At 39.6% G+C, this 128,804-nt stretch overlaps 3 protein-coding genes and 1 long non-coding RNA gene across 16 annotated transcripts; 3 read left to right on the forward strand and 1 right to left on the reverse strand.

Annotated features, from left to right (window-relative positions):
* Positions 1–656: 656 nt before the first annotated feature.
* Positions 657–41,428, reverse strand: eps8a (EGFR pathway substrate 8a, signaling adaptor). 10 transcript variants are annotated; one of them, XM_067491165.1, is made up of 24 exons: positions 41,238–41,428; positions 40,279–40,321; positions 40,034–40,177; positions 27,312–27,399; positions 25,151–25,218; positions 24,810–24,866; positions 22,304–22,371; positions 21,536–21,697; positions 21,308–21,457; positions 19,960–20,042; positions 19,739–19,875; positions 18,109–18,182; positions 17,193–17,319; positions 16,083–16,171; positions 15,924–15,998; positions 15,566–15,714; positions 15,087–15,270; positions 14,860–14,993; positions 11,597–11,705; positions 10,966–11,106; positions 9,601–9,847; positions 8,202–8,388; positions 7,396–7,528; positions 657–3,690 (listed from the first exon to the last, which is right to left on the reverse strand). In XM_067491165.1, the coding sequence occupies exons 4-24, from the start codon at positions 27,374–27,376 to the stop codon at positions 3,580–3,582; spliced, it is 2,550 nt and encodes an 849-aa protein (XP_067347266.1). In that variant the 5' UTR covers positions 27,377–27,399; positions 40,034–40,177; positions 40,279–40,321; positions 41,238–41,428; the 3' UTR covers positions 657–3,579. The 10 variants fall into 10 exon arrangements, with proteins under 10 accessions (XP_067347266.1, XP_067347271.1, XP_067347269.1 ...); XM_067491169.1 differs by lacking the exons at positions 40,034–40,177; positions 40,279–40,321 and adding an exon at positions 6,294–6,346 and having other exon boundaries at positions 3,571–3,690; positions 41,238–41,405; XM_067491170.1 differs by lacking the exons at positions 40,034–40,177; positions 40,279–40,321 and having other exon boundaries at positions 11,597–11,702; positions 14,959–14,993; positions 41,238–41,397.
* A 587-nt stretch (positions 41,429–42,015) lies between these two features.
* On the forward strand, positions 42,016–46,444 carry LOC137107013 (uncharacterized). The gene is made up of 3 exons (XR_010912061.1): positions 42,016–42,450; positions 44,535–45,359; positions 45,956–46,444. It is a non-coding gene; the product is annotated as an uncharacterized lncRNA (long non-coding RNA).
* Positions 46,445–51,847: 5,403 nt separating this feature from the next.
* On the forward strand, positions 51,848–86,295 carry ptprr (protein tyrosine phosphatase receptor type R). Its single transcript, XM_067489651.1, has 16 exons — positions 51,848–52,325; positions 58,686–58,981; positions 66,441–66,554; positions 66,623–66,772; positions 67,194–67,301; positions 68,057–68,179; positions 68,272–68,396; positions 69,073–69,204; positions 73,249–73,438; positions 74,607–74,691; positions 75,731–75,810; positions 77,711–77,848; positions 78,281–78,391; positions 78,551–78,708; positions 78,800–78,913; positions 79,930–86,295. Exons 1-16 carry the CDS (start codon positions 52,250–52,252, stop codon positions 80,021–80,023), a joined length of 2,094 nt encoding a protein of 697 aa, XP_067345752.1. The 5' UTR covers positions 51,848–52,249; the 3' UTR covers positions 80,024–86,295.
* Positions 86,296–87,650: 1,355 nt separating this feature from the next.
* On the forward strand, positions 87,651–117,523 carry ptprb (protein tyrosine phosphatase receptor type b). 4 transcript variants are annotated; one of them, XM_067489647.1, is made up of 40 exons: positions 87,655–88,133; positions 91,165–91,546; positions 93,722–93,859; positions 94,119–94,259; positions 94,343–94,603; positions 94,676–94,942; positions 95,276–95,389; positions 95,796–95,942; positions 96,293–96,410; positions 96,693–96,838; positions 99,260–99,526; positions 99,926–99,984; positions 100,203–100,407; positions 100,479–100,576; positions 101,045–101,210; positions 101,297–101,418; positions 101,503–101,650; positions 101,723–101,992; positions 102,254–102,426; positions 102,975–103,125; positions 103,337–103,437; positions 103,975–104,140; positions 104,231–104,506; positions 105,468–105,746; positions 107,814–107,960; positions 108,151–108,290; positions 108,680–108,816; positions 108,910–109,016; positions 109,633–109,738; positions 110,426–110,506; positions 110,855–110,872; positions 110,955–111,036; positions 111,366–111,456; positions 112,785–112,861; positions 113,415–113,549; positions 114,488–114,610; positions 114,729–114,892; positions 115,570–115,705; positions 115,888–116,008; positions 116,278–117,523. In XM_067489647.1, the coding sequence occupies exons 1-40, from the start codon at positions 88,068–88,070 to the stop codon at positions 116,298–116,300; spliced, it is 5,949 nt and encodes a 1,982-aa protein (XP_067345748.1). In that variant the 5' UTR covers positions 87,655–88,067; the 3' UTR covers positions 116,301–117,523. The 4 variants fall into 4 exon arrangements, with proteins under 4 accessions (XP_067345751.1, XP_067345750.1, XP_067345748.1 ...); XM_067489649.1 differs by lacking the exon at positions 93,722–93,859 and having other exon boundaries at positions 87,653–88,133; XM_067489648.1 differs by lacking the exon at positions 110,426–110,506.
* The last annotated feature ends 11,281 nt before the right edge of the window (positions 117,524–128,804 follow it).

Consider the following 128,804-nt stretch of genomic DNA (forward strand, 5'->3'; position numbering starts at 1 on the left):
AAGACTGAACGTCTTTCTTTAAAAAAAAAGAAAAAACGTGTCCCTTCACCTTATATGTATTACAGTATTAGTATGCTAAATATTTATTCAGACAGTTATGACATTCAAACTCTAAAAAACGTTAAACACATTTGTCATCAGCAGTATTTAAAGGGAAATCAGTGCTGTAAGTTTGTTTTACAAAATGTTAGAAAACCATTTTACACTTTAACTTCCCAGTGTTTTAAACATAATCCAAAATGGCAATGAAAACAACCAGATGAGTCACTTTTTTGTTTGAGGTACAGTATTACTACCTGAAGTTATTAGAAAACCAACTCACACTCAGATAATCATTAAAAGTTGTAATATTTTATATTAACACCTGCACAGATTTATTAATATGTAATGTATCATTAGAACACCACACTGGCCATTTTTGTTTTCTACTGTTATTTTAGTCATTTGTTTTCAAGTAACAGTTGCCAACTGGAATTGTGATGTAGCTCAGTTTATACGTATAGTAATTAAAACAAATTAAGTGTTAGAATAATCAGGACAAAGTAAAGAGTTACTCACCCTGTTGTTACCTGCTACATCAGACACGTTTGGGTCAGAAACAAAAAGCATTAAGGCAGAATTCAGCGTGGAAGACAAAAAACTGAGGGATGAAAAAGATCTTTTAAATCTTTTATTGCAGAATGAGCAGGTTTATATGGAAAAAGGCACCATGAAAACTATACACATACAAATGCATTTGTGCAGTGAATTTCTGGCTAAACATTTCTTTTCGACAGACTTCTAGAACTGTTCTGGTACAAGCACAGTTCACTACATACATTAACTTTACTCTGCTCTCAGTGACAACAGCAACGACCCAGAAACTGGAAACTACAACTCAGCTTTCACAGTTGGTCTATTAACAGTGTTGTGCTACAATTTTTTTTCACTACCCTCACTCGACCAAGACAATGGCCCACAGACTTAAGAGCATTAGTGAATGGAGAAAGTACCAGTTAACTTTATACAGGCTTCATACGTGGTGTCTGAGACTGGTGCTGTTGGTGTGAGTTACCGCTTTTGCTTGTTAATGGGTTTATTTTACACTATTTGCCCCCCACCTGAACAGAATAACGGGGGAGTCTGAGTAAGTACGTGACCAGCACGAACAAATCAGACAAGTGCTGGGGTGATACAGTATAATGGCTCACATGGTACATTCATGTCACCAGTCTGCTGCCTCTCATTCACTGTCCACTGTCAAACTGCTATCAATGCAGACCTTTCACATTCAAAGTCTGCCAGAACAGCACATGATCTGAACACCTGGAAGACTTTATGTGAAACATCTGTTACAGTACGGAATCTAGAGCAGATTAAGAGCAACTGAATGAACCAGTAAAGCAGAACTCGCTGAATAAAAGCAGTACAGTTGTTACCATTATACATCATATTTACTGGGAACAGGAAATTTCTCCCACTAAGCATTTTTCTTTACTAGTTTGTCCCATTAGTTGACTCACTGAAGCACCAACGTGTTTTACCTGCTTTATGTCAGTCCTAACACGCAGAGCGAGAACCCAGGCTGATCCTTTAATACTACAACAGCACAAAGGGAAAAAAAAAAGATTTCACATGTGAACTACTGAGCAAGAAAAGGAGGAGGAAACTGCAAGGAGACTAGAAGCTGCCTCAAGCTGGGTCCAAATCAAAAATCTCACGTTTTGTCTTTAAGAAAAAATAAAAAATAAATCTATCATAAGTATAATAATAACAATAACAATAATAATAATAATAACAAAGATGGTTTCTGTATTATCAGATTAATCTGTGACGCTGCAGTGCGACAGTTATGACTTAAAGTTTTATTACATGACCACAAAATAAGGAAGCAAATTATCCAAGGAAATGCACAGGACTCGTGAAGCAGCAGGGTGCTGGTGGGTGGGGGACTGTGGGGGGGCCTCAGTAAGCTGTGCACAGCTTAATACGAAGGAAGTAATTAATTACATCTCTGTTTTAAATTGAACTGTGTCTTATGTAAATCAGCTCCTTGACATCCATTTCTCCCTCCAAGTCACCAAAAAGACAGAGGTCTTTCTTCACACAGGAGTTAAAGGTGGAGACCGTCCTGTAATTTCACTCCAAACCACAAAACATGATCTGTACAAAAACAGCCCTTATTACTTTTCTGCCATCTGAGGCATAAAGGATCAATAATCATGTGATTCATTATTGTACAGCCTGATGTGAGACGACTAATGGGACAAAACAAAGAGGGAGCACTGCTGAGTCAGCAGACTACATTCATTCTGTGTCTGTATTGAAGCAGCCATGAAAAAGACTAAACTGATTCTGAATCGTTTCTCACGTTTCATTCTTCAGTCAACTACAGCACAAACACTTATTTTTTATTTTGCAAAAAAAGAAAAAGAAAATGCTATTCACCAAGAGTTCAGAGCATCAGAGGATGCTTATGAATTAGGAATGATTCATAAATTTGTGCATTTACTTTTTCATTTGCAGTTGATCTGTTATCGATTATATTATTTAAATTTTCTCACACGGCCATAAAGTAAAATGGTTTTATAATGTGAATATCATAATTCTCTGGGCCAGAAATCTGAAATGTACAGTTAGATTTACCATATACTTTTCTATAATGTCTTTCCTAGGACAATATATTTAACATTGAACTAATTTTCTATACATACATTAACCCCATCGCTAACTTCCGCCTGTTTGTATCAGTCATGTATCATCTTTGCAGTGAAGTCAAAGAGTTGAAATTTTTTTCTGGTTTTGTAAAAAAGTGGAAACCGAATACTTACAGACTGTAAAGGGTCAAAAAATATTAATGTTCCCACAAGATTGGCTGTGTACAATGTAATTAGCTGCACACAGATGTTGTAATGCAGGAAATATACTGTACACAAACCAAATGATGCACATTTTCTTACTGGCAGTTATTTATGGTGTTTAAAATCTTTGATCATCACATATTTGTCTATAAATGAATTTTTTCTTTATATTTTACTTGTTTTTTAATCACATCATTAGCTGTTTTCTCTCCATAACATCATTAAGGTAAAGGTGAACGTGTGATTTAAAACCTGAGATCACTTTTAAGCTGCAACTTTGGAAAAGTTAAAAACTGTTGTTCGTTGTGCATGTGAGGTTTTTTCTCCAAATTAGTCTGTAAAGATTCGCTTCAGAGATCCGAACGTTCAGCTGTTTGGCTCCACAGTGAAATACATGAGGAACAAACTGGGGTCCTCACATTAATACTGACAGGCTTTGCTTTGGAAAATGAGCGAGCGAGCAGCGACCAAACTTCTCTGGTTGAGAAGAGAAAATGTCCCAAAGTGTTGGCAAGACCTTCAGGCAAATATGGCAGAATATTGAAAAAGGTCCAGACATCAGTCTGATGTTGGGTTTTGTTTTAATGTCCTATGGAGAGGAGCTGAGGAGCTCCTGCCTGCGTCGCATGATCTCCACAAACTCTGCATGGTCGGCCGCCGCCTGAGGATCGAGAGAAGGATCGAGTTTGAAAGAGAGAGAAGCAAAGAAAGGAGGAAGTTTGGGGGGGGGGGGGGGGTCTCAGTGGGTGCTGCCTTCGTCAAAAGACTCCACCCCTGAATCACAAGTGCTGGCTGCTAGTTTCTCCTGCCGCCTCCTCATGATCTCCTGGAGCTCAGAGCCTGAACTCTTCTGGACACAGAAGACATAAAGGAAGAAGTGGAAAAAAAGAGACAGAACACAAAGAGATTGAGGAAGAGATAGAGACAGAGAAAGAAACAGCACATTAGAAAATATGACATGGTGACTGTGAGGAGACTCCTGGGGAGCTGCTAACACAAATCCACCAACTGTTTACCACTGATCCTTAATATTTACCACACCTGACAAATTTAAACAGGCTAAATACAGTTAGATTCCCATCATTCTGACCCTGTCCATCACCTCCACAGATCTGAATAGAACGGTCAGAACAAGGGAAGAACTACAGCCATTTTCAGACAAAGACTCCTACTTTTGGAGGCTCATAAATATTTAAACGTAGCGATAAAAAAAAAAAAAAATCATCACCATGACATCACTAAGTGTTGGCCATACTCTGTCAGGGCTTTACTGCAGGATAGATGTTAGTTCCTAAAGTTTGGGAGTAGAACCAAGCAGCTAATACTCTGCCGTGCATGGAGCTCAGCAGTCTGTATGAGCTGTTCTTCTCAATATCTGTGGGGTTGATACGGGCTGTCAGTGAGGGGGGTGTAGTGTTGTGTTGCTGTATGTAGTTTCATCCGGTGCTGTACCTCAGAATGTATTGTGCCATCTTCTATCGTAACGTTTTGACTCACACTAAAACTTACTAAAAACGAGCCCGATCTGTTAACAGCCCCTTGAGAGTCTCCCCTCCACCTCATTTCACCTTTGAAGCAACTGAGCATCAACTCTACTGAGCTTCCTGCTGCACACCAGAAGATTTAATCAGTGAATCTTCTGCACTGGCTGTGGTTATGTATAGATAGCTGAAGTTATGTCTGGGTCGACCTCCGTTTCATTAGCTTCAGAAACTGCTACAGATGTCAGCAGTGTGGGAAGCATCGTCATCGTATCGTTCTGTCCACATTCGAAAAACTGTACGTCTAAAATCTTTTGCAGTGTTCCGTCCTCCATGTCAACTGAACTCGCGGAGTCAATCATGGAGTCTAATGAGACATGGAGTTCAGTCCAAACACAGCTGGGGCTCATGGTGAAACTAATCTTGTTGTTTAACTAATATTTAGGTTTGTAGCCATCTGTACACATTTTGACACACAGAGTTCTTCAAACAACAGACAGAACAATTCTGCAGTTCTGGTTTCACTTCAGCTCTCTATAATAACTCCATGTAAAGTCAGCCAGTGGCCTTAACCAACCTCAGAAAGCCTTCAGTGTCTGCCGCTATGAGCTGTGAAGAGCATGAGGATGAAGATATCTACCGTGAGAGTCAGGAGGCATGCTGGGAAAAAGAGGCACTCGTAGGTCTTTGTGAAACTGGTCACACAAAGATCCAGTTACACTGGGTAGGAAAGTTTCATTAACAAATAATATGGAAACTATGAACTTGATAAAATAAAATTTTCTATTTAAAAAAAATTAAATAAAATTTCGTATTTAAAAAATGTAAAGGAAATAATGAATGCATTAAAAACTGAAAAAAAGACCCAACACTGTCATTAAATGCAAAACTGAATGAACAAATGTCTTGAAATATATATTTAATGCAGGAGTTTTTAAAGTAGAAATGTAATACAGAAATTAAAACCCTAGAAATGTGGAAAAAGCAAGAATGTAGAAACCGATGTTACCAACATGTGTTAATATTTTCAGTTATGCATTTAATGTTTGTATTTGTGAGCCTTTTCATTTATTAAAATCTATTGTGTTTTTATTCATTAAAATATTTGGGTCTGTAAATCTTTTAGCAGTTCTTCATTTACTTTTTTATTTTTTTTTTAGGTTTATCATTGTTGTAAAAAAATTTCAAGGAATTCTTACATCCTTACACAACCTGGGTTTAGAAAAAATAAACGATAAAAATATTCGAAAGTCAAAAAGAAATTCTTTGACTTATAAGATTAAAGGTGGTTCGACACATTGGAGCGGTTTGGAACAACTTGTTTAAATGGCTAAATTAAAGCTAATGTCCACTCACATCTACACCCTGGACTCTACAGGGAGAGATTAAAGGAAGGGGAAGACAGGTGAGGGTCAGAGGTCAACGGGAAGTGGGAGGTTCTGGAGCTGGATCCCTCAGAGTTTGAGGAAGACTACACAACATCTGGAGCCTCGTTCTGACGGCCAGATTCAAAAATTCATCATGAAATTACAAGACACTCAAGTGAAGAGCAGGTCCTGAGGCCTTTAGGAAGTCGTAAAATCAGGGTGAAGACGTCCAATTTTTAGTCTGTAGTCAGGTTCAGGTCAAGACTTATGAGCCACAAGACAGGGGCACTTGTTGAGGTCAAGGCAAACAAGTCCTAAGTCAAGACAGGCTAAGACCTGAGGCAAGTGGACTCCAAGTGCAATTAGGGAAACATCCATCCTCAAGTCAAGACTAAGATGATTAGTCACATCGCAACTTGTAAAATCCTGAAGCCAGGAACAGGAAGTCCAAACTCAGGCTATTGGACCTGTTCAGCTTTTCAGGGACTCAAAGTTCAGTGGACTTTGTCCTGACAACACTTAACAAGTGATGAGTCCTGCATCACCAGTCCTTTAAATCTGGCCAACAGAACGACGCTGTAAACATCTTTATGTGAAGACGATACCTTAAAGAACGTGGTAACAGAATCAGAAGATCAAAGGAGGGTCAGAAGAAAACCTGCAGGTGGAAACAGACACCACACACCAGACCTTGCCAGAGTTGGACGATTGAAAGCTTAAAGACAAATAACTCAACAGACCTGCAGCATCCAGACACAAACACTGCAGCAAACAAGGACGAGATGGCTTTTGAACAATGACTGGAAGGTGCCAGGAAATACCGTGCGATAAACCTGTTACTTTATCACCGGTCACTGTCATTTTTGTTTTGGCAGAACACGTGAGAATTTCTGTTCTCACTGGGTTTTCTTAACTGCAGTAGATTGATGAGGATTTTACTGTCCAACAAAGCAAAACAGATGTAAGTACTTGTATTTGTAAGTGGTAGCGGGACATATTTACCTCAAATGAGTAAATTTGAATTTCAGTGATTTTAAAATCACCGTTGTTCTCAAATCTCTCTTTACAAGGACACTGACTAAAAGTGTGCAAATCTACGATGCATGAAACCAGTGTCTCGTGCAGTCGATGCACCTGCACACAGTCAGTATGGAGCCTTGTTTCTGGACTGAGGGTGTAGTTTGTGGTTGGACCCTCCCAGACCTGCCCAGATGATGAGATACACACATGAATTGGACTTTGACTGACAGTCCTGCAAATGTAGCTTTTGATCTTGTAAGTGCTTTTTAAAGACTATGACTTTTGTTTGCCTTTTATCATCCTTGTTCCTATTTGTAACCCCTTTCATTTAAGTCATATTCATTTCTTATTATCATCACGGATTAAAGTGTTTTTTTCCGCTCGTCCTTGTTTGCCGCCGCTCATGTTTGTCTCATGAATCAATCAGCTGGAAGTTCTCTGACCTGCAGACCTCAATCAATAATCTATTAAACATAATCCAGTAATATCTTATAATCAAATCACTGTAGTAAATATCAGCTTCTCCTTAAACCTACAACTGTTCTCCTTAAATGTGATAAGAGAAGTTGACAAACGAACTTTACATTGAAACAAACAAATGAATACATTTCTTTTGGATTTACAGAAAAATAAAAACCATCTCAGCACCAAAGTAGGTTTATTTTGTGTGTCGATGGAATCACCCACCTCCAGTGCAGCCTTCTGCACAGTGACCTGACTGTAGACTCGAGCTCCGTCATCAGGACAAACAGTCTTCAGCTCTTCTTTGTTGAGAGAAAAAAGCTGAGCTCCAGTCAGAACACCGAGGCTGGTGATGGTTCTACACACACACACACACACACACACACACACACACACACAGCTTAGGGGTCAGTGGTTCTTTTATTCCAAAAACAAATACCCTTATACATCACAGTTATTTTCTTATGTTTTGTTCAAATCAATCGAATCTGTCAGAGATAAGAAGTTAAACAAAATTTGTTTGGATGCATTTATTATTATTTCATCTAATATCACATAATGAGTTTGGATTTAATACTTTATCTGATCCTAGAGATCTCGATCTAAATCTATACACTTTGTTTTGATTTAACATGATGACTTAATAATAACAAAGTACTATTTTTAAGATTTTCAGTATTACACATTATAATTTTGATATAAATGTGATCTCTGTAAATTTGGCAGTTGTGCAAATCAACATGCGGACAATGATCCAGTGTGGCCACCCTGAACATATAGGATAAGGGCCATCTTGTCTGAACTTTTTAAATGTATTTCATTTATTTTATTGTCTGTTTGTATTTTTTAATCGCACTTTTTTTACTCTTTTTACTTCAGTGAATGGAAATAATGCAATGACCAGGTGGCGCGTTAACGTCATTGTACTATGTACAATGACATCATCTTATTTTGGCTTTTAATCTTTTTGCTTCATCATAGTTTTGACAATCACATTTCTGTGATTAGTGATGCATAACATGGAGACTCACACTGGGCTGAAGCCTTTGGCCTCCAACCAGGCCTTGACATCGTCAGGTGAGGAGTCGTAGGTGATGCTGATGGATGGTAGGTTGTTGTTGCCACGAGGAGGAGCCTGAAACTTCTTCTGAGCACTGCGACCCAAAGTCAGTCTGTGCATTAGCTCATCCTGAACTTCCTCCATGTTTGATTTCCTGCCTATATAGAGAAAGATAAGAAGAGCAGTGATGGAAGTACAAACAGAAGATGACTGAACAATATCTCTTATGGCTTCAGAGGATTTTATTACTACTGCTGTTGGAGTGAAACAACATCACATATTTAAATGGAAAAAGTTGTGCTGTGTCATATATGCTGTCGATTTTGAGAATAAAGTAAAAAACTGTCAGAAAACTGACAATATTGTTGGCATAAAGTTGCAACATTAGGCTCCACTCAGACAGAATGTGTTGTTTTAAAAATGTTTCTTAGTTATTTAAAGCTGCTTTTGTGTTGCCAATCACCTCGAGTTTGTCCGGTCTACACACATGCATCCAATAGGAAAAAGCATCAACCGTGAGCAAAAAAGTGATCAATGTCATTAGCATTTATTCCCCATTATTCAATCAGATCAACTGACAGCGTGATGACAGACAGGTTCTGCTCCTCTGTCTGTCCCATGTACCCACATGGATCTGAGTCCAGTGCAGCAGAGAGCAGCCTCTGGCTCACAGGTACGTAAATGTTAAAGGTGTTTCACCAACTAGCAGTCTTTACTTAGGTGGGCGACTGTGGCGCAGGAAGGTAGAGCGGTTGTCCACCAATTTCACAGTTGTTGGTTCAATCCCCGGCACCTCTGGTCACATGTCGAAGTGTCCTTGAGCAAGACACTGAACCCCAACTTAGTTGCTCCCGGTGAGTGTTGGCCAGCTGCATAGCAGCTCCCCCATCGGTGTATGAATGTGTGTGTGAGATTGTGAGTGTGAATGGGTGAATAAGAAGCAGTGTAAAGCGCTTTGAGTGCCAATAGGTAGAAAAGCGCTATATAAGTGCAGACCATTTACCATTTACTTACACTTTGGCTAAGGACAGGTTGACTAGTAACAAACAAATTTAAATAAAGATTTCATTTTCCCAATGTTACAACTTTTTACCATATTCTTCATGTAATATGCCTCTTTTCTATATTTATTATGGCTTTAATACTAAAATCATACAACTTTGTTTACACACTTATGGTTTTACCTTTTGAACAATACAACACTGTTGTGTGAACTGTAACAACCAGATTTCAAAGAAAATCTGACTAACTGTTTTCTAAGGATGTGACATCACAAATAAATTTTCAACTTACAAGAGTTTTTAAAAATATTAATAAATATTTGCACTTCTTAATTCTTTGCAACACTTCGCCGTCAAAGTTTGACTCACGGTTGCCAGGTGCAGGTCTTTGGCTGCTCTGGTTCCTCATGGCAACGCTGCCGTTATCGCTGGAGGTGGTGCTGTTCTGGCGGCTGATTGTGCTGCTCCCGGCTGCTGGTTTGGCGGGCTCAGTGGCCGGAGGAGGCAATGGTGGCGTGGGGAGTCTGGCAGGAGCTGGAGGGGGGGGTGTGGGGGCTGGAGGCATCGGAGTCACTACTTGTTTAGTGGGGATGTAGTCCGTCTTCGTAGTCTGCTTCTGAGATGGCAGAGGTTTAATTTACAGGTTTCACAGTGAACGTTCGGCTGATTTACAATCGGCAGAGTACAACGACCATGTGTACATTATTTGGACAGTGAGAGTTTTTATAATTTACAGCAACACTCTGCATGTGAAATAAAGTCACTAAAACGCACTTTTGTCAGGTTTAAAGTGAGGAGCTGTGTAGGAAGTTCACCTTCCTATTCACATACTCCTCATTTTAATGCATCAAAAGTCCAGGAAGTGTTCCCTTCAGGTTAAAAGTAGATTCAGATTAGGTGATTCAAAAACATTCACATCTCTTTCTTTGAAAAGGTCTCAGGCTGCCTGCACACACATCTATTCCTGTATCTTTGCAGCTGCTGTACACTGACCTCTTGCAGGTTCTTCACTGTCTGGCTGACTGAGGTAAAGAGTTTTCTTCACCGTTCACCGACAGTCAACTCTAGAGCTTTTATCTGCTGTAAAATAAAATCCAAACCAAAACCCTCTGTGGTGCTGTAAAAAATATAAACTGTCACTGTTCAAACCCCTCTGGAGCTGATCGTGCGTGAAGCTCAGTTTGTCCGTTTACCTCGTTTAACTCTCCCAGTAATTGCTGCCGACGTAGAATGAAACACAAAACATGATGGCGATGAGACTGTGCATCAACATGTTCACCACACACTCACTGCAGGGAAATCTACAAACCGGAAGCTACTGGGATGTTATTACCTACAACTACTAATTCCTTCAACTGTGCTGAGGATCTATTTATTCACTATCTATTTATTCTGTTTATTCACTAAAAAAAAACATTTCAAGGAACCGTCAGACATTTATGAGGAAAATAATGACAAATGACAAATGTGAGACAGTTCCTTTAAAATCCACAGCAAAGCACAACCCTTGTCCTACCTTAAACAACTCAAACTCCTTCTTTGGCATCATAAGCTTTAATAATGAGAAATAAGAGAGAGGGTTTTGTCTACAGGAATAAAATATCAGGCTAATTCCATGTTTCTGCAGATTTCAAGTAGCAGAATTCAAACGTAGGTAGAAACCTTTATGGTACAAAGCACATGCACCTGATGTTTTACAGCCCAGCCTGAACAGATTCCCCCCCTGCTTCATACCTGTATGGTGTGGCTGTAGATGGGCTCTCCTCGGCCCGTCACGTCCACGGCTTTGGTGATCTCCAGGATGTTGTTTGGCACGTAGCCGGATGCCCCGCAACCACTGCGAACCTTCCACCACTGCTTCCTGTCATCAAGAACCTGACAGACAAGAGGCTGGAATTAGACAGTGACTGAATTCAGTGTAATTTTGCTTTTTTGTTTTTCCACATCATCACAATGTATTTTTCTCTAGTTGATCAGACTATTATTATTATTACGGAATTTTTTATAAACATTTTACACACGTTTAAAGACTATTTCTGATGATTTTTCAAACTAAATGTATTAGAAAACAAAAGACAAAAATGCATTAAAGTTATTTTATACCCTTTTACCTCTCTGACAAAAATACAGTGGAACCATTAGAAAAGTGAAATAAATGGTGTAAAGGTTTAAATTAAAAAAAATATTTTTTTAATGAAAATACAGAAACTGTTATGTTTGATGACTTCTGGTCCTTAAATAATGTAAATAAACTAGTTTCTTTAACATTGATGATCTTCTGTTGACATGACACACTGTAAGCAGATTTATTTATAAACAAATGTTATTTGACCAACATATGAAATAATAATGATAAAAGAATTACCTCAACAACCTCGTCTTTGAGAACAGACAGCTCTGTGTTGTTTCTTGCCACAAAGTCATATTTAGATTTGGCGAACAGCTTCGATTGGCCTCTGCCGTCATCAAAACTTCTGAAACACATCAACCAGTCACATCAGCAACTGCAGAGAATGACAAGTGCTGCAGGCTTCATAGAGGTATTAAATTATCCTTTTGATGCACAGAAAATCTAGAATTAACCTATGTTTGCAGTTTTACAAAGTTACATTTAAAATGGACAAATGACTCATTGGAGTGCATTAAGAAATAATGAAATACTTTAATGATTCTAGAGGGGAAATTAACTTGCTCCAGCATCAGTGACACATTAGGTACCATGTGGGAAAAAACAGGTAAATGTGAATATAAGAAATTACATTTAAAAATAATAAATAGTGCAAGTTGACTACCAAAAAAAATCCAAACTGATCAGCAATAACATTAATACCACCTGGTGGTTTTAATAAAGTCTGATTTATTATCATAAGTTAACCACCAGTCTGCACATAGTGGTTAAAATCAGCTCATGTGACCTTTGACTCTCAGTTTTTATTAATAACTAGACATGGGCGTAAAAACTGTGCCAAATTAACATGCAGACAATGATCCGCTGTGGTGACCCTAAACTGACGGTATAAGACGAGAAGGGAAAAAAAAAAAAAAAGGACATGGTTTAACATAAAATACATTTCTTAGTGGAGTACTTGAATAATCTACTTTTTTAGTTCAGACAAAATGTGAGGTGGTGCTTGTATTGGAGAATTTGTTTGCACTTTCACTTGAGTACTGAGTTTGTGGACTTATATTATCTCTCTACATGCTGCTGTGTAGCTGCAGACTGCTTGAGAGTGAACAAGCTGACCCTTGTTTTCTCGATAAGGGTCATTATTGTTTGGATGCTGCACTGATCTAGTTGTACAGTCCTATGACCAGGGGCACAAAAGACCACCTGAAGCACTCTGAAGACAGAGTGAGATGAATTGTCCAGAATGGTCCAACATCCTCCTCTGTCCATACTGTCCAGTTCCAGCCAAACAGATCTTTCCTTCCTGATCAGCTTACTCTGTTCTGTTGGCCTCACCAGCCAAAGAACAGTGCAGTTGCTGCTTCAGACTGGGATCTTCTTCAGCAGCCGGCTTTTTTTTGTAGAAGGCGTCCATGTTATCTGACGAGTCAAGTTAGGACTAAACACGAATGGACATCAGGCAATGTTTTTTCTTTTACTTGTAATTTAAACTCTGGTTGTAAGTCAAGATAACTCGTATTTCATGGCACACGTTGTTCTTTTGCACTTGTTAAGAAGTTAAGACGCTTTGAAACCTTTTAACTTCCTGCTGTTATTTGTAAAAGTAGCTCCAGAAGATTCAGGTGTGTGTACAGTCTGATTTGACATTCTTCTCTTTATCTGTCAATCACAGGAAAGGTTTCTTTTCATGTGACAGTCTGTTTGAACTGGGTTTTTTAGAATATATTTTAGAACTTTTGATATTTCCCAGCTTGAGGCATCAAGCTTTCGGCAGCATAGTAAAACACCAAAGGACACCAAACATCTTTGCGTCATCTTCACAGAAACATTTGTGTTCCTGTTGGCTAGTCATCGTCTTCATCACATACCATAGCTCTTTCATGTAATTCTGCCTCATCTGGTGCTCTGTGTTCATGGAGCGTCCTCTTGGGTTCTTAATCCACGGCAAAGAGCTCCTCGTTGTCTCTACATTTGAACGCCGCCTTCTCTTGTTACCAATGTCCTTACCAAAACCGATGTGATCTGTGATGCAGTGAGAGACGCTGCCAATGTCCCCACCATGAATTTTCCGAATGCTTCACTCCAGCTGTGTTCGTTCAACACTTCCTTGGGTCCTGCGGGATTTCAGGTTTCTTATCCAGGAGCAGACTTGTGCTCTGGACACTTAGCGGTTGCTCCTTTGTGGAAATGCTAAAGCCTCTGTAACACGTTTCTCAAGACTGAGTCTCCACTAATGCCCGAGCAGGAGGAGTAGATCCCAATAGATCTGCGTTCGTCCATTATGAGATAAAAAGAACTGTTACATCTCTAAGATCAGCTTTGGGCAAGAGCTCTGGCTCAAAATTTTATATTAAAAGATAATACATAACTAATTTGAACTGATTCTAGATTCGAGACAGTAAATTATTTAAGTTTGCGAAAACAAATCAATAATTTAAAAACAATAATTCAAAAAAAATTAACTTGGGAGCAAAAGTTTAAAATAAAACAATTACTAAATGAAAAACTACACATTTTACCTTTTAAAGAACAAATAATTTAAGACTGAGCACTGATTTACAAGCAGAGAAAAACTGGTTACAAACTAGTAATTCAAAATAAAACTGTACTGCATCAACAGCAAAGTGCCATTTACTCATTCAACACTACAAACTACTAAGGGGAGAACATGAATTACTAGTTTTTTTTCCTGAACTTAATTAATTTAAAAGCACACTGCCTCCACTATCTAGTAATGAAGCCCTTTGTTAAGTTTAACAAATTTAATTTGACAACGTTAATTTAAAATAGAGTGTGACACACTTTCATACAATAACTAATTAACTACAGACCGTTATAATACAGGGATTGGAGCTACTGCCGCCGTGGAGAAGTGCCCCAACTCTTTATGAGATTATAGTGAGAAAAAAATTATAAAAGACATGATTAATCAAAGCTGCTTTAGCTTTAAAAGTTTTAGGTGTTAAATTGATTAAATGAAAAAGACATTAAGGAGTCAACAGAAATAGATCATTTTTTTTCAGATTAGACAGAAAAGAACCAGAGAAAAAGTCCAGCATGATCAGATTTACTGCAGTTAGACAAAGGAACAAAAAGAGGATTTGTCCAATTTTTTTTCTTTTCAATGGAGGATGAAAAATGTCCCATTCATCAATTTACCCAATGACTGAAATAAATACAAAATTAGGAAATTCTTTTATACAAAAAGTGCATATTTTAACATATAATTTCACATGTATTTGTATAATAATTTAGTTATTATAACAGTATAATGAATATTAAAATATATAAGAAACTTAGAGAAATGCTGAAATAAAAGTAGAAATTATTAAAATAAATGATTAAACATTTCTTTTTCTCTTTCTTTTTTGTGTAAATGTATTTCTTTCAATTTTTAATTCTGTGATGAATAAGTCATGTTTGCTCCTCCACAGTTTTACAGACAGTAAATAAAAGTGGGACCAGTTCTCCAGGGCGTCATAATGTGAACTCCAAGTTACCGGTCTACACGACGGCCGACGGCCTGTTTAAATGCAGCCACGGCCGCGTCCTGATCCAGGATCTGCATGCGTTTGAAGGACGTGTTCGTGATGGCATACCCGTCTGCAGGAGGGAACTTCTGCACTGCCGACTGCTGCACAAACCCAAAAACAACAATCAATACAACGACTCGTTCCTCTGATACAGGTGCTGTACATACAATGGCGATATGAACAGAGATCCTAACCTCCTGGGCCAGTCTGAGCATCAGCTCCTCTTGCCTTTGGACCTCAGCGTTGGCGAGGCTCTCTGCCAGCTGGGTCAGCTCCTGTTCTCGACTCGGAGTCACTGCTGGCATCACCGGAGGCTCCCAGCCATCACGAAACTTCAGCACACAGGGAGGAAAGTAATGATCCTTTGGCCACTCCAATCTGGAGACACAGTACATGTAAGCAGGGTTGGCAACCGGGTCATGGTCGTTTCCATGAGACTGAAAATAAACACGGTTATAATCTGGATCCATGGCTGTCATTAAATGTACCAAAAGAAGCTGGATTCAAGGGTTTCTCAGAGAGAAATTCAGAGATGCATGTGCAGTTTGTGCAACCAAAGAGTCAGATGTGTAAAAACTGAGCTTAGACCCCCAGCTGAAGCTGATCAGTGACGTAGCCCATCTGTCCACTGCAGCTACTGCAGCTGCCGATGGCGATAAAAGCGTGATCTCACCTGCACTTGGTCCAACCGTCACCCAAAGTCACCCACAGGTGTCTCTCCTCAGCTGTTCCTGAGGAGTGGAGGAAGTCGATGGCCTCTCTGGTCAACAGAGGAGTCACCACGCTGCGAGCCAGATCCACGCTGCCCGACGCCTGGATCACCTGCAGGAGGGAGAGGACACGTATCAGCGGCACAAGCAGCGAGCACAGTACAGCTCTGTGGTCAAACTCTGGCTTTATCGCTCTGCTGCACCATGCAAGGAGCTGCAGACTCACGTCGTGGTCCGAAACAGTGAAACCTTCAGCAAACTCAAATTAAAATAACGTTTAACCGTCCATGAAGTTGTGGAGCGAAGAGTTAATATACTGACCATCCTAAGTGGAGAGAAGAGGAAGTGGACAAGATCCACCGCGCTGGGATTCTGGATGTGGTCCTTCAGTTTTCCCTACAGACCAGAGAACACACGCTTTGATATATGGGGCAAATACACAGTGTTTATATATTTAGATGAGGAGGAGGAGGAGGGTACCAGCTGGTTGAAGGCGTGCTTGAACTTCTGCAGACAGTCGACAAACTCGTCCTCAGAGGGAGGTTTGGAGCGCAGAGTCAGGACCCCCTCTGGTGGTGGACACAAAGATAATCACTTGCTTTTTAGCCTGACTGAAACTCGTGGGAACGAGTGATGTTGTTACAGTTTTTTTTAGTTTATTTAGTGGAATTTTATTGCTCTGTTGTTGAGATTTAGCAGATGTCCTTATAGTTTCTCATATCTCATGCACAAGCTTCAGTTTATTTTGAATACATGTGTAACTTAAAAAACAAGATGGCCATGCTGGTGAAATGACATAAAAACTGCTGATTTAATGATAGTGTAGTGAACGTTCCTCATTAAGACAAGCGGTGGAAGCTCTTTAAACGTTTAAAAACGCCTAAAAGCTTCCAGTGTTTAACTTGCCTGTTACAGCTCTAGTTAGGAAATGGCTTAAACTGCCCTCTGCCTCCACTGTATTAAAACATCAAGTTCTGCTGATGACGTCATCTGAAGGAATTTTTGAGCAGGAACTAGAGAGATTTTATCTCAACTGGACCCATGAAGCAGCTTCAGCACTGCGGCTTATGGAAAATTAAAAAAGCTGTGCACTTATTGCACACGTGTTCATCTTCATATGACACCAAGTGTAAACTGATGGAACGCGCCATTTCAAAGTAGATCTACAACCCAAAGTGTCTGAATAGTTTTGTATCCCGGGGACTTCAGGAATATTCCTAAAGGACTGTGGTGGAGAGGGGTTGGAGGAACATTAAGCTAAAAATAAACTGAAGTTATAAATATTAAGGAATGTTGTTCTTTAGCTTTGGTCTCATTTCAAAAAAACAAAAGAAACCAAAAAAAAAAAAAAACTCCCACTAGGAGGCAGTTTGGACTTAAAGAAGACCTGCTGTGAGCTGAATGCAGTGTCACAGTACTTACACACAGCATATACAGAATATTACACACATTTCTCACCTGTTCAGTCTTACAATGGGTGAATGGATGCAGAACATAAAAGTACTCCAGTAAAAACTGGTAGCCACAAGTTCTAAAAACAACCCCAGTGACTGAGAAACAATTGAGCTTCATGTTTCCGTTCGTCCTCACCTCCTGGACCTTTCTTCTTGCCTTTCTTGGTTTTCTTCCTCTTGGACAGCTCGGTAAAAGCCTCGGCCGCCTTTTGAAGTTTGGTGACGAAGAACTCGATGTCGTCCAGGATGTGGTTCAGGATTTGCTGCAGAAATAGAGCTTGTTTTATTGTTACTGACAAACAAAAGTATGACAAACATCCAGGGAACATTTACAGCTTTTGATCTTTCGTATCACCTCCAGCTTCACCCTCACAGTGACATTTACTCAGAACTGACTTAAATTAAACCAGCAGTGCAGACTTCCATTTTCCCACGGCATCTCTCCTTTGTGTGAGCTGATTTTTCCTCCTAAGCTTCCAACCTCAGATTTAAATGAAGTGAGGTTCTTTAGTCGGCTTAAATGCTTTATCTATTGTCTGGTGAACTTGACTGGCCCCAGGCGGAGACCCAGGCTTCAGCAGCTGCTCTCAGCCTACTCTACTGTACACTCTTTATACAGATCACAAGCTTTTTCTAAGGGTTAATAATAGAAAACAAGCTCAATTGGAAATCAAGTTTTTGTTTATGTATCAGGAGCTGCTGATTTTGGCGCAGCTTTGCGAAAGAATTTCAATGCACGTTGGTATGTTTTAGGTAGAGAAAGCTGCAGATTTTTTTTTTTTATAATTCAATAAAAACAAAAGAAACTATTCCTGTATGACCCACTCCTCCATCATTGTGTGATTTATGACGCACCAATGTCTTCAATTACAACAAATCAGCTCAAACAGCCTTTGTCGAGGACTTTCATTTCTTCCACTACAACACTGCACGTGATGCTAAACCATTGAAGAGCTGCTGCGATTCTAATATCTTTTGCATCACAACAGTCACTGCAGTAGAATTAGTACTTACTTTAGTACCTCAGATAAGTTTCTTTGTGTCAGACTCACCACGTCTCTGTCCACTCTGGCTGCTGTCATCTCCACCGGCCCATCCTCCTCCAACATCTGTCTCTGCTTCTCATCTGCTGACAAAAGATTCACAATTCAGCATTTCTTTATCATTTCATGCATTACATTGTTGTTTACTCACATCTTCATAACTTTAAGCTTTGTAATTAAGGAAGATTACACCACAGCCAAGAAAAATTAGAATCTTCAATAAGAGATGGCAGTTTTGTGCTGTAGCCTTTTGTTTTTCTGTTTTACACACCCCAACATTGACCATCTCCAAACATTTCCATTATGTGCTGTGTTTATAAAAGTAGGATTCTTAATAAAAATATTTGTCATCCTTAATAAACAAATATTGTTTAGGATTTTCATTCCTGAAGAGGACCTTTAACATAAAATCAGTTTGGGTCAAATTCCATAGAGAAGTAGTTCCTTCTTAACCTTGTGTCAGGACACATTTGTAAACATACTTTATTAAATAATATATCTAAAAAGAGATATGATCGGGTCTAAAGGTCCATTTGAAAGCTTATTTTACACTTCTCCGTGTTTATTCATCTTCATCCTCAGTGCAGATATGAATATTTTCTCAACTTCTACTTTCAGTTTTGTAAACTCTGTGCTGTTGATCAGCCTAAAAGGACACAGATAAAAATGTATGTAATTGATGTGAATGTGGAACATCAGCCTCTGCAGACAGAACACAAAGGAGACTTGATGCCATGTTACGTGATATTTATTTCTCCTTTTAAAAAAGCAGAGCTGGGGGAAGCTGTTGATGTGGATCCATTCAGTTCACCATTGTAACCAAACATCACTGCTCCAACACACACACACACACACACACACACAGGTTTGTCGGCCAGATTATGTGACAGAAGCTTTCAAAAAGTTCAATGCTGCACCTCCTCTGAAATTCTAAACTCTGGGGGAAAAGGTCAAACAGTTATTAAGGCTTTCAGCAAACACGTCATTATGTAGATGTCTGTGAAACATTCAGAGTCTCTCTTTAAAGGGTTTTGAGGACTTTCCTTCGTACAGTAAACGAGTAAAACTATAATCACCTACAACATAACAGAAATACGTTGACATAAAAGCCAAAGTAAATGGTAAATGTTCTGCACTTATATAGCGCTTTTCTACCTCATGGCACTCAAAGTGCTTTACACTGCTTCTTATTTACCCATTCACACTCACAATCACACACACACTCATACACCGATGGGGGAGCTGCTATGCAGCTGGCCAACACTCACTGGGAGCAACTAAGTTGGGGTTCAGTGTCTTGCTCAAGGACACTTCGACATGTGACCGGAGGAGCCGGGGATTGAACCAACAACTGTGAGATTGATGGACAACTGCTCTACCCTCATGCGCCACAGTCGCCACAAAGTGCCACAAAGTGAAAGTAATGAAACCACTGCTATAACTGACTAACCTAAACTGCAATTCAGACTGAAGGAGTCTCTTTTGTCTGCATGTGCTGCTTTTGGACTGTTTTGCCTCTTTTTGTGTATGATATAGGCCTCCACGCTTTTTGAAGATCAACATTGGCCATTAAAAAACCTACATCAGTCAAAAACTATCAGGACTGTGTGTGTATGTGCTGCATAGTGACATCACTCACATTCTTGCTGCTCATTGGTCCAGGCCGACCAGGCCGCCACTCTGCTCTTTACGTCCACCTGGCCAGACGGCGGGGGTGGTTCAGGGGCGGGGGCAGCAGGGGGAGGGGGAATAACCCCATCACTCTTCAGGATCATTCTGCAGACGGAGACAAATCAGCCAATCAAGAGTCAACTTGAGAAACTGTGTTTAACATCAGCATATTTGATGATCTGTTCTTACTTCAGAGCCTCTGGTCTTTTCTTTACTTTGCCTCCTTTGGCATCAATCATGGCACTTTCTATGTCTGCGTGGACCAAATTCGCCTGACGGAGTCAACACACAGGTTAATAACAGGACAAAAGAAAAAAAATCAGCTTCATTGTTCTTGCTTCAATAATTTGAAAAATCAGTCTTTTAGGTTTCACATACAATTTTGTACTTTGTAAGTGTGTGAACTTTTCCATATAAAATTATTGGTTTTTCATGGTGTTCCCCACGGATCTACTGTCGGCACCTTACCATTTATACTAAATCTAAACTAGTTATTTTTACTAATTATTTTTGTGTATGGTTTGTCCAAAAATATTACTAACATAAGGAGACTACTAAAACAAATTAAAATAAATGGATGTCTACATGGATCAGATCTGCCTAATGAAAAGTTGATGTGTTTTATCCAATCTAATAAAACACATTAGAAACCCTTTTCAGATCTGTTCCATTTCTCTTTAAACATCTATCACACTGGTGTTTTTTTTTCGCTCTACATAATTCCTTCTTACTCTGAGCTGTGGTGTTCCACCGGGCTCTGTTCTTAGCACAAACACTGAAGAGGACTGTTTCCAGAGCACATTAACAAGGTTGAACAGCAAGGATTAGGGCTGCATGTTGCATCAGCACCTTCATGTTAACAAATGTATTAAATCACTTTATTTCTGCTTTTAAAGTCACTTGTATCAGTAGTGCTGTTCATGTACATGCAAAAAAAGTCCCGTTCATTAAACATGCACATTCGTCCAGCAAACAGTCAACTAAATGTTTCCGTTTGTTACAACCGAAAGCCACTTTCTTTACCCTGTGTGTGTCCCTACACTTTCCACTATAAGGAAGTGGTCAAAAGCACTAGAAGTAGTGTCTTTTGGAGTGTTTCAAAGGTCTTAGACACCCTGCAATGTGATGCTAGACAGGTGGCAGTAGTGGAGATGTCAAGATTCCACAAGATGTTTCTGAAGCAGATTTAAAAGGTCTTCAAAGAGGTTTCAATCATGCTTGTGGAGGTTGTAGTGCTACTCATAAAAGATTACACATTCAGTGGAGCTCTGAGGGAGCACCGGCGAACCTGGACATTCCAGGGTCTTTGAATCAGTAAAGGTTAGTTTAATATGAGCATCAGAGGGCGTAAGAAACCTGCAGCTAAGATTGAGAATGGAAGTTAAACTGTGGACCTGAACTGTGTTCAGCTGATAACCTCAGCTAATTTTAACAGTGGCTTTTTCAAATAATAATCAATAAATAATAATAATAAATCACTGATCTGATTACTTAACATTAGACACCGTATCTGCTGAGCCAATCAGAGGCAGTTTACCTTGATGTCATCACACTGGAACAGGTGGAGGTCTGGTTTAGTCTGACCTGAATCTTTACACACTAAAGCCAGGATGGAGTCATAACTGCAGGTGTTCATCACAGCCTGACAGTGCTGGATGGTCCCGATAGGGAAGTTCTCCAACTCGTTCTGAAAACAAAAGTCAGGACATGTCAGGGGAAAATCCAGAACCACCCTGAAGAGAGTAAAACCAAATCTAATCAGCACCTTAGTCTCCTGGTCTATGAGGCTGACACTTTTCTCCTCCACCTGCAGCAACATCTCCTGAGTCCAGACTTTCCCTTTAGCATCCAGCAGACGGAGACGTCTAATCCCGTCGTCCACTGTGATCATCCCATCTTTACGGTCCAACACAAATGTGGTTAGGTGCTGAACAACAGAAGAAAAACAAGTCAGACTATAAAAACCCATATAAACAGGCAGAAGAAACACAGAATTTCCTAATCTAAATTAATCAAACAATTCAAGTAAATTGTGGTGTTTTTCTACTTTAATGTTTTTCTATAAAGTGTTGTGACAAAAGCAGCAGCACCCCAGTAATATTTTTCTGCTGTCACACAATCACATACAGTTGTGTTGCTGTATGATGCCAGCTGGTGTAACAAATACATTGTTAAGAATATTTGTGACCTTTTGCTGCTTAAATTTACTGAACTTCTGCATGTTTAGATTTGAACATTTAAGTCTTCCAACGATGATTTTTGTCTGTGATGTCACATATGAGGTGACATATGGATTTTATGCTCTGCATAGAAAACACTGCACATGCTGATAACTGAGCTGCACTGAGAGCTGAACAGGACATTTACTGTAATACTTACGAACAATATTGTGATAAGCAGCTCTGCAGAGCACAGTGCTGCTGTGTGCAGCTGCTACAAACCTCAAACTAGAGCCCATTGTCGAGTGGACCTTACTAGGCAACAGTAATGTCAGCATCTGGGCTAAAATGATGTTAATGATAAGAATCCTCACCTCCACGTGGTACTGGGACGTGTCCGTCAGGCTGTTGATGCTAGTTTTGATGTAATGTTTTCTTTGTTCTGACAAAAAGAGCAAAGCAGTCGACAAAACTTTTCATTTCTATCTCTCTTCCTGATTTTAGTGTCACATTAATAAGAGAAATTCAGGATGATGTGTTGTTGGTGCTTCACTGCAAAATGACTCAGACCTTTTCATCATTTTTTATTTCAATTTTTCTGCTTGTTACTAAACCAGCTTCATCAATCAAATACTTGCTTTGATTTGCAAACTTCCTGCAGAGTTTGTTGACTAAAACGTGTTAATTCGAGTCAGTCATTACAGCCACAGGACATTTCCTGAAGGCACGGTCTGAATATTTTACATTTCACCAGGAAAAAAAAAAAAAAAAAAAAAAAAAAGTTAAACCGGTGAAAACAAGCACACACACACACACACAAATAATCAGATGCACTAGGACTAACTCAACTGGATTAAAAAGGAAAATTAATTCAAGAACATTTTTAGAGTCCAACTGAAATGATTACTGCAGCACATTTTCCTGTGAAGATGTTTCATAATTAAAAGCAGAAAAAAAACAAACCATTAGACATCAGCTGTCCCAGCTCAAGTCCAAATAACTCATGAACATACATCACAACACAAAGTGATAGAGACAGGACATTTATGTTGTCAACCAGTGGTGAAATGGATCGTGGTTAATTTGTGATCCAAACAGATCGACACGCAGGTTCACCGGACAATGAAACCTAATGATCCTCCTAAAGCTGGCGACAGTATGAGACTCCCCCCAGCGCTCTCTCTTCCTCTTTCGGTGCACGTCCTCATTAAATTTTAATAAACACGCACACTACAAAACTTATTATCCTTACATTGCAAATTATGGCATCGTCGACCTCCAACCTGCTGCTTTTTTGATTGGAACTGAAACTTTTCAAATTTACAATATTATATGAAAAGGCCCCCTCCACTTGTACAATAACAATTTTTTCATTTAAATTACTTCTCATTACAAACTTCAGAACTGTTGAATCTGAAATACTGTTCATGTCTAAACCGAACTTTGCTCTGCACAAACATCATGAAAAGAAACCGTGAAGGAGAAAAAGGAGAGAGAAAAAAAAAATAATAAAGTACTTCTAATTTCAGTTGGACTCTGACAACAGGGACAGTCAGGATTTAAAGGGTTGTGGACTGATGTTTTGACTTCGGTAAGAGGGTTGCGGGGCGGTTTTATGAGTCAGACAGACGGGATTTCATGGACTTACTGAAACTTTGCGAAAAGAAGCTGCAAATCTTTTTGTCCCGGGAGAAATTAAAGTAACCTGTTTAATTAACAGTGAATGAAGATGTGAGAATGGTTAAGTCTATTAAAGTTAAATAAAATGTACAATTCTGATCATTTTCTCAACCTGCTGCTTTAGTTTTTGCCAACTGCACAGCTGAAACGTTTATTTGTATGCAAATCAGCATCAGCACACGTCGTCATTACACAAACATTTTTTTAGAATATTTTCACCAGAAAGCAGCAAAGAAAATGAGTAGGATTATGCACAAAAACTAATTAGTGTTGTAAAAGTTCACACAAAATCATGCATCACAGCACAGATTTGAACACTGTGGGGCCATGTTCACACCTCAGACCCTGACGCTCACATCTGATGTTTTTGTTTTGTTAGTTCATGTGAAAACATTGCTCAGATTATACTGAATTACGAGAAACACGAACAACAAAAATGTATCTGTGCGACAGTCAGATCAGTTCCCTCACAAACGGCTGGGTTAAGATATGTTCCTACAGGCACTGAGCCCTGATATGAGCCATAGATCAGATTTGAAGCAGCTCCAGGACCAGATCTGAAAACCTGGTTTGGTTTGTTTACACTGCAGAGTCCATTCATTTGTGATGACAATGTAAGAAATGTGTGAGAAAATACACTGATTCAGTCCCACAGATTGGTCAAACCTTAGAAAAATATTTTCACATTAGTCTTATTTCTGTACTTCAGGATCATTTTCCTATAGTTTTTGTTGTGTGCAGATATTTTATAACACATCAGGTCCTGCTCACCTGCACAGGTGAGTCTCAGTCTGATGATTAAAACTCTGCTCAAGTTACACAAGTTCCACCCAGTTTAAAAATGAAACTGCAGTTGGTTTTGGTCATTTTCCTGTAAATTAGTAAAACATCAACTACAGTGGACTGTGGTTCATAAGAAGCCTAATGACTTATTCATAGTGAGGGGGTCAAAATTGCAATTGGTCAAGATTGCAAAATTTTCAAATATAACTATTTAATAGAGCTTCTTTCTTTTCTCACTACTTCAATTCTAACCAATAATCTGCATCAAGATACAGGTTTTCTGTCCAAGAAAGTTTGGCCCAGGGGTTAATCAGGGGCATGATGATTACACCTTCATGGTAAAAGTACAAGAATAAGACCAGAGATACTTAAAGAAATAACACTTAACACACACACACACACACACACAGAGCTCACTTTGACTTTTCTTTTTGTGTTTTGAAGATGAGCGGAGGAAATAGATTTCATCTGATCCTATTAATGTGGACACATGAGACAGGGTGCGTGAGGACTAACAAACATTCAACAGAAGGACAAACAGTTCAAAGTTCCCCTCATTATTCTAAACACACTGAATCAGGAACAACTTAGCATACAGTACCACACAGAGACACACAAAATGACCAGACACAAGTGTGACCTGACTTTTCTGCTGGATGTGGACCTTTTAGGAAGTCAGTGGACGGCAAAACCAGTCCTGATCTGTTCTGCAGAGACAGAAACATCTTCAGGACAGAGGAAGTGAAGCATCAACTCACCGTAAAGGGCTTTGGCACTGGAGTTGGCTTTATTTTTAGGAGGCTCAGGAGACTGAGAGCCATGGCCGCTGAGAGACAGAGACAGATTGTTGGTACATCAGCATCACAGCGAACAGTACAAATACATATTTCCTGTTGATGTGGTGATGATCCTTCAGTTTAATCACTGGTCAAACAACAAAACATTTAGTGATATATAAAATCCAGGAACCATAGTATTTTAAATTTGTAATAAAAAAAAAGAATGTTATAATCATTATCAGGTCTACTTGTGAGGTTTTTATAATTTTCCTTGTTCGTCTTTATTCTTAAAAGCACTGATTTGTGGCACTAATGTTTTCTACTGATATTTAAACAGTTTTTGTGATTGTGTCATTTGGAGCCAAAAGAATTCAGCTGATTTAGAACTGTTAATTCATGAAGATGCTGAAGGAAACAGAACAAGACTCATCGTTAATGGGAACGATGGAACCTGTACACAACTTCCTGTGCATTCACTTCCTGTCCACTTCCTGTTTGCAATAATTGTTGTACATTGTATTTTTAATAAGGTCTATTTCCAAAATTTGGAAAATTATTTTAATACGTTTCACTTTTGTTTGCAGTCTGTAACATCATTATGCAGTTTTCCTTGAGCCAAGTCTCTGAATAGAAAAAAAAAAAAGGACTTTTCCTGTGAAGTCGTCTGCGCGAGCATCGCTGGATTCAGGTGTTGGATTTTTACATTAAAAATGTGAGATTTTCTTTCAACGTCTGCTACAGTATGTGTGTCGTAAACTCTGTCCCCTATGAACCTTCCCTACTGGAAAGTAGTGTGTGGGGGACAGTGTGTGGACAGTGTCCTCCTCCACACTACTATCCAGAGCTGGCATCATGTTTGGTTGTCCACGCCCACATCCCTCTCTGTCCTACAACAGAATGTGTAGGACAGATGTGTCCACCATGTCCGTCATCTTCCAGAGCAAGGGATTGATTCCACCAACAGTCAAGGATGAAATTCCTTCCACAGCACCTGCTTTGTACAGTACATCAGGATAACGATGAGGTTCGTGTTTGAAGCTTCTGGATCAGGTCGTGGTCTCTGCTGTGGTCCACTGACCTGATTGTCTGCAGCCTGCAGCCACGTTAACTTTGTAAAATCAGCACGGGCGACTGAATAAGTGGATCAATTAGTATCAGAGCGTTCAGAGCTCCGGTTTCACAGGGTCACAGCTGAGCTCACTAGTAACAATTCAGTATTTTGTCTTCATATTAAATCAAGATCAGTTTGTTGAACAAAATGTGTTTTACCAAGTATCTGGGTGAAACACATTTAGCAGGGACCCTCAACATAAACCCAAACTGACTACCATCATCTCTAAGCTGCTCCATGCGTTCAGTGTGAACCTGTGGATACATTACAGGCTTTAAATGAAAACCTGCACCTGGTAACATGAAGCTTCTTAAGTTTCAGTTTCCATTAAAACTTAAGCAGAGGTTTTCTCGCAGAGACAAAGAGCTGTAACAATATTTATTGTTAGCTGGGTCATTATAATGCACCTGACAGTGGCCCCAACAGTTATTCTCCTTCTAATACCTGACATAGATCCTGGACCAACGCTAAAATAACCTGAATTAAATGTTAATGTAGTGTTGAAAACACACCAGAATCTGTTATCTAAATCAAGGGTTTTGGTAGGAGATTCATTCCATTTCATATTAGTGATCTCAATTTTAGGGTGATTATAATTTTTAGTTCATTTTTATCTTTTACGTCTTACTGTCCTTTAGTCTCAAACCTTTAAGTCTTGAAGCACTCATTTGTTTGCTTATTGTTTTGGCATTATTACCATTTTGACTTTTTTCGTCTTTTATTGCTTAGTTCACTTTTCTTCAACCTCAAATCATCTGTAAATCTCTTTGAATTACGTTTACCTGTGCAAAAGGTGTTGTATAAATAAAGATTGAATAATTGACTGAATGTCCACATCAAGGTGACATTTGTAAAATCCATTAACATTGAGTTTTTGGCTTCTTTAGATTAGATTTTAACAACTTTTTTCTCATTCAGTAAAATAAAAAACAAAACCACACACAATAGTGGTTTCAACAAACAAGTGAATAAAATGCCCCATCAGGTGCATTTGCAGAAATACTGACGAAAAACTGATTAAATACTGACTTGATGTTGGAGTTGTAGGACCCGAAGATGCCGGAAGCCAGAGCTGGAGTTTCGTATCCGTTCATCCTGCTTCACAGTGAACAGTCAGCTAGAAACACACACACACACACACACACACACACACACACACACACACACACACACACACACACACACACACGATGAGTCTCACATTTACTTAAACACTGACAAACAGTGGCTAACATCTGTCCAAGCTCTCTAGAGTCTGGCACAAGGACCTGGATTTCTACATGCACTTGGGGTGAATGTGGCTCAGGAAGGTAGAGCGGTTGTCCAGCAGTTGTTGGTTCGATCCCTGGCTCCTCCAGTCACATGTCGAAGTGTCCTTGAGCAGGACACCGAACCCCAACTTTGTTGCTCCCGGTGTTTGAGAGTACGAATGGGTGAATTGGAAGCAGTGTAAAGCACTTTGAGTGTCAATAGGTAGAAAAGCGCTATATAAGTTCAGACAACTTCCATCTGCTTTTTATAGTTTCCACATAGAAAGATCAAACCATTACACACAAACAAAACAATTACACAAATAAAAATCAAGAAATAAATGTGTTTCTTTGCAGGTCTGAAGCTAATAACAAGCTGGGTAACAATGAAAATTCAGTTTTCACCCAAGCATTTTTAAATATGAAAAGTTTGGGCAAAATTTCTGTTCATCAATGACATGGTTAACACAGGAGCAGTCCATCCTCCAAAAGTCACGTTTGAACAAATCCCTGCAGTTTAAATTTTATCAAATAAGATTCATAATTTTATTTTCATTCATTTACACAAGTACAAATATGAACAAGATTTTGCTGATGAGATTTATTCATTTAGCAGATGCTTTTATCCAGAGCGACTTACATGAGGTGAGGTACAAGGCAGCAAAAATCTAAGTCAAGGAGAAAACATCAAAGCAAAGTCCCATCAGAAAAGTGTTTCCATTTCATGAGATGCAAGTGTAAGAAAGAGCAGAAAGGAAGTTTTTTAAAAATAATAATAAACAATTTGTGCTCTGTGAAGGTGTAGAGATTCTGTGCTCGTTCGTGCAGAATTTAATCTCCAAAAATGTCAGCTTATGTTTACACTGATCAGGCATAACATTATGACCCTCTGTGCAATTTAATACAGCAGCTCTGCCAGGAATTCTACTTTTACAATGTTTTAATTTGAAGTCAAAATTTTCAGAAAGGTGATAATTCTGTGTGTTTATGATTGAGGTAAAAGTGGGTGGTGAAGTCGTACTGGAATTAATTATAAGAAGAGGTGGTTCCATTGTTTTGGGCCCCTCATTCATTTTAAATGAAGTCGCCAAAACATCAGAACCAGCTCTTCCTATAAGTTACTCCAGTACGACGCCACCACCCACTGGGTTGCATTAAAGTGCACAGGTGGTTATAATGTTATGCCTCGGTGTACACAAGGTATGAATCCATCATGGAGGATCCCTGAGGACCTCTTTTATGCCTAAACCAGAGGTGATAAAGTAGGTGAGTCCATGTCACAATGCCGATTTCACAGATTCGGATTTGTGCAAGTCTGTGAGACATAAAATGTGGGGGATAGAGTCTAGTGTCTGCTCTCAACAGGATGATTCTGAGTTTTTGTTCATTTGAGCAGGTCAATTTGTATAGAAATATTGTAGCTTTCAACTTGGTAACTCGGTAAATGCATCATTACTTCAAAACCTGTGATCAGGACCTTACAGCTGTGAGGTCATTTATCAAATATTAGCATGTTTCTGGAAATCAATGAGCAACAAGACAGGACACTGTTTGTCTTCAGAGAGTGGACAAAGGACACAGAACAAAGTTCATTCCCATCTCTGCCTCTCATTAAGAAATCATTAAAACCTTCCTGTGGAGCAGCAAATGTGACATCCAGGCTCAAATTAAAACCAGCTCCACACAAAAGGGTCCCTGAGCTGATTTACAAGCAGCCTCAGAGTCTGTGTCTCTGTGTGTTCGTGGATGTACAGTACAGACACATGTGATTACTTTTCCCAGGACTCCATCTTTTATTCAGACTCCATGTTGGTTTCTGTGTCCATAACAACAGCACTGCAGTAACATCTGCTCCTCTGACAGACTAAAAACCTGTGAGGCCGTGTTCAGGGAGAAATGAGCCTAGTGTGGTAATACACACACAAACACATGCAAAAGTGAAATTATCCACAAATGACAGACTTTGAGAAACTGAGAATACCATTGAATCTAGAAAATCATCTGCAGAATAATGAATAAAAATTAACACGTCCCCACACTGGACTAAAGTTCATTTACACAAACATTTCTCACATTTAACACCCGAGTTGTATACTTCCACTTACTGGGTCAGCACTAAAAGTACCTTAAACCTACAATGTCTAAGTAGCAAATATAAGAACCTAAATAAAAATGTGCTTTTAAACAGAAAAAGTGAAGAAGGTGAAGTTTGTAACAAACAACCGATTTTCCGAAGGTCTGTTCTGCAGACAGGTCACAGAGTCAGAGGCTGCTGCACCAAGACCTGTGCTGAGGGATCATGGGGAGTTAGTTTTGATAATCAGTTACTGTGCGTTTGTGTTACTGAGAACACTGAAATTTGTCCTCACTGGAACAGCTTGATATTTACTGAAACACATTCACACACAAGTTTTAATTTGTTCCTGCAAGAAATGTCTTAAAAACAAAAACTGCTGCAAAATCAGGCATTTTAGGTCACAACATCACAGACGAATTCAGCAAACCTCTAAAGGAACTGAAAAAACAACAACAACAAAAATGTATTTCCACCGTAGAGCTGGGTGATATCTAGATTTGATAATTTCATGACATTTTACAGTAAGAGCATTAAAACAAACACATCCAACATGATTTTGACCCATCAGGAATCAAAGTCTCCATCATGAGAAATAAAAGCTCTGCCCAAGCAGTCCAGACTTGAAACTAACAGAACATAATAAAGATGAACAACGTCTGGTCGTCCCAGCAACGCACAGAAGACACCAAGCAAAACGTTTTAGTGCAATAATCCCAAGATGGTGGAACGAGCTACCAAACTCTGCACTCTCAGCAAACTAACTCCCAATATTCCAAACACTGCTGAAAACAGAACTCTTCCACATCTTCCTATGCACTTAAATCTCTTAAAAAAAAATAAAAATAAAAAATTCCTTTCTGCTCTCTCGCACTTCCATCTTGTGAACTGAACACTTTTCTGATTGGACTTTGCTTTGATGTTTTCTCCTTGATTTTTGCTGCCTTGTACCTCACTTGTAAGTCGCTTTGGATAAAAGCGTCTGCTAAATGACTAAATGTAAATGTAATGTAAAGATATTTTACTCCACTGTGACAAATTATTTAGGAGCAGTAATTAACTACTGTGGCTGCTCCTTACATGAAGTTTCCAACTGAAGAAGAACTCAGTGGAGAATTGGTTGCTAGGTATCAAACAGAAAAGCTGATGTGGGATTGCGCGTTTAGGAATTTCTAACCTAAGAAAAGACAGATGGGATTCCTTTCTTTCTGAAATTGGAAATATCTTATTCACCTCCTAAGACTTAAGATGATACGTTTGTGTAATACAACTCCTGGATCCCACTGATCACCTGCGACTCATTTTAGTAAGTTTGACCCCGGACAGGCTGTGGATCCAACTATTGTAGGGTTTTAAAGGACAATTTACTACAAACAGTGGAATAAAGAGCTGTGCAGATACTTCAATTTCAACGTTTTGATTGAACATTTATCATTTCAGCATCTTTGTTTTGGCTTCATCTGAAGGACGGTAAACATGAAGACCTAACTGCATCTGCTGCTCAGTGTGAATCAGCAAATTTTTACCGTTTGCTTGATACAACCAAAGACATTCCAGTTGCCATGACGACACTAAACAGCTAATTGTGTGATTGTTTCCATAGTAACCCAGACCCAGTCCACCTGCAGCGAGCTAACGCTGAGTGCAGTTTCCCTCTGGCAGAGATAAGAGACGTGTGACGTAGCTCAGAGTCAGTGAGCATAACAATGATCGTGACTCACACAGCAGCTGTCACCCATGTTATCATTTCACTTCAAATAACTGTTGCTTGAACAGTGACAGCGGTGAAGCTGGAACACTTCACTGGCACCTCTTCAAACAATCAATTCCGGATGGTTACAAATAAAAGACTCCCAATTAATACGATTGTTTTTCAGCCCTGTGGACGCTCACTGACTAGAGTTAGAGCAGTACATCCTAAATCCATGGCCCCATATAACACATCACAGTTTTATAACATTTACCCGACAGCAGCATGCTCACCTGACCAGCTAAGGTCACCAGGACACAGTAAGAGTTTGTGTGTGAGACACCACAAGCCTGCAAAAATCAATCACGTTTGTTTTTACTTCCTGCAGGTAAATTAAAGATTAAATCTTTATTCTTCACGTTACCTGGTGAATCGATCCATTTGATTTGCTCACGGACTGTTAAAACTCCTGTTATCACATCGACGTCAGGCCACAGATGATGTTTATTCAAAGACTAAAAATAACTTCAGGCAAACTGCTGTTCAAACACCTTGTTAATCAGTCACCAGCCCTCTGACTGTACCTTCTGTCCAACATGGACGTACACACAGACAGGTGGACAGTGGGTAAAAATGAAGTTCTTAGCCTGGGGGAACTCTACTTCTCACACACCGAGTGGAGCAGAGAGTTATTTTACTGGATTCACCACAGTCATCATTAACCATGCATTCAACATCATCCAGCGGTAAAGGACGTGATCTGGATTATTGATCAGGCAGCTACTAAACAACTGAAATGGCCTCGTTTCAAGTGTATGTTTACAGACATTCACTGATTTGTATAGACAATTATTGACTAATGTCCCAGTACCTCCCTACAAAGCCTCCAATAATCTACAATGCTGCAGCAAGAGAACTGACCACAATTAGCAAGAGATATTATATTTCTCCTTCATTATCTTATCTCCATTGGCTTCCCATCAAATCCACGATATAATTTAAAACCCTCTTCCTTGAACTCCTTCATATCTCAAAGACCTCATGGTACCATATCATCTCAGACAAGTGGTTGTCAATCCTGTTCTTCTAGGAGCCTCGGATGAGGAGGGAGTGGGGTAAGATGAGGTGAAATAAGTGTGTTCCAGGTTCTGATTGACTGACAACACCTGACCCAGGTAATCAGCTGTCAGTAGTGCAATTGGATAGCAAGCAGAGAAGGGACTGACAGTTTAGTTACGCTGCTATAGAGTAGACTTCTGGGCGACCCCCCACAATGCACTGACCCCCCCCCCCCCCCCCCTTTTATCAGTCCCTTCAGGAATTCTCAGTGTTGCAATCATAACAATTATTTCTACCAATCTCCTGTACATTCTGCATGACATTACAATTTAAATCATCATCAACATATATCACAACTTTATATGTGAATATGTTGCTTTAGATCAATTTCAGAACATGCAACAAACTGTAAATCTGCACAAATGTTCACATTACAGTACACTGCACAGTACACCTGTGGTGTACCAGGAAACAAAGCAGAATCTCTGAATGTCCCACAGAGGAAGGTAAAGAGGATTAGTAAGAAGATTTACAGCGAACATAATCTTCACCTGAATAAAAGATGCTGGACAATAGGCTCCTTAAGACAGGCATTATGATCAGGTGTTCCTAATATTCTGAGCCTTTTGTTTGCATACATAAGAAGAACTAAACTATAGAGACACTTAAACCAAAAACGAAAGCGTTGTGTAACAATCCATGAAACAGACAAATTGTCTGTTTTAAATTATATCGTGGATTTAATACGAAGCCAATGGAGAGAAGCTAATGAAGGAGAAATATAATCTCTCTTGCTGATTGCATTCAGTTCTCCGCATCATAGATTATTGGCTTTGTAGGGAGGAACTACAGTAAAAGTATCATTGCGGCAGTGTAGAAATATGGTAATAAATAACAGTGCTGCATTCAAAATGTTACTTTTGTAATAAAGTATCAGCCCCAAAACAAATTAATAAAAAAACAAACAAAAAAAACATTTAATTAGCTCATACACCCTTTTGATGATAATGTTCTGAACCTTTAGAAATATTTATTACATATTTAATGTACTGCTGTGTACCTGCTCACAATAAAATCTGATGAACATACTGCGTTGTGTTTTAGCAGCTGTAGTTATAACCTGTGTAAAATATTTACTTCTGAAATGTAGTGAAGTCAAACTGTGAAGTAGCAGAAAATGGAAAAGTTACTCAGGTTTGGTAAATGTACTCGTATTTTCCAGCACTGCAGCTATTTGACAGTTCACTGAGCTTCCTGGTAGCTCAATCACGCAGCTGGATCGAGGCCACGCAGTTCTGCTGGGAGCTGATTCTCTATTTACTCACTGTAACCTGCATACTGATGAACACACCGTCACACCCTGCAGCAGCAAATTACGTTTCATTACAGCTTCAAGTAAAAACTTGAAGAGGAGAAAGTCAGCCAAGTTCATGTGTTCTTCATCGTTTGGATTAATCCCTTAAAAATTGACTTTTACCCAACTGCAGATTATGATAAACTGGTTCATGCCCTGTAACATGTTTTTAAGGGATAGTTTTAAGGGTTAACTTTTAAGATCATTTTAAAGGCTGATCTGGATTAACTATAACAACTAAGTATTGGAAAAATCTACAGTTTACATGTTTATCTGTGCAGACTTTATGTTGTGGTGTTGCTGAGATACTGCACTGATGGAAGAGCCCAAAACACGATGCCTCCATCCTCATCTGTCATTAGTACTGAGGCCTAAAAATGTATAATATTAAAGTAAAATCCTGAATGTGTAACATGGCACTAAAACTTCAACTAAGCTAATTTTGATTAATGCTTTGTTTTTAAAAAGGAATTTAAAGATGTGAAAACATATTTTCCAAAATCAGAAGGGGTGTAATAAATATAAATACATTTAATTCATTTAAAAGCTTTATTTAAACAAAATTTAAGTATGGAGGAATATATTTCAAATAGAAATAATGATATTAAGTGCTGAAAAACTGTCTCTTATTTTGGAAATTTCCTTGGATTATCTTATTGTGTAGGTGATAAGTGTGGCCTGTTTGTCTCAGGGGGATATTTAGTTAAATGACAAAAAAAAGGCGTAATACATTTAATAATTTCACCCATTGCCCTTTCACTGGATTTAAGGGGATTTTTTTGATCAAAGAGAAGAGACAGCAAAACTTAAAATTAAAGAGAAAATTAATGGACATTTAATAAATAAAAAGCATGTTGAATACCAGTTTAAAAAAAAAAAAATCTTTTTATGTTCCTGGTGTCCAATTCCAATTTGTACCTTTAAGGTGGGGGTGGGGAAACCATGGTCCTCACTGACCGCAGTCATGAGTCACTGGCCTACCTACTGAGGATTACCTAGATCAGGTGTGACTGATCAGTCACTAAAAGGGTAGGGCAGATATAGTTCAGCAGCCCAGCCCTGCCCTAAAAGCATAAAATAAAGGGGGCTTAAGTTTACTTTAAGCTTTAACCTTAAGGTTTTTTACTGTTAGTTTCTTGTTAATTGAAATTAATCAAATCCAAAGATCAAACACTGAATTATCCAGTAATTAATCTTACATTTTTGATGTAATATTAAGCTCATTTTAGTTTTAACTCCTAAAATTAAAACTTAACCCATTAACAAACCCCTTAGTTTAAAACATTACAGTCTGGGATCATTGTTTTTCAGATTCCAGTCTGGGCCCACATACACCTGTGTCTGTGTACTGGACACAGCTGTTACCCACGTGTAGACCGGACTAGTGACCAACGCGATTTATTGCCTCTAATATCACATCACTACTCCAAAATGTCATGAGGTCCATTACAACTGCTGAGTTTGATTTATCCAGATTACAGGCAGAGTCTCATCACCTCTGGCTGTGATTAATCCATCGTATTGACTTTAATCCTGCAGCTCAGGCACTGGACTCCCCAGCACATGTTCCCCATCTGACCTGATCTACACAAACTGGTTAAACAAACAGGGAAACCGCAGCATTTCCACCTGTTTCCAAGTCGTAAAGCGTTTGTAGCTGAAAGAAGCCCGGGACTAATAATTCTGAATAATCCTGAAAGTGCTGCAGTGTTACACACCGAGGGATGATTTTCAGATATTGGATGAGTTCGTAGTTCGTGCACAACTGCTTTAAGCAATAACCCCGGCATGCAAACTGCTGTCTCGCATGCTTTCATACCTACAGCACCAAAGGGAGGATGCACCATTATCTGAACCAGAGTACTTTATGACACCAATTTAGACTGAAGCAACTTGTGAGCACAGTCACAAACTCCGTTTCCTGCAGCGGCGTCTTTCTGTGGTAAGAGGGGGGAGACTCTCCGAGGGACACTACAACAGCAGCTCCGGGGGAAGACAGAGGGAACTGATCAGGACTGAAGGAAACGATGTGAGGAACCGATCCAGTAGCAAGTAAAACCATGGCTGGTACTGCCGATACTAATACGTATATATGGTACAACAAACTGCAAAGGAAAAGTTTGTCCTGTCAACAGACACTGACGGGAAAAAAAAAGTGGATTTAGGTGTTCAAACATGAGAGCTGCAGAACAAACCACCACCGTGGTCAAATGTTGCAGTGCTGATCATCATCTCTCTCTTTACAGTGTCACGTATCTTTACTTCATTATTTACTTATTTCACGGTCACATTTATTTGTTTAAATCTAAAACTGTTTCCTGTAGTTTTAAGGAGAGCTTCCTGAACTGAAGCATAAACAGATGTGACCAACTTTCCCACAGCCTGTGGCAAATGTTGCAATAGCAACTCTCTCTGTACCTGGATGCAGCTGCCACTCACTGAGTCGGCCCTTCCCCTCCATCACATCATCACTCTGAACTGTTTAAGTGTGAGGTGTTGTCATTTTAAGGTCTGCCCTCAGTGCCGCACACATAATGGGTTTAAAAAGACTATCACGACTATTGTGAAATATAAATAGCCAGAGTACATTTAAAGTTTCCAATGAGGAACAAGATGAAGAAGTGCATACACAGCAGAACTTCAGCTCACTTTAAACTTTATTTTCATTTTCTAGGTCGACCTGTTCCGCAAAACAGATTAATGTGTCACTACAAGCAGACGTGAAGAAGAAGCCAAAAACATGCCTGAATGATTTTAACCTGGACAACTGGACAAGAACTAACAGGTCAAATCAGCTCCATTCACACAGACACACATGGTTAATTCTGGGTCCTGTTTCTGATTAAGTTTGGGTCTTTTCCTCATCATTATTGCTGTTTTCCTACAAACTGACACACTTCTGGACTTGTTGGAAAATAGAAAAGGGTCCTAAAACCTCAGCCTGATGCTGCAGAGCTATAAAATTTTAAATAAACACAGAAAGCCTACCTGTCTGGAGGTGTGTCAACGTTAACCTGCTCTGACTCCACAGTGTCTCAAATAAAGTCTCAGTCTGATCAACCGTGGTTCATGTGGAGCGGATTACTGAGGATCCAGGTCTATGCAGCTCCTGGATTTGCTGCAGCAGCTTGTTGATGACTTTAAGTCCTAATTAAAGACTTGTTATGGGCAGGTGGGGGTTGGGGATGGGGGGTGTGGCTGTAAACCAGTCAACAGGTGGCAGATAGAAAAAACAACATGAAGTGTACCGTCTGTGTCTTTTTCTGTTTGTATACTTTTACTTTCTGTACTAACTGACCTGGTATTAAAGGCTTTCTGATTCTGACACGACATCAAGCTCCTCACCTGTTCAGCACAGCTCCAACCAAACACAACTGCTTCAATTATAGCGCCTTATAATCTCAGACACGACTGCGGCAACTCAGAGATTACTAAAATTGTTAGTGATGAAATTAAGCGTTGATTCTTTTGGGTGCAGAGATGCAGCCATATGAGATGGCTGGGCACTGTTTCCAGAAACCACAAACCAAAACAATCCTACAAAACCACCGGAATGACTGAATACTGCAGTGTTGGACTTTTAGCAAATGTCAGTTTATATGAACAGCAGACCCGTGATGACCTTTCACCTCACATGTTGGGAACTCAATAAGACAAGCAGGAAAACAGAAAACATAACAAATACGCTCTTCTGTTTTTAATTATGAGTTAAAGGAAGTATTTTTCTTTGTTGCTACGTGGCTGCTGCTGTTTTTTTGGCTCATGAAATCGATGGATCACGACAGATTTCCTCTGAGCTTTATCTGCAGCACTGAACATCTCAGCTCTTTACCACAGGTCTTTTCCAACTCATAACCAGCAGGGAAACCTGTTCAGCAGCAGCAGGATTAGAACCCACAGTCTGCTTGATGCTGATTTTAATGCAGCATCAACCATTTCTTCAAGCACCTCATCTATGATCTCAGTTGAACTCCTGTAACTTTAATTTTTCACAAGCCTCAAGATTTTTAGAATTGCGTCTTCAGACTGTAGGAAATGAGAATTTCATGACCCTACCAATACAGACTATTCATGCAGTATAAAAACTGATACGTACAAACACAAAAAGTTTTAGGTTTAAGGGTAAAATTCCATTTAAAAGTTTACGCACTTTTGTCTTTTTCTTCGGAGACATGCAATTATTAGTAAACCTGTATTTTTTCTATTATAAAATATAATATTATATCATCATTATTCTTTTTAAATATGTGCTATTGCAATTTATCTTTAATTCTTCAAATATCTTAAGTTGTAACTGACTTTAGCTCTGAAATTACAATGTGGCCTGATAAATACTTTATTATTTATATATTGTAGTACATCTTTTATTTTAAAATACTACAGTTAACATAACACAAATATTAAGATTTTATCCTCATAATGTTTAAGCACATTTACACCCGTACAGTAGTTTTATTAGTACTTTATTATTTATATTTACTTTGAGTATGTAGTTTTAACCCTAATTTATACTATTACTTTACTATATTCCTCTAGCTGGGTTTTTACATACTTACTGATCAGTAGTTTGTACATTGTCTTGGTGAATTTTTTTCTACTTTTCACTTGGACAGCAGCTGTAACAAGGCAACACAATGGGATCAATAAAAGTTGTTTGAATCTTGAATCTTGCCCAGGTCTCCTATTTGTGGTCTCCAGGTTTGTGATTTGTCCTTTGAGCGACTCATTTACTGTTTAAGGACAGTAGAGGTCAAATGATTCAATCTTTGACTAATTTAATGATTAATAAATTAACCAACACATTTGTGCAAAGAAACTTATTCTTACAGATATTTTTAGTCTATCGGGATCCACTCGTTGATGAAGGAGTTAACAGACGCTAAATGTTGCATGAGAAGATTTAATCTGATGTCAGTTACACACTTCTCCTCATAATATTTCTGTACTTTACTTAAGTATTGAATGCATGCATTGAATGTTCTTTACTTGTAGTGGAGTACTCCTGCAGCCCTGTATAGGTACTCTGCTCAAAGTAAAAGTTTGAGTACTTCTTCCAGCCCTGGTAACAACAGCTCCATGTTAGGGGAACTAACACCAGATAAACGATCATTAAAACCTTGTGTCCACTCTATGGGACATGCCAGCACTGCAGTGAACTATTATTGGATGGATCAGTGTACTCTAGCAAAGAGTAAATAATGTCTGTTTAGTTTCAGTGTGAAACTGGACTCCTGAACAACTCCTCAGCTCCCGTCTCCAGTTTCATTACCACAATCCCACGGTGCCTCCTTCAAAAGATCACACTGACACCTTGCAGGTACTGTTACATCACCCTGTCGTTACGGTGACCCACGTCACTCGCATGCAGCAGGAGCTCCCACAGGATGCCTGGTAAGAGTCAGTCACATCACAGGGAACTTCGACAGTTTATTGGTGGCAAAAGTTGCTTCAGTTATTGGAGAAGATTTGTGGCAAACCCTCAGTAATGAGGTAAGATGTGAATAACTTGTTAAAATTTTAGACTGGAAATGAGAGGAAAACAGAGAGGATGGAGAAGTGTAGATTGAATGGCTGATTACTTAACTGATTTTAACATTTCATAACTCTGTGCTAAACATATTTTTCCTCTTTTTTTAAAAGTCAGGACTGTTCCTTTTTACTTTAGTCTGAATTTATCTGAACATTTTCTTCCCTCAGTGGTTAATTTAACAAAAAAAAAACAACAAGCATCCCCAGCAGAGGACCTGGGAGCTGGGAAACCTCCAGAAATAGTCTGGGTCACCCCCTCAGAGTCCCAACAGAAAACTGATCCAGGGCCAGCTGTGGACTTTAATCCTCCACTATCTGACTCCAAGAGGAAGCTCTTAAAATGGGACAAAGCTACAGAAAAACAGTCACAATTACACAACAGCCGACTCAACTCAAAGGTCGTTCAAGTGTATATTAAGGGCCCGACGGCCTTTGACCTAAAAAAAAAAAAAACAACAACAGGAAAAAAAGCTGGTTTCACAGGACACAACTTAGAAACACCTGACAGGTGCTACAGACCACAAACATCAGCATCTTTAAAATGTAGAAGTTCATTCCTCTCACAATTACATGAATTTCTGTACCAAAAATAAATAAAAAATGAATCCCACCTTTGATCTCAAGCTTTTCAAAGCACAGTAAAACTAGCAGCAGTTTGGAGACGAGCATCAATAATAAAACCATGAGCACAGCCCAAATAAACCTGCACAGAATCAAACTAAGGAGCTCAGTTTAATAGGAACATGTAACTTCAAACAGGCTGCTAAAACCTGTACATCACCCACAAAAACTCACCCACTGTGGTAAAGGTGGTCCAGGAAAGTGGGTGTTCTGTTGGTTTGGAGTCTTTCCGGATTAATTTAACGTCTCTTTGTGGAGGTTCAGTGACAGTCATGCAATCCAGCCCCTCGACTCCTAAGGCCCAGGGGCCCATCAGTGCTGGCAGGGGATTCAGAGATGCTGTCAGACTGAGCATTGGTTCTGCAGATTTTTAACATGTGCATGAACCTGAGGTCTGAGCCCCTCAAAGCAGCATTTACCTGTGCAGGTGACAGGAGCAGCTGTAGCGGACCACACCTGAACCTGGGAAGTGTCAGATAGCAGCAGCCGTTTGTTTAATTCTGATAAAGCGGCGCAGACCTTCCGTTAACCTCGGCCGGAACAATACGGAGCCGTGTTATCGTCCCCGGCAGCCGGGCTCCATTCAGGCCGAGCCAAAGCGCCTTTGTCTGCATCGACTCAGCGGCCGAGTCGGGACACACAGCCGGGGACATACGCCTGTTGAAGGGCGGCAGACACACCTGTGCGGCGGCTCCACTCAGGCGAATACTGTTTTTATTTCTGTGGCTCAATAAACTAAACAAGAAGCCTCACTAAAACACAGTGCCACAGTCCATTCAAAATCCCTCCAATTTACGGTGACAAATACAGACTGTGCCAAACCCCATTACATATTTTGGTGATTTAGGACGAACTCATGTACCACCGAGTATTATTGCCATAGTAGACGGCACTTCGGGTAGCTGGTCCTAGTTTTGGTGTCACTCTGAACTTCGGCGCACATGTGACCCAGCTTTACGGAATATAATTTAATTTGTAATAGTGTAGTAAGTTTGGGTGCCGAGTCACACAACTCGGTGTCGTCAAACACAATGTAACGTTGGAAAACGTTAAAAACAGCGTGAGGAGCGGTGGTAAAAGTTCACCTCACATTAATGTGGAATACGGCTACGCAATGAAACGATGTGACCTTCACGCTTCGTTTATCTGATCGTTTTGTGTAAATGCGTCCAGAGTGACAACACGTTTATTGAAGGTGGATTTACTAGTGGAGTCTGGTGCGGTTGCTCTCCGTCCACAGAACAGCGGGTCAGATCAAGTTTCCTCGGTTTGCGTTTACACGACAGAAGCAGATAAAATGATGAATGTTTAAAACTCCACATTCCGGGAAATAAATAACGAAAACACGTTAAAACGATGATCAGAAGCCGAACGTTACCTGCAGGTGTTCGGTTCATCACCGTGTTCACGTCAGGGAAACATGGCACCAAGAGCCGCCGCTGATCTCCGCTACAGGCGGGTTGACTTCCCAACACCGGCGTCTCACCGAAATAACTCCGGTTCCAAAACGTTTGGAGACGCAGTTCGCTTCGTATCAAACTGTTTCACTTGACTTTGAAAAGCAGCGGTGAGCGGCTGTAGCCCGGAACGCTGACTTGCAGGCGGGCCAGCTGCCTTCAGTAGACACGCCCCGTTCGACGTTTCATTTGAACTCTGTGCGAGGAAAAAAAAAAAAACAGGCATGAAAGTAACTAAGTACATCCCCTCAAATACTGAGTACACACGCTGCGTATTCTACTTTTAGAGTTGTACTGTGGGATGGTTGAGTGAGTGGATAGATTTCAGACATTCCAAATGGCGAACACACTACATAGTAAATAGGGCGTGATTTCGGACACAGCCAATGTATATTATTTTATCTGAGTCTGGAAAATAGCTTTGAACTACTGCCGGATCATAAATGGAGTGAAGGAAAAGTAAGATTTGGTCCTTGAAGGAGGTGCTCGATTAATGAGGTCCCCTGATTAGAAGCATCGCAGTCGAATATCAGGTGAAGTTTAATGATTTTTAGGGTGATACACTCCATGATGGGGAACTGTACCAAACCTTTCCGTCACAGCGGCCAAGAGAAGAACGACGAACAGAACGGAGACTGAGTCAAAGGAAAAACCAGAGCTCCACATTGGAAAACCCAAACAGCCTGTACATAAGAGGATGGCCCAGCACAAGACAAGCAACGCCTCAGGTCCAGAATCATCAGTGTACCTACACCTGAAGGACAAAGGACACTGGTTTGAGGATGACAATGTACACATTTTAGACAGAGAAGACAGTTGGTGTGAGAGAGGAGATGTGAAGCCATTTATGTCCAGAAAGACCACTGATATCAGTGCTTTGAGAAGCATGTGGCTTCTCTATACACTTAAAAAATGATAGGTATCCATATTGATAATTTAAAACAATTGGGAATAGATTAATCAGATGTTGTTTTCTCAATATGGCAACAAAATGCAATGATTCCCCTTCTCCTGTCTTAAAACATTATTTTCTTTCCCTGTGAACTTGGAGGACGATGGAAACGTTCAGTATTATGGCAGTGTGTTACAGGGATATGAGCTGGTGGACAAACCCAGTGGCAGGAGCCTGAACAGGTGAGCTGCAGTGTTAATTTGTTGATTTCACTTGGGAACCATTGTTTTAGATTATACTCCTTTCTCTGTCACCTCATTTCCTACCTGAATACATTGAATGTGAAATGACATCGCACCATGTTAACTGTTGGGGGCACAGCGCCATCTTGTGATCAGTGTGTTCTGTTTACCGTTGCCTACTGCACTGGTTAAAAAGGGTGACCTGCATATCTTTTGTTTTACTAAAAAGTTGTTTAAATGATTAAAATGTAGTGGAGATGGCCGTCCTCTACTGGCCTGACATGGCAGCAGCCCTGACCTACCGCGGCAATGCTCCTACTCAAAGTCACAAAGAGACAGGCAAATGACACAAGATGGTGCCCACGTCCTTCAACAGTTCGCACTGTCTGACGTCAACGTCAAATTTACTTTACTGTCAATGATCAAATAAAGGAAATTATAGCAAAGGTATTGAACTTTGCAGTTTATCCTTCTCTCCTCCTACAAATTTTACAGATATAATATACAGCACTAATGTGATTTGACTTGAGATCTGTAAATCGTCAGTTCACCCTTGTGTTCCAGTAATATTTGTGGCTTCTGTGTTATTTATTGGATACGGTACATAGGGTATAGGGGTGAGGTTTACAAACTGGGGCCCTCTGTTCCACCTGTAGATGGGTAATTTTGTGATAGTCAAGATTTTACAATCACATATGGTGTATGTAAATGCACACATGTAGACTAACAAAGAAATTATCCTATTATCCTAAGACATGATTGAACGTTTAGTGTTGTTACAGCATCTATACTGACCTGAAATATCTTTAATGCAAATATGTGTGTATATAGATAGATAGATAGATAGATAGATAGATAGATAGAAATGTCAGACAGCAGGATGTTACTGACCACACACAGTTTCAAATATATCAGCAAAAAGTCAGACAGCATTTTACAAAGGTGACTTAAGAATGAGTGGGACACTGAGAACTGAAGAGAGTAGACAGGAGTACAGGGAGATGCAGCGTAAGGTGAAGGTAGAGGTGGCAAAGGCCAAACAAAGAGCATATGAGGACTTGTATTTTAGGTTGGACACTAAAGAGGGAGAGGTGGGTTTGTACAGATTGGTGAGACAAAGAGATAGAGATGGGAAGGATGTGCAGCAGGTTAGTGTGATTAAAGATAAGGATGAAAAGTATTGCCAGGTGCCAGGAGTGTGATGGGAAGATGGAAGGAGAACTATGAAGATTTGATAAATGAGGAAGATGAAAGAGACAAAGCAAATATTAGTAAGAGTGAAGTGAGGAGGGCATTGAAGAGGATGAAGAGTGGAAAGGCAGTTGGTCCTGATGACAAACCTGTGGAGGTATGGAAGTGTCTAGGAGAGGTGGCAGTAGAGTTTCTGACTAGTTTGTTTACCAAGATCTCGGAGATTGAGAAATGGAGAAGTGTACTAGTGCCCATTTTTAAGAACAAGTGAGATGTGCAGAGCTTTGGCAACTACAGAGGAATAAAGGTGATGAGCCAAACAATGAAGTTGTTTGAAAGAGTAGTTGAAGCTCAGCTAAGGACAGAGGTGAACATTTGTGAGCAGCAATATGGTTTCATCCCTAGAAAGAGTCCAACAGATGCAGTATTTGCTTTGAGGATGTTGATGGAGAAGTACAGAGAAGGTCAGAGGGATTTGGATTGTGTCTTCCTAGAGTGGCAGAGATGTTAGAGTGGTGCAGTGGTACATGTATGAGAGCTGTAAGACAGAGGAGTTCAAGGTGGAGGTGGGTCTGCATCAAGGATCGGCTCTGAGCCCCTTCTTGTTTTCTCTGGTGATGGACAGACTGACAGATGAGGTTAGACAAGAATCTCCCTGGACTATGATGTTTGCAGATGACATTGTGATTTGTAGTGAGAGCAGGGAGCAGGTGGAGGAAAATCTAGAGAGGTGGAGGTCTGCTCTGGAAAACAGAAATGAAGCTTAGCCGCAGCAAGACAGAATACATGTGTGTCAATGAGAGGGACCCAGGTGGAACGGTGAGGTTACAGGGAGCAGAGGTGAAGAAGGTATTACTTTTTTATTTACCCTTTTTTTTGAACCCCCTCCACAGATGGATGAGCACACATAGCACAGACCAGTGACAGAAGTGAACAGAGGACCGGACATTGGTGTCCGAGGATTCCAGCATGACACTTGAAGTGTTTTATTCAGTTATTTACTTAAGCCAAGGTGGTTGTTATTGCTATGGGTCAGACATGTTGGTGTGTGCTGTTATTGATCATTTTAACATTGTAAAATTTGAAATAACAAAATGTACTAGCCTGGAAACAGTCCCCAAATTCTTGTTATGAAACACTAAATGTATATTTGTGTATTTAAAATACATACATTCCAAAATAAAATGTGAACATTTTCAATTATTGAAGTAATGAAATTGGACACGTTTGATGTTTAGACATATTATTCTGTGAATATTAGAAAATTTTACATTAGTCAAAGATTGTCTGAATTGTCTGATTGACTGAATTGTAGTTTATAACCTAGATGCAGGTGTTTTTACAGTATATTCCCTTTAAATAAATGACAGTTATATTGTTTTATTAATCTATATTGTAACTTTTCTTACTTTTCAATTGAATGTTTGACTGTTGTTTGCAGATCAGCCAGGCAGCTCAGACTGTTTCCATCTTCTAGACTTTCTAAACTTTTCCCAATACTGTCGAAATAAATTGAGAATAAGCACAAAGCATACCTCTCTTTGTTGACACCAAGCACATCTTGTTTCTACAAAATGGATGAGAAATGTCACTGGACAAAAGCAATGAGGGTTCAGTGTTTCGCTTCGCTGTAAAGTCCACATTGATAAGGCTCCACTGATCAGAAGCTGGCTCCACTGTGGTCATAAAGGGATGGACGTGATCACAGCAGAACACAGGTACCTTGGGCTGTGGCATTAACAGCTGACATGTTCACAGATGCTCCTCTGCACACCTCAGCTGGAACAAGCAGCACATTAAAGATTTTATTATTGTGTCTAACAGAGCTGTTGTTTGTTTTCAAAAATTTTAATTTGTAAAGAAAGTTGAAAGTAAAGAATGTAGTGGAGTAAAAGTCTATATTGTGATCAAATACAAATGAGTACAATTACCTCAAAGTCAATACTTGACTAAATGTATATTATAACATCACATCCATGGGCCGTGTTTGACACTAATAGTCCAAAGTTAAATCAAAAAATTGCACAGATGTTTGTTCAGACAGATGAGCAGTAAATTCAGAAAACACTGAAGGAAATAACCAGAAGTTTCCACATCAGCATCACAGTAATTCACTGATGATTACAATAACAAGTTTGCCCTCTGACCTGAGTGAAGACAGATTTCTTCTGCCAGAAAAGTTCTACACAAATTTCTACAAAACACAAGAAGGACACCTGATTACTGTATAACACAGCTTTGTATTTTGTCTGTCTGTTTGTGTTAATCGCAGTGTAGCTGATGGGCTGACACTTTTCCTCCACCTTTTCCACAGCAGTGCAGCCAAACACAAGAGAAGTTCGACTGGATTCAAAGCTCCTCCACCAAACTGCAAATTGTCACTGTTGTGTTCACTGCTGTGTTTCCTGTTTGAGCATCTTACTGTTACTTGCATAGCTTGAACCTGTTTGCTGGTGTCGTTTGAAGCCTGATCCAGCCGTACATGTGAACGCTACCTGTCTTCCATCAGCTTCTCCAACTATAAACAGACGGATTGGGAGGGTTTAAAGGATTTAAATTGTGAATTTAAAATTATTTTGTATGATAAAATTTTAGTGCCACCTTACAAAAAAAACCCTGTTTTCTCACAACGTTCTGACTTTGTTCCCAAGTGTCCAGACTTTCTGAATTTGTTCTCATGTTCTCCTCAAGAAATACCAACTTGATTTTCACTGTATTCTGAATTTGTTCTTGTAATATTCCAAATGTATCTTATAATAGACAGAGTTTTTTTTCTTGCAGTATTTCAACAATATGACTTTATTCTCACAATATTTAAAATTTGTTCTTGCAATATTTAAACTTGATTCTAACACCATACTGTGGTTCTGTTCTCACTGCACATCAATGCTGTCCTCAGACTCTTCTAAAGTTGCTCTTGCAGTTTCTCAAATATTCTGAGAATGTGCTTAAGTTCTGTGACACTCCAATCTGAGTTTTCGTGTTTTTTCTGTAATTTTTGGGATCATTGTTTAGTTTCAAAGAAAGTACAGATACTGCACTGTGCTGTATTGAATGTCTTCCTTATATGCAACAGAACAATAAAACCCCAGTAAAGCGTTAAGGTGGATACGTTGGGTCTGGCCTTAGTGATAGGGACTCAGACTCGAAGCATCATTAGACTTCCCAAGGCAGAAAGGCTTCTTAAGAACATGAATGCCATTGTTTTACACATTTCACATATCAGGATTAGAAGTCATCCACAGATCAGATCCAGCAGGTTCTGCTTATAGGCTACGAAGGTTCCCAGGATGCAGATAATAGGGAGGGTGATGTGGCTGACTGACTGAACTTCAGACTGGATGAAACACAAATGATTGGCTAGTTAGTGCTCAGTATTGATCTATTGCACAGTAACTTTTAATGCAACACTCATGAAGTATTACTGTATTTATGCAGGCTTTTTGTATTGCCACAAATACATTTAAACTACTGTGATGTGAGGTGCTTCAGCTCTTTGCTTTTAGAGGCTGTTAAACAAGATGTTTATGCTCTGAAAATAGATTGAAAGCCTCAAAGCTTCATGAGGCTTTGTTGAGTGTTTAACCCCTGTGTTTGTCTTACTTCATCTCCGCTAAGTAAACTGTCCGCGGATGGAGACGGCAGAGCCAGAGAGATGATGATGGTGAATGCACCTGAAACATGAGGAAACTCTTCGGCTCATTCAAGCAAATTAGAGATAATGAAGTAAGAGACAGTTTCGACATTGAACAACAAGATTAGTTGGAAAAAGATATTTACACTTTGATAATTTTCTTTGTCTCACTTGAATAAAGAATGAATCACACATCCTGGTTAATAACTTCATCAGTTGTCACAGAGCAATTCAAGATAGCTAGAATGACATTTTGCATTTTGCATCAGCTGCTCTCTTCTCCCTCTACATGCTCAGGTTTGCAAACACAGGCATTTTCCTGCTTTAAAATCTGGTTACTCACCACAAAAATAATGAAGAGGCACCTGAGCCAGGACTTGACCTAAGTCATGCTGTTGCTGCTGCTTATAGCAAGACCACAAGCACAGCGATACTGGGTGGTCCAAATGGAGGAGGCAGAGGATGAGCAGGGCTTCCTGGAAAATGAAACTCCTCAAGACATGCCTCAATGTCTAAACAACAAAAATACAGTCAAACATCCAGTTCAGACACTCTGCATGATGTGTTAAAGATTCTTTTTTCAAGCAGTTAACACAGTCAAAATACAAACAATGACCTCAAAGAGATACAAATGAACAAAAGTCCAGTAGATCATCAGAAAGACACAAAAAGCCACATATAATGACCAAACAAATGACTCATGAGATGACAGCCTCATCCCCGCTCAGTTTGTGTCATTAGTCCAGATGTTTAGCTCTAACTCCAGAGACATGCAGAAACAGTAAGATGAAAGGTATCGTAGTTTGGTTGAATGACAACAGCTGGAAGAAGAGCAGCAACATTTAAGCTGTGCTTCTATAGAACTGTAATTTGTGTCAAAACTGAGTCATAACTCAGTCAAATCTGTACACACAAACATGTTTCGCTTGTATTTAGATTCTGTGTGTGTGACTTACTTTTTCCATTGAGTCTAATCTATAATCTCATGTTATAATATTTTAGTTTTGAGGTTGAAACTGGCAGAAAAGTAAGTTCTACTATGTGTTTATTTTTGACGTCATAGTGGGTGATTGAGTTGCACTGGAGTGCATTATAAGAGGAGGTTCTAATGTTTTGCCCCCCTCATTTATTTTAAATATGGTGACATTGCATTTAATTGCACAGATATAGTCATAGATTAGATATAGATATAGCACAGTCATAATGCCTCACCTCATTATCATCAGAATCATTAAATTTCCTTTAGTATCAGATATTCTGTTATTCTGTGTTTTTAAAATGCAAAAAAAAACCTAAAAATATGGCATAAAATAAAATAAAAAATTAAGAAGTGCCACACCATAACTCAATCTTCAATCCACTTTTTCGAATAATTCTTATTTAGTGTGAAAGTAAAGTATGCATCTGTTTATATGTCAGTTACTGTAATTCAATCTAAATACTTTGTATAACGTTACATTATGCGCCCATTCCCATCCCGTGCTGTGCAGTGCCGGTCCAAGCCCTGTACACACTGGGGACGGTTGCGTCAGGAAGGGCATCCGGCGTAAACACTGTGCCAAATCAACATGCGGACAAAAAGAAGAGAGAAGTGTAACCCCCGTACTGAATAACGAATGAGATGACGCTGTGGCATGTTTTGATTAGATAAACATAGGCAGTAAGTGTGGACCCTCATTCATTCGTCTAATGTGGCTGCAGTCAACATAAAACCCACTCAAACCTAAATCTTTGCTAAATCCACTGTAGCGGCGCCGACAGCTCGAAATTACGATTTTACACGTTTAGACGTAAACGCTGCATGAGTGGCCTCACAGGCTAATTAGCGTAAACTTGAGTTGGGATGATGCACATCACTGATAATAAAAATGTAAATGATGGACATTCGCCAGTAGTCGACATAGGACTTTGGTTAGATAGCAGACATGGATGAACTCCCACTTGGCTGCACTGGAAAACGGTTCGTACGAAGTGACGTTAGCTTGATGTCTAAACAATTAGTGTTAGCACGTTAATATTCAATTCAATTCAATTCAACTTTATTTATATAGCGCCAATTCACAACAAAGTCATCTCAGGGCACTTTACAGAATAAAGTCAAGATTATAAAGATATATAAAGAGAACCCAACAATTCCCCCTGGAGCAAGCCATAGGCAACAGTGGAGAGGAAAAACTCCCTTTAACGGAAAAAACCTCCAACAGAACCAGGCTCAGGGTGGACGGCCATCTGCCTCGACCGGTTGGGGTGAGTGGAAAGGGGAGAGAGAAAAGAACAGAGCAACAAAAAGCAATAACAAAACATCGGGCAGATTGGTAGGACCAGTAGCTGCACGCTGGAAGACACACAGCTTCAAAGCCGGGGGACACCTGCAGAAAGGGACAGAGAGAGGGGGACAGAGGAGGAAAAAGACAACTACGGGAGAGAACACACAGAGTTAATGACATACAGTGGTGAGAATTGCGGGGTGAGAGGAGAGGAGAGATGGTCAAGAGGAGGAAAGGAGCTCAGTGCATTGGGGGGTGGGTCCCCCAGCAGTCTAAGCCTATGGCAGCATAACTATAACTAACTATATGCTTTATTAAAGAGGAAGGTTTTAAGCTTAGACTTAAAAGTAGAGAGGGTGTCTGCTTCCCGAATCTGAACTGGGAGCTGGTTCCACAAGAGATGAGCTTGATAGCTAAAGGCTCTACCTCCCATTCTACTTTTGGAAATTCTGGGAACCACAAGTAGGCCTGCATTCTGAGAGCGAAGTGGTCTACTGGGATGATATGGTGCTATGAGGTCTTCTATATATGATGGAGCCTGACCATTCAGAGCTTTATATGTAAGAAGCAGGGTTTTAAATTCTATTCTAAATTTAATGGGAAGCCAATGGAGAGAAGCTAGTGAAGGTGAAATATGATCTCTCTTGCTAGTTCCATTCAGCACTCTTGCTGCAGCATTTTGGATTAATTGCAGGCTCTTTAGGGAGTTACTGGGGCATCCTGAAAGTAGGGAATTACAGTAGTCCAACCTAGAAGTAACAAATGCATGGACCAGTTTTTCGGCATCACTTTGAGACAGTATGCTCCTAATTTTGGCAATGTTCCGTAGGTGGAAGAAGGCTGTTCTAGAGATTTGTTTTATATGTGACTTAAAGGACAGATCCTGATCAAAAATAACTCCAAGGTTCCTTGCAGTAGTACTGGAGGCCAGACTTATGCCATCTAGGGTAAGAATATGGTTGGACATTATATCTCTGATATTTTTGGGCCCAAATACTATGACTTCAGTTTTGTCTGAGTTTAAAAGTAAAAAATTGTGGGACATCCAGGCCTTTATGTCTTGTAGGCATGCTTGAAGCTTTATTAACTGATTATTTTCATCTGGTTCCATAGATAAATATAGCTGGGTATCATCAGCATAACAGTGGAAATTTATGGAGTGTTTTCTAATAATGTTGCCTAAAGGAGACATATATAAAGTAAAAAGTATTGGTCCTAACACAGAGCCTTGTGGAACTCCATAGCTAACCTTTGTGTGCATGGAGGATTCATCATTAACATGAACAAATTGAAATCTATCCGACAGATAGGATTTAAACCAACCTAGTGCAGTTCCTGTAATTCCAATTTCATGTTCCAGTCTCTGTAATAGAATGTTATGATCAATGGTATCAAATGTGGCACTAAGATCTAACAGAACAAGTATAGAGATGAGTCCATTATCTGAGGCCATGAGAAGATCGTTGGTGACTTTTACCAGTGCTGTTTCTGTACTATGATGAACTCTAAATCCTGACTGAAACTCTTCATACAAATTATTCCTATGAAGGTGATCACATAATTGTTTTGCGACTACTTTTTCAATTATTTTAGAAATAAAGGGGAGATTAGATATTGGTCTGTAATTGGCTAAAACACCTGGGTCAAGACAGGGTTTTTTAAGTAATGGTTTAATTACAGCTACCTTATAGGCCTGTGGTACATAGCCTGTTTCTAAAGATAGATTGATGATATCTAATATGAACGTATCTATTAAGGGTAAAGCTTCCTTGAGCAGCTTAGTTGGAATAGGGTCTAGCAGACAGGTTGTTGGTTTAGATGAGGTAATAATTGAAGTTAGCTCAGAGAGATCTATGGGTAAAAAGCAGTCTAACAGGGAGTGGGGCCTTATCCATGATTCTAGCACTGCTGTACATGAAGATCTATCTGTAATTTTTGTAATACAACGGGCTAATTTGAGCAAAGATGCTAACAAGCGTCAGGAATTACGAGCACGGTTCTGTCTCAAGTCTCTGGGAACTGAAATAAGGATTTTGACCTGGTGGTGGCGCAACATACAAAATGAACGCACTTTAGTCACTTAAACACACACATTCACCTGCAATTAATCATTGGCTACATTAATTTGTAAATTCATTGAAAAGCCATTTATTTCTAATGACACGGCCAGAAAAACTTATCAATTTAATAAAAACAAATACACTCAGTCAAGATCATTGTTAATCCAATAAAAGCCATTGTTATTTCTGTGTTGACAGCTTTACAGCATCCGCACTAATTTGAATGATTAAACTCCTCCTTTCTCCTCCTCTTCATTATCAGCCTCCACCTGGAGTAGATCCACACACACACGCACAACCGACCAACCAACCCCACCCCCCTCTCCATCGCTCCGTTTCGCCTCTGAATCTCAAATGGGGAAAATCTCTGCTTTTCCTCCGCGCTGCAGGACCTAAGCGGCTGTTCCTCTTTCAGTTCAGCCGCTGTAGGACGCCGTCGACCGGAAAGGAGCTTCGCGGTGAACCGGTGGTGCTGGAGCTGATCTCTGGCAGCGTCCCCTCCCGCCCCATGTTGCTGCGGACCCGCAGATAGATGTTCGGAAACATACACCAGCTGCTTCCCTTGATGCTTAATTACAACACTGAGACAAGCTGCAGCCAACAGAAGATACAGGCTCTTATTTTAATTTGAGGGCAGAAAGGAAAAGATGAGCCGCAGAAGAGGACGAATTCTCACTATTTTTCTTCGCTTGTGTCTGATATGGACACAGCTGCTGATCACAGGTAAGCGTGTGTTTTCTGTATGGCGCCTTAAACCACGAACCACAGCAGGAATAGTAATCAAATCGGAGGTTAGTTTGGTCATTTAATTGTCCTTTTTGTCACAGCTCCTCATTTGTTTGCTTGCAAAACGAATATCCGTCCGGCTCAGGTGCAGTCTTACAAGCAAAACAACGTGTGTGACCTATGAAGGCGATTATATCTATTTATTTACAGCTGTTATACAACATGTGTTATTGGTTATTCCCCAATGTTTGTTCTGCTTGATGCCATGTTTAAATGCTCACAACATGAACTCAAACCTACCACAGGAATAGAATAGCAACTTGATATTTCTGTCATAAAGTGAAAAATTAAATGGTTAAATCTGCAGAAGGCAAACTTCCAATGAAGTATTATTATACTATCGTGTTATACACTGTAGTAGAACCCATGCAGTACTTTGAGAAATGCCCTGCAGTATGCTAAATGTGCTCACTGTTGTGAAAAAGCACCCACTGGGTTCAGGATGATATGGTGGAGGATTTTGCCCTAAAATAGCCTGTGACGAAGTCAACCTGCAGGGATTATTTAATGTAAATTTGAAATCTGTTCCAACACTTTAAACAGTCCATCACATTAAAGAAGTGTGAAATTATATGAAACGGCAAAAAAGCAAATCCTTATCTAGGAAACAGGTAAGGTTTTGTCTTTTTTTTATTGGAGAAAAGACAAATGTAAACAGTGCATCCAGAAAGTATTCTTTTCCACATTTTATGTTACAGCCTTATATCAAAATGGCTCAAATTAATTATTTTACTCAAAATTCTACAAACTAAATCTTATGACAGTGCGAAAGAATATTTTTGAAATCTTTGAAAATTAATTAAAAATAAGCAAAAAGAATCACATGTAATTAAGTATTGATGGCTTTTTGCCATGACACTGAAAAATGTAGCTCTGGAAGAAGTAAATGGCAGATGCTTGGAACCACCAGGACTATAGATCGGGCCAGCCAGCCAAACTGAGCCATCGAGAGAGAAGGGCCTTAGTCAGGGAGGTCACAAAGAACCCAGTGGTCACTCTGAAAGAGCTCCAGTGTTTCTATGTGGAGAAAGCAGAACCTTCCAGAAGAACAGCCATCTCTGCAGCACTCCACCAATCAGGCCTGTATGGTAGAGTGGCCAGACAGAAACCACTCCTCAATAAAAGGCACATGACAGCCCACCTGAACGACTCTCCGACTACGAGAAACAAAATTCTCTAAACTCTTTGACCTGAATGCCAAGTGTCATGTCTGGAGGAAACCAGGCACCGCTCACCACCTGGCCAACAGCATCCCTACAGTAAAGCATGGTGGTTGCAGCATCAGGCTGTCGGGATGTTTTTCAGCGGCAGGAACTAGGAGACTTGTCGGGATCGAGGGAAAGATGAATGCAGCAATGTACAGAGACCTTGTTGATGAAGACCTGCATGCAGAAGTACTGTAAAGAAGAATGAGAGAAACTGCCCAAAAATAGGGGGGACAAGCTTGTAGCATCAGCCTCAAAAAGACTTGAGGCTGTAATTGGTGCTAAAGGTGCTTCAACAAAGTATTAAGCAAAGGCGGTGAATAGTTATGTACATGTGATATATGTTTCTTAAAATAAATATGGAAAGATTTCAAACAAATTGTCATAATGGGGTAATGTTCTGGATGCACTGCATATACACTGTACCTGTGGTGATGTTCTGTATGGATACATTTTAAGATCAGTGCCTATTTAACAGGAGATGTATTTAACTACCAATTGATTAAGGACATTTTGGAGAAGGACAATTGTCACAAACTGCTACAGTATCTAGAAAATTATTTTGAACTAGAGCAGAAGATGCTCACTTTATACCAGTTTCCTCTACCGGATGTTTAATGCTCAAGATAACAGCAAATAGCACTATTGTACAGTTGATTGGAAGAAAATGCAAGAAAGGATTTTTTACAATATTAACTAATCTTTCAATTCAATTTTTTTTAAATTTATGTCAAAACGGTGAAAAAGTTGCACTTGTGCTCACTTGAGATTTTTTCCTCATGCCACTTTTTACTTCTAAGTCACTACATTTCATATAAAAAATATACTGCAACCCAATAATGTGTTATTAGAAATTACTTGACAATTACTACAAATAATTACCTTAATGTGGATTGATAGTTTCTTGTAATATTTCTGGTAGAATCATTATTACATTTACCACATTACTGCAACCACAACATCTGGCTTGTGGACTTTTATTTATTTATTTATTTATTTATTTATTTTGCAGTTTTCACTTTCAAAGTTACACTGATTGTTAGACTGTCCCTTTGAAAATATGAAACCTATTACATACTAATCAAAAAGTAGTTAATATGTTTGAATATTTCTTGCTGTGGAATATAACCTGGAAGTACTATTGACTTTTTACATAGATGATTGATATAAACATCATAAAGAATCTGAACGATTTCCAAGTTTGGTGCTTGAAGGGTTTTGAGTTGGTTTCAAACAGAAAATCATGCTGCATTTATGTTAGGGTGTTGGAAATGGCAGGATGGGAGTCGTTTCCCTAAAGAAGACTCCAAGATGGCGGTTTTGTATGTAGCTGTTGCACTGTTGCTCAACAACAGGTTTATTCTACGTTGACGTGAACGGTTCCAATCCAATGCAGCATCATGCCTAGAAATGACTAATACGTGCTGAATACTGGAGGGGTACAAAGTGGAACTTCAGGACACACTTGGCCCTTAGCCTTAGCATCATCTTTATGAGAATGAGCATTATGTTTCTAAACACAAATGCTATGTAACATGGTTTATTCCCCTGTTTTTAATCATTTAAATGTTTATTTTAATTGCTACATAACCTTACACGCAGAAAGACAAACCCATTCATTCTTTAGTGTGTGTGTGTGCGTGTGTTTATTGTAGCAGTCTCCCCACAGAGCTACTGGGTCAGCCTTCTCTGACGCAACCTGTGATTGGCTGACAGCTCCTGTCCAACCAGACCCCAGCTCAGCTCAGCATCATGCATAGCAACGAGGACGCTGTCGCTAGGGGAAAAAGAAGCAAGAGAGGGAGCTCTACAGTCGTGTCATAGCACTGGTGCAGGTTTATTTAGGTTTTTGTTTCCCCTTATTTTTAATTTTACACAGCTAAACAAGTCTACCTAAAAATGCATTTAAAATCAAAAAAGCTTTGGCTGGGAGAAATAAAGACTTATCACATAAGTAACAGCTGTAACCAGTTCACTTTTCAATTCTCTTGTCAGTTTAAATTAAATTTAGCAGCAATTATGCAAGTTTGTCAACTGCACCTGTGGGGTAGTGCTGTGCTGTTTTGTGCGTTTTGATTAGCTTCTTCGAAATGGCAACGGTGACTTAAGTATTTGACCTGTGCACTAAAGTGACAAAAGTTATGTTGATTTTCCTATTTAACCTATAGGGTGTCACCGTGATCAAACCAATGTGGTCATACAAAACTTGGGGAGAAAACATGCTTGGAATCACAGTTCTCTTCGTGATTTCTGTCGGCTGTTATGGACTTACACTGCAGATTTTTGACACAGATTGCAGCCTAGGAAAATAGTGTTGCTTTTGACAGCTTGTAGATAAGAGAAAGTGGATGTGTCCAATATTTCTTTGCAGCAGAATGTCTGCTAGAATTGGCCACTCTCCAACAGACAGTGTGTGTCAGCTCAAGCCTGTGTGGAGTATAGACTGGAGGGCTTAGAGAAAGCATCTCCTCCATCTGTGTTGTCTTTAAATAGGCCCGTCCATCTCAGGTGTATCGAATTGATATTAATGTGAAGACTGATGCTGCTACAGAAAAAGTGCTTCCTCAGTGATAATTTTTTTCTCTCAGGATAAAAGAAGACTGAGGATGAATTATGCAGCGTTAATATTCATCACAGTTGGTTGAGTTCAGCCGGTGTGCAGGGGTTTCCTCTCAGCCTGCAGCTTGATGAAAAGCCTCTATTCCGACTAAAGGTGCTGTGACAGCACAGAAAAAAGATGGGATCTCCTGCTCTCATCTTTTACTGCTGCTTCTCTGGGAGTCCTGCTGAATGTGCTGTCAACTACACATAAGATCAGAAGCTTGTTTGGATGAAGAACTAGATTTGAATAGTAACGCAGGACTTCTGCGTTACTATTCTGAAATATTAGATTAATGTTAGTCTGAAATATTAGATAAAGTCTTTAGCAAAAAATCTGTGTGGAGAACAATGTTTTTGTAACCTTCTAACCACCAAGAACACAACAGCAAAGGTGCAGTGGTGAAACAAGTATCATATTTATGTACTAAAACCAATCTGTACAAATACTCTTATACCAAAATAAAGATCAGCACTAAAAGAATATGGTAGTTAGGAAAATGTTCTTTTTAAAACTCTTACTGTGACAAATAATTTTTTCATTGGGTTTAATCTCCTGGCCCTGTTGTTGAGCCAGTTGGCTTGTAGAAAACTGAGAAATTGGGTCAATACCATTTTAGATGTTTATAAAAAGATTAACATAATGAGGCCAAACAGAACTATTTGAACTTTTACTGGCAATTTAAACACAGTGAGCAAGCAGACGTGCTAATGACGTTTCTACCACTCAACTGTATTTTACTTGAGTTAGAGAAGCTTTTCTTTTTTTTCATTAGACGCACTGCTCCGATGTGCTGTAAATAAAACGCTGAAGGTCCATATCATGTTGTGCCTCCTGTGAACACTGCACTCACACGGAGTTTTCACACGTGTAGATACTTCTCATTCAAGTAATCTCTAGCTGTGAGTTACATGTCTAAAACATCACTCTGGACAATGTCTGAGACTGAATTCTCCTAACATCATCTGGAGTTGAAATGTGAAACGGGATTTATAGTGCTGCTGCCCTCCCCAGCAAGCCATAAATGCAGAGTGTGTTTTCATGGACTTGGGTCAACTGGTTACACTCGCCTTTCTCTGAAAAGCTGATTTCTTAACTGTTATGTAAAGCAAAGTTCATTTCTGAAATCCAGGTAGGGGATTAGGGAAACCTGGTTGGCCCAGGTAGATTTCTCTCGGAATGCTGATTTCTCTGCCATGTATACATGTAATCAGGTTCCTGCTTGGCTTCCTTCAACTGCGCACGTGTGCAACGAAAGGCTGCAGACAGGAACATGCAGCTGAGTGAAAGAATAAATGAAACGCGCAGCATTTTCCATCACAATACAGTTAAAATCTGTGAACCAGGCTTCAAAAAAAGGTCTGAGGTAGAGGAGAAACCCGGTTACTCTTCTGCTTCATGTTTTCAGTGACAATGTTTCTTAAGTGCGTGTAAACTCTGTTCCCCGATTACCAGAGAGAGCTGCTTTCTTCTACTCCCCTGTTACTTAAGTCTGGGAAAGCACCTTCTCTGAGAAATATTACGGAGTCACCTCATGGAAACACCTACTGCTAGATTTGTCACTTTTTTGGGGAATAAAAAACTCCCTAAATGTAGCAATTTAGCAAAGTTGCTAAATTGGCAACAGTGGTGAGAGAAGGTGTGTGTGTGTGTGTGTGTGTGTGTGTTTGTGTGTAAACTGTTGGAAAGCAGTTTTTAAGCAGGCAGGCAGATATAAGAAAACAAGGCAGCCGTGAGAGGAGCAACTGTGCCAACAAGGTGGAGGAAGTGCTGCTGAGATTTGCTTTGCTCCCTCAGAGTGGCCAGAATTTTCAATCTGTGTGTGAATGGCAACAGTTTCTGCTCAGATAATGAAACGTTCGAATTTGTGCTGGGGGAAACTAATGTTGTCACTTCCTACAACAGTGTGAGGGGGGGTCAGTCTGGGCTGCTGGATCTACATCAGGCCTCATTTTTCTTCATGATCTCTTTATTGACTGAGTTCATTTTCAGACTGTTACTAATATTATTAATCTGATTTCTTACATTGTTAAAAAAGAATTAGTGGAAATTTTATTGTCTGTATTTAATTTCTCTTTCAGACTCTGTAAAGCATTTTTTTATCTGTGAAAGGTGATATACAAATGTTTTGTTTTCTATTTATATTTAGTCATTTCAGAAGAGTTTCTTTATTCGCCCTATAGTGTTTTTTGTCTTGCCTATTTTTTCTTTTCTCATTTAATCTTTCTTGCAATATTGAGTAATTAATGATACCACTACAAGTCAAGGACACAGTGTTTTTTTTTTTTTTAAATTTTAAATTCTTTAAATCCCTCCACCCCCCCCCCCCCCCCCCCCAAATTTCTATAGATACTCTGAATATCGTGTAAATGCTTTGACCATACTGTAAGTGAATATGATCCTGCCAGTAAAGCCATTTGAAATAAAATAAACGAAGTACTGAAAAATGTTTGTTGAAAATATTTTGAATTTGGCAATATTTTGTCTCTTCAGAATCTGCATGTGGTCATCATGAGCCGCATCTTCTCCCTTCCCATCGCTCCAGTCATCTCCTGCGTTCTTTGAACCCTCAGCATGATGTGGACGAGTCTCTCCCCCATCACCTCCACCACCATCAGCACCATCACGAGCGCCCGACCCGGTTGGCCAAAGTGATGCCAGCTGCCCTGTTGCAGTCTCGGTTTCATCAGGAGTCCGTTGGTCAGCGGACCCTGAATCTGCTGGCACAGCCTCATCACGAGGTGCAGCCAGAGCACGCCTCAGTGTCTGCGCAGCATCTGGTTACTGTGGTGAGTAACCTGCTCCCTGTTGTGTTCTGGAGTTTAGATTATTCTGCCGGAGGTTCTGATGATATCCAGTAGTCATCAGGTCCTTGTTGCCGCTTTTGTTCTTTTAATGTTTCCTTTATTTGGAAGTTTTGTAGTTTTTTGGTGGCAAAATGTAGAGCTAATCTCTGCTCTTGTAGAAATGTTCTTTACAGAATTTCATCTCAGTTTTAATAGGTTTTCTTTGCGCAAATTAATGAAATGAAAAATAATACTTTTTAAGGCTTTATTGAATATCTATATTTACTCATCAAAAATGGACTCAAGTAATAATATGTTGATTAAGCTCGCATCTGATCCGAGTACTTAATTCTGACAACCACCTACTTCTTCCCATCGAGGTTCCTCGATGACGTTGCATGATAAGAGAGGACAGTCTCCTCCCTGGGACAGGTTACAGCCTTTTAAAACTGGGGTGAGAGGTCACAGCCAACAGTAAGTGAATGATTGATGAGGAGAGGCTGCTGACTCTGATCTGCAGTGCTGGAGCGGAGATGCAGAACTCTCTGTTGCCATGGAAACACTAATCATGAGTGTGCAAGACCCACTTACCTACACAATAGCGTGGTTGCGTAACTCGTTAACAGCACCGGCCTTCAGAGTGACATTGAGACACAGTCAGAGAGGGAGAGAATGAGAGAGATTCTGGTTAAAATTGAGGATGACTGTCACAGCGAAACAACCAGAAGCTTTATGTTCTTTAATTAAAAAAAACAAAGGAGCTGTGCATGATACCACTGCTCAGAAATCAAAGAATAAATTTATAAATGTTAAAAACATTATCCAGGTTTTATATCCTGCACATTAAATAACTGCTGGAATTTGTTAATAACAATTTTACATCCGCGCATCTTCAGATCTAACTTCAACACCTTGGCTTGTAGCGGTTTAGTGTGTATTGATAAATTATTTATTACACTGCTAATTAATTTCTCTATTGAAGACACAGTATATTGTTTTTTTTAAGTGTCAACATGTCCTTGGACATAACATTAAACTCCAAGTTGCTCCTTGTGCGTGCTTCATATTTGTAAGTCACTTTAGATAACCACACACTGTTGTGCTCGACAGTATCAGAGTAAAGACTGTATTGCTCTGCACTTATTTTTAGGAGAACTGTAAATTTTTTTATTAATTTAGAATAAGTATGTCTGCAGGCGTCAGCTGTTAAATCTCATCATCAACACTCCCACAATCCTCTGCCAAAACGGTCAGGGGTGTTCTCACCACAGATGCATTGTGGGAGTGGAGGCAATGTGGAGAAACTTCCTGTGGGAAATGAAAGACAGACAGACAGACTGACGGGGTGCTGACGTGGTTTACAGACGGGTTACCTGTCTGTGCGTCCATCTGTTCTTGTGCTTAGTTGGTTCATCTGTCTCCCACACTGTAGGAGTGCAATGAATGATTTATATGTAAATTATGGGTTAATTTTTATATAAATCATTAATAATATTCATGTTCAGTTGTGCAGTAAAAAAGGACCATGCCGGGTCAGCGCTGCCCCCCAGAATCTAATAAGTTTCACAAGTCTTCTCAAAACATGTGAAAGCTGTTTGTGTGAGTGTATTAAAGGTGGGTGTGGGTGTGTGTGTGTGTGTGTTTGTGTTGTTGACGCAGAAGTTTGTGTTTTCGGGCTGCTGAGCTAAACAGGTTATTGAAAAGGGATCAGATATCTCTCTGCTCCTGTAGCTTCTCAGCAATTCTGACAACAGTCAGAGAAATGATAATGGAATAACACACAACAGGACAGGAATTGTTTTGTCTCTACACATTGATTTTATCTTCAGTCAGTAAAGGAGAAGTGAATGTTTAAACCTGAAGAATCAAATCACAGAAAACCCCAGGTTAACTATCTTAGCCCATACATATTAAATCATTTATGACAGAGGTGTGTGTTACATCTGCTGGTGGAGGGAACTTTACGCCACTTGAAACCCACAGAGAGAAACATGACTCATCCAAGACTCTGCGTTCATTTCCAAACACTGCAGCTGTGTGTGTTTCGTGTTTGCTGTAAAAATAGCTGTTGGACAGCGTTTTTTTTTTTTTTTTTTTCTTTGAAGCATCTAATAGAGCCACAAGGTGCTGAGTGTAAATACTTAGTCTTAATATCTCCCCTGGTCATGCACAACATGACATTTTATAATCATACCCTGACATTTTACATTACATTCCAAATATCAAATTGAATAATGGATAATGATGATAATCCTAATGTAATAAATATTAAAAATGTTATCATGTGGGTGGTTGTTAACATACAACGGTAGTTGTTTTATGTGTAGATAATTAAAATCTATACTTGCTGACAATTGTATTATACTTAGTTTACAAAGGTATAAGACAAAGAACAGGAATTTCTCATTTGAGAAGGTGGTGTAAGAATATTTTATCAAACTCCGCTTTACTTTGGAAGAATTTGTTTACCAGCTTATTTTGCCTGAGTGTGTGCATCCATGTGCTTGTTTTGTGTATTGTATCTGAAAGTGCTGGATTTTATTAGGAGCTGTAAACTTTCATATCAGTACATTGGTTTATTGTCGCTTAACCTTAGAATCCATAGTGTGTGTGTGTGTGTGTGTGTGTGTGTGTGTCCACAGTAGTTACATGCCAACACATGTAATGTTAGTCTGCTGTTGTAGACTCTTTACATTTTGCCTCTGAGAGCTAGATAAACATCAGTGTTGCATGTCTGAAATGAATAATTAATTAGCAACAGTTACCAGTATTTCTATGTGGATTAATTGTTTCAGCTGTTTAAAACACCAAACAACAGATTTGATAATTCCTGGGGGGGACAAAAAATATTATGTTCAGCCTAATTTACTGACATTTCCTGTTTTTAAAATCTGGAAAAATTAGCAGAAATACAAGGTCTGTGTCAGATCACATCCTGTCTTCACTGGACTGGAGTCTGGGTTTCTCAAAGGAACCAAGAGAAGCGTAAATAATCTAACCTCACATCAACCCGTGTGTGTGTGAGATCTCATTGAGTTGCATGTTGCCCGTGCTTCTCACGTTTTTCCCCTCGGCAGCTCTTGGGAAGCTGCACGAGTAACTCACTACAAGAAATGACTCTCTATAAAAAGCTTTTTTTTTTTTTTTTTTTTTTTTGGTGTGTATTACTAATCAGTTATTGTCATCCCATTAAATATTACATTTTATATTTAATTAATGTTCACCAGAGAAGGTATTTTTAATATTTGTATTTTGTCTCAGCGGGTTCTTTCTGTACTTGAGTCTGAATGAAAGTGGACCCTGTTCAGGTCTGTGTCCAGTATCCTCGGTACTAACAGCTGACAGCGGAACATCACCTACTGTAGCTGCAATATTCTCCCTCTGTGGACCCGTCTCCTCCTCAGTTACTAGTCAGGGATTTTCTAACTTCCTGTAGCCTGAACTGTTTCATCTTTAATTCGGTCTCAGTACTGCTACTTTGATCACATGTGAACGTCATTGTCTCCTCCAATATGACAGGTTCTGTTACGATAGTTCTGGTTCAGTTTGATTATTTCTGACTCAGCTGCGCACTCTTACACTCTAATACTCAGCTTTTTACTCATTTCTGCATTTTAGATACCAGTGATTTGCAGCTAAAAGACTTTAGTAAATCTAACTTGAACCAACAAACCTCACAAAGTAAATTCCGAAGGTTAGGTTTTTTGTTTTTATGAAGTACAACAGAAAGAAAGTGTTAATATTTTTCTTTAACCACCTCACCCCCTCCTCTATAAATCCCGTTATATTGTTATTTATCTTTCTTCCATCTCACCCCCCACCCCTTTCAACCCTCCCCTTCATCACGTCTGATTGGCCCAAATTAGATTCCTCCCCCCACTGCCCTTAGGGTTATCAGCTAATTAATGCGTTAGTGTGTTTGTGTGAGAGAGAGACACAAATAGCCCCTGATCCTGACAGGAAGCACAGCAGGATAATGACATTACCTGGACAGCAGCCAGTCAGGTTGCAGGTTGAGACTCTAAGCCATTCAGAGATCACAGCATGGTTGGATCAGGAATTGGAGCGAAAAGTCCCTGAGCTGTGACTGGCAGGCAGGCTGCATCTTCCTATGTGAAAAGTGTTTCTGCTGTCAACGGGAAGGATCAGCTATGTTTCCATGTTTACTTGGTAAGGTGGCTTTATTGTTCGGCTGTGGTCACCTAGTTTCTTAAGGTTGTTCCGTTAAAGTTTAAATATCTTTTAGCTGCTTGGCTGATTTATTTGGTTGGTTCCTTTTGCCATGAGTTCACTTGAACCCTTTTTCTTGTATGTTTTTAGGGCTATATTTACTTGATTACTTTGAAACAAGTCTACACACAACTTCTTTGCTTAATCAATAAATACTCCAGACATTTTTAGTTTTATAAAGTCACAGAAAAAGAGAACAGAAAAAGATTTTGTTTTCTTAAACATATTTTGACTAATCAGAATTTTCCAGTTTTAAACTGAATTGTCTGATATAATCTAGAAAATTGTGTATATATATTTTTTTCATCTTTGGTTGTGGACTAGTTTATTTAGTTGGTTTCTTTTCTTTAAGGTCTTTATTACCATTTACTTAGTCTTTTGATTGTCGATTAATTTGCTGGTTTATTTGTCAGGTTGTTTCAGGTTACAGCTGAAACTGTTAGTTATTTATGTAGTTATTGAGTGTTTTACAGTAAAATGATAGTCAAAGCTAGATTTAGTAAGATTTCCACAGATTTTAGTTACAGAGAGTTCCAGAGTTGAGGAGCTCCTTTTGTCTTGACCCTGGAGTGGGGGACAGCTAGCAAGCCCTGATTGGAGGACCAGGAATCAAAAAATTGGTCAGCAATTCAGTATAATACAACTCCTAATAATCAGAAGCAATTCTGATGATTGCTTAGAAATTTAAGTATTTAAAATTGTCAAAACTCAACTTGTTACAGCTGGTTTTCTTTGGGCTTTTCTGTTGTAAATTCAATGTTTGAGGTGGATGATGACAAAAACACAGGCATTTCTTTTATCTTTTGCATTTATTTTACACTTGGGAAAAAATATTGGATTGAAAATTATTTGAAATATGAAACTAATAAGAATAATCATTAGATGAATCTGATTATTTGTTATTTGTTTGGTGTTTGTTGGGTAGTGTTTTTTTTTTCTGCGCTGAAAGAAGAGTTTAACAGCACAAACTGCAGCCAGACACTGGCTGATAATAACATTATGTGTGTGTGGCAGTTTCCTAATTGCTAAAACAACATGTTCTGGTGCCACTTAATTTAATATAAAGGACCATAACCACAACCAGACAGGCCGGACACACACACACACACACACACACACACACACACACACACACACACACACACACACACACACACACACACACACACACACACACACACACACACAGTGTTGGTAGAGCCACAGGAATCAGAGCTTTGGATCTGATGGACAGAAAGCTACAGAGGTCAGAATCATGTTTGTTTTCTTCCAAGCTCAGCCAAAGAAATGATCTGGAATTACTTTGTTTTTCATGATAACCTAGAATTAGATAAAATGTAGCATCAGTTTAATCTGTGTGTGCTGTTCAGAGACCAGTGCAGGTTACAGTAAGACTGGAAGCATATGAAAAGCCTGGTTCCATCAAAAAAAAAAAAGAAATACACCTTCCAGAAACTCAAACTGTCTGGTTGTCATGTTGCACAAACTGGTTTACAGTTGACAGAGTTCAGGACTGCAAAGGGCAATTGTCTCGATTACTTCATCTTCTTCTCATTGTTGAAAAAGGCCATGTTTTCTGAGTTTTAGGTAATGTCTTTGTCTGTATGACCATATATACAGACTTTGTACATATTCTGTCATTTCAGATGAAACATTACTCGATTGATTAATCAGGCTGTTGCTGGACTGGCAGTAACTGAAGTCGATCAGAATCTAATTCTTTACTGGAATCGAATGTTTTTGTCTCAACCTGCTAGTGATGCAGCCTCTCTCCTTCACAGCCTCACTACAGAGCAGCTCTCTGCTGCAGAGGAGAGGGAACATTATTTATTTCACATTAACACTAACTTGAACACACTGGAGAGAGACTTGAGTTTAGACACAGCTAATTGTGCTTAAATCAGGTGGCATTTATTATTTGCAAATGTCAGAAAATTGATGGTTAGAATGTCAAACATAGCTTCAGCTCTCTGTAATGTATTTGTATAACATGATGTCAGATGGCAAATATTAAAGGACTTGGATCTGGAATACAAACCTGTTTAGAACGCCCCTGCAAAAAAGACAAATTGTTTCAGCTCTATTGCACAGTTCAATTGTTAACCAGACAGCTGTGCCAACACAAATGACAACTAAAGTGGGATCTAGACAACAGAAAACAAACCAAAATATCTATCAACCAGCTGAAAAATGGGTTTATGACGATGTAAAACAAAGAAGTAGCAGATACTCACGGGGGGCAGAGATGAAGGGTGTCGGAGCTGATGAGCGATGCCTCATAGCAGAGAGATCGAAATGACCAAGCAGAAGCTGCAGGGATGATGTTATGATGCGATCTGTTTGGTGACAAGGCTGAGGGCCATGTTTGTTTGCTGTGAATCCCTTTATTACCTTGTTTAATTTATCTTTATTACCCTGTTGGAGCAGTGATTGCCTTAGTCCAGTTGACTTCACAGTTACTAGCGGTTTAGATAAAGACTGCAGACACTACCAAACGAGACATGAGGTAACCTTTCACATGAATTTCTTCTTTCAATAGCCTAAGCTGTGACAGTAGTTACAGTTCGTTTGCCTTCCTCTGTACTACTGTGGATACAGTGACCTCTTGTTTGTTCCCAGCTTGTGCCTCTCATGTGTCCCATACATTTAAATGGTTAAATGGATCAGAAACCAAAAGGTAAATGGGAAGCTGATCCTGTTCTGTACTGGTGTGTTCTCCTGTGAGTGAACATTTGCTCTGCAACATGGAACCATAACCACATGGGCAACAAAACTTCAGCAGATGCTGAATGCTGTCAACTAACTAAACCTGTTTTGGGTCAGATCACTTCTCTGTGTGTTTATTTTGGTCCACACCCGATTGCTGTGTTCAGACCTGAGACTAAGCAAGGTAGGTGTGAACATGCCCCAACTGTCCAGGTTCGACAATGTCCTGATTCATTGCGCGGAAACAGGATTTTAAAACCCTTTCTCAGGGAGTCCAAGTCTTGAAATTTGCTGTTTAGAAATAGATGGCAGTCTGCTGCTCTCCTACACCCTCATGAAAACAAAAGATTTGAACTTGGATTTTCTTTAAATGGTAATAGTAGGATGAAATTTTGGAGAATACCTTGACACTTCTTTCCTTTTCATATTCGCTCCGTTCTGTTCCCCCAACCCTCTCTCTTGTTCCCACTCTCACCTGGTGTCCCTCTATCCTTTTCCCTCCCGCTTTCCCTCTTCCCTCTCTCAGTACCTGGCTGTGGATGTGAGGAGGCTGAACAGCAGTCTTCTTCGTTGGTTTCGAGAAGGTGTGGCAGCAGCACTGGGCATTCCTGCAGGACACGTTCACATAAACCAGCTGAATGTAAGACGGACACTGTTTAGACATTATGCTGATTGATCAAATAATTGACTGACTGACTGCTCTTACAGGAAAAGAAGAATGGCATCGAGCTGTTTGTGTCCTCTGATAGGCTGGGGGTCTCTGAGCCCCGTTTTGCTGAAGAGGTCATCCAATCACTGAACGTCAGAGTCCTCCACCGTCACCTGGGACATTTTGGGATAACTGAGGTCTCGACTGAGGTGTGTGCATGTTCAAAAAGTGTCTGCTCCTCCATCTCCTAGGCAACCCCCGCTCGTTAGACAGCCTCATTAGTCTCCATGGAGACAGAGGGATGGATTGAGATTATAAGAGACAGAAGTGCTGCTGCTAAAAGTTTAATGGAGGATTTAAAGTCCCATCGATCAGCCCGAGGAAGAACAGAGCAGCTTTTTACATTATATTATTATTAATTCTCACACTCCAGCAGTGAGAGATGTGACAGCTCTACTGTAATGATATTTAATTAATCTGACTCTTCTGAGAATCAGTGAGGAGCAGACGGCTCCTTTTAAGCAATGGTTATTTTCTCCTTATTGGTCAGTGGTCCACTAACAATTTGGTCATACGTCAGTTGATTTGAAGCTATGATTCATATTTTACTTCCTTTTATGTTTTCTGTAGAAAAACGTCCTGCAGGGTGAGCAAAGGGATCAAGTGTGGAGCAGAGAAGGTTTTTATGCAGTCGTTCTCTTCTTCACCATCTTTGTCATCGTCATCACCTGCTTGATGGTAAAATGCATTATTACTCAGCATCACTTACTTTTAATAAATGTGCTTTGTTTTCAAGAGGAAAAGACAACCTTTTATTTGTCTTCACAAAAATATCCCATTCTTTTATAAAATATATTACACATAAACAGTGGAAGAAAGTGAGTGATTTTCCTTGTTGGTGCAGGACCTTATACATTAACATGCACATTGATGTTATTAACAGCATTAAGTCAACAGTGAACTAAATTGTTTTTATCAGTAACTCAGGTGGATTGTTAAAGCATGAACTTTGTAGTTCAGCTTGTGATTCTGTTAGTGATACTGGAGTGTAAATGTAACCAGAACAAAACGTACATGGGGTATCTGTTGGGTGTGAAGGGAGACAAATGCATTAGTCATAAATGACATTGAAGAAATATTATGAGGGAAGTGAAACTAATGAAAACCTAATGGATTATTTAAAAACACAATTTAAAAAATATTTTCAAACGCATGCAAATATTACTTCTGTGCTACATTTGCAGTTTGTCATTTAATCCACATGAGGGTGCACCACTACACACACAATACAATGAGGCACCAGCTTAATGTCACCCATGTCCTGTATCTAAATGTTTTTTTCTTTCCTTTCTGATTTTTCTCTACATTCAGTTTGTCGGAAACTGCTAGAAAGGTGTTTGCTTAAGTAGACTGCAGACTCTAGACTTTTCATTCACAGAAGTGTGTTGACTTCAAAATTAACTGGTTTTACTGAACTTTTTAATGTTGTCCAGGTTTTGTACCGGCTGAAGGAGAAGGTTCATGTTTCTGACAGACAGCTGAAGACTGCGCCACCTGACCTCCACCTGTCCCCGACAGTCCCTTCAGACTCTGGCCAGAGGTCAAAGGGCACCAAGGCAATCATCTAAACCCAAAATGTCAACTGCTGATGTGTAAAAATACAGCAAAAACAACTGAAGATTCATTAACAGCCCATTTCTTTCTCCAGGTTGTGACGCTGGGAAGCATGGTCCAAGCTGAGCTCCCTCCAACTGTAGCCACGCCCATTTCCCACCAGCAGCCAATTACTGCGGCCTGCCGACACCTTGCACCACCTGTAGTCCCTCTGCCCAGGTAATTTAGCAAACAATGTGCTGCTTATGCACCGCACAATAGTTTAATAGGGGTCAGAAATTCTAAAAACACATTTGACATTCATGTAAATTTAGAGAGAGAAAATTTGACATGTAAAATGAAACAGAAATGCTCACATTCCAAACAATTTCTACGTCAGAAATCAAAGCTCAGTCCTTTTCTAGTGTTCTTCACTGAAGCTCATGTTCAGGTGACTCAAGTGGATCATCAAAGGCTTTTTCCAGTTAATCAACCTGGACCCAATGCTCACATGTTAGAAAAATGGCTGTGCCTCTAGTTTCCAGCTCAACGTTGTGATAGTGATAGTCAAATTGTTATTGTGAGCAAAGAGGTTTGTCTGTATCAGTTTTATCCAAAGATCAGGTTCAGACTCCACAGCACCAGAAGATCAGTACTCAAACTACTCCATCACAGGTAGACAATTTACTAAATAAGAGAAAATGACTCCAGTGAACAAAATAGGAGTGTGGTAGTGAACTAGCAGTGGCCTCGTCTCATAAGGGGAAACAAGACCAAAAGCTGGGTGGGTTATTTCAGAAACTGACGCTCATTTTCTGTTCCCCACAACAAGTGATGAGATAGATCAATCTATCTATCTTATTATTTTTATGAGTTATTAGGTGTATGAATTAACCTAACTACACTCTCTCCATAGCCCTGCCACTGCACTCATCAACAGCAAGGGCCACGCACCGGTCGCCAGTGTTGCCCCTGTCACAGCCAATAACGAGCTAAAGCCGTGCCCCTCCCCTTTCAGAATGAAACCTGCTGCAGGACTTCAGGAAAGGTAAATTACCGTTAAATGTGTAGAACTCTCTGATTAGATAGATTCTTTTGTCATTGTACAAGGATGTACAACGAAATTTAGAATCTCAGGGTACAGACTTAAAATAAAAAGAAAAAAGATAAATCAATCACCCGTTAAACATACCATTCATTTAAAAACCACACACTCGGTGGCAATGGATACATTTAGTGATGTAGACTGAATGTCCATATTACTCTTAAAAAAAAAAAAAAAAAAATTCTTTTCTTCTTTTGTGCATTTTTGACCAGCATATTGGTATTGACAGTCCATGAGAGCACCTCTGTGATGTGGGTCCCCAGGAATGTCAATCTTTAGCACTAACATACAAAAACTATTTTAACAAATCTGTAGCTTTGCAGGTTGTAAAGTGAAGTACAGTCTGCAAATGAATCGTTGGCCCGGCAGTTTATCCTGCCAGCTCTCTAGTATAACATCTGTTGAATGTCTAGTAGAGCCCGTGGGTAAACAGAGCAGGTTAGAAAATTCAGTGGTCGTGACGATGAATCTATCTGCTTTTATTCAAAGCAATTTACAATGTTGCTTCTCATTCACCCAGTCACACTCTCTCTCTCACTCACTCTCACACACACACACACACACACACACACACTCTCGCACTGATAGCAGTGGCTACCATGCAAGGTGCTCACCTAACCCACCGGGAGCAACTTGGTCCTCAGCACTCTTTGACCAGGGATCGAACCACAACGACTGCCTTCCCCCCTGACCTACAGCCGCCCCAGGTCGCTTTTTAAATTCTCATATTTGGTGCATGTTTTGCCTTTGATCCATACATTCAGAGTCAGAGTACAAACACAGACTATTACACTCACTGGGCAGATGGAGAATGTGGCCTGTGATGTTCACCAACAGTAGCATGTACCGCTGCACTGCCTGATTGTACATTGTTAGAGCAGCTGCTGCTTGCACTGCTTTTTTCTCTGTAAATAGCTGTGCTCCCTCTGCTTGTGCAGCAAACTAACAATCTCTGCAGTTTTTGAGGGAACAGAAGAGTCTCATATCAGCCAGTAACAACTGCTGAAATACTGTGTCTCCAAGACATATACTGATGTGAACTGTAAGTCAGTGCTGAGATTGTCCACTATATTTAGAAACAGAACAACACCTTATGTAAGCTTGTGTCTCATTAGGGGATAATGACCTCTAATCTGTGAATGTTGAGGAATTGAGGTGTTGAGCTGCGTACGTGCTTCAAGCAGATGTGTATCCTCAGTATATAGTACATTGACCTACGTTTCCTCTATTAAACACTGTATGCATGTTTCTTCTAGCATCTGTCAGAGGTCCTGTGTATCTTCAGGCTGGTGTTCACATCAAGGGCTGTGTCTTTAATGACACAATTACAGGATAAGTGGTGTAGATAATGGCTGACTAATGTAATGTAGTAATGATAATTGTGACAGATGTTGATGTAAAATCTAAATGTAAAATGTAATTTAATATGTCACAGACTGTGTGAGAAAATCAGTTTGCAATTTAGATTGAACTCCACCTCATTCAAACTATAGTGATCTGTATTATTTGGCCTGACTACTCCAAATAAACATCCATCCCTGTTAACAAGTCTTGCTGCTTCTGTCAGATGTAGATAAGAGTCTAATCCCTAATTACAGTGAGAAATAAAATGATTTAAGGAAAACAAATTCTTTGTTGAGGCTGCTTAAATGAACAGTTGCTGTAAACGGTGCCTGTTGTCACGGTGACACCGTGGTTTAGTTTTATTTGGCCAATTTTGAGGATACAGATAAATATGGCAAATTGAGGAAAAAACCAAAGTGTGAGGTGACAAGTCTAATGAATAAAGGTGCTTAAAAGTGTGTGAATCCTGGAGTCCAAACCTTTTGAATCCTGGTCAACAACTCTTCTAAGGTCAAGAAATCTCAGAAAATCTCCTTTTTGAGCTATGACCCACTTACAAATCTGTGATGTCAAGATCAAACTTAAATAGTGAGGACCAAGATGTATTTTCAGTCCAAACTTTTAAACCACTGGTGAAGGAAGTTTGGCTTTCACTCGGTCTAAATGTTGAAATGTATCCATCCTCATGTGGAGTAAGAATACGCTGCAGTTGATTTGCTGTATTTTTTTGCAGCCATTGTTGCTTTAGGAGCCCTTTTAATATATGGCTGCAGTTTTTTTCCTCACAGGTTTCATAAGTGAAAAGAAAACATCTTTATCTGCTCCTGAGCTCCGTTTCGAGCACATTAGCCTTTATCTGCTGCTTGTAACTCTTCCGTTAACTTGCGGTGCTTCCGCAGGTTCAGACCTCGGAGGCCATTTTGTTCTGGTTACATCAGCTTTCAGAGCAACGTTGATAAAGTGCAGAGAACATGCTGTGTTTCTTAAGGTAAGAAAAGGAAGGAAGATTTCAGGCTCTGAGTGAGAACAGGATGTTTTTGTTGGTGTCTGTCTCTTTCTGAGTGTGTGTGCCTTGTCCACACTGGACGGCTGCCAATCAGCAATCAGACGAATAGGAAGAAACAGCTGCCTGCAAAGGAAACTGGCCGACACGTAGCCAGACAGAATCCACCTACACGCCCTGCATCAAAGCACACCTTGTCTTCTCCTCTCGGTCATCTTCTTCCCTTTTGACACTTTTACTTCTTCCGAAGATTTAGGATTTCTGCTGAAGCTGAAATCACTTTAGCCCTTGTAAAAGTGTTTATTTTTGACCTTGATCTTTATTTACAGTACATTTGTACGATGGCCCAAAACAGCGGTCGTCTTCTCTCATTTTTTTATTTTTTTTATTTCCTAGAGCCATGACTTGATAATGGTGAACCCTTTCTACTAATCCTGAAAATGAGCTGGGTGATTGGAGAAAAAAAAAAAAATAGTTTGGTCTATCGTTCTGGACAGTTCACAATTTTTATGTATTTTCTTCTGTCTGCATGGACTCGAGTAGAATTGGTGTTCAATAATAGTTTTATTCGTTTAAATCTATATACCCTGCATAAGGAAGTAAATTAAATCATCTGCTATCTGTTGCTGTTAAACTGTTCATTCTGATTCGGAAAAGCCTTCTGGAAAAATCCAAATACTTAATTCCAGTTGGACTTGGGATACAGAAGGCAGCGGGAGCAAATCTCACTCATACAGATGCGGCCCTGCCCCTTGGTGCTGGTCTCAAGCCCAGATAAAAATGGGAGGGTTGCAGCAGGAAGGGCATCCAGCTTAAAAACACCACTTCAACGTGTGGAACATGTCCAGTGTCCAGTTAAAGGGCTGTGTGCAGGCAAAACATTTGTGTCCACAGCCCTAGTGGACCAACTGTGCATGTGCCAAAAAAGTGTGTTCATATGTAGAACATAAGTAATGTTTACATTAAACTCAGTAGTTGCACATGTTGTGTGGATCTTTTTCATGTTGTTCAGTCAAATGCAACACACAGAGGAGCAATTCGTCTTACTGATCGTGTCCATTTACTAATGGTAAGCAGACACAGTATTGCAGAATTATAAAGAGAGAACCTTTTTCTCCTGATCCTTTTTTCTGCTTGGACTCTAATTGTATTTCATTTACGCTGTACCGAGGTCTACAGATTTAAAAAAGCTTCATATTATCAACAGGGGCTATGGAAAATTACATTAGGAAATTGTCAGAACACCAAAATTGAAGCTCTGTACATGAGCTTGAAATTGGAAAGTCCAGATGGTTTTATGAGCAGGACAGAGGATTTATTTCTTTCACATATACAGTATTTCCTCTTCACTTACTCAATGTCTTTGCCTGCTACTTTAGAGAGATGGGTTTCGCCCAATAGTTGTATCTGTACTTTCATTTCTCTAATTTAAATATTTCCCCGAATATTTGCAATAACCGTTGAACACGTTTTAGACCACGGTAAAATGTTAATTACAGTAAAACACAATGATGAAGAATCACTAACTAATCCGATTCATTTAGTCAGCCTCCTTGGTCAGCATAATTTATTTTTGTCCTTTCTTTTTCTCCTTTGTTTCTCTTCATTCCATTCCTTACCTCTCCACACATTCCCTCAAGACGCGGCTCTAATGTCTCTCTGGTGTTGGACATGTCGGCTCTTGGCTCTGTGGAGCCCCTCAACATTGCAGTTGTTACCCCCAGAGAGACGGCGGCGAGAGAATACCTGCTGTCTGCTGGCCGGCCGCTGACGAGACAGCATCTTAGAGACGTTGCCAAGAACACACACAAGCTTCATGCAGAGTTTGCTGTAAGTAGCTAAACTCCATTAGAAAATCACAAACTTGCGTAGTTTCGTCTCGGCCAGGGATCAACTGTAGCATGTACCATTCTTAAACGCCATGAGCCAGTGTCTCCTGCTCTCAGTCTGTTTAAAGTCTGCTGAAGCAGGTCTTAGTTTCTTTGCTGGATATCTTCTTTTCCCTTAGATGGTTTGAGTCCTCCAACTAAATGCTTCTTTCAAACCTTTCACATTAAAAGTCCTGCAACTTACCCGTTTCAAATGGGGGATGGACTCAACAGTAATGTTGTGGTCATTTGGCAGATGCATGTAAGTGCTACTGGAAAGTGAAAACATTCCTTATAGACATTCAAAGCAGCACCGTGACAGATAATGGACATTGATTGTAATTAACCATGTGACCTACAGTAAGACCCTCTGTGTTTTGTTTTTTCCTCTTGCCTTCTCCCAGCTGTTTGAGGCTTATCTTTAGGAATTTATGGGAGCCTCCCTTATTTTTCAGTTGCTGCTCAATACTGTGAAAAAGTTTTTATACATAACTTTACAAGACTTAATAACGTACTATAAAACACAAATGGTTTTGGATGGATGGGATGTTCATCATCATAATGAAGTTGTTGCTGCTGTGGTTTGCTAAAGGGGTTTAGCCCGAATATAAAGTGGATTATTCATGTAAACATGGAAATTAGTGTGAAAAGGAATTAGATCTCTGCACTTAAGTGTTTTGAATATGTATGAACACCTGATGTTCATATGTTGTTCTGTGCAGTAGCAGCAGGTAACCTTTGTATTGTCTGCACTGTAGCAGTCCTGTGCAGGTCCCCCCACCCCCTTCCCATTCTAGCAAACCGTATCATTTTGTGAATGTTGTCATGTTGTTAACGCTGTTTGTCCTCTATTGTATGTGGAACAATCTCCACGAAAAACAAACCAGGTGGCTGCTCTCAAAAGTTAAACGTCACACGGCTTTGCCCCAAACATTCAAAAACTGGCTGTTCTGTTTTTACACTGACATTTAGGCAGAATGTCACTGCCAATTTCTACCTCTCATGGCAGCAGATTGCTGCAGTAATCCAGACCTCATCTGTTCTTTTCTTTTTGAACTTCATTTGAGGTTGGCTGTGTCTCCTGGGGACGGCTGTACTGTATAAACAAAGCTCTCTCTCTCTTGTTGTAGGAAATTCCAATGAATTTTGTTGATCCCAAGGAGCTGGATATACCAAACCATGGAACCAAGAACAGATACAAGACCATACTGCCCAGTGAGTACTAAGCAACAGAAACACTTCTATTCCTCGTGTCTCCTTTCCTGTTGGACCAGGATGCTGTTTTGTGGGGGAGAGGTTAAGGTCAACAACCCCAAGATCAGTTAATATCACACCTCCCTTTTCCCTGAACACACAAACACGCACACACACTTAAACAATAGATTTTTCTCAGAGCACAGTTTGTTCTCACACTGCCAGCCAACCGCTGAGGCTAATTAAGGCCTTATGTAACACACACACACACACACACACACACACACACACACACAGTGGTTTGCGTGCACATATTTCGGAGAGCGATTGAGGCTATCAATACAGCAGTCAGCAAGGGAAGTTCCGTCCTTCCTTCCATCTGACCAATTAAGGCTAGGAATGCTAACCTAAAGCTGCTGTCAATCAAACTCCATCCTGTCTTTCAATGTTGACTTTTCTGTAGACTTTACTGTCCTGTGCAGGACGGTGATCACGAACTCCGAACACAGTCAGGGGTAAGGAAAAGGGTAAGGGGAGGGTCTGTAGTTGAGACAAAGTCAAGATAGTCTAAAGGAAGAGTTTAGTAAAAGTTTACAAGTAGGTCAGATCAAAGTCACATAAAGCAGATAAAGCTCAGATAGAGCTACAGTGAGCAACTTAAACTAGAATCCGCTTCCCTCCACCCAGCCCTCCCTCTCCCTGCTCTGTTCTGTTCCTTTACCATCTGCCACGCTCAGTGCAGTCTTTCAGGTATTAGTCTCCATCACGTTGCAATAAATAAAAAGCTGTAAAACTAACTAATCAAGCAGAAAACAATAAGTCTGTTTGATCAGAAAGGCAAACAATGTTGAAAACCTTTATAACTGAATGTCTCTCTACTGCTGCCAGATTTGTTCTTAGTCTGACATCCACAATAATATGGAACATATTTCTATTATAAAAGTCAAATTGCATACGGTCGCCTTAAAGTTATCATCTAGATCTTTCTTTGTCCTGTTGTTTCTCTGTCCTTGCCGCTTACTCTTCCTTGGTCTCCCTTTCCCTGTCTCTTGTGTCTTAGACCCTCATTCCAGAGTGACCCTGAAGTCAAAGAGCTGCAACGACCTGCTGACCTCCTACATTAATGCTAACTACATACGGGTAGGTATTAACAGGTAACACTACACGCAGTTTTTAACCAAATGTGTTTATCGCCCTTTTTCTCACATTGAAATCAAACCAAATTGTTGGAGCCATGTGCTGCAATTTAGTTATATTTTACTTGTTATCCACCATTATGTTAACATTGTAACATGGAGAATTTAGTTTCATGGGAAGGAGGGACAATGGGCTAATTAGGCTTCATATACACCTGTATACATACGCAGTAGGATGGATGGAGAGTGAGTATCTACTGTATTTACTGTATATATCTATAGATGGGTATAAACTTTTTGTTGACTGCTCTCTTTTGTGTTTTGACCTTTTATTGTTTAAGGTTTCCCTTGTGATTATTGCCGTCTGAATTGTGTATGTATCAAACAGATCTATGACTAAATAATTTGAGCAGCATGTGCGTAGATGACTAAATCGATAAACCTCAGACTTTGAAACATTAATGTTCATCCTCACCTGATACACATTTGGTTAAAAATACAACAAAAATGTGGTGTTTGTGACTGTTCAAGCTACAGAAGTGTTACATCCATAGAAAGGTGGTCTTCATTCATCTCTGTGAACAGCTTATTATAATTAAGTTACACATTGTCTGATCGTTAAAAATTTGTTTTAATTCAGTTCATTATGACATTTATTCAATAATGAAACGTCCAACAAACTGACATTATAAGGCCGCTCACCTCTAATCTTTGATGTCTATGTGTTTCTCTGTCTTTAGCTAATAAACACACACTCAGTGAAAGTCTATTGCTGCAGAAGTCTGTAATGTTACTTTCAGACTCTGATACAATAGACCGTGTTCCCGTCAGGAAACTACACTGAAACAGTTGGACCACATGAGAAAAGAGAAGCTGTTTAAATACTTTGTCCTAGTTTACGTGCAGTGTTGATTTTACTACAGGCAAGTACATTAATAGTGCTTCCTTCCAGGGCCTTTAATGAAAAGACTTATTTGCCATATTAGCAGTGGTGAGAGCAGCTCCACCTAGAGTTAAAACCAAGAAATGCAATACCGCCAGGAATTTGCTGCGGGCAAATTAAAAATGGATCGCGGGCCGTAGTTTGGACACCCCTGGCGTAGACCATGATTAGCTTCAGTCACATGTTCTTGTCTGGCAGGAGTAACACCCAGTGTGATCTTCTGCTGCTGAAAAGAGAAGCTCTTCTCCAAACCTGACCTAAACAAGAAATCTTCACCCGGAGATGTTTTTTGTGAAAATTAGTTTTTTCTTCCTTATTCTAATGCTTACGACAAATTGTCATGCCTAAAAGCATTGAGTTGCTGCCATGTGATCGGCTGATTAGATATTTGCATGAACAAGCAGTTAAAGCCACCTAATAAAGGGTTTTTTTGGGTCATAATATTTATATTTTGTCCATGATTTTTAAAATCATAATCACAATAAATAAAATATATTTGGTATTAAAATATTTGCTTGCATCAATCAATTAATATTATAATTGGAATTTAAAGTTATTGTGAACGGTTTTGTTTCCTGAATTGTGCAGCTCAGATTATCTTTATATGGAGAAACTTAAAAGCTAAACTACACAGATCAATGATTAGAGAGAGAATTACAGAGGCAGAAATGAACAACGATATACTCTGGCTCCAGTCCCAGACAAAAGTTCCCTGGAATGGGCTGTGATAAGTGGGAAGGCAGACGGACAAAACACCATATAACCACAACATAAATAATTTACCATTTGAATAATTTAGAATCATGCAAAACACTGTTACTTAATAAACTGCTAATTTAATAAAACAACATAGCTGTTAGTTCTCCAACTGCTGGATGTCTCCATCTTTGCTTCCAGAGCTTGTGCTTGCACTACCTTCAACTACACTGTTGACACTGTTGTGTGATCGGCTCTTTCTCAGGGTTACCTAGGTGATGAGAAGGCGTACATTGCCACCCAGGGTCCCATGGTGAACACAGTGAATGACTTCTGGCAGATGGCCTGGCAGGAGGAGTCGCCGGTTATCGTCATGATCACCAAACTGAAGGAAAAGAACGAGGTAACCTGAAAAGGATCAAGTGACTATTTTACAACGAGAAAGTATTTGAGAAAAAGCACAGTAACTTAAACTAAAATAAGTATCAGGACATGTTGGAAACTAATGTTACATGGTTCGGCTGTAGCTCAGTTGGTAGCTGAAAGGGAGAGAAAAAGAACAGTCAGACATGGAGCACTGCATCAGTTGGAACTGATGGAATTTGCCTTGGAGAATCCTCCAGTATTAATTTGAAAATACAAAACAGCACAAATGGTGAGCAAACACAAACGATAAAAAAAACAAAAAACAGATAAACTACGGATATTTCATTGTTTTTGAATGCAATAGAAGGAAAATCCCAGCTGTTATACTGGAAGTGATTTGGAGTTTATGGGCTAAAACATGTACTCACCCTTTTTTCCAACTATGTATGTATGTTCTCGTTCTCCGTAGAAGTGTGTTCTGTATTGGCCTGAAAAGAGAGGAATTTATGGAAAGGTTGAAGTTTTGGTGAACAGCATCAGAGAGTGTGAACACTACACCACCCGCAGCCTCACACTAACGGTACACAACTGCTTAAAAAGCTTCTCTTTCTGTTATTTGTGTGCAGATGAAGCCGTTTATTTGGGCTTAACTGCTGTGTGGGTGTGTGTTTCTGGGTGTGTGTGTGTGTGTGTGTGTGTGTGTGTGTGTGTGTGTGTATTCTGATTCATTCTTGTCCAGTGTGGGAATCAGTCCCGCATGCTGCAGCATTACTGGTACACATCATGGCCTGACCACAAAACCCCAGACTCTGCGATGCCGCTGCTGCAGCTGATGGGTGACGTTGAGACTGACAGACGAACAGCTGCCACCATGGGCCCCGTTATTGTCCACTGCAGGTGTTAAGAAAGGGAAAAGAGGAAATGTGCTTTTCCGCTGCTAAAGAAAATGTCTGAAATAACTCCATTACCCTCCCTCCTGTCTTTGCAGTGCTGGGATTGGAAGAACAGGCTGCTTCATTGCTACAACAATAGGCTGTCGACAGCTGCAGTTGGAGGGATTGGTGGACGTGTTGAGCATCACTTGCCGCCTCCGAGCAGACAGGTAACACGTATATAAAAAACAGCTTTCAGCATTTTAAACGCCACAGACTTCAATTTCCCATGATTTACTCATGTTTTAATGGATGTATTTTAGCCCCTTTGTGTCTATTTGTTAACATCTTTTCACTGACTTTCAGTTAATTAACTGGTAAATATAAAATAAGTTGTTTCCTTTGTGGGCATCAGCATGTGTCCACGGTGTCCCCACAACTCACACATTGTTTTCTGATTCATCTTATAAAATGTGTGTTGTCAGGACCAGATGTGTTTCCAAAGATTTTCACAATGTTGATGTGTGAACTGATTTTTCATCCCGACAACTGTTATAGTTACATTTGTATTTGTTAAGAATATTGGTGTTTCAGTTCTTTGTTCTGAGAACTTGTTTTCAGATTTCTTCACTGTGTGTTAACAAAGTATAGGTTCTCACATCCAGTGCTGTGTTGTATAAATTAAAGCTAAAAAAAAAACAAAACAACAAGCTTCATCTGTTTGGTTGGAAATTGTTTGGTTCATCTGTTTGGTTGGAAATGGGTCAGCAGTTTATAAAATGAGCAACATTTGTAAATTGTGAAACTCAAAATACGGTTAAAAATGTGAATCAAATTTGTTTCACCAGCTCAAGCACCAGAATAGAGTTTATTTATATAGTGTCATTAATGCACTGCATAAAGAATGACTTGAATATATTACCATAATGGTAATAATTATCAATATCTGCTTATATTTTGTATACTGTAGTTTGTAGCCTATTTCCCTCCAAGTTCCCCACACTGTCAGTAAAAACACAGCTGTAATGTCCCGATAAGGAATATGCCTTTCTCTATTTCCTTTAATGTGTTTGACACATGTTTCCTGCACTGTGGGAACCAACTGTTTGTTTAAGAAAATGCCCAATGACTGTGGGGACATATAGGGACAAAGTGCTAAAATAATCCACCTTTCCACATCCATATATATCTTTGCAGAATTGCTTAACTTGTGTTCATTGAATTCTTACTTTCTGTTCACGTGCAGAGGTGGCATGATCCAGACAGGTGAGCAGTACGAGTTCGTCCATCACGCCTTGAGCTTGTTTGAGGCTCGTCTATCCGAAGAAACCGGCCAGTGAGTGTCCTCAACAGGGGGAGGTTTGCTTTTATGAAGTGTGCTATACCTGAGAGTGCTAAAGGGGTTTGCTCTGTGCAACGTGGGGGTTCTGAGGAATAGAGGAGGAGATCTTTGAGTTTGATGGACAACATAGACAACCAGCGAGGAATGTTGAGTGCAGAGCCTGCTCGAGCAAAGAGAAAAGGTAAAGTTCTGAAAATGGAATGTATCCGCTCTTCTTCTCTGTAATTTCTTCTTCATGTGTTGTTGGGAATTCTTCATAAGAAGTCAAGAGACCTGCTCCCTTCACTTCTCTTGAGCAACTGACTGTCCGATTGTGTTTTTAACTAACCAGACTCTCAGATTACCTCTTTTCTGTCATGGACACGTAGAATAGTTTGACTGAAATTGATGGTGTGTTGATCAATAAATATGTTGCATTTCTGTGTCTTATAGAATTTAAAAAATATTTTATTACAGTGTTCTTATAAGAGAGGCTCCTGGAAAATGACTGTTAGCTGGTTGCACCTTGGTTAGCCACTGTTAAACCAACCTTTCCAGCCTTGGCCTGTTTGTTAGCTCCGTGCTCCATACATCACTTTGTAATTTGGTCATATTGCCTTCTCTACTCTAACCTTAATAAACAACTCATTTTTTACTTTATTTTATCCATTGTAATCTGTAATGAGACAACTCACAGGAGATGACTAAGTCAATAATAAATATACTTCATAAGAGTAATGATATACAGAGAACAGAAGTAACCACGTCAGGGGGCTATTACTTACTAGATGCCTAGTTTTGATATAGCATCTACAAGTGGTGCCCATCTCTCCATAAACCTTCTGATTTCCAGTCAGCATTGACAAACACCCTACTTCATTTTTTAATAATTAGGAGTTTAGAATCCTGTATCTTCATCTGGATATAATAAATCTACTTTTTTTAAAAAAAAAGCCCCTTCAACATAAGTCCGGTTTATTACCAGACTATTATTTAATTTTGAAGTTGAAGTTGAGTTTTGACTTGTGGAGTACTGAGGTCACAAATGGGCTTAACCCATAGCCATATACATGCTAAAAGCTAACAAACCAATGTGACTATACATATAAGCTCCTGCACAGCTAGTTTTTGTAGTACAGCAATCATACAGGTAATTCCACCTTTTTGGTATTTCAGTGTTTGTTTGTGTGCTTTCACGTCCATCAATAGATGCTAACCTATTAGCTAATGCTTTGCTAAAGCAATATTTTGTGAAACCAATCTAATGTAGTAGTCCACTGCAAAACCACACTTTCAAAATAGCATGTTAGAAAAATGTTTTAAAATCTATTCAACAAATACCACTTCCATTAGGCTTTAACTATAGAGCAGCTGTACACATTATTTCTGGAATTAAATGCGTTTTTCCTTCTGTTACAGTCTTGAAATAATATGTAATCTTATAATTATAACATACAATGAGGACTGGAGCTACAGCTAACAATAGATTTTAAATATTGATTCAGGTTGTTTTCTCAATTGTTGAATTATTTTTGTGTATAGAATTTGGTTAATAAAATACTGAAAATTCTTATTTTAAAATTCCTAGGTGATTTCTGCAGATATTTGTATTTTTTTGACCAATATCATAATTGTACAACTGTGTTCAACAAGGAAAAGCATAGAATCTTACATTCCATAAATCAAAACAGCAAATATTGGTTGTTTTGCTTTACAAATAATCCTTTCATTATTAAAATAGTTAATTAATCGACCAATTGTTGCAGCTGTGGTTAAAACTAGAAAGAGCAGAACCAATTAAAAATAATATCAGATAACATTAAAGAGTTTTCAGTTATTTTTGAGAAACAAACCTTCAAATATTAGTGCTGCTTGGCCTCATAGTTTACTCTGAAATATTGACCTTTTGTTTTTAGATTTTGGCATTGACAGTTCCCCTGTTGCGTAATAGTGCTTTATACCAAAAATGTGAAACAATGGTGCAGTCATCTCATCAATGTGCTGTTGTAAATGATGTTAATGAGTTATTTTGGTGTATCGAAGTAATAATACCTTTTATTTTTATACTCTTTCTACATGGTTTTTTTGACGTGTTTAGCAGCTACTTGCTGATGGGTGAAAGCTGGCTACACTGTTAACCCGGACAAGGTCATGGTACTTAAAGTATTTGAAAAAGTGATTGCCTTAAAAAAAAAACAAACAAAAAGGATCAATGATGGAAAAACTAGTGTGTAGGTTTGAGTAAAATGCACATACAGATGAAATAATATGTGCAGTGCATTTTTTCTTTTGCCTGACTATTGAACCAAGCATTTGAAGTTACAATGACTACAACTCATTGTTCTCTTAAATTAAATATTTCTTTTATTTTAGGAAATATTTTAGTTTATAGACTCACAATAGGGGCAACTAGTGGCTCAGTGCTGGAACAGTCCCACCCCTAGTGCCAGTACCGAGCTTCTTCCCTTTCTCTCCCAGGCATCTGTTCACCCAGTCTTTCATCAGCTTTCATTGACCTATGCACACAACTTACATTAATTCCATCACAGATGGTACATTTACTATAAAAATTATTTTGTTTAACTACACTTCCTAATAATTGACTTCACTTTTACATGATTTTGATCCAGATTTTAAAATCAACTTTCTATCTATCCTCCATCTCCACTTACCACTTGTTTTACAGTCCTGCTCTTCTTAATCTTTTCCCACTTCTGAAATTGGAGACATGCAGCTGGTGTAATCAATCATCAACTGTGGTGGTTCTTCCTTATGCTGAACCTGTTCAGGCCCCCCCCCTCTATTCCTTCTCTATGTTGTCCTGCTGCTGGTTCTTCTGCTCAGGAGAATCTCTCCTGGGAGGGTTTCTTTCATGCTTTCTCCTCTTCTGAGGTCTTGATGGTCCCCATTTGAGATCCAAATGGTTTCCTGTCATTACACCTTCTCAGCTGAGGCCCAAAAGGCCTTTTCTCATTCCATCTCCTCTTCTAAGGCCTTCCACATATTTTGCCTGTATTTAATTTTACCATCGATGTCCAATTTTTCTAAGCTCTTTAACAATCTCAACAGTCAAACCACAAAGCCATTTCAAGCCAGCTTTTACATGGTTATACCAGGTTACTCAGAGAATCCAGTTACTCAGGTAATTGGTGAACAGCGTTTATAGTACATGCACTTTAGAAACCTGTTTACTGGAAATCTGCACACACTTTGTCCATTTTGGACTCATTTTGGGAGCATAGCTAACGTAACTGTATAGTAAGTACGGCATGAAGGAGGTATCTCCCTGTTAATGATCCCTCTCTCGCTCAGCCTTTCACTCCCCTGTCTGCAGCCCGTTACGCACAGGCGCTCTTAAAGAAAGCTGGTTTAAAAACCTGGTTACGCATATACATGGCTGAGGAATCGGTGGCCTCAGGGAGAAATCTACCTGGGGAAACCAGGTTTCCCTATTCGCTAACCCAGTTTCAGAAATCTGTTCACCTGTTATGTGACTGTTAGGGAATGAGTTTTTCTGAGAGAGCAATATACAAGTTAAGTGATGCAATCAGACTTGATATTCTTAAGTAATATTTACTTAAACTGTTTTGGTAGAGAGGAATTCCGGGCTAACAGTGTCTTTGTTGTGCAAACCTCAGTTTCTCTAAATTAGCTCTTTTTCTGAAGCTGGAATGAATTTACATTGCAGTAAACATTGCAGTGTTTCCCATGTGTTTAATTGATCTCTTTGAACATGGTTAATTGTGAAGAACTGGCATGTTGGTAATTCTTAATGTGTGTGTGTGTGTGTGTGTGTGTGTGTGTGGGTCTGTGTGTGCCTGCCCTCCCATCCTTCTCCCCCAATCTGCTACAGCCAGTAGAATTTTATCTGTGGGAAACACTGCACTGGACAGCAGGACCTCAAGTGGAAAAAACAGAACATATTTCTGTAGAAGTACAATGTGTAGAAGGTGTCAGACTCATCCTGTCATACTTTCACTATGACTGCACATTTTAGAAATGAAATCTTACACCAAAATTAAAGTGGGGAGGGTTTTTTTTTTTCAGTTGCTCGCGTGTTGACTTGTTTTAGAGATCTGAGGTTTCTACATGCCAGTAATGGACACATTCATCTGATCTGCTCTGTGTGTGAATGGTGTAACACTGTACAAAACATGTTAAAGTGCTATTAAACCTTATGTGGGCAGTTACATGTGTGAACCACAAGCACTGAGATGTTGCTGCTAAAACTGGGGGCCGATGTGTTGACGGACACTAAGCTAGAAGACATTTCAGAGACTCTTCTTTTTATATGTACCAATATATTTTTATTTATTCATCTGTGATGCAGTCAAGCGACTTTGGACCTGTATCTTATGTCCAACATGCCTCTTGGGACTATCGTTGACCCATGCTTCACTTCAGTCTATTCAAATCGGTGATGTGATATTACAATGTCAAAGTGATGTACTTTTTCTCTTTTAACTGACTAAAGTGTAGGTGAGCAGAGCCCAGTCTACATGCTCTCTCCAGCAACGAGTACGACGACACACACTGCCTCTGACGTAGTATTGTGTATGTGCAGTAGGTGGTGGTTCATCTCCTGTGCTTTATGGTTGTTGATGGAGTTTAAAGGGACACTAGCTGTTTTCAGTGTTGGACAGTGGTTTTCTTGAGATTTACAGCATTTCACTTCAGGCTCTCTGCTGTTGGTGGTTAAAGTATGAGCTGAAAGTTTGGTGCTTTTAAACACTTTAACATTTTCTTGAAATTCTTGAAGCATTTCTCAAAGATAAAAGACAAACATGGCAGAATGGAGGCTGGAATCAGCTGTTGCTTTCATTTATGTTTTGGACATTTGTGTCCAAAACAGTCAATTATCCTGGGTGTATTCAGAGGACTCGAAAATCTACTGTTTTTTTTTTCCCCCCTCAACTTTGACCTCAGTGAATAGCTGATTAGTCAGTTGACCCCAATAGCGGCAAAAGCATGTCTGTATGGATATTTTTGTAATGTTAGTGTACTTGTGAGTAAAAGCACATGCTTCTTGTTTGAGTTGCTGCACAGTAAAATCCTCATCAATCCACTGCAGTTAAGTAAATTGCCAAAACAAATATGGCAGCGAACGGTGTTTAACAAACAGCAACTTTTGCTGAAAAGAACTAAACCTGAACAAAGCACCGACTTGGGTTGAGGTCCTGGATGGAGAAGCGTGGGCAGCATGGACTGTAGAGTCTCCTAAGGAATATGAAGGGAAAATAACTTCAGGTAACGTCCTAGTTACTGTATAACTCTCATTGTTGCTTTCGTCAGTCACAAATTTTAAATGTTGTTAAAATATTCTTCAGAAACATGGGTCTGCTGTGCACAGCAGAGTTTTTGTATTCGGCTTTACTTTTGTGTTCATGGATGATCTTATAACTGCTCTAAACCACAGACATTTTTCCAGCTCCACCTACCTGCAGAGGCTAATGTGCTATTGGGTGCAGTGTAAGATGTTTTACAAGTACAGAAAGGCTGGATCGAGTCAGATCCCTTTACTTTTCATACACGATTCATACTCCGAACCTTATTTTTCTGTTGTGAATTAGCTAAAATGTGTTGGTTAGCAAAATCATAAAATTATTAAATAATTTGTTTCTTTAGATTTGTGGTATATTAATTAAAACTGCTTGTAATGTTATCACCAAGACATATTCACTAACAAATGCTCTAATGCTGTGTATGTGCAGTCTGATTTATGGCTAAGTAGTGGGTTTGGGTGGAATTTGCAACAAAAATAAAAAATGCATGTGGGTAAAAAACTATTTAAGAAAATGCATAGAAATTTAGCTCCCTATCTAAATTAGCAAGCACATTATTGTTAATGCGAACATGTCAACAGGAGTTGGTGATTAACAATACTTACAGTAGTAGTAATGTATGAGGGGGGGAAATACAACTAGCTAACACTTGCCAAACTAATCACAAATATAAATTCAATCATTTAATCTACAAGAATTTCAGGAATGCTGAATTTTGTTTATAGCTGTAAATGCTGTGAAGAATAAAACTACTGGATTGAAATTGAAAATGTTAGAGTCCCTTTAAACTAGTTTGGGCATTAAAGCTCAGAGGAATGATGCCAATTAGTCCACGTAAAATACGTTTTATTGTATTTTTAAAACTAATGTACTGTATTACTAATCAATTTGAATGTCGTAATAGTCCAGAACATTAGCCACTGAATAGTGCTGTAACCTGTCTATCTGATCTATACATGCAGTATATTGTTACCTGTAACATGTACATAAAAACACTGGACCAATAATAGACCTCTGACTCATCTTTGACTGAAGGACTGGTCATTTGGATCAAGGGGGGGGAAGTGGACTCCTCCCAACCCAGCGGTTCTGCTCAGGGTGTTTGGTTGGAAACTTTTTTTTTTGTGCAACTAATAATTTGTTATTCAAACGTAATAAAAAAGCAGCGTAAAGGAAGGTGGGTAAGTAGCTAATCTCAGCTTATTTTAACATCAATTTCATGTCATACTTTTGCAAAAATCACAGGGCACAGGATCAAAACCATTTACACTAAATAGTGTAAACTTCTTTTTTTATGGTTTGGTCTTTGGACAGTTCGATAATATTCATCCATTTGATCAATTAATGGATTAATAATCGGCCAACTATTAGCAGTATTTAAAACTTAATTATTATATCTAACTTATTTGTCTTTATGTTGCTGATTCACATGTGCAACATCTCAGACAAGCTCAGGAGCAGTTGATTTAAACAGGAAGACCAAGCTGGTTAAGTTAAGTCGTATATTTTTCCTAGAAAACTGTTAGTCTAAGTGTGACCTAATGGGAACGAGAGTGAGACAGAGAGAGGGGAGGGGAGCAGAAAGGAAGGAAAGGTGTGGATGACTAAATGTAGCTCAGACTGGAACAAAAGCAGTTTGGCCTTTAACCTTTAGTGCTGCGTAGTACAAGAGTCGGCTCCAACTTTCTGTAGGGCAAAGACGATCCCAGTTTTTTTTTTTTCTAAATCCAACCAGTGATGCATCACCAGATTAGACAAGGAACATCTTAGTAATAATATTTTTAGTTCAAAATTATATTTCTCATCCCATTTTAGCATTTAAAAGCTGGAACCAGAAAATGTCTATAATTTGTTTTGGATGTTTTTTGCCGTCATAGAACAGCAGAGGAAAGCGACATCTGGACTGATCTCCAACAAATTAAAGCTGCAACTAATAATTATTCTGTTTATCTGTAGACTTTTTTTTGAGTCATTTGTGTAAAGTTTTGTGAAAAATATTAATACAATTTACCCAGATCCTGCATTTTTGCAGTCACATGTCACGATTTGTTCCTGCCTTCCATACTGTGACTCAATGAGACATGGTCATAAAGTTATTATTAAGTAAAATGATAAAGTAATATTTCACCATATTTAAAGGGATTAATTGTAATATTCTGAACTATATTTACACCAGAGAAATGACTGTCACCAAAAAGAGTAACGGAGCCATCTTTAAACTCCACAGTGGGAAATAATCAAACGCTCGTCTTTATTTTTAACATCTACCTTTGTTGTCACTGCAGATCGGTGTGCTGCTGTTGTCCACACAGGCCTATTTATAGCCTTCATCTCAACTAGGTTCGTAGTCGTGTCTTTGCAGTGACTCACAGAGCTGTTGGCTTGATTGAGGAAGTCCGTTAGTGACTCCCAACCTCGACACTATAGTCTGACCAGCAGGAAGAGAGACATGGAGCTGGTGAGACAGTGAGCGAGTCCAGAGAAAAGAGAGGAAACACTGAGATTGAAGTCTGAGAGGTTCGAGTTGAGGTTGGACATCAGACCTGACACAACGAAAACAGTCTTCAAATAAGGATTTAACCTGTTTTTCAGAGACATAAAAGGACTTTTCAGCTGTTTTCTTAGCAGCTTCAATTTTCCAAAAGGACTGACGACAACGCTGATTAAAAAGGATATTTTTCAGTTTTGACCCTGAGCAGCGAATGTTAACTCTCATCTTCTACCTCAGTCTCAGGATTATGGTGGTGTTTGGTCTCTGTGACGATCTGAAGGAAGATCAAAATGCTGAAATGTAAAGTTCATACTATTCTCTGCTCCCTGTGGTTCACCTCATTGCTGCTGCTCCAGGTCAGTTGGATCTTGTTCATCTCACTTTAGTTTTTTTTTGTTTGTTTAGTTTTTTTTCAATCAACTGAGAAATGGTCAGGAGGTTCCAAACGAAATAGTAAGCGTGTAATGTCCATTTTTATGCAACTAATGGTGAAGAAAACTTACTAACAGCTACTTTGCACACTACTGTAGTTGAGGGTCCACTAAAGTAAACTTTAAGTGTACAGAACTGATTCTGTACATAGACATGTTTCTGTTGCTATACCAATAATATTATCTCAATATAAACATTTTTAATATAAATATAAACAGTAGTTAAAATACTGTAGTTTTAAACATTACTTTATAATCTTATTCTCATGCACATAAAGCAAATGTGTAAATGTGGAAGTAAAACTGTTTTTAAAGTGGACCATAAAAGAGAAACAAGATATTTATCTCTGCCACATTTGTGCTTCTGCTCACACCTAAACTTTTCTCCCCAGTATAATAATGTGGACATAAAGCCGTATTTTTTTTTTAAATTTTTTTTCTGTAAGGATGAGCTGAAGCAAGATGCAGATGACCTTTTGTTAAGCTGCAAACACTTAAAGTTGCTTAGCACAATTCTTTACAAAAGAAGCTTTTGCATGGTTGGTTTTTCTGCACTTTTAAAACTTGTAAAACCTCCAACTGAGAATCTACACCTATCAAACATTTAGTGTTTCCAAACAGTTCTGCTTTAGGAAGGGCCGTGACTTAGTGCGGCAGGTAACTAGATTAGAGTCAACATGAACGTTTGTAAATCTAAAATACTGCAGTGTTCAGAAAGAAGGAATCTGAAATTAAATGATTTCAGTTACAGGATAAGTTCAGGTAATTTTTTCATTTGATCCTCACACAGACCAGTGTTTAAGAAATTAACTAAAAACGTTTCCCCAAATGCTCCAAATCACCATAGTTCAGCAGAGGGTGAATGTCAGACACATGGCTGTGTCTGACTGATGCCCACAAGCTAATCCAAGTTACAGACAGAAACATTAGTGTTGAAAACAGGATTAATTTGGAAAATCACCAAAGTTATTCTTTTGTAATGTAAAGTGTAAACCTGTGCCTGAGCTGGAACAGTATGAAACTCTGGTATTTAAACAGTTTCATTTTCCTCAGTCGCCATTTCTGTCTCTTCCTGTCTGACAGCTTCTCCTCCCTGCAGCATTTTTGTGTCTGAACTTCAGAATCAGTCACAAATGATTCTATTTTCTGGGCGTTTTATTGTATTAAATGTCAGAGAGCATGGTTCCCAACTTTAAAACACACACACACACACACACACACACACACACACACACACACACACACACACACACACACACACACACACACACACACAGTCAGATGAATGAGCTGATGATTGACTGCATTATTTTTACATCCTTGCATTTTTAACACAACGCACTATTTTAATTTTGCATTAAATGTTCATCAGAACATTTCCCGTCTTAACAAATTATGGTTAAAAAATAACTTTTACAACATGAGCTTGAAGTTGAAAGACTTCTAAAGTGTACTTTACTGTAGAACCATCAATGCTTATACGGCGACTGTAGCTCAGTTGGTAAGGCAGTGGTTCAATTCCCGGTGCCTCCTGGCCATGTGTCAAAGTGTCCTTGGGCAAGACATTGAACCCCCAAGTTGTTCCCAGTTGGTCAGGTGAGCACCTGCATGGCAGCCACCGCCATTGGTTTGCGCGTGTGTGTGTGTGTGTGTGTGAGACGATGGGTGAAGGAGAAGCAACATTGTAAAGCCCTTTGGATAAAAGCGTTATATAAGCAGCCATTTACTAGTTACACAGACAAAACCATAGCAAATAAAACAACCTCACGGGCACCGCTTTAAGAAACTCGCTGCAAAAAGCCACAACACTGAGAAACACTGCAAGAAGCACAGATGACAGCAATGTCTCTGTGAGCCACTTATGTGCATTGTACATTTCAATTCTACTTTATTTCTAAAGTCCCGATTCACAGCAATCGTTACTAATTCAGCAGGATAATAGTTAGCAAAATGCTAACACTAGGTTAATAATAGTGTAGTTAAAAAAAAATAAATCTGAAAACTTGCATGTTACCAGCTCATTTTCCAACCCAGCGAGGGAGAGTCAGCTCCTGTAAGAAACTATTGCATCAAGTGTGTCCCAGCTGTGTTTGTCAACTTTTAAGTGTCCCCTTAACCATTGTAGACAACTTTCACAGCAAGTCTTCAGGGGACACTTAAAAACTGACGGACATTTAGAGTTGAGATTTTAGTTCCGTGCATTTTAGTTTCCGTTGTATTGGAGCTTTTTGCAGCGCCTTTCTCAAAGCCGTGCTTGTGTTGTTCAACTATGCTGTTTTTATGTGTTTGGGTTTTGTCTATGTGCATGTGTTTTCTCAAATCTCAGTGCTTTGAGCTCTCGGGCAACTATATTCTATTTTTGTTGATTTGTTGCATGTGGAGCAGCTTGTTTTCTTTTTTTCTCACCTTTGTTGTAAAAGCATTGTTGGATTTACAGTAAGTTTTCTTGGTTGTATTTTTCTTCGTAGAGCAGGATGGAAATCTTAGGCTATGAGGTCATTAAGAAAATGAGTCAGGCTGTAATTAGATTAGTTTGGACTGGAAACAGCCTCCACCCAGAGTAAAAAAAGTTATTAAATTTTTTTCGTAAAAAAAGCTGGGAGGAAATTGGACTAAATATCGAAGTATTTCAAATTTTTTGGCTACAGCACAGGTATCAGAACAATGGGATCAAAGTCCTGCTCCACCCAAAGTCTGGATCCATGGTGAGCGGAGGTCTTCATTAGCAGAGGTGTGTGTGTGTGTGTGTGTGTGTGTGTGTGTGTTATGGAAAAACAGAGCGAGAAACCGTGAGCTCAACCAACAAAAGGAAGTTAAAATGCAGCTCTTACAAATCCCTCAACTCTACAAAGTCACTGCACTTTCAATTTAACAAAATCAATTGTCTGAATTGGACAACACAGAACGTACGACGTAAATAACAACAGTCTTATAAATTCCTCATCTCTCCTGTCAGGATGTAAGCAGTGCAGCTCCCACAGTGGACCAGTCTGCCCCATGTAGCATCTCGGTTTCTGAACCAGTATCCAGGATGGACTCCATTTCATTGACTGTTGTCACACCTGGATTGAACTGCTCCTTCAATGTGACGTCTCTGAACGGTGAAGCAGACAGCGCCGAGTGTACAAGAAGAACAAAAGGAGACGTGGAGAGAGAGACTGAGATTGGAGCAACGCTGGGAGGAGAGGAGGAGAAGCAGTTGGTGGAGGATGGAGCGAGCAGAGATGCAGGGGATGTTTTCACCTGTGTGTTGGATCACCTGAAACCTGGAATCTCCTACCAGCTACAGATTCAATCTCAGAGAGACAATGAAACCACCAACCTCACCCTGTACACCAGTAAGTCCTCAGACCAGAAACTCCTCACATGTTACAGCTTTTGTTAGCATCGTGGTCTTCATCCACATGTTATCTGATTGTTAACATGTCCACACATTTAGGTGTTTGAAAAATCCCACAGCTCCAGTTTTCTGAGTGAGTGGACATTGAGATACGATTTTGGTGTAAACTTTTGTGTCCAAACATAGATGCATTTGCACTAAACAACCTGTCTAGGAACCTTTTTGAGGAATTTAGTTTGTAGTGGAACCAGGGTCTAAATTTAGTTCTGGGGCCATTGTTTCTACCCATCTAAAGAATCCCAGGTTGTGGGGGGTGTAGGGATGTTTCTGCAGGTCCACAAACTGTCAGGGTGGTGCCTGAATGTCACTGAATATCATAGAACTTTGTGTTTTTTAAAATCTTTTAATTTATTAATGGGCTAATCTCTTATTTACAATTCTCCTGAAGAGTTTTATGAGCAGGAAGTGTCCTGTGTTAGAAAAGTAACTTTTTGGTGGAAAATGGGCGACAGTGACTAAATTGCAAAATTCACAGCTCCCCCATGCAACATGCAGCCCAAAGCTGATTCCAGGTTGGAACATGCACATCATCAGTGTGATTACAGGCACTTCAGAAACCTGGGTACTGTGAGTCCACATCTAAATGCAGCAACAGAGTAACCAGAGTAACACGGCAGAGAAATCGCTGTTCTCTGACAAATCTAGCTGGTGAAGTCCACGTGAACACACTCAAGTTGTTGTTGTGTCAACATGACCATGACTGATTTGGCTTCCTGTCAGCAAATTATTTGCATGATTGATATTTTGGTGGAGAAACACTTGGATTCTCTAAAGACTGCTACCATGTGCAGCTAAGGGACAGTCAGAGGTAAATGACAATAAACTGCAACAACTTTAGTCTTTTTCACGTTACAAATTCTGGCATGGCAGCAGATTGGCACAGTGTAATGGGGGCTAGCGATGTGGTTTCACCTTATTGTCATATGCATAGTGTAAAAATAAGCTTGTATTTTTGTGGGAGACTTGGATTGAGACACAGACCTGTACCTGCAACACAACGTGATGTTGTGACATGTTTAAAGACCTGGGAGCTGACACCAATAGTCACAACATTTGGTCAAAAGTTCTGTTGCTCTGCTCTATTGTTTCCATCTCCTGCGACCTCTCGTCTTTTGAAGTCAAAGAGCACAATGTGACCCCCACGTCGTTAAGTGTGTGTGTGTTCCTTTAGATTTAATGTCATGTAGCTTCCCCTCTCTGTAGCCCTGTGATTAGCTACAGGAACCACTGCCCTTTGAGAGAGCGAGTGATAGAGCAGTAAAAGTACATCGAAGTGTGTGTTGCGTGTTCGTGCTGGCAGGCGTCCCGAACAGAAGTTGGACCCTTAGTGTGTATTTCCATTGTGGGCAGAGCTCCCAGAGTTCAGCAATTTCCTGCTTCCATTGTTTCTTTGTTCTGTGGGAAGCACTGGGAAAGGGTGTGAGCGCGCGCGCGCGCGTGTGTGTGTGTGTGTGTGCTTTGTATTTAAAGGAAACGGGGTGAAACTCTACCCAGTCAAGTCTCGACGGTCACCTTCTTATTAATGCAAAACACTTGAGTGGCGTTTGTGGTTTCTTATCTCGACTGTTACAGCCAGCGCTCACATACCTGCTCGTTTATTTGTACCTGAGTCGGCAGGTTCCTCAATGCTGCAGTGTTTGATTTCCTGCCACTTGAGCTCAGCAGAATGAATTTAAATGTATTTAAACAAGCTCCTATTGTATTTATAAAGCAGCATTGATTGCTGTATTGCAAAGGTTTGTGTCCAGTGTCTCCTCTACTTTAGCTCTGGGCTTGTTGTCCACCAGTGTTCACCAGCTGTTTGCTGCACATCATCAGTGTTGCTGGGAACTCTGAAAACTCAAAAGCTGCATTGAGACTGATGATGAAAAAGGTTTTGTGCAAATGCACATTTATGTTTGGACAAAATGTTCCCACCAAAATGTAATTTCCATGTCCACTTAACTCACTTTGTCTTAATCAGCAAATAGTTTGCACAGTTGTCGTGGAGCTGTGGGAATTTACACAGATTTTTTTTATTAATTCCACATACATGCGACCGTGACCAAGATATTTCACTGAGTGTTCTCCCCAACCCCACCCCACCCCCCTCCACCCAACCCCCCTGTATCAGGGCCACCAGCAGTGAGCAGCCTGGTGGTGACCTCTAGGACCTGCAGCAGCTTGGGGCTTTCTTGGCAGGCCGACACACTCAGGACTGAGCGCTTTAGGCTTCAACTGTGGGAACAACCTCAGAATCCGGATCAGACAGGTACGTGTCATGTGTTGTCCCCATCACTGAACCTCCAGGGTTTTAACAGTTTACTGAGGGTCCGTTGTTCATTAGTGATTATTCATCAGTGTAGTCGAGTCTGGGGTGAGTTGGGGATGAGGTGCGAGTCAAGATGAACGTGTGTTTATAGTGCGTTCAAGTATGAGTTACTCCTCTTCGGATTTCAGTGCTTTGTTGCCTTTGTTACATGAACATTTTGTTGACCTGACTCCTGTCCCCATCTGCTCCATGTCCGCAGGTCTGCTGAAGAACGAGACATTGACGAACACCACAAAACAACACACGCTCCTTAACTTGACACCAGGACGACTGTACAACATCACCATGGTGACAGAGGCTGGCAACCAGCAGAACAGCAGGACGATTGAGGCTCGGACAGGTAGGAGAGAGATAGAGAGAGAAGACAGGAGGGTAGGAGGGAAGATGCAAAGGTGGCTTATCGGTCTTTCTGTCTTGCTATAGTTCCCTCTGCCGTTTCAAACCTGACGGTCGACTATGACAACAGCACGAGCGTGTGGTTGTCATGGCTACAGCCTCAAGGGGACTTGGACGCACTCGTTGTCTCCATCTGGACCAACGGCACGGTCCACTGGGAAACGATGCTTCAACCAGTCGCCACAGACCTCTTTGTGGATCAGCTGACTCCCGGCTCTGCCTATCGAGTCACAGTGACGTCAAAGAGCGGCGAGCTGAGGAACCAATCGGAAATCTCTGCTAGGACAGGTGAGAAATGTTCATTTTAATTTATATTCTCATCTTCAGCTTCTCTTCTTCATGTCTCTATCCTGTCTGCAGCTCCGGCGCCAGTGTCCCTTCCCTTTCTGTCTCATTCCCCTGACGGTGGCCTCCTTCTGTCATGGCAGCCCCCCGCTGGTCACTGGGAGAACTACAGGCTTTTCCTGTTTGATGGCCTCCAGCAGTTATTCAACTTCACTCTGGACCAAGAGGCTGTGAGCTTCAGCTTTCCTGGGGAAGATCTAACACCGGGGAGGTTGTACAGAGCTGTGCTAAGAGTGGAGAGTGGAGGACTGACAGCTGAGACCAGCTGTGAGCAAGCAACAGGTCAGACCTCTGCAATAATCTTTAATACAGCTCTGAATGCAGCTCAACACGCTCCATTTCTCTGTCCACACATCCATACAGAAGAAGTACTCAAGGTTTCTATTGTTTTTTCACCCTATTTATACACGAGAGGTTCGGAATATTAGGAACACCCCTGAAGATAATACATTTCAGTAAAAAAACAAGTTTGAACTATAAATAATACACATATACTGATACATTTTCAACACTAGTTAAGATCAGTGCAGACAAATGATCACAGTACAGAGACTCTGTCCTGGATTGTCATCTTCTGTCAGTGTCTGTGTGAACGTTTTGTCCTCACCTCTACAGCTCCTGCTCCGGTTGTGGATCTCCATATTCGACATGCCGACGAGACCTCGCTCAGTGCCATGTGGAGCCACGCCTCTGGGTCACGTGATGGCTACTTCCTGTCCATTTGCCATGGTAACCATTCCCCTCATCTTAGAGAGACATAAAAATTTGCAGTTATGGAAAGTAGCTTTGTATGTTAACTAAAGTACTGTGCAGTACTTAAGTACAATTTGGAGGTACTTTTACTCATTTAATCTGAAAGCTGTTAAACTTTATTTATGAAGCACGTGGAACAAATCTGGGTCAGACCTGTATACATTCATGTTATCAACAGCATCAAATTCAATAGTTTTTACTTATCAAGTAAGTTGGAGAAATCACTCATTTTCTATAGTACTGATATTTTAGACTTAAAAGTAAATTTCAGAGCATGTACTTAAACTGGCGTGGAGAATTTGAAACATGCTGGTAATTGTCGTGAAGTACTTTTTTACCCTGTGGTTTCTAAACTATACTTTTTGGATCCTGTATCTGATAGGCAATGTTACCTTGGATACCAGGGAGGTGGGGCCAAACATGAGAGAGTGCACGTTCAACGTGCTTACGCCTGGGAGACAGTACACAATCACCGTGACGACCAGGAGTGGGAAACTGAACACCTCTGTGTCTCTGGAGGGGAGGACAGGTGAAATGAGTTTTATTAAAAATGTCCAAAAAGCAACGAGTTAATAAATCTGTAACTGCGATTCATTAAATGTAGAAGTTACTATGCAATACATGAAAGTAAAAGAACTAAGTACACATACAAAGTATTTTTGTTTCGATTTGCAAATGAAACTGCAAAACTCTCAAACAAGGCTCAGTATCAGTCGGGTGATATCCAGCCATACAGAAAGATCTGTTTGACTTTTCAGGTACCTTCAAGCTTTAATGTTGTGTCTTCACATTGAGTAAATGTCTAATAAGACAGGAAAGTCCTCGCATGCATGTGTGCAGAAACTCCAGTGTGTAATTGTATGTTTGTGCATGTTGCAGTTCCCAAGGAGCTTTCTACCATCAGTCTGAGAAGCTTAGGAGTCGACTGCCTTCGGGCATCATGGGAAAAACCACCAGGAGACGTGGACTCGTTCATGCTGACCCTGCTGAGAGACAGGTGTGATTCTTCAGGGAGGTCCTCTTCTTTCCTGATGACAGAATAGACATGGATTTATTTAACTTAGCGCAAAGACTGTGAGCTGCTGGAAACTGGAAACCAGAAATGAACCCACCTAATAACTCCAGATATTATAGCAGATATTAAAATTTTATCCTCACAGTTTCAGCACCAGGTCTGTGCAGTAATTGTTGACATGGTGTTGAAAATGTGTTTTTCTGTGAGGACTTTACATAAATCTGTTCACATGATTGTTGACACTGAACTTTTCTTTTCCTTCAGTGTTGTGGTTCAGAACTTCAATGTTCCTGTCGGTTCTTCTTCTCTGCTGATGTCCGGTTTAACTCCCGGCACCCTCTACACGCTGCAGACTGCCACTGTCAGCGGGGGGGTGGAGTCTAAGACCACCAGCCAGGAGGGACGCACAGGTGAGTGAACAGGAACCAGACATGAACTTTCTACCTCCCACCCTGAGCTGACTGCTGATTTATTGTGGGAAAAGTACGGATGTTCCGATACTTTTTCCCAGAGTGAATACAAGCACTTACATTTGTACCTGCAGACACAGAGTTGTGATACAAGTACTAAACTGTTTTGCTTGTAGTATGAGTTGCTGGAGAGTAAAATCCTCATCAGTTTATGACACTAAAGCAAATCCCACGAGAACAGAAATTCTCACGTGTTCTGCCAAAACAAATGTCGTCAACAAGGATTTAAAAAACTGAGTAAGCTTCAAAGAACAAAAACAAAGGGGGAAAAAAGAGCAAGCACAGATTTAGGGTGAGATGGAGAAGTGTGAACAACATGGACTGTAGTGTTTCCACAGGAATATGAAAGTAAAATAACTTTGGAAAACAAAGAACTTCAGGTAACTTTCTAGTTACTATATATAACGCTTGTTGCTGATGTCAGTCACAAATATTAAACATTTTTAAAATATTTTTAAGAAACATGGGTTATATGTTAGTAACTTGATTTTAAGACTTTACTTTTGTCCCTATCACTTATCTTAAAACAGCTCTAAACCACAGACATTTGTCCACCTCCGTCTACCTGCATATGATAATGTAGTATTGAGCACAATATTGGATGTTTTATGAAGAAGAAGAACAAGTACACAAAAGTAGTACCTGGCCCGATACCTGATATTGGTGTCAGCATCAGGACATCACCAGGGGAACTGTTTTCATCACAGGTTTTTAAATAATTAAGTTTCCTGAAAAAAACAAAACAGTCCATAACTGAAGAGAATAATATATTTAATCATTATACATTTTCATTAATAAATTAATACACATTTATAGCAAATTCTTTGCTACCGTGTGTGACTAAAACATGGTCTAGGTCACACATATACACTTTATAACCCACAATAATGCAAATTTAAATGTTTATTAAAGTAAAATTTCCTTTGGACAGGCAGAAGTGGAGGCTGCATGAAAATAGTAAAACCGGAATTTTATAAAATGTCTTCATAACAACATTTAAAATGTCCTTGCATCTGCTTATAACCATCATATGTTATGGTGAATTTGTAGTATCGGCATGTTTATACAGTGTTAATAAATCCTAAATTGGAAACATTGAAATGAGTTTGATTTTAAGTTTTACTTTACAGAAAATTTCTGTAGTTGTTTTTAGGGAACTTTAATATAATTATTGCATTCACTTTTTTCTTTGTTTACAGTTTGAAACCATTTATATTTTTGGCTAAATTTAAATGTATCGCCTTTTAAAATATACATTTTTGTTTAATGCTCCCACCTGAGCAGAAAAAGCTTCCAGCTGAACATTTCAGCTTGTTTTTCAGTATTTCACGTTAGTGTAGCAAATATTCCGCCATTGTTCTGTCTGTAGAGAGGAGACGGTGCACGACCAATCTTTTTAACATTTTCTCCCAAAAGGTCACAGCTCCAGTTATTGTCAAGCTTCAGACTTCATTGTTTCACAGATGGAAAAGAACAGAATTTGCATTTACAGTTTTTTGCTGAGATTAATGAGAAAAAAATATGTTGACAAAATATGAAAAGTGGAAGTTTGTTTTCTGTTGTCATTGTTTAAGCACCCAGAAGCATGTGAGGAGTTCACACATGCTTATGTAAGACTGTTTGATTGCTGCTCAGTCAGACTGATTGTGTAGAGACAATATCCCTGTGCAGGATTTGTGTTGTTTCCTATCAAAGTCATTCAGCTGCTGTTAACAGGAAAAACCCAGTGACCCCCTCAATCCAACACAGAAAACAGCACTTTTGGACATCTAGTAAATCGTGACAAATTGGCCATTTAGATGTGATTGTCCACAGCAATCGCTGCACATTACAGGATAAAAAAAAATTGATCCACTTATTGTTATGATCAAAAATATTCAGAGCAATAAATATTTTTAAATGCAAAAATGTTTTCTCATCTTATGCATTTATTGGTTTTATAGAAAAACCGTGTCAGGGTTCTACTGTGTGTGTGTGCGCGCGTGAGAAAGTGTGATAACATCAGAGAGTTTTTAGAACAATGGCTGAAATACCAGAAACAAAGTTAGGAATGTTCCACCACAAACACACCCAGCTCAAAGGCTTCCTGTGTACCCCCCCCCCCCCCGCTCTGGAAAAAGATGTCTCCCAGGACAAAATTTCCAGAGTAACTTTTTTTTTGCTTAATTGAACTTCATGATACTGCATTTCATAACTGAAGCCTAAATTCAGGTTTAGTGCAAAATCCCATGTTCTTTGTAATTTATTTAAAATTAATCCATTGCTGGATTTCTGTCTTACAACTTTGATTCTGAGCAAAGATCTTTAATAGTAAATATAGTTCATAGTTTAAACTATTTTAATACAAATATTTTCTTTCAGCCCCAGCATCAGTCTCTGAGGTCACTGTTGCTAATGGCGGCAGGTCAGATGCTCTTCAGGTGTCATGGCAACTGGCGGTGGGTGTGGTGGACAGCTACTTAGTTTGTCTCAAGGCTGGGACAAAAACCATGCACACGCTTGCTGTGTCTCACTCTTCACCCCCTGAATGCTCCTTCAGTTCTCTGGTCGCCGGGCGACTGTACACTGTTGTCATAGTGACGCGAAGTGGCGGCCTGGAGAACACCACCACGACTCGAGCACGAACGCGTAAGGATAGATTCTATTTACTACTGTGTTTAGTGCTTGTGTTGCCACGTTTTCAGTTTTTTGTACTATGGTTTACAGTGGTGTAAAAATATTGACACTAGAATTTTTTTACTGTTACAAATACAATTCCTGAATTTAAAATGTTGTAGAAGTACTCAAAGCAGATTAATGTGGCTGCATAGTAGGATTCAGTTATACCTAGTTGTATTAATGTCTGAATAATTAATTTTGTTTATTTATTAGATTTTTTCAATTAAGTGATCAGTGTCTCACAATGACAATTTGTTTTGAAATGATTTAAAAAATCCCATAGAAAAGCATCAAATGTGAGAAGCTGTAACGCAGCGTGCTTTAAAAGCAGTAAACTATAAATCATTGTTTTGTGTTCTTGTCTTGCAGAACCTGCCACAGTGCAGAACCCAACAGCTGTTCACTCTGCAAGAGATGACTTCCTCAGGGTGCGTTTGCCATCAGTACAAAACTGCCTCCGTAGCACTTTTACATCTCAGAAATATCGTAATATTTTGGAAAACAGTGTTGCAGTTTTTTTTTTCCACCCCGTGCGTCAAATATAAAATCCAAGTCTGTGTTAACTTCTTATGCCTTTTATTCTTCATATAAAAAGCGTATTAGCTCCTGACCTTCTGTATGACTTCCCTGTATTGTGTGTGTTCAGGTTTACTGGCGTCATGCAGCTGGAGATTTGGACCGTTACGTGGTTCTGATCAGCTACAACCACACCGTGCTGCAGAACAAGAGCGTCTCTACTGGACACAATGAGTGCGTCTTCTCCTCTCTGACACCAGGGAGACTTTACACCGTCACCGTTGAAACCTGGAGCGGTGACTACGTCAGCAGCGTCTCCATCAACGGACAAACCTGTAAGTCAGAAGACAGGGGAGCAGTGTCACTCACTTTTCAATTATGGTTCTGAATTCATGTTTTTCTTCAGTTCCAGGAACTGTGGGCAATTTGTCCCTAAGCAACAGAGGAACACGTGATTTGACTGTCACCTGGACCCCTGCCCCTGGAGATGTGGACCACTATGAGGTGAGCTCTAACGGAGACATTAAAGCAACACAAGTTACCTTCTTACTGCCAGTTTCATTTTTTACAAACAGTTGTTTATTATACTCTACGTGTACAAGTACTGCATACAAACCATAAATCCTTTCTCAACCTGAAATAATAAGTACATGCTGTAAATTGTCTAAAAGTGACTGTATTGCAGTAAGAGTGAGGTTTGTGACAAAAACAAAGTAACTATCAATTTTTTTTCTTCTGCAGAATCTGAAATGTTCAGGTTTTACATTTAATTGATACAGATTTAAGGAGAAGACCACTTCACAAACCTGATTTGACTAAGTGTGAAAAATGAACATTGATTTCCTCGGTTCACTAATGGACCCTTTACTTTGTAGCAGTTAAACACACCAGAGGCACTTTTAAAAAATATTTTGTCAACTCATTTCACATTTGTGCTGTAAACAAATAAATCAGCCGACCCCTCGTCTTCAGATCACTCTGCTCTTCAATGATACTCGGGTTTTCCCCCCGGTCCTGCTGAGCAGCGATGTGCGACAGCACAATCTGACCTCTCTGACCCCCGGGCGACTCTACAAGATTGTGGTGTCGACGTTCAGCGGACCCAATCAGAGGCCTCAGTTTATAGAGGGACGGTCAGGTAAATGTCACTAATGCCCTGTGATGAAGGGGAGTCCAGCTGTTGTGAATTCATTCATTCATTCACTCTTTTGTGTCTGTCTCCAGTTCCCAGTGCAGTGGGGAACCTCCACCTGGTTTCTCAGCCTGAATCACCTGGTGGGTTGTTGGTCACCTGGACAGCTGGAGATGGAGACCTGGACCTGTTCGTGGTCTCCCTGTCAACCCCAGTGAGTGCAGCCGCACTTTTAAATCCCATTATGTTTGTTGATCAAACGTACAAGGAAAAAACTTCCACTACTTTTTGTCTCCAGGGCGGTGCAGTCACAGACAGCCGTAAGGTCCAGAAACAAGTCACCTCCCTGAACTTTCTGGATCTGATTCCAGGCCAAGCTTACGCCATCACTGTCGAATCGCTGAGTGGGAAGCTGAACAACAGCAACACCGCCGTTGGCAGGACAGGTGAGACACCACACAATTAAGTTATTCTGATTCATTCAAACGTGAGTTGAAATTATACCTGATAATCACCAGTACCGGCCAGAGTCACGGCCCTGCAGGCGGACAACGACCACACCACCCACAGCCTCAGCGTCAGCTGGGAGCGACCAGTGGGCGTTTATGATGGCTACAGTCTGCGGTTACTGGATGAAGTCGGTGCCATCGTGGCCAATCGGTCTGTGCCTGTTGAGAGTCGAAGCGAGCTGCTGGAGGGTCTGACCTCAGGGAAGCGGTACAGTGTCAGCATGGTGACGCTGAGCGGTGGCGTCCCATCACTGGAGGCCACAGCAGAGGGTCAAACACGTGAGTCTCTACGCATCTCTAGATTAATTTAGCTTCCTTGCATAGAAATGCTGTACATGGTTCCTACACCCACTGTCGCACGTTGCTGCAGTTTAAGATGTTTTAGTCTCCAGTGTTTCTACAACCTGTGTTTTTGTGTTTATCCTGTATTTGTGTTAAAGTTTGTGTTGCTTTACAAGAAATTACTGTAAACCTTAAATAATTGCAATTTTACAGCAAATTATCTGACCTCAGGTGAATAGTTCTCCATCTGTTATCCAGGTCCCGCTGCAGTCAGTAATCTAACAGTCTCTCTGACCAACACCTCCTCGCTGTCCTTCTCCTGGCGTCCATCAGACGGCCGTGTGGACACCTATGAACTGTCACTCTACAGGATCATTGAACCCACAGCCAATCATGGACTGGATGCTGCAGGGAGGACGGAGCATCACCAGGTAGCATTAATCTTATAGAAGCAGGTAAACACCACATATAGGAGGCAGACACACAGGAAATGTTACAAACTCTTGCTTTTTTCACATGTGAACTCTGGACATTATCCAGAGTTGTTGTTGTTGTCGTTTCACACCTGTACCACAGAGTTGGAAGCATCCTCACGGAGAAACTCTGCTCGATGTCAGTGAGGAAGTTGCAACATGATTCAAAATTAGGCTGCAGGAAACAAAGTTTTGTTTACAGCACATCGAAGTAGTGAGTCACAGATAATTTGGGCTTTGTACTAAGGGGGTCGTGGGAGAAAGTCTTGATATTCTCCATTGTTTGTGTTCTCAAATACACTGCCTCCAGGTAAAGTACAGAAGATCAGGATTCCAACGCATATGATCAATTTACTGCTCTACATGTCTGCCCAGTTTATCCATCTTCGCCCTGGAAGGGGTTTCCCAACAGCCAAAACACAGAAGAATCTAGGGTTTAAAAAAAAAGTACCTGTGTGGCTCAGCCCTGGCCTTGTTTTCCTAACTGCTCTGTGTGTGTGTTTCAGGCTGTTGGCGAACTGGTGGACCTGCAGAAAGTCGGTCCAGCTGCAGACAGCTGTGTTTTCTCTGACCTGGAACCAGGAAGTCTGTACAGGCTGCAGGTGGTGAGCTGGAGCCGTCGCATGAGCAGCGACTCCTCTGTGCTTGGCAGAACCGGTCAGTGTTTGTCACCATCACCTCCTTGCTACACACCTTGCTTTTGTTCATTTTAAAGGATTTTAACCTAGGTTTCCTCCTTTAAACATCTTGCACTATGCTTTGTCCTGTCGTCCTTTTCTTCTCCGCCTGCTTCTCTCATGCGTCTTCATTTTTATCTTCTCTCTCCCACTCAGTCTTAATTTTCTCTCTGTTCATTCATTCTCTGCAGTCCCGTCTCCAGTTTCGCGTCTTCAGGCTCAGAGTTCAGGACGGACGGACAGACTGACAGTGAGCTGGCAGCATGGAGGGGGAAGCTGGAGCAGCTATGAGGTAAACTGAGGAATGTCTCCCAGCCGAAGGTTTTCTAATGTTGCTTCAGACACACTAAACTTAAACCTTCTGAGCACACAGCTTGTAAAAGCAATGGCTGTGTTGATGCGTCATTACAGCTGATAACAGGAAAAATATTCATAATTGATGTCGCAAAACCAGGAGGAACAAAAAGGCTTCTCCTCCACTCCCTGCTGCAGGATGTTCTCGTCTCTTCCTTCCCTGCACAGGAGATTAACACATCAAGGCACCTTTGTTAGCACATTAGCTTGATAATTGAACTTCATATAGTTAAACTAAAATATTCTTTATATTTGCTAGTTTCCAAATTGACTGCAACACATTCAACAATTTAACAGCTTCACTTACTTTTCAGATGCAGATTATTCAAACAGAATCTAATAAATAATGTTATTATGGATCAGCTGCACCTTTACCTGCTGCTGTTTTTGCTCAAGTAAAACATCTAAGAAATAATACCAGCTTTATGGCTTTAAGTCTTTATATGTAAAGTCTGTTGTTTCTGTGTAATTTAAGGTGGTATTGTCTGATGTTTCTGGAGCCACTCTGGGAGCTCAGATGCTGGCGGCAGGTCACACGAGTCACACATTTCTGGGCCTGACCCCTGGTAGACTGTATCGTGCTACGGTTACAACACATAGTGGCGAGCTGACCAATCACGTCTCAGCTTTTGGACGCATCTGTAAGACCAAAAAAAACACCAAACTGAAACACGTTGTATTTAATGTCTGAGTTTTAATGAGGTTAACTTGTTTTCTTTATTTCACCCAAGCTCCAGAGCCGCCCACAGAGCTGTCTGTTAAACAAGGTCCAACAAATGATAGGATAGAGCTGATGTGGTCTCCCCCCATCTTTGGGGACTACGATGACTTCAGTGTTCAGTGGACCCCCCCAGGAAACCTGTCAGTCACAGAGAATCGCCTGAACAGACGCATTGTCAGTGGGATGTTTCCGGGGCGACTGTACAACTTTACAGTGTCGACTGTCAGCGGGGGCAAGGATGGTCCCACAGTCATGAGCCAGCCAATTCAGAAAAGCATCAGGACAAGTAGGTGGAAAAGGTCACAAAATCCCAACAGTTAAACAGATCCATCAATTTGTTCAACTTTAGGACGACATGAAAACATACATTTAGAAAAGGTCTATAAAAGCCTAGAGGAACTGGTAAATGTAGTTTAACAGATTGCAGACTTCTAGTTTTTTCATTTGATTGTAAAAGTATTCAGGAAACAAGCTTTAGAGGTTGAAGCTCATCATGATCATGATAAATCTACTTTGCAGTACTTGCACACTGCTGAAGCATCACAAATGACGTTTTTGAAGTCCCGGATAAACTCGGAAGGCTCTGTGCAAACCAGTCAGGCTGTTTATGGGGCTAGTCGGGTGCACGTAGGCGTCATGTTAAAGCAGCTGAGGAAGAAAGTGTTGACAAAGATGGAGGAGCACTGCTGTCAGATACCATTTCCCTTCATTAAGATGTATTTTTCCTACTAGCCAGTAGATGGAGTAGGAATGAAGGCCCTGGACCTAAAATGATAACACAAGCACTTGTCTGTCTCTCTCTGGGTCTGAATCCATTTTTAATCACAGATCCCTGCAGGGATCTAAAACAGATCACCACATAGGAAAACAGGCTCAGAGCTTCATTTATAAATATGTAAACACTGACCCAGATTCTTTCGGCTGAGGCCGCTCAGGAATTGAAAATTGTGTTCTAACATTTTGCCTTCTGTTATAATCTCTAAAAGAGAAGTTTTATCATTCAGTCAGAGCAAATCAACAGACATTTAACAGAAAAACAAACTGAAATGCCTCCTTACTTTTCTGCTAATCTACATTAAAAAAAAATATATATATCTTTGCTTTGTTCTTATATTGTTACCTCCCCTTGTTCCCTTCTTCCTCTGCTCTCAACCTTTATCTTCCTCCCTTTCACTTTTTTTGATACCTCTGTTTTTCCCCTCATTGTTTCTTCATTTCATTTCCTCTTATCCCCCTCCTCTTTTTAGGCCCATTGGCTCTGAAGTCCATCCACTGCCTTCCCGTTTCATCCTCCTCCCTCTCATGCTCCTGGTCACCCCCCGTCGCTGACTTTGACTCATATGAGGTTGAGTGTCGTCGCCATGACAACGGGGAGCTGATCTCTGTGCTGAAGCTGGCGGGAGGCATCACTACAGTAAGGCTGGACCACCTGGAGGCGTTCAGGAAATACTCTGTGACAGTTCGGGTGTCGTCGGCCGGACAGATGAGTCCACCAACATCACACAGCAGTGTTACCATGATAGATCGTGAGTGTACACACACACACACACACACACACACACACACACACACACACACCCCCTCAGGTGATGTAGTGGAGTTGGAGTTTAAATAGGACTGGCCACCTGAGAGATGGTTTCAAACTATTTACAGAAGTATCTATAGCAATACCATAAACTAAAGGATAAGTGTTTTTTTTAGATATTTTACTGTCAACAAATCAAAATGTCATCTGTAACTAAACACACTAAGAAGTGAGAATGTTCATGTTACTTTCAACATTGACACAGGCTCCACTACAGCAGCTGTCATAAGATGTTTTAACAAAATTAAATGACAAACATCCTGTAAAATCCAACTCTGAAGGCACCAGAGACGCGTTACAGCGACATTTTGCAGCTGCAGTCAACATGACAGTTTGTAGGGTGGAAGAGACCAGAGTTCTGGTTCAGATTAGACATCTTGTACATAACATCCTTGTTACAATTGTTTGTTGCCCAGCTGTAAAGAATTGTTACCAAACTGCTGTTTGCACAGTGATTTTTTTCTGACTATGGCCATTTTAATATCTGGTGCTAAAGACAGCATTTTAAACAGAAACCTGCTGCCATGGGGGGACACTTTCCACAAATGCTTCTGTAGCTTGACTAGGTTAGGGACAAATGATAGTCATTTAGGCTGTAGGACTTTTTGGTTATAACAGACACCTGAGCTGAGATTTTCTTACTTTCTTGAATAAAACATTTAGGTTCTACATTCAGTTCAGTCTGAAATGTATTAGTAAAAATAACTAATTATAACTGCAAAGGTAAAAAGAAAAATCTAATATTTTACCTTATTTAGCACTGATATCTCTACCAAGTAAATAACCAGTATTATAACTCAACTATCAACTGGTGCCAACTCCTGCAAAAAGGCAAAGAAACTTTTGTTCAGTGACACACTCTCCTGATCATCTGTCATTCCTTGTTTTTCCCTTCTGTCACTGTGACCTCAAACCCACTCTGAATCTTTTCTTCCTTCTTAGTCTTCTGCAGCTTTTGTTCCACTCAGTTCACATCACATCTCTCCTACCTTCTCCCTCTGCTCATGTTGCATCATAAATCATCCTGACACAACTGGACTGGACACAGAAAAGGACGACTCCGTAAAATCTCAGTTTTGTTTTTTAAATAGTTGCCCACAGTCAAGAAAGTGGTAAACATAGAGAGAGATTAGTCTCATTTGTCTCTTTGCTTAACGGAAAAGAAACATGACATGATTTTAAAAATAAAACACGCACTTTATTTCATGACAGGTTTGGTGCAGAAGTTTGCATCCCGTCATTTGAAAACCGTAAAACAAAAGATTTTTTTTAAACACATTTAATGCACATTCAGCTAACTTATCGGAAATAAAGTTATTTTCAATTATTTATCTATGAGGATGCAAACTTTTTCACCAATAATAATTTCTCATTATATTCCTTTTATTTACATTTATGGACCATTTTTGCTTCATCAGATGATGAAAGAAGATTTGTATCTGCTAAATGTGCATTGTTATTGTACTAGTTTGAGGGTTTGCATCCCCGTACCTTATATTAAATCTGTATTTTTTTATCTATATTGACAAAATATTAATAAATAACTTTGGCAAATTTCAAAATGTATTTGATTTAACAATCCTCATACTAAAACCAACAATGTATGTTTTTCTTCACGTTTAGAGTCTGTCAGCCTGTAAACTAAATTAGCTTGTTGATTAGCTTTGTTGCTCAAAAATGATTGAAACCACCAGTCAGCTGCATTGCTGAGGTAACAGCTGGACAACTACTGAAAGGACAGAGAATTTAACAACGTATTCAGACAATCATGGCCCATTATCAAGGTTCCTAAATAACAAACCCACAGTAAAGACATTTAATAGAAATCAAAGACAAATCAAAAGTGATGTTGTAGTTGTATAAAGTAAATTAGTATTTTTGTTAAATTTGACAACCATGGGATTTGTAAATATTTTTTTTTTCTTTTTTTTTTTTTTTTAAGATCAGCAGTGACTGGGGGGGGAAAAAAAAGCATAAAACCTATCTGCTATACATGTTTCCTCCTCAGGTCCACCAGTCCCTCCACCCAGCGTCTGTGTCAGTGAGAAGTCAAAGGTCACTCCATCGTCCATATTGTTTCGCTTTAACTGCTCCTGGTTCAGCGACGCCAACGGAGCTGTGAGATACTTCACTGTGATCGTGGCTGAGTCTGATGGTAAAAACACACACACAGATATAAAAATGTATTCGGCAAAGTCACTGATTATGCTACAAATATGCAGAATTCAGATATTTAGAATTTGCTCAGATGCTTTTACTTTTAAGGCTAATACTTTTATACATAAGGTTAACAGCTGTTATCACAAACTGAACAATCAGTTGTTTTTTTCGTCGTCTCTCAACAGCCAATGATCTCCAGCAGCCTGAGCAGCACCACCCTTTGCCCTCCTACCGTGACTACATCAACAACGCCTCAGTCCGAGTGTATCAGACGGCGTACTTCCCCAGTCGCTGTCCACAAGACATTGAGGCCTCTGCTGGACAGGTCCGACCAAAAATACAGAGTCAACGTGTTTACATAACTTTAAATATGTCATTATTTTGCTATTTATTGCAAACCAATAATATTCTAATGTTCTGATTCAGCAGCAACATAACTAAAACCATACAAACTACATCAGACCACACCTGCAGAAACACAAGCAGTAAAATAATTAACAATTTTGAATTTGAAAAGTGAACATTTTCTTGTTTACTTGGGAAATATAAATGTAATTTCTGTAGCCATTAAACTTTACTGGAGGAGACATTTGAAGATGTGGCTTTGGGAGATGAAGATCATCAGCAGAGTAAATCAATAATAAAATAGAACTTAGGAGCAGGAGATATGTAAAACAAAAGTATCAAGTAAAATTGGTCGATTGTATTAATTAGGTGGTGGAGGTGAACCTGGGGGCAGGAGGTGACCGGCTTGGGGGAGCCTGTGATCATTACCATGACGACGACCTCTACCTGAGTGACAGCTATGGCAGCTTCTGTGACGGACCACTGAAAGCCAAAACATCCTACAGGTAGCATCAGGCCCACACATCAAAAACATCATTTTCTGAATCTGAAAACGATGTTGACTCTGTGTGTGTGTTTGTGTGTGCCTGCATATTCAGGCTGAGTGTTCGAGCCTTCACCAGGCTGTTTGATGAAAACAACAGAGAGCTTCCTCAGCCGCTGTTCTCCGACACTTACCTGTCTGCACCAATCAGGACACACCCAGGTGAGTAAAACACACACACCTCTCACTTCACTTATGAGGAACCCTGGAAGGCAAAAACTGAAGCTCTAACCTGTTAATTTTCCAATTGTTAAATGAAAATTCTGATCAAATTATTACAGAGAAACAAAAACAGGACAACAAACAAGTTTTGCAGACTTATGATCCATATACAAGTCTCTGTTACAGCTTCACTTTACTGTTGTCCACACATGAATCCCTCTCCTTTCACTGCCACCAGGATAAAGCTGCAGAAGTACAAATATATGGATATATCTATATGGATTTTCAATAGGTCCACAATACTATTGTTTTGGGAGGTGAAAGATGCATTTTTCATTGTCAAAAGTGAGCTCTTATTAGCTAACAAACACACAACATGAAAACTAGAAAATGTTTTAGCTTCAGCAAGTGACTAAGTAGTAGAAGTACACAAACTCAGTACTCAGGTGAAAGTGCAAGTACTTGCCTAAAAAAACTACTCAATAAGAAATTACAGTATTTTAAACATGGTAAAAATTGATTGAAATTTTTAACTTGGACAACAGCGAGCTAAGTTCTGCTGTTTTGGATACAAGTGTATTAGTAGTAGACCTACCTGATGTTTGTTTTTCATCAGAACCTCTAGGTGGCGTCGTGGAGGGTCTGAGTGCTGGGATGTTTTTCATTGGGATGATGGTGGCTGTCATCTCTCTGCTGGTCTACAGACAGAGGCTACGCAAAGTGTGAGAGCACAAAAACACATTACTTTCCACTTTTACAACCTGCCTCACGTAATACTTCTTATTTAATTTAACAGACCACAACAGGTTCTGCTCAAACTAATTTAATAAGTGAAATAATCACTAAATTTCAAAGGCCTGCTTAGAAGTAACACAGAATTATTAACCTTTTAATTAACATTTATGTTCATTATTTAATGGTTTAGTCAGAAAAGTGTGAAAAATATTTACAACAGGATCTCAACTTCCCAGGTGACAGAGAAAAACACAATCATATTCATCAAGAGGCTGAAAACAGCAATTTATTTTTTACATTTAACCATAGAATCAAAAATAGTTGCAGATTCTGATGATTGTTTAGTCAATTATCACTGCAACTCTAATTGATTGCAATAATACTGCAACTGCATATTATGGAGGCAAATTTAATTACCACTTCATTCACTGTAATATTGTGCTGGCACAGTCCATCCTACAAAGAAATTGGCTCCAAGGTGCTAAAAAAAAGTTTGGTTGATTTGCTTTAGATTTAGTTTATGTAAGGCTCGCTTAAATTATTTTGAGTTAATTAGTCCTATTGAGACATTGAGTCATGAGAGTAAATAGTGTCAATGTTTTATGGAGTTTGTTGGCCACAGAATTTGTTTGATGTATAGCTGTGTGTGTGTGTGTGTGTGTGTGCGTGTGTAGGGCTGTGCAAGAGAACCCGGTGGTGAGAATGAGTATGTGGAAAGAGATTCCAGCTTCAGGGATATATATGGGAGTCAGGAGGTAAGTGTGGAATTAGTTTCCCTCAGTATGACAAAGAGAGTGAGATTAGTTTCTAGTACCTCCACAGTCCAATATGTGAGTGTGTGAAGTATTAGTTTCCAATAAACCTTGGTCTGGGGACTTCATCACTCCCCCACCACAGTCTACAGCAGCTGTGAATAAATGTGTACCGTGCATATGTTCATATATTCACCACAGCTCATTAATGGTCGGGTTGAAAGTGGAAAACAAACTTTTTAGATGAAGCACCATGACTGGACATCCGTCTTCAAACATTTTATACAACGAAGTGACTGCCATGACAGCACAATGGTCTTAACTAGTTGTTTCTCTTTCTTCTGGTTGTAGTAATCGTCGGGTCACCAGGTAAGATCCCTTATTTTGCTGCAGCTTAGAACATGTATTAATATGTGGCAGTTTTTATGAGTAACTTCTGTTTCCTCTTCAGTCCTGTCAAAGTGTGCAACTTTGAGTCCCATCTGACCAAGCTGCAGGCTGACTCCAACTACCTACTTTCTGAGGAGTTTGAGGTAATGCAATCAGTTTTATATTCTTTTTCATATCAGCAGAAAACTGACAGCTGACTCTACTGGACCTGATCACAGCAGCTTTTGTACAGTTAAAGTGAGTGGAGCTCAGCTATATAAACTAATGGTACAAATGACCTGGGAGTGCAAACTAGACTAAGCTTTCATATTATACAGCCTTGCTGGACTCTTGAAACCACTACCAAGGAACTGCAAAGTCTGCAACAAACACTATGGTGTTAAAATCTACAGAAATATAAGTTACACAATGAGAGCTCTAAGAAAATTCACCCATTTACCATGAAGATCATTTGGCTTCTGTGTTTGTACAGGATCTAAAAGATGTGGGCCGCAACCAGGCCATGGACGTCGCCCGTCTACCAGAAAACCGAGGAAAGAACCGCTACAACAACATCCTGCCATGTTAGTACTCCTGCATGAGTCTGTGTGTGTGGTGGATTGAATGGCTTTAATGTCCTGTTTGCTGCACCAGAAGCACAGAGAGAACTGAGAAAAAGTTACATGTATTTTAGCTTTTATTTTAAAATAAAAAAATTTAAAAGCACATAAATGCAATTTTTTTTTTTATAAGCTAAAAGTTATTGAAAAAGCCTCCTGCCATTGAGTTCAACCAGTGTGGGGAAAAACAAGCAGCGTGAAAACAATGACACTGTTAAGAGCTTTAATTAACAAGACATCACCCGTTCCCATGGTGACAGTGACGTACCGGCCTGAGGCTCGATGTGATAAAAATGAGTTACTACTGTAAATGAAATCTTCTGAACAAACAAGAGCATGTCCCTACAGCAATTAAATTTGACCCCCCGCCCCACCCAAAAAATCTATATACATATAGCATAGCTTTCAACACTGCTGTCAAGTAGTAGTAGTAGCAGCAGCAGTAGTAGTAGTAATAATTTGCTGTAATGCAACGTGACTTTTTATTCCCTCATTTATTTCCATTTTCTTTACCTTGTTCTACTTCCAAAAGAATCGATAATTCCATAAAAATCACTAACAAGTTATTACCGTTACACTTAGTAACAGAAGGTCCGTATCCGTATCATCAGCCTTAAAATCCCGTACCCTGAGGGCTCCAGTTTACTTGTTTTGTATTGTTCAGTAGTTGTTTTCACGTAGGCAAAAATGATTTAAGAATCTATTTTTCCTGTGTCACTTTGCAATTTCAACTAAATGATATCTGCATCACTAATGAAAAACTTATTTACCAACATTGTTTTTAAAGAGGTTTAAAGTTTATGTATGACTTTCTGCTGAGTTGTATATTACAGCTGAATAATGTTATTGTCAACCAATTTTCTTTCAAAGAGAAAACTAGGTACATTAACAGCAGCAGGTCCATAATGAACTGTCAGGGGAGTGAATTTACACTTACAGCAAAATTAACCATTGTTTCTCCTTCACTTTGAGTCAACTGAACCTCCTCATGTTTAAATGCACTGAAAGTTTTAACAAATATTCAAATATTTGTTATAAAGTAGAATATTTGTTCTAAGTAAGTAAACTGGACACAAAATGCAATCATCGTAATCTAATAATTATGTAAATTGATTTGCATACTTCTGCATTTCGAATAAGTCAAATTTTAGTGCATTTTGTTTCAATGATCTGATTCATGGTAAGTTAAGTAGAAAACAACAGTACAATACTTGCATGCACTCGTTTATTCTGCTGTAAAGTAACTAAGTTTTTACAGTGATGTGGATTCAGTAAAGTTTTTTTCTTTCTAGATGATTCCACCAGAGTAAGGCTGCCATATCTGGAGGACGACCCCTGCTCAGACTACATCAACGCCAGCTATATACCTGTATGTACACACATCTGCACATACAATGATCAGCCATAACACTATGACCACCTGCGAAACATTAAGTAGGCCCCCTTTTTGCAAAGATGTCGAGGTAGGTGTTATGTGTAAAAGTAACATCCTTAGGACATGGTAGCACCCAAGGCTTCCCAGGAGAACACTGCCCAAAGCATCACTCTCTGCAGCTCAGGCTTCTTCCCATAGTAAATCATGATGCCATCTCTCTCCAAGTAAGCAACAACCGCATTTTACTAAAACCCGATTTCAGTTCTGATGCACATGTGCCCCTTGCGAGACGATTTTGCAGATGGGCACAGGTAAGCGTGGACCCAATGGCTGTTATGTCATATGTCATATGCAACAAACTGCAATGTACTTCTTCAGGCATTACCTTTCTCAGCAATTTAAACTACAGTAGCTTTTTTTCCTGGATCAGAATGCACAGGGCCACTATCTGCTTCCCACATGCATCATAATGTTATGGCTGATCAGTATATACAACTACACACACATTTAAACATACTCTACTAATACCTCTGTCTTCTCTGTGCAGGGTAATAACTATCGCAGGGAATACATTGCCACCCAGGGACCACTACCCGGCACTAAAGATGACTTCTGGCGGATGGTTTGGGAGCACGGTGTCTACAACACTGTGATGGTGACACAATGTGTAGAGAAAGGCAGAGTGAGTCATTCAAAGTTTACATTTCTTTTTGGAGATGTTGAATATTCCAGAGTGAAATCTCAGCAGCTTGGGGCCATAAATTTGCTGTAAAAACTCATGGTCTCCTTAGGCTGAATGAGTAGAATAACCCCCACCGGACCAAACTTTAATCTAATGGAAAATTTAACAAATGTGTTGCTAGCACTTTACATATGAGACTGAGTAAATATGTATCAGAATGCGAGTGAGATTACCAGATCAAAAACAAATAGCATTGATGATGAAGTGAGTCTTTTAAAGAACAAACCTCCAGCAAAGAGATAATTTCAGGTTTCCTCACTTTCATGCTATGTGTTAGCATAGAATAGGGGTCACTACCATGGTGCCCGTGGGCACCAGGTCGCCCGCAAGAACCACATGAGTAGCCCGTGGAGTTGTTCTAAAAATAGCTCACCATAGCCCCACGTACCCATGAGCTGCATCTAATTGTTTTTTGCCATTCTATTTTGTGAGAAATCATTAACATGATCAGAGTCTACACATAGATGAATACCATTAATTTAATGAATTATTAAAGATAACATAAATTGAGCAAATTTGTTATTTCAAAAGTGCGTATTAAACTGGTAGCCCTTCGCATTAATCGGTACCCAAGAAGTAGCTCTCAGTTTCAAAAAGGTTGGTGTCCCCTGACATAGAAAGCTGGTTTGCTAAACGCTAAAATCACATCCAGCCTAATTTGCCACATAGTAAGTTAACTGAGCAACTGCACTTGGACTGTGTGAGATACTGGCCCTGCTCAGCAGTCAGTTTTATAGGCTAAAGAGTAAAACTAAAATTAGTAGAACAATCAATGGAAATGAATGTTGGTATAGTCTATAACAATTATATTTTCAGATTGACTGTAAAAGTTAAATATAGAATATTAAATAGTTATAAGCAAAACTTTGTGTTTACAGGTGAAGTGTGACCAGTACTGGCCTTCAGACAGAGAGCCTCTGTACTATGGTGACCTGGTCATTCAGATGCTGTCAGAGTCCGTCCTGCCGGAGTGGACCATCAGAGAGTTCAGGATCACATTGGTACCTGCTCTACCTTAGTCTCACTAATTAATTAATATAGTGTTGTTTTTAAAATAACATTTTGCATAAAGTTAAACAAAAAATTAAAAAGTGATCAATATGTTGTGTGTTCTGACAGGAGAGGAGCTGCAGTTACCCCCGTGTGATCCGTCACTTCCACTACACAGTGTGGCCTGATCATGGAGTCCCAGAGAGCACACAGTCCCTGATCCAGTTTGTCAGGACAGTCCGGGACTACGTGGATCGATCGCCCAGCACTGGAGCGACTGTTGTACACTGCAGGTAGGCTCACTGAGGTGCAGTAGAAAATGTCATTTTAATGAGCCTGGACTGGAGCATTACCACATTTATAACACCTACTTTAAAAAGGTACCCAGGGTTTCCCCTCCATTGGCCAATGAGACCTCCCACCCTGCATACAAGACAGGAAAATTATTTTTTTTTAAATATAATGTGTAGGTACAAACGGAGACATTCTTGGTGATGTGCCCAAATTTTACTGCCTGTCCTACATGCTTTCGACTCCTTTTCACTGAAAGAATGAGAACCAGACGTTGTCGACTTACTAAAGGCCGTACGATTTGTCCATTGCTGAAATTAAACAGCATTTAATTGTCCCCTCCCCACCCAGCTCTGTGAGAGCAGGGAGAAATTATTTGTGTGCAATAAATACATGGTAATATTTTACTTGACCCTTCGAAGGTGCTACATGAAAAAATAAATACCCCAATTTGTTTAGTGTGTGTGCAAAACTATTATCCTCTTGCCAGCATGCAAGACATTTTTTCTAGGGGAAACGCTGGGTACCCATGCACTAAGTACACCTAGGGCTCTGAGATGTCACCACTTAAAATTGAAATAATGAAATGCATTTGACACCAAACTGTCTGTATTCTAAAGTAATCAAGTACAAGTTTTAGCATCTGCATTTTATTAATAGATTCTGTTTGTGTGTTCAGTGCTGGTGTTGGCCGTACAGGGACGTTCATTGCCTTGGATCGGGTTCTGCAGCAGTTGGACTCCAAAGGGATTGTCGACCTGTACGGCTGTGTGTTCGACCTCCGCCTGCACCGCCAGCACATGGTCCAGACTGAGGTACAGTACACTGCCCACACAGCTTAAGTAACACTCTTTAAACCCTGATCTGATGTTCTAGTTGAACGTTTAAAAAAATGGAACTCATGTTTGTGTCCACATGATAAATGGCAGCTCCAACACCAGCATAGAAATAAAACCTGTTTTAAAGCCTTTTCCTAATCTTTATTTGTGTGTTGCAGTGCCAGTATGCCTTCCTTCACCAATGTGTTCGGGATGTCCTGAGAGCCAGGAAGCATCGCAGCGAGCAGGAAAATCCTCTGTACCCAATCTATGAAAACTTCAACCCTGAATATTGTCGCGGTGAGCACAAGACACAATTGTATATTATTGCTAATAAGTATCAGGAACCACATGTTCATGTGTTTAGGTATTGTTACAGCTACAGCGTTTGAGATAAACCTGGCATCCAAAGATATTTGCTATGAGTCACAACCGTCCCATACAGATTGTAATTCAGCTTGTCAGGGTTTAGTCTATAAAATGTATTGCATGTCAATTTGAACAAACATCACTTGTCACCATTATAAAACAATGAAGCAAACCCAATAACATCTAATTTGTCTTCTCAGATTTCATCTACACTGCACGTTAGACAATGGCATCCATCTGATTGAGAGGAAACTTCTAACCGTATTTTAACAGTATTCAAGGCTTCATGGAAGATCAAGCTTAAAGAAATTACATTTTTATATTAAAGGGTGTTGGAGATAAATTTCAACTAACCTAAAAAAACAGGAAAACAGGGGAAAGGAGGTTGATCTCAGGTCATAGATGTTTGAGCTTATTACATAAGTGTTTAGATCTGATATTACTTAGCACCATCTCACCAGTTATCAAATATTCTCAAAAGAAAGAGCCATCTGTTTTTGTATCCTCATTACTGTATGTTCTCACTCAATGCTCCATATAAGCTGTTTATTTAAAAACTTATTGAAAGACACATATTGCTGTATGTAAATATTGATGTAATACTTTTTTTTTTTTTTTTACATATGATAATGAAGAGAAATGTGTAATATTTTAATATCCCCTGTGTCAAGAGGCTGCAAGGAATTACACCAATCAGGTCTAACATTTTATCCACCTGTGCAATCCAATACAGCAGCTCTGCACGATTCTACTTTTACAATGATATTTTTAGGTTTAGATGATAATTCTACTGTTTATTATTGAGGTTGTAGTGCATTATAAGAGGAGGTGGTTCTAAGGTTTTTGCCATCCTATTTAAGATGAATGCGGTGGCCAAAACCTTAGAACCACCTCCTCTTCTAATGCACATAAATTGTACAGGTGGTCATAATGTTATGCCTGATTTGTGTATGTTTAACCTGCTGAGACTGAACTCACTATAACCACTGCTTTTAATAGTTTCTTTCTAAAAGGACACTATGGCAAACCATCGAGAGTTTCATGATCATAAATTGCTTAATCTAAATACATAGTAACACTTTGTTTTTAAAAACAATCTGTAATAGACTTAACTTTTGTTGTACACGTGTTTCTAGTAAAAATATTTGCTGTGTTATTGCTATATCTGAACAATGCCATTTTTTTTTATTTTAAAAAGGTTTATGTTTGTAATTTGAGCATTTGATATTTGGTTACCCTTTAACTTGACTGCTGGATTATTTGATTTTAAAATGTGATGACTGCTCATGTTTTACTGAATATTTTTTTTTCATACAATTTCATTTACTTTTGTAAGACTGTCATATGTATTAGCCAGCCCTAAGAATGTATACGTTTTTATAAATTGCTGTTGGATCACTACAAATTGGATTATAAAATGTTCATTAAAACAACTTCCACACATCTGTCACTTTTGCTGGAGTAATTTGCTAAATGTCACAGAGGAAACATTGATGATTAGCTCACCAATAACCTTCTACATTAGTCATATTACACTAACATTTAGAGCTTTGGCGTAACTATTGCATTTTACTATTAACATTTGATACATATTAATACCCAATAGAAAATGTCATCTTCTACAGGTTATTGTTCCTTGCTTAGCAGGTACATTTGTTAGCTTTACGATTTTACAGAGCTGTAAAATAGATTTCTTAACATTCACTTTCCAGCAAAAAAAAACAAATTCTGCAAGACTTATTTAATTTCCTTTTAATTACATTAGGCTGCTTATTTTTAGCTTAAGTTTGTGCAGAATGTATTTTTGATCAACTGTCCTCTCTCACTACATCCATAAATCTCCTCTTTGGTTTTCGTCTACACCTCCTGCCTGGCAGCTCCAACCTCAGCATCCTTCTACTACTTTATTCAGTTTCTCCTCAGAACATGTCCAAACCACCTCAATCTGGCCTCTCTGACTTTATCTCCACAAAATCTAACATGAGCTGTCCCTCTGATGTCCTCATTCCTGATCTTGTCCATCCTCGTCACTCCCAAAGAGAACCTCAACATCTTAAGCTCTGCTACCTCCAGCTCTGCCTCCTGTCTTTTCTTCAGTGCCACTGTCTCTAAGCCGAACAACATTGCTGGTCTCACCACCGTCTTGAACACCTTTCCTTTCATTCGCGCTGATACTCTTTTATCACACAACACACCTGACACTTTTCTCCACCCGTTCCAACCTGCCTGCACTCGCCTCTTCACCTCTTTTCCACACTCACCTTTGCTCTGAACCGTTGACCCTAAGTACTTAAAGTCCTGCATCTTCTTCACCTCTGCTCCCTGTAACCTCACCATTCCACCTGGGTCCCTCTCATTGACACACATGAATTCTGTCTTGCTGCGGCTAAGCTTCATTCCTCTGTTTTCCAGAGCAGACCTCCACCTCTCTACATTTTCCTCCACCTGCTCCCTGCTCTCACTACAAATGACAATGTCATCTGCAAACATCATAGTCCATGGAGATTCCTGTCTAAACTCATCTGTCAGCCTGTTCATCACCAGAGAAAACAAGAAGGGGCTCAGAGCCGATCCTTGATGCAGACCCACCTCCACCTTGAACTCCTCTGTCACACCTACAGCACCTCACCACTGTCTTACAGCTCTCATACATGTCCTGCACCACTCTAACATACGTCCTCATACAACACCACAGCTCCTCTCTCTGCACCCTGTCATACGCTTTCTCTAAATCTACAAAGACACAATGCAACTCAGCATCCTCAAAGCAAATACTGCATCTGTTGGACTCTTTCTAGGGATGAAACCATATTGCTGCTCACAAATGTTCACCTCTGTCCTTAGCCGAGCTTCCACCACTCTTTCCCACAACTTCATTGTTTGGCTCATCAGCTTTATTCCTCTGTAGTTGCCACAGCTCTGCTCATCTCCCTTGTTCTTAAAAATTGGTACCAGTTCACTTCTCCTCCAGTCCTCAGCATCCTCTCACTCTCCTAAATCTTGTTAAACAAACTAGTCAGAAACTCTACTGCCACCTCTCCTAGACACTTCCATACCTCCACAGGTTTGTCATCAGGACCAACTGCCTTTCCACTCTTCATCCTCTTCAACGTCCTCCTCACTTTACTCTTACTAATCTTTGCTAAGTCTCCGTCATATTCCTCATTCATCAACTCTTCAAAGTTCTCCTTCCATTTTCCCATCACACTCCTGGTACCTGTCAATTCATTTCCATCCTTATCTTTAATCACACTAACCTGCTGCACATCCTTCCCATCTCTATCTCTCTGCCTCACCAACCTGTACAAATCCACCTCTCCCTCTTTAGTGTCCAACCTAACATACAAGTCCTCATATGCTCATTGTTTGGCCTTTGCCACCTCTACCTTCACCTTACGCTGTATCTCCCTGTGCTCCTGTCTACTCTCTTCAGTTCTCTCAGTGTCCCACTTCTTCTTAGCTCCTGAACTTCCTCGTTCCAGATGACACACCGAGTACCCTCCTACCTGGCTCCCTGATCAAATTAGCTGTAGTGGTCCAGTCATCTGGAAGCACATCCGAACCACCCAGAGTCTGTCTCAGCTCCTCCCTGAAAACTACACAACATTCTTCCTTTTTCAACTTCCACCACTTCGTCCTCTACTCTGCCTTTGTCCTCTTCATCTTCCTCACCACAGGCATCATTTTACACACCACCATCCTGTGTTGTCTGGCTACACTCTCCCCTACCAATACTTTACAGTGACTGATCTCTTTCACATTACAACGTCTACACAAGATGTCGTCCACCTGAGTGTTTCTACCTCCACTGTTACACATCACCCTATGTTCCTGCCTCTTCTGGAAAAAGTTTAAATAGTTAGGACACGTATAAAAAGGAACGCTTTTCACCTTTAAAGATCGACAGATTCGGGATGGCACAGAAATTATGCGCAATAATCTGTGTTGAGGTCCTGTACCTACCAAATTCATAATAATGAATGGAAAGACTGACAACACAAAATACCAAAGACAACAGTAAAGTGCATATTTTGGATTTGAAGTCTGTTACTGCAAACTAAACATGCTTCAACTAGACTACACAGACAACACACAACTTCCTTCTCCACTCTCATTTTACAAAATGTCAATATAATTTTAACACTGATGCCTTTTTGTATTCACCTAAACTACTGAAACAACCAAGAATCTACAATGTTCACAGATGGAAATAGGAAACTACACAACTAAAAAAACTTCTGAACTACTTTAATTCCTACTCTCCATTTCTGCAGCAGATAGTCAAACTTCTGATTTCCATATTGATCTAGGGCACATTGAGGCCAGAGCAAAAGTGGGTAACCCAGATACAGCAAGCTATAACGGGTTTAAAAGAGAAGCGAAGGGTCCCGGTCAGCGAGGCTGAGCTCAGCGAATCCCCTCAGGATCAAATATCATCCTCCGTTCTCTGTCCTGGCTCTAATTTATACAGTTGGAAATCTTCTGATATCGCCAGAGCTTCAAATCTCTCCTGACAGTCGGCTCAGAGAGAAACAAACACAAATTCGACATGTACTGTGTTGGAAAACAAGCTTCAAAGTGCCAGTTTTCAGTGCTTTGCTCAAACCCTAAATAAAGCTCCCTAAGAAATAGGCCATTTTATTATAGATATGTTTAGTTTTTCTCCAAGTTGGTAACATTTCTTTTTGTCCCATTATTGTCAAAGTCAGAATATTTAGCAGTAGTTGTTTTGTTAACATTATTAATTGGCCATAGTTGTTTCTGTGTTGTGGTTACAGGAAGTGACTGCTTTTGTTACCGTTTTAACTGCTGTTCTATTTAGTCATACATTAGTTTTAGTTTAGTTGCTTTTTTTAATGTCCAGTGTAAGTGTCATCCAGAGACTTTTTTCTTCCCAAATACCACTTTGTGCTGCATTTGAACCTAAACAATAAGTAATTTGTACATATGTGTTGCTTAAAAACTTTGGACTGTCACTTTTAGTCATTCTACTAATGAAATTATGTCTGACATGTTTTGATGACCTGTGAAATAACCATCTAAATTTAACAAACACATTTTAGAAAAACTGTCTCAGTGCTGACTGTGTGAGTGCAGGAACAGATTGCTGCAGTGTTTAGTCTCACCTGTAAAGCTCATGAGAAGTATGTGGTCTGATTACGCCTTGACTTGACGACGTTGTGTTAGGATGGCAGAAGGTGGTATTGCTCTAGCTGCAGGAGCTCGTTGGCTGAAAGAGAGACAAAAAAGTAAAATAACTAAAAGGAAATGAATAATAAAAGTTGGAATTCTAGGATGTTATTGTAAATTTGACACAAAGTATGGACAGATATTAAAAAACAAGTAAGACATAAACATATACATATTTTGACCTCCTTTTGTTCTGTGTGTTTCCATTATGTTCACGTGTGGACAAAAATCAAACAGGGTTGAAACAATTCCTGAGAATGAATGAAGCTACCGGATCTTAAAGCAACAAATCAGAAGAATTTAATACCTCAATGTGTATGATTGTATCTCCTAAACTAATTAGACTGGAACATACTCAGTGCAAAGTGGTTGGACCGTCACTGTGCCCAAATGACCTTTAATTAGCTCAGTAATGCCAACGCCTGTGTTCAAACACATAACTGCCTTTCATAAGGTTGAACTGAAGCTGAACTGGTCCTAATGAAAATGTTTTAGGAGGAGACCCATTCTAGTCGGCACCTCTTCGCTGTGAATTATTACTCTGAGATTGTGGTCTAGTGCTGTCTCTTTGAGTTTTAATGGTGGTGCAGAACATTACAGAGCTGACCTTTCATCAGGGATGCTGACATTTTTTTCTTTTCCAACACACACACACACACACTTCATTGGGCATTAAAATGATGTTAATGGGGAGCTCAAAAAGGGAAGAGACAAGTGAAAATCATTTCAGCTGTCACCCTTTAAAAAGCGCTTAAGTTGAAAATACAAAGACAGCCTCTTACTAAGACAAATATCTGCAAAACGCAGCAATTCACAAACTCTAATTACCAATTAAAAATATATTATTGTGGTAATTAATCACTGGAGAGTTATGCTTCAGCACGTCAGTTTTAACCACTGGAGAAACAGTTGTGGAGAAAGAGAATTTGCTTAAAGTCAAAGTATACTGATTTAGTTTTGTACTTTTATAATGTTTGGAGACGTCTACAAAATTAAAAAATAAAATTCGATTGGAATAAGGCCGAACACATTAAAAATTTTAAAAGTACAATTTAAGCACTGGGATTAAAAGGTGAACTTATATCCATGCTAGTAGCTCTGTGAGGCTGTAATCAGTCTACTTATGTCTATAAAATGCCTATTTTAATGTTCCAGATTTAATTTTAATTAGAGTGTAAAAATGAAATGTTGTTTTTTTTAACTATTAGATGTTTTTTTATATTAGATCTTTCTTGTTCTATGACAGGTCTGACGGGAGGAGCCGATGTGCTGGTTTCAATTAGGCTCCTGTTCTGCTGATGGTGTCGCTTTTCATATTTATGGGCTGGAGAGTGTAAAGAGTCTCAGAGGACCAAGAGCCTGCAGGGTTTTAAGTTCATCCAAACACTACTTCAGCTGCTTCCGCTGATCTGATATCGATTGTAACTCTTCACACCACATCATTCTTTTTTAACTTCACTCAGTGGTTGTCAGTCATTGGTCAATTTATTAGGGTAACCTACAGCATAAAGTAAGACACTTTATTGCAAAAGTCCTACAATAAATCCTCCTTCATTAAGGTGATAAAGTTCAGAGTGATGCTTTGAAACTGAAACAGAGGAGTTGATTCAGCTGTGGTCTGATCATCATGGAAGAGAGGATTTTTTGTATTTGGCTCAGCTCAAATTGATACAGATGTGGTCAAATAAATAACAGAAGCTTGTGTTAGTTACGGTGGCCCTGAGAGCTCACGCCACTGCAAATTCAGAAAACAACTTCATCAATTTGACAACACAGATGCAGCATTAAGGAACAGGTTGCAAAAGCCACAACACAATGGAAACATCTACCGGAGAAACTAAAAATGTGCCTCCTGGAAACATGTTGTCTAGAATAGTTCCAGGGGACACAACTGGGACACACTTGTTGGCTTAGTTTGTGACGCTCCTTCAGTGGATTGGGAAATGAACTGGGTAACAATCAAGTTTTCAGATTTTCTTACTATATCACTGATGACTATTATTAACCTAGTGTTGGCATTTTGCCAAGAATCATCCTGCTGAGGTAATTAATTTGACAAAATGTATATGCGCATAGTTGATGAGGTTGTCATCTGGTCTCTTTGCAGTGCGTTTCTCAATGTGGTTGTGTTGTGGCTTTTTGCAGCGTGTTTCTTAATGCTGTGAGCTCTCAGGGCCAAAAAAGGAACATGACACAACTCAACAACTTCAAACTCTACAGCCTCCAAAATGATCACACAGATGAATCAGCACATATGAAAAATGTCTGTCTAAAAAAATACTTACTATTGTAACGTATATGAAGTGAATTAATCAGAGTGGGTTCCGCTATGTGTACGCAGGGGAACCGAACAAGTTTAAGTGAACCCTGTTGGTGAAACTGACCCAGGGATGGGCTGTTAGGGGTTCAGTGTCTTGCCCCCGCACCCCAATTAATAAATTAAAAAATTATTATAATTAATTTTATACCCTCCCCAGTACAGTTTCAACTAAGCTATATGTCGAAGAGTCTCTGGGCAGGACACTGAACCGCTAACAGCCCTTTTTATCCCCCCAGGGATAAAAAAGTAATGCAAACCGGTCGAAACTGGAGCATCACAACAGATTGAACAACCTCTTAAAAAGTCTCGACGCTGTAACGTTAAAGTTTAAGCTGCCAGTACAGAGGCGGAAAGAAATAAAGCAGTAGGTCCTGGTTGTTTTACTCACCACGTTTCGGGATGAAGTTGACCTTTCTTTCGTGGACACAAACGAATCAGCATCCAAGTCCAACGACATTAAACGCACCTGGACATTCGGCTACCTGCTAACGTTAGCAGCTGCTGTCATCTTAGCTCACGGTAACTAACTTGCTGAAGGTGTTATTCACAATTTCCTCCCTAGTTAGTTTCTTTTCGGAAAACAAACTTATTTGACAGTCACACTTTTGGTTGACAGTCTCCCAGCGAACTCACAGGTCCAACCGAAGATGGCCGCCTTCACCTGCTCACGCTTGACGGCCGCAAGACTGTTGTGTTGCCAGATTTGACAAATAACGTAAAAGTAACGCTAGACTCGTGATTTTGCCCATAATTGTTGACAATTTGTTACAATAACTTGGACGAATTCGGTGTCGGCAATTTTTATATGCACCACAGGATAATCTCACGTAAAACCCCGATAATTCCCAGGCATGTTGTGGCCCTATAGGTCTTTTTCCTGATTGTTACCGTGAGCGGTTTGTGGCTCTTTGCCCATGATGCACACGACGGACAAAACCTTTAGCTCGTAAAATATCTGAACGAAATCTCTGTATTCAGATTTGAATTAAGTTGGGACTTTGATTTGGCAGCAATTTACAGGCCATAGTGAAAAATACTTTATAATATGTTGCAGCTAAAATGCTGTTAAAGTGTATGTTTAGATAAAGACACAAGAATTACAACCACAAACATCATATTTTACCACCACTTATAATTAATATTTATTGTAGTTCAATACTGTGTTTCACCACACACACTAAATAAACTTTATGATGCACTTTGACCAAATCAATATAACAAAAGACAATGCAAAATTACCTTTATGTGACTAATAAATTATTCAATGGTTTGATTATATATGATATTATTTTAGAATTGAAAACATTGTTGAGCTTACATTGTTGTTTAGAATTTCAAAACTGCAGCCCTAGATGCACAGGGCCCTGTTTACCTTGAATTAGGCTAATTAAGTAAACAAAATTTGATTGGTTGCAAATTTGTTAGAAATTGTCACCATTATAGTACAAGGTTGTATTACCCAATGCTAAATGTTAACAAAGCTACACAAATGTATTTTATAATTAATAGGGCCCCAAATTATTGCCTGGTTGTCCTTTGCGAGTGCTGACAAAATAAAAACCGAAAAACCTGTGTGTGTGTTTCCTTCTAGTTGGACTTGGGATCGGTGGCTGGGCATTTACGTCCAAGGTGAGACAGTGTCAAAATGGAAAATTCATGGTCTACACAGAGTCAGTGGTCTGACTCACATACTACAAGTATGTGTCCTCTCCTGTCTGGTAGAAGGCCACTCAACTTACTCAATTATAGAGAGATTTGTGAATGAAAGAGATGTGAGTAAGACGAGGGAGAGAGGATTTAAAGAAACAAGCATGTCTTTGTAATCTCTCCCCTTCTCAACCTTTCAAATCTTTATTTGTTCCTTTCCCTCTTTGCTTCTTCCTTTCTTTAATCAGTTTCATTTCCTATTTGTTGTTTCAGCCGCTTCTTTCTCGTTTCTTCTTTTTTTCCTTCCAGAGAAGAGTGAACGTTTATTCTAAATGAAAAGCTTAGTCAGTGTGGATGCTGCAGAAACAGAAAAAAACTGCAGTGTGACTGAGTTTGAAGACAAAATGTGTTTTATTTTAAAGATCTCTATCAGGCACTATAGTTATCATTAAAACACAGGTGAAGCGGCTACCTGGGTGATATGGTACATAGGCGATGTTCAGAAGAGATGAAGGACGACAAAATACCTGCAGACAACACAGTGCAAAGTACAAAAAGTATGAAAATAAGACAATACGGATACATGTGCACATGTACAACTAAATAATACATTAAATGAAGAACCTAAAAGTAACTAACAAATATTTATTTCTGCCCAAAAATTTAAATATCAATAAATCAATAATCAAACCCAAACATGTAAGAACAAAATTACACGCTTTCTGTTTTTGTGAAGAAGCAAATCTGGAACCAGTGTTTAGTTGCTACTGCGCTTCACAGCTTAGCATATGGCTTCATATAGAAAAACTAACATCATTATTCTGTGACAAACACAACAATAGCTCATTAAGTCTCAGAAAAATACACAAAAAATGCTACGGTGAAGCTACATTTTCTTTGGAGAGGATGGATGATTCTGGGGAATCAGGAGAAAAGGACACAATGGCTTTTATTAATTTTAACATCTCAAATATGAACGTAATTAAATTGTAGTAATGTTACAGAATTAACAGCAGGAAAAAAGGTTCTAAAAAGTATATTTAAGCTTTTAATACACAGTTTACTTTTTCACTCTTTTCTTCTGTCACTGATTTGTCAAAAATGTACTATTTTCAAAATGTTTTTCTGTCCAATTTGTTTTTATTTCAGCACTTTAAAGGACAAGAAGGCAAGAAAAAGGTGAAGGATACAGTGATGACTTCTGATTGGTTCCTTCAGGCACTGAAAGTGTTTTCATGAAGCTACATCAGAGGTTCCTGCTCTTATCTCCCTACATTCATGGAGTCAACAACTGTTTTTTACTTAAGCTGCCCAGTGAGAATGACTTTGTCTTTTACTGATGTCTTTAAATGCCACAGCCTATTGTAAAATAAAATCCATTGCAGTAGGAACGAGTCCTAAAACCAGAAATGAGGCTGCAGTTTTGCACTTTTTCCTTCTCCTGAAATCTAAGGGTTTTTCTCAATTGTTAAAATCCTGAAATACGGTCTGTGGGTCTTTCTGGCTTTATTCTCCAACACAAAATGCATGTGTGAATACTGCTCTAGTGCTGTCTTTAAGCTTTTACATGTCTTAAAAAACAAACAGATTGCTAACAACTGCCTAAACAAAAGGTTGTTGAGGACATTAAACGTCATCATGTTAAGACTCATCCGCTCACTGATCCACCATTACAGGCTCGGGTCACTATAAGGAGAAAGGTTTTTGCAGAAGAGGTAAGTGTATTTAATCAAATTACAAATTAGAAATTTATAGGTGTCTTTCGTTAATACCCCAACAATAACTTTTTACTGCTGGCAAATGTATTTAATATGCTTAAAAAATTATAAAGTGGTGGAAAAATTCCATTTGCTTTTTGTCGAGGGAACCAGGAAAATGCTAACTCCCATACTGGCCAACTAAAATACGTCATCCTCATCGTACATGGGTACTGAATGGCAGATATTTGCTTTTTACCTAACAGGTGCACAAAAACTACCTGTCTAGACAGTGGCAGTCCTGGACTCTATGTAGCCACATGCAAAGAAGCAGAAAACAGTCTTTGGAAACAGTCTCTATGTTTGACTTGTCCAGTCTTCAGATGTGTCCCCAGCTTAAGTAACAGTATCCAGTTTATTCAAAGTTCACTGTATAATGCTGTGATCAGAGGGTTAAGGGTGTTTATAGCTGAAATTGGAAAATGTGCCAAAATGAGAGGCCAGCGGGACCCCTTTAACCAAATCTACCAATCAGTTTCGGTGGACCCCAAACATTTGACTGCTTTGGGTCTTCTGACAGTCCACCTCTGAGTCCAGAAATGAAGGGGGGCGTGAGCAAAACTGTTTTCCTTTGTATTTTTTCTTGTGATCCACAGATAGCTTATCCCAGTTTCACAGTTTTTAATTCACACTCGTCTCTCTTAGCTGTATTTGTCTATAACAGAGTTTTTCATATTTCTGTTAGTTGTACTTGTTAAGCGAGCTGATTTATTTGTTCATTTAAAGGATAACTTCACTAATTTTTAAATCAATTGCATCGTCCACCATCACCATACTGATGCTAAACCAAGTCTGATTCTTCACTACTAATGTCTGCAGCCTGGATTAGCTTGTTGGTCTGTGCCTTAGACGGCTGTTTCTTACACAAAAATAAATAGAAACAACAGCCAGACACACTACTCGACTCGGTGACGTATTTCTTCATTGCAAAAGTTGCACCTTTTACCACAGCCAGTCAACTGTACATGCCTAACACTGTACCTCTTATGGCAGTTCATACCAGTTTGGACAAAATGTACAATGACCAAAGTTCTTTAAGCATCACTGGATTTTGCACAAGAATCATTAAATAACTAAACTATACTAATGGATAATAATAATTGGATGGATAAAGTTATACATTTTGAAAGAACTCATAGTTACATTCGTAGGCTACAAAGACAGGCTTCCACTCCTGCTCAGGTTTAACTCAAACACAAATGAGACACACGCTAATGTCGACACAAAACAACCTCCACAAGCAAACTGTGGTAGAGCAGCAAACAGCAATATTCAGCTCCATCACAAAGCATGGTGATGAATCACTGTCCCACAGCTGAGCCCGAGGAGGAAAACGTGCATTTACAACAGTCAGTTCACAGAGAGACTTTAGTTCGGCTGTTTTACTTTTCACTGGCAATGGCACCGCTCAGCCTTGTGGCTGTTGCTTAGCAATGTGTAGCTTTATGCAAGGTAATTTTTAGACCATCAGGCATGCTGGAAAGGCGTTGGTAGAAATTTGGAGGCAGCAGCTGAGAGCTAAAACTCCCTCTAATACAGAATGAGTCATGGTTCGTGACAAAAGGGATAGTGGTAACTTCTGCAGGGCAGAAAAGTCATTTAGCCTCAAATTCAGTCTCTGAATGAGGCCGTACTTAAAACACTTCTATGTTTTCCAGGTGCTGCTTGTTGCATGTGTTTTCGAGAAGTTCCCGTATGGTTAAACAAGAAAGAGGAAGACTGATTCTTGTGCAGGAATCAAGAAATGACACTGGACATGATGGTCTGTTCAGCTTGGCAAACTTTTTTGACTTAACCAAGAATCAAACGGTTA

The sequence above is a fragment of the Channa argus genome, chromosome 21 (genome assembly GCF_033026475.1).
Source record: "Channa argus isolate prfri chromosome 21, Channa argus male v1.0, whole genome shotgun sequence".
Taxonomy (NCBI): Eukaryota; Metazoa; Chordata; class Actinopteri; order Anabantiformes; family Channidae; genus Channa; species Channa argus.

What these genes read in the sequence shown, in the direction of transcription:
- eps8a (XM_067491165.1), bottom strand. Translation starts at nt 27,376, where the DNA reads ATGAACGGATACGAAACTCCAGCTCTGGCTTCCGGCATCTTCGGGTCC. An exon ending in CAGTGCCAAAGCCCTTTACG is followed by an intron (nt 24,867 to 25,150) that starts GTGAGTTGATGC and finishes CCACATTAATAG; the next exon opens with GATCAGATGAAATCTATTTC. An exon ending in TCTTCTCTCCACTTAGGATG is followed by an intron (nt 15,715 to 15,923) that starts GTCAGTATATTA and finishes TCCCTCCTGCAG; the next exon opens with GTGATCCAGGCGTCGGGCAG.
- ptprr (XM_067489651.1), top strand. Translation starts at nt 52,250, where the DNA reads ATGAGCCGCAGAAGAGGACGAATTCTCACTATTTTTCTTCGCTTGTGT. An exon ending in GACACAGCTGCTGATCACAG is followed by an intron (nt 52,326 to 58,685) that starts GTAAGCGTGTGT and finishes TTGTCTCTTCAG; the next exon opens with AATCTGCATGTGGTCATCAT. An exon ending in TAACTGAGGTCTCGACTGAG is followed by an intron (nt 66,773 to 67,193) that starts GTGTGTGCATGT and finishes TGTTTTCTGTAG; the next exon opens with AAAAACGTCCTGCAGGGTGA.
- ptprb (XM_067489647.1), top strand. Translation starts at nt 88,068, where the DNA reads ATGCTGAAATGTAAAGTTCATACTATTCTCTGCTCCCTGTGGTTCACC. An exon ending in AAAGCCAAAACATCCTACAG is followed by an intron (nt 108,817 to 108,909) that starts GTAGCATCAGGC and finishes CTGCATATTCAG; the next exon opens with GCTGAGTGTTCGAGCCTTCA. An exon ending in TCAACGCCAGCTATATACCT is followed by an intron (nt 112,862 to 113,414) that starts GTATGTACACAC and finishes TTCTCTGTGCAG; the next exon opens with GGTAATAACTATCGCAGGGA.